The sequence below is a fragment of the Saccopteryx leptura genome, chromosome 2, assembly GCF_036850995.1.
Source record: "Saccopteryx leptura isolate mSacLep1 chromosome 2, mSacLep1_pri_phased_curated, whole genome shotgun sequence".
NCBI classification, from domain to species: Eukaryota; Metazoa; Chordata; class Mammalia; order Chiroptera; family Emballonuridae; genus Saccopteryx; species Saccopteryx leptura.
In genome coordinates, this window is record NC_089504.1 from 279,050,398 (window position 1) to 279,168,456 (window position 118,059).

General features: G+C 49.2%; 1 protein-coding gene and 1 pseudogene across 2 annotated transcripts; one reads left to right on the forward strand and one right to left on the reverse strand.

The window, feature by feature from the left end:
• Window positions 1–5,792: 5,792 nt before the first annotated feature.
• On the forward strand, window positions 5,793–73,253 carry LRRN2 (leucine rich repeat neuronal 2). 2 transcript variants are annotated; one of them, XM_066361984.1, is made up of 2 exons: window positions 5,793–6,156; window positions 69,976–73,253. In XM_066361984.1, exon 2 carries the CDS (start codon window positions 70,201–70,203, stop codon window positions 72,358–72,360), a length of 2,160 nt encoding a protein of 719 aa, XP_066218081.1. In that variant the 5' UTR covers window positions 5,793–6,156; window positions 69,976–70,200; the 3' UTR covers window positions 72,361–73,253. The 2 variants fall into 2 exon arrangements, with proteins under 2 accessions (XP_066218081.1, XP_066218082.1); XM_066361985.1 differs by lacking the exon at window positions 5,793–6,156 and adding an exon at window positions 8,785–8,855.
• A 12,524-nt stretch (window positions 73,254–85,777) lies between these two features.
• Window positions 85,778–87,384, reverse strand: LOC136392026 (large ribosomal subunit protein uL11-like; annotated as a pseudogene).
• Between the last annotated feature and the right edge of the window lie 30,675 nt (window positions 87,385–118,059).

Consider the following 118,059-nt stretch of genomic DNA (forward strand, 5'->3'; position numbering starts at 1 on the left):
CAGCTGAAATCACCCAATCAATAAATGTTGTTCGATCCAGGGAACAACTCAGACACTTACCCTTGCCCTTAGCACTCCTGGGTGGGGACTCCCATCTCAGGGATAGAAGCTGGGAGGGACAGGGGGATGGATATAGGGGAGGATTCTGTCCTATACACAGAGAGCTCATAGAGGTCTGCCATGAGCAAGGTCCTCTGCTGGACACTTTGGGGAAATAGTAATGAATCATACAGTTCCTTGGTGGAGTATATAATTTAAGCAGGAAGGCAGGAAACTCAGATAGAGTAACTTTTCGAAGTGTGAATGATGTCAAATAAATATAAAATGGCCTAAACCACGGTTATTCCTGCAGAATGGAAGCAGTGATCAGAATCCAGGAAAGCATCCTAGAAGGGTCTCCATTTCCTCCGTGGTTTATAAATGTTCCTCCAAATGTGGTCTTCAGAATCCCTTGGGGAGCTGGTCCAAAATGCAATCCGGGAGTCCCACTTCAGACCGACTGGGTCAGATCCAGGAAACGGCGTTTAAGTCAGTTCCCTGGCTGGTTCTTTCGCACAGGTTTAGAAAGCAAAACCAGACTCAGGCGGTGGCTGCTGGGAGAGACCTTGGAGTGATCTTTGGAGAGCCCTGTGAGCTGTACGATTTATGTTGGAGTTAATTCAAATATCGGAAGTAAGACCATAAAGACTTCCTTCTTTAAGAGAAAATAAAAAGAAAAATACAGGGGTCAGAAACGGTGCAAAGAGAAAAGCATGGGATTAGGACACGGGGAACCCATTTCTTTGCCCTGTGAACCATTTCTGAAATGAAATGTTCAGAAATGAATAGATTTTGATTGGAAAGGAAGACAATCAATAGAAGTCATGCCAAGTAGAAAGGCTGAATTTGGTTAAATGCTTTATTTTTAACACGTGGGATAGCCCTTGTGTCTCTTATTCGCAGGCTTTGGGAATAAATAGCCAAGATTTGATTAGAGACCCATGGTAAGAAATACAGTACACTGAGCACTGCAACTCAGTACACCATATGTTTATACAAAACTGGAACAGAAGTATAAATGAAGTACATTCTATCAAACTCTATTTCACTTTTTAAAAAAGTCTTATTGTAACCCACTAATAGGTCTCCATTTGCAGTCTGAAAAACATTGGAGTAGATGGACAGTGAGTAATGAGCATGTAGGGACAAAGGCTTCTTGACAGCCTGTGGGTTCTAGTGAGGTACGTCAAAAGTACAGTCCATGAGGGTCCCTGGGGCTGACCTCGCAAGAAGCCTAACGATTCGCCTCTCCTGCCTTCAAGTATCTTCTCAAAAATGTTCCCCTCCTGAAAGCCACCCGAGATCAGCCTCATCCAACTCCAAGTGCTCCAAGCCCTCTCCAATTAGCCCTATTCCCGGGGGGTAGGCAGCTCTTGACTTCAGAGACAAGCACTTCGGAGTCGGCCACTTTGGACCCAGATGTGATGCTTCCTGGCTCATTTGTTTTCAGATGTGCCATGAGGCACAAAACCCTTGTTCCCTAGTTCAGAGCTCTGGGCATCTCCCTCTTGCCTATACAGGTTTCATGTGGAGGGAAGTGGGTGTCTCTCCAGCCCTCTTTATGGTTCCTTCACCCACTCCCCAAAATAGCATTTCTCCCAGGAATCTTTTGAATACATTAAGTTAAACAGATTGGGGTTTGGTTGCCATATTGCCCAGTTTAGCTGTTTTATATACTCAAATTCAATTTAACAAATACAGAGTACAGGTGTATCATTTACAGTTGAATAAATATGGTGTTTATACTTATTCCTATAAAAATCTGGGCACCAGGACCTTGGTGAGGAACATAATTTTTATTATCATATTGTTTCTGGGCAAAAACAGATTCAACCTACATCATTTTTACCTGCAGTGCTTTTTCCAAGAATGTGAGGACTCCCTGCCGTTCTACGCAGCTCTGCCATCTGCAATGTCCTCCTGCCTTTCTGGTTACTCTGTGATCCAAGGGTATCTGTAGATCCTGGGAGCTCCCTGAGGGCAGGGGCCAGGGAAAGAGCCAGGTGTTGTGGGGCCCTCGGAATAAAAAACAAACAAACATAAAATTAGGTCCAATGGTAATGCTTCTTCACGCGAGCCTTGGAAATTCATATCCCTTTCTTGTGATATCTCTTCATCCAGTTTACCAGAAATGCTCACTTAAAAATGCTTCTTGTTTGTAACTGACCTGTGGTGGCACAGTGGATAAAAAATCAACTTGAAATGCTAAGGCCATTGGTTCAAATCCCTGGGCTTGCTGGGGCAAGGCACATATGAGAAGCAACTACTACAAGTTGATGCTTCCTGCTCCTACCCCCCTTTCTCTCTTTCACTTTCCTAGCTCTAAAATCGATAAGTAAAATAGCCTCCCCTTCCCAAATAGACCACTCAATCACTCCCAGATCTCATAGACAACCCTCCCCTGGTCCCCACAAGTGATCAACCCTAAAGCTTAAACTTCATTAACTTCACCATGAACCTGCCTCTGGCAGGGACCCTGCGTTCTTTCACTGTTGTTCTCCAATAGTGAGAATACAGGGCTCTGCTGTCACGGAGCCCAGACAGGGAGAGGTCAGAGAGTAATGGGCACCCCAGGCCAGTATCTGTCAAAGCAGAGTTCATCTAGGCACCCGAATCTGAATCACCTGAAGAGTTTGCCAAAATGCAGATTTTAAGAATCACAGACTCTAATTCTGGGTAGGACTGGTGAATCTGCATTTGTACCCTGACTCCAGGTATGCATAAGCGTGGGGACCCCTGCTCTAGGGCTCTTCATTTAGTTGGGTCACTGGGGAGACAACAGTCTTCAGTGACTCCAAAGGCTCCATCCACAGCCTCCTGGGGTGGGGGCCGGATGGAGGCTGCATCCTGCAGCAGAGGGTCCACTGAAGGAGGTGGCATCACCTCCCCAGCCTCCCTTCTCTGACATGGCCCATCTGCCAGACACGCCCTCCTCCCCTCACTGCCTCCACCACACAAACAGCATGCCTACTAGCTCAGTGTCTGACCCTACATTAAAGGACCAAGTGGATTTGAGGAGAGGATCATCTGTAGGGTATGTAATCCAAGTATCCTTCTCCAGAGACACATGGTATTACAGAGTCCCTCTGAGGCTTCCTGGCAGGAAGTTATGCATGGCTAACCCTAGAGATTAAACTTGGAGAAAGAAAGGCCAGTAACAGGGGCCATTAAATCCTCTGGGTAATTACTTAAGAGCTTCCAAAGGACTGAACTGAGTCCTCATCTTTTCTCAGGAAAGTATCTGACTCAGAATAATAATTTGAAAGAGATTTGAAAGAGACTATCATTTTCTGAGACATGCAATGTACTAGACACTGTGCTCACTGTCAGACACTTGTAACCCTCACAACCATCCTATGACTATGAATTAATACCCTGATTACTACCCTCATCACAGGAACTGTTTCAGGGTTGTGTAGTGCTTAGACACCACTGTCAGGTAGCTGTGGGTTCAGATTTTGGCTGTTATGTACTGGTTATGTAAATGTTAATCCTTCCCCTCCCCCCCCCCCCATCTCCAGAGTCCTAGGGTTGGTGCCATTTTTCATGAGCAAATGTGATTAGTATCATGCCTTACATGTAGTAGATGTTCAACAAGTATTAACCTCTATTACTTGGATTAATATTTTTACTTAGAAAAGAACTGGAGCTCAGAGAAGTTAAGCATTTTTCCTGAAACAACACAGAGGAAGTGATAAGCAGAGTTTCGAACCTCCAGCTCTCAAATCTATGCTCTTTCCTTAGTACCATTGGATTGTAAGAGATTTAGAGTCAGCTCAAGAGAAGGTTTCCCCATTTTCTCCCCTTGGCCAATGCAATCCCCTGATGACTTACCCAGCCTGTGTTTTACAGGGTCTGCAAGTTAGGAACTAGCCACTTGGCAAATATTACTTGCTTTTACCTGATTTATTCTTCAATAGTCATACTGAACACCTACTGTAAGGTATTAGTCTTCATTTGGTGCTGTGTAGGGCAGTCTTAGCCTCCAGAAACTTACTGTCTGGGAGCTAAGAGACATTAAGATACACTAGGCCCTGCATAGGTTCTGACATCATGTGTGCAGAAGCAGCTAAACTGCTCAGCCTGGCAATTCAGAATCTTCATCAGCTGCTCCACTCTGCATATCCAATGTGGAGTTATAGCAAGGACAGTGTAGGTTCAGAGAGAGTTCAAGTTCTGACTGTAGGTTTTAAACTCTTTGAACCTTCATCCTCCTGTCTGTTCAATGGGGTAAGAGTCAACTCAGAGGACAAAATGAGAGATGTGGAAAGGCCTGGCATCCAATAGTAGCCTCCCTTGCCCCCACCCTCCAGACAATCCATTCTCTGCTTGTCTCTGCTTTCCTGCCTTTGCTGGTCTGAGTTTTCTCTGCCCATCCATTCAAATCTTATCCCTCCATCTGGACTCAGCTTAAATCTCAACTTCCCTATAAAACCTTCCATGAATAACCTAGCCCATGATGGCTTTTCTCTCTGTATTTCTATGGCACTTTCATTGCCTTGAAATGTTAAAAATTTGTTTCATATAGTTCCAACTTGTCCTTTAAGCTCCCTAAGTTCATTATACCCCACAGCAGGGGAGGAGGGTGGCGGCATGGGGGTGGTTTCAGAGGTACGATGAGAACATAATGTGTGCTTATTAAATATACGAAGGTGAGAACCCCCTCTGTGGATAAAGAACACATAGACCTACAAGGCAACTTTATAAAAGCCTCCAGTCGTGGAGTTACCCCTGGCTGTGCCCTTGGAAAAGACAGAGCCAGAAAGCTCAATCCTTGTTCTGTCCAGAGTTCACCTCACAGGAGGCACTGAGCTCAAGCTCTGGATGAAGAAGACATCTCGGATGCCCTTCTCAAAAGACTCCTCATTCCTTGGATTCCATCCCACTCACTTCTGTGTTCTTGGTCCTGCAAGCTCTGGTCAAGACCCATTATTAGCGTGTGTGGCCTATTTTGGAACTGAGCTTGAGGTGTCCATTCTGAGTGGTCCAGGCGGAAGGCCCACTAAGGCATGGGCCTTCAGCCTTTACTCCAGTAGGAGACCCACTCTCCTAAACCCAGCTAGTGGCAGGGACCCAGCCTTTTTAAGCCACCAGGAAGCAGCCCCGCACCCACCTTCAGCATGGATCAGCTCTCACTGTCCTTCCTCAGTGTTCATAACGCCCAGTCTGCAGGGTAGGCACCCTCCCCGCCCCCCCCCCAAAGTCAAGCCCCTGAGTGGGCTTGCCAGTTCCTGCCTAACACCTAGGTAGATGACCAGGTATTAGGACCAGGGTGAGATGTTCCAAGCTGTCAGAACTGCCCTGCTCAGGGGGCGATGCTGGAAGGACATGAGAACTGACTGCATTCTTTAGAATGAGGTGCCTGTGTCCATTGAACAAATTCTAACAATCCCACTGAATTCCTTAGTCCCCTGTTAACTTCGGAAGGGTAGAACCTATTGGCCTTTGCAAGGGATAAGAGGCAACATCAGAAGAGCCAACACCTTCTCCTCTCAGACCCAGGTCTTGTGCCCAGTTCTTTCACCAAGCCTTGCATCTAAAGGCACAAGAACGCCACTGGCCCCAGACACTCAAGCTTTAGCATCTGGCCCCACCCAACTCCTCCCTCCGGGGAATGGATGTGTGTTAGGGAGAAGGTGCCCCTGGCCACTCAGGAGTTAAAATGGCAGTGGGACTGGAAGCGGGTGGCGTGGCACGCAGACGGGGAGGCGGCGACCGGAGTGGTTTGGGGAGGTTGGGAGAGAGGCAGAGAAGCGAGTGAGGAGGGCGAGCGAGGAGCCGGGAGGAGGCGCGGAGGGGCGCGGGGCAACGCGGGGGCCCGCTGGGTGTACTTGGCCTCGCGGCGCGTGGAGGCGCCACCGGCTCAAGCCCGCAGCCTCCCGCCGCGAGCGCAAAGGGCGGCGCGGGCGGGCCGGCGGAGCGGGTCGCTGTTCCGTCGCCCTCCTCGACTGCCCCAGCACCACTCCCAGGACAACTCCACGGCGGCAAGGCGCCCACGAGCCTCCCCGACCTGGGCGGGCGGCGCACGGAAGGGCGCGGACCAGGTTCCCCAGCCCAGCCCAGCCCGGGCTGCAGCCGAGCGGCGCGGCGGCCCCGCACCCGGACGGCGGCCGCGGGGTGAGTGTGCGGGTCCGCCTGGCCCCGCGGCGCTGGGGCCGCCGGCGTGGCGGCGAGGACGTGGCGGGAGCTGGAGGAGGGACGGCCGCGGGCGCCACGGAGCTGCCTGCAGGGAGCTGGTGACTCGGGAAGGGAAGCGGCCGCGAGCGCCGAGGGGAGGCGGGCTGGGGAATGGAAAGCAGGTGGCCGACCGCGCGGGCTGGACCCGAGGCGGCGGGCGAGGGACGTCTGGGTCGGAATCCACCCCAAGAGGCCCGAACCGCCCCCAAACTGTTGCTGGGAAGAGTGGGCCTGGGATGTAGGGGAGACGAGAGGTGGCGGAGAGGTTAGGGAGGGCGTGACAGAGGCGGACAGCGGGCTGGCACCGATCCAGAGCCGCGGGGACCTTTCCTTCCTTGGAGCTCGGGTGTCCGTGCGGAGGGACAAGGTGGCCTTGGTGTCTGCCCGAAGTATCTGGAACCTTGAACCAGGCTCCTCCCAGGCGGTCAGGGGTCTGTCCTCAACCTGGGATGGGACATTTGGGGTGAGGGATGGGCTGGTCTCGGGCTCAGCCTGGGGGCTCTGGGAGTGGGAAGCCGTATCAGAGGGGCAGCTCTGGGCCCACCGCAGCACCCAGGAGACAGGAGGGGGTGGCCAGCCACAGGTGGTCCGTCTGTCCTGCAGCCAAGGGCGGCACAGGCTCTGGCTGTCCAGCCAGCAAGGAGCTGCCGGTGAGGGGGACTGAGCTGAGAAGCTAAAGGTGCAGGAGACCCGGACCCTGGGGGAGGGCCAAGGGGCGTTGCTGTGCTCCCCCTCCTTCCTTCTCTATCAAACGAACAGGAAGGAAAATGTCAGCTGAGCTTTGTGCTCTGTTCCTCAGACTGCCGCAGCTCCCATCTGTTGGAGCCAACGCAGCTTCTAATGGCAGGGTCCGGTCAGGAGGGGGTGGGCTGGGCACAGCGCTCAGTGGCAGAGATGGACCGGACAGGCCTTCTGCTTGAAAACTCCAGAAGGTGGGTGGGAAGATTGCCTCCCCAAGTCAGGGGAGTAGAGGTGGCTCCCTGCCTCCTTGGTCACCATCACTGGGAGCTCTGGGTATTTCATGCGCCCAGGTACAAGGCAGGCTCCCCCTTCCCCACCAGCCTGGGACAGGCTCTGGCTCTGTGTCCTCTCCCTATGTGAGACAGCCAGGAGAGGCTGTCTCTGCTCCCACTGTCTCTGTCTTCCACTGCCCACTGCTCCTTCAGGGTCCCTCCAGCAAGGAGCACTGGGCATGGGGTGGGCAGGTCTGTGTACAAGGCACTGAGGCTCCCGTGCCTGCGGGCCCTGTTGGTATTAGAATAAAGTCACATGTGGGTGGCCTGACCCACTTTCCTGGCTGACCAGGTGCCCTTGTGGGGAGAAGATGGAAAAACAAGGGCACAGCTAGGGGTCTGAGCCTTCTAGGCCCTTTGCCCTCCCCTGGGCCAGCTCACATTGAGCCTAGGGGGTCCCTCTGGAGAGAATGGAACTAAAGGTCTCAGTGCTCCAGCGATCGAGACCTGCCCAGGCACCTGGTGTCTAGGAACACCCCCAGATCCACACCCTCCCCTGGTACAGCCTAACCGGCAGGAGACACCAAATAGCAGTGGGCACTCAGAGGTCTGCCAAGACTAACCCAACCCAGACTGAGACAGGTTTCCTCTGTAGTTCACAGTTCCTCCCCACTCCCCGTTCTCTACCCTGTGCCTCCCTCCGCTCTCACCCTCGTTCCCCTTTACTCCTTCTTCTCTTTCCTCAAGTGTCTCTGTGTCCCCCTCCCTCCTCAGAGTGCCCTCCCTCTTCTTTCATCCTACCCCTTCTCCCGAAGACTCCTCGCTCCTCTCCAGGTCTCCGTCGCCATCCTTGCCCTCTTCTCTTCTGTACACTGCAGCTTTAACCACAGGCCAGGCATGTACTCTGCGCTCCAGACACCCTGCTGGTGGGAACACGTGCCCTGGTGGCTTTGCTGAATCCCCTTTGTGGAGGAGGAGCCAGGGCTGGTGGGCCTGGCAGCTGCGTTCCCCTGGCAGGTCTCCTGTACCTGCCATTTGCCCTCCCTACTCCCCTCCCCCCTTTTTTTTTACTTGAAATGAAAAAGAAAATCCATTACTTTTTAAAGGAAATTTCTTCATTCAACAATTTATTGAGCACTTACTATGTGCCTCGCACTGTTTTAGGAGCTGAGGATATAGCAATTAAACAAACTTTCGTGTCTCAGGGCAGAAGTGAACTTGTATTTATTTGTACTTCCTAGGTGATTAGTTCTGTGTCACCAGACTCTTTCAAAGACCCACTGCTTGGGGGTCTTGACAGTCTTAGTGAATTGTCATCAACTTGCTGAGTGACATCTAATATGACAGGCCCATCTCTTTACAATATACCAGGTACCACAAAGCGTACAGACCCAGGGCACATAAGACATTTCTGACCTAAAAGGATGGACTAGTTCATATTTCACCATTTGGCTGGGAGGACAGTGTTTTAGACAGAGGAGGGAGAAAGATACAGTTTTATTATTGAGTACCTAATAAGTACCAGTCAGAAGCTTTGAAAGAATTATATCATTATCCCTTGCTTTATAGCTGAAGAAACTGAGGACCAGAGAGGATCAACCACTAGCCTCATGTCACATAGGTTTACGTTTAGAAATCATTGATTGTCTGCAGTTCATTTGGCCTCTATGATGTCTGTGACATCTGGTAAGTTGTACAGTTGTCTGAAGATTATATTTTAATCAAATTTTTTGGAAGTATGCCTTGTCTCCTCAGTTAGTATATGAGAATATGTAAGGATTTGCTGAATACTTACATAAATAAGCTTTCTCCAGTAATCAGGGAAGGCTTCCTAGAGGAGATGAGACCCTGAGAGAGGAGGCAGGGAAGGCATTGCTCTTTCTGACGCTACACAGATGTGTGACAAGCTGTAGGCAGGCCACACCCCATCCACACCACCGCCCTGTATCCAGGTAGAGGTGATGGGAAATTGCTGTTTTCATCGAGGGTCACGGTGCAAAAATTAGGTCCATAGCCAGTCTAATTAGTCAGTGCCACTGGTGTTTTTAGCTTCCTTGAGCAGGCCTGGACTCTGTAAATGCTCCAAGGCCAGAAATGGAGGTGGGAGGCTTTCAAGCCTGCAAGGACTACATGGAAGGGCGAGGACAATGAGAGGAGCAGGAAAGGGGGGAGTGACCAGGAACAGGAGGGGAGCGGGACGAAGGCAGAAGGCAAACAGAAACGGAAAACAGAAGGCAAGAGACATGCAAGAAAACACATAACCAGACAGGACAGACAGCGTGTGTGGTGGGACTGCTGAGAGAGTAAGAACGCCTATACCTTACACTTCTTTGAGGACCCTGGTCTCAGTCCTAAAACACAGAGGCTAGGAAGTCACCAGACTAGCTTTATGCAGACATTTGCTTACACAATCAGCCCATCTTTTCTAAGCACCTAATGTGTGTTCAGAACTGTGGTAGATGCTAGAGACAAAGAGACAAATTAGATCTTGCCCCTGCCTTCCAGGAGTTCATAGTAAGAATATAGAGTCTGGAGCTGCACACCTGGGGTTCAAATCCAGGCTTCACCACTTATACCTGAGTGACATTGGGCAAGTCATTTGACCTCTCTGTGCCTCGGTTTCCTGTCTCATGGACTTGTTACAATGATTAGATGAGTTAATACATGTAACAAGCTTGGATCAGTGCCTGGCATAGTAAGTACTATGTAAGTATATTATTGTTATTATTATTCAGTGGGAGTGAGTGCCAGTCTTCCAATAATGAAACAAGTGCTGTAATACAGGGATAAGCAGATAAAGAGATGACTATCTCTGTCTGCAGATTAGGGAATGGTTCTCAAAGTACATGATATTTGGGGCAAGGCTTGAAAAGGAGTCAACCAGGCAGAGGTGGTGGGCCTGAGGACACTGGCGCCAGGGGCATCTGGGGCACCGGGATCGTATATGAAAGGTACCACGTTGTGTGTGCAATGCCTTCTGTAGGTATCAGGGTCACCTGGGGCAGGTTCCGGCTCAGCCTCTGTTTCCAGGGCTCGGAGCTGAGCCTCTAGTGCTGCAGGTCTCCCAGGACAGTCCCACACTCTCTGGCCTAGAACAGTTGGCCTTTGGACAGGGGGCCTGATACATCTCTCTGGGATTGGTCTCGTGACCATGCTTCCTAAATAGTCTAAGTCATCCTCAAGCAGTCTGTGCTCCAAACCCAGATACTTTATACCAGAGCTACCACAGCCCTTGTCGTCTGGCTTCTTGCACTTTCTGGGGACCCAGTAGGACACCTTGGAGATGCCTGTTAGGAGGGGAGTTGAATCAGGTTTGGTTTAGAATCCAGTTTCTCTCTGTACACTTCTTCCACCCACACCTTCCCTGCTGCTCAGCATTTGTTGGACTTGAAATGAGTTCCAAGATGAAGAGCAGGCAGAGGCTTCCTGGGGCAATAACCATTTCTCAACTTCTACCTCTCACATTGTAATGATGCTAATTATAGCAGCTAGCTTTTATTGAACATTTACTATGTGCCGGACACTGTGCCAATTGCTTTACCTACATTATCCGATTAAATCCTCAAAAATACCCCTATTAGGCAGGCACTCTTATTATCTCTAATTTAAACTCGAGGAAACTGAGACTCAAAGAGGTTCAGTAACTTGCTCAAAGGCATATAGCTAGAAAAAACCAACGGAGGATTTAACCTTCTTTCTGACCCAAGGACTCCTGCTTCTTAACCACCCCGGGATCCAGTAGTCCCCGGACCTGGAGGGTGCTCTGGGGCCAGCCAGCCCATTCTTCTCGCTTCCTACAATAAGAAGCTCCCAGAGCCCTGTCCAAGCAAGGGGCTGCCTGTCCCCTTTCTGAGACCTTCAAAGAGGGTGTCCCCTCTTCCTCCTGCTCCCACAGCTCCTCAAGAACCGACATTGTTTCCTTCTGTCTCAGCTAAGTGCCTCAGGGACCACATGGAGCCAGGGCTCTCCAGGAAAGTTGGACTCTAAGAATCAGTCCTCCTTCCCCCCCAAAAAAGAGAGTCAATCCCCGTGGCTACAAAAGCAGAAGCACTGCAGGGGTGACTTCTGGGAGATGCGAGCATGGGCACAGACCCTGATTCAGCAGATTAGGTGTGGATGGTTTGGGAATGGTGTTGTCCATGGGGTATCCATAGCAAGCAGCCTCGTGTCCATAGGAAGAACAAGTACAACCATTCATATTTACAAACTCATAATGCAGATCCTTCCGGAAAAACCATATGGAAGAAGGAGCTTTGATTGTCAGGCAATCAGCTTGGCTCCCCCTATAAAAGTGGGTCTGTCTTACCAGGTCCTTTCGGGAGCGGGCTGGGGCAGGAAAGAAGAGATAAGAAAGGCAGGAGAGGTTACGTGCCTCTATAAAGTGTTCTCAAAAGGAGCATTCAAAGGCAGGTGGTGAAAGGTCTGTCTTTGGCCCAGGAGGGCAGAGGTGGTAATGACAGGAGATGGAGTCACCACCGCAGAGGGGTGGGCAAGCTGTGCGTGAGGAAGGGGAAGGACTTGACACTGAAACCCCCTATCTTCTGCTTCTGGACAGACCTCCCAATGGGATGAAGCGAGCTGGGCTCACCGGCTCTAGGCCCCTGACCTTCTGAAGGTATCTGCCCAGCATTCGCCCAGGAATGGAAGGGTGTAACCCCACATCCACATCTGGGGTTTTCCTCTTTATTGCCCATCTCGGCAGAACCATGTGTCAGCTCTGTCAGACAGAGTGAGACTGGCCTCTTCATTTAGTAAGTATTTTTAAAGTATCTGTGCTTGGCCTGCTGGTCTAGACAACTGTGATCAACCAGCAACCAGAGTTTTCTGCTCTCGTGGAGTTTATCCCTGATTGTCAGGGGAGACAGTAAAATAAATAGTATATTAGGAAGTGGCAAGTGCTAAAGAGAAAAAAGTAAGCAAGGAAGAGGGATAGGAGAGGATATGCTAGGGAGGGGAGAGTTTGGGTCCGGAAGACCGCCCTGTGAAGGGGACGTCTGGGTGAAGATGAAGTGGCTACAAGGTGGTAAAGGCACACCAGGCAGAGGGAACAGCAGGTGCAAGGGCTCAGAGGCAGGGCCGTGCCTGGTTGGTTTGAGGAGGCCAGATCTTGGGAAGCCTTGGGGCTGAGGTGAGGAGTTTGGTTTTGCTTCCGAGTGAAACGGCGACTTTGCAGGGTTTGGGACAGGAGGTCACATGACCTGACCTTTTAAAACCCCAAGATTTTGGCCATCCAATTCAGTATTTCACTAGGTGGCTAGTCAGGAGGTTCTCCAGCCATTTAAGCTAATTTCGTCAATTAGTACTCACCACCCCTCAAGTGCTTTTGGAGCACCGTCCTAGTGAGGGCTGTGGGCTCGGGGAAAGAAACGTAAGTCAGTGGTCTTGACTGGTAAGGAAATCTACAGATCTGTTGAGGAGGCAAACCTTATACTCCCAAGAAATAACAAGGGAATAATACCAGACAGTATTTAAAACCAAGTGCTAAACTGTGTGATTTAGACTATAAATGTTATCAGAACTGTGAGCTGTGTGGGAGTATATAGGAACGCTGCCTCGAAGGGGTGCGGCTGCTGCGGCCTGGAACTGGCTGGGGTTTGGGTCTGCAGAGGGTGGAGTTCTGGAGAAGGGAACTAGTAGCTCCTGGGGGTGGGATGGGAAAAGGGAGGCCCTGGGGGGGTGCGGGGGGCACGGGGGGGGGCACGGGTGGGGGGGAACAGGTTTTGTCTCCGGTGTAGTCCCTTCCCCACCATCAGGTTTCCGGTGCCCCTTTGTTCTCTCCGGACAGGAGAGCAGCCCTTTTTTTAGACCAGGGGTCCCCAAACTACGGCCTATGGGCCGCATGCGGCCCCCTGAGGCCATTTATCTGGCCCCCACCGCACTTCCGGAAGGGGCACCTCTTTCATTGGTGGTCAGTGAGAGGAGCACATTGACCATCTCACTAGCCAAAAGCAAGTCCATAGTTCCCATTGAAATACTGGTTAGTTTGTTGATTTAAATTTACTTGTTCTTTATTTTAAATATTATATTTCTTCCCGTTTTGTTTTTTTACTTTAAAATAAGATATGTGCAATGTGCATAGGGATTTGTTCATAGTTTTTTTTTATAGTCTGGCCCTCCAACAGTCTGAGGGACAGTGAACTGGCCCCCTGTGTAAAAAGTTTGGGGACCCCTGCTTTAGAGGATGAATGCCCACTGTCCCATTCCTGCCTTCTTCTCTGCAAGGCCAGCTGATCTCTACCCTTTGACATGTCTTGCTTTGAGAAGGTCCCTTCCCAGCTCTCATGTAGTTTCTGAGATGGGTGCTTTCCTAATCGGTTGCTATCCCCAGCCCCTTGGCCTGCTGACGTTAGGCCCAATTCTCTGCCATCCGTTAAGCTCTGTTTTCTACCCAGCCTGCAGCTAGCTGCTCTTCTCCCTTCCTCTCACTAGCCTGGCTCCTGTTTGGTAGGTTACTGCTAGAACATTCCAATTTGATATGTACTGTATATAGTGAACTAGAAATAACATTGTACTGAAATGAGCAAACATTCCCTCATGAGGGGTGAGTCTGTCCTTTCCCTGGAGAGAGGCCACCTGGGGTCTTGGGGTTTGGCTCACTTCAGACCTGACCATAAAGAGAGAGCCCTAGAGTGGGGTGGAGTGGAGTGGGGTCCCTCAGTAGCACCTTACTCTCTCTGCCCCGACCCTATCCCCAGACAAAGAGCAAGAGCCAAGAGTCACATGGGCAACCCTTTCTGCTAAAGAGACTTCTCCCTCCTCTGGGCTCTGGCATCCTGAGAAAGGAGGGCCCACCCACTCTACCTGGAGGCACTGGGCACAATCCCTAAGATGCAGTCTAAGCTCACAATGGGGAGGAACTGGAATTAGAAGTGGGTTAAAGACCCTGTCCCTTAACCACACATCCTTGGGCATTTTACTTAACCTCTCTGAGCCTTAGTTTTCCCATCTACAAATCTGGGTTAATAATACCCACTTAATCAGGTTGTTAGAAATAAAAAGTAACACTGCTGAGTTCTTACCTACGCATTTAATCCACACAACTAGGGTATATGATTTCCCCCCATTTTGCAGTTGAGGAAAATGAAGCTGGGAATCATTAAGTAACTTGCTCAAGGCCACACGCAGCTGGCAAGTGGCAGAGCCAGAATCTAGCCTCAAATCTTCCTGACTCCAGGGCCCTGGTTCTCAACCACCGCATAAAATGAGATAATCTGTGTCAAGTGCCCGCTACAAAGTAGAAGCTCAATAAATGTTAGTTTCTTTCCCCCTCATTTTCCCCAGGGCTGATCCTCCAAAGAATACCTTTCTCCTACCTCATCACATTTCTCTTCTGGGGTCCCCTGGGACGTATGATAGAGGTAGGAATCAGAGTAAGCTGCCGGTTTATACCAAGAAAAAAATAAGGCTGAGAGAGGGTAATTTGCAAAAAAGCATAAAACACAGAGGGTGCAGTGATTAATATCCAGGAATTCTTTCTCACAAGAGTGCTGCTATCCAGCCGCACTGGGTCCTAGGCCGTTGGCAGAGGGTTATGTTGTATGGGAAGCAAATGGGAGGCCCCATCTCCCTCAGGGCTTGTCAGAGCCTGTCTCACCTGTAAATGCTAGAGTTGGTCACTAATGGTCCTGGAAAGGTGCTAGCAGGAAGATTCTAAGACCTATGCTTTCTAGACTTGGTACTATTTCTGGAGTTTGTTAAAAATAATCTGGGGAGGGGGGTCCCTGGCCAGTTGGCTCAGTGGTAGAGCATCGGCCTGGCGTGCAGGAGTCCCGGGTTTGATTCCCGGCCAGGGCACACAGGAGAAGCACCCATCTGCTTCTCCACCCCTCCCCCTCTCCTTCCTCTCTGTCTCTCTCTTCCCCTCCCGCAGCCAAGGCTCCATTGAAGCAAAGATGGCCCGGGCGCTGAGGATGGCTCCTTGGCCTCTGCCCCAGGCACTAGGATGGCTCTGGATGGAACAGATCGACGCCCCAGATGGGCAGAGCATCGCCCCCTGGTGGGCATGCCGGGTGGATCCCGATCGGGCACATGTGGGAGTCTGTCTGACTGCCTCCCCATTTCTGACTTCAGAAAAATAAAAATAAAAAAAAATCTGGGGATTCCTCTGCATGGATCTAGGAAGAGGACGGTGTTGAAGTTAAAGGTATGAAAGGAAAGGATGACATCTCAAGTTTATGACTATTAGGTCAGCGTGCCTTCTGCGCTAGGTGCAGTGCCAGTGGAGGGGATGGGTAGTAGGGGGAGCACAGGAAAACAGACTCGTGGCCTCAGCCGCTATCTTGTCTGATGGGAGAGATCCTTCACTTGCATGCATGGACACACACACACACACACACACACACACACAGCTCCATCTGACTTTACTTAAAAGGAAAAGCAAAAGCAGATCACTGCAGGACAATCTGAGTGTATGTGTGTATATGGAATGGGGAGGAAAGGGCTGAGACACGTGGTCCCCAAAACAGCCCTCATTATTTTTCCCTGGAGACCTCCTTTCTGGTAGACATAGCAATCCCCTCTCTGTATACCCCTGCAGGACAGCCTAAGACTACCACCATTCACACTTGATGGTCAGGCCCAAAGTTCCTCTGAATTCCTTATAATGATCTCCCAGGGAGAAACAGAGGGGTCCGAATCATAGCACTTTAAAACTGATGGCACCTGAGAATCCTCTGGTCATGTGGCTTTCAGACATTTATAGAATCCTTTTTTGAAACACATGTGGCAGGCAGAATAATGGCCCCTAAAGATGTGTGTGTACTAGTCTGTGAAACCTCTGACTAAGTCAGGTTACATGACAAGGGGAATTACGGTGACAGATGGAATTAAGTAGGAATCTTAAAATAAAGAGATAGTCCCGCCCGGAATATCTGGTACACCAAGTGTAATAACAAGGGTTCTTTAAATGTAGTAGAGAGAGGCAGAAGTCAGTGTCAGAGTAATGCGATGTGACAAAGACTCAATGGGCCATTGGTGGCTTTGAGGACTGAAGGGGCCATGAGCCAAGGAATGTGGGTGGCCTCTAGAAGGGGAAAAAAGCCAGGAAACAGATTTTTCCCTGCATCCTCCACAAAGGGATGCAGACCTGTCGACACCTTGATTGTAGCCCAGTGAGACTCATTTTTGCATGTTAGAGCATAAATCTGTGTGGTTTTAAACATCAAAATTTGCAGTAATATGTTTTAGCAGCAACAGGAAATGAATAGAAGGCTGCTGTATGTAGCTGGAGCAAAGCGGCTGGACCTGAACACCCCACTGCCTCGGCCTCCTCCTGACCCATGACTCCGAGCAACCACTTCATAACTCTGAAGATCCCGATGTGGAATATGTGTCTGAGGCAATCCCAGTTATTTTCCAGATGATACAACTGAGGCCCAGAGAGGAGTGGCTTTGTGGGACGTCACACCAAGTTAGTGGAAGAGCTGGGATACCCATCCAGAGCCTACTGCCGCCTTGTCGGAACTTCTGGATGCTGCACACCTTCTATCAGCCATTTCCAACCAGTGTATGTGTGCACTGTGACCCACAGGGGCCCGGGCACTATGCTCAGCGCTAGGCAGGAGCAAAGTGAGTTCCAGGCTCAGAAGATGAGAATGTTAAGGCTTGAGGGCTGTTCTGCTTTCAGCCTGTCCCTGGGCCTCAGTTTCCTCCCAACACAGGCAACCAGCTCAGACTGCTAAAGGCTGTCAGTGGTCCTTGGCCCCAGGGCTGGTCCCCAAGGCTAGTTCCCATATAGGCTTTATCCCAGCCACCTCCTCTGGGGAGGACATGTCTATGATGGGAGGGGGCTGGGCCCACTGGCCGGGGCTGCACCTGCCTTTCTGCGGCCTGTGTGTCATTTATCACACCTAACAAGCTGCAGGTGGGGAGGACCAGAGGCTTGGGGAGGGGGCGAGAGGAGGCGGCAGTGCCCAGTGCCCTGCCCGGAATCGTCACCCTGATAGCGCATAGCGTGTCATCTCCCCTCTGCCAGGTGTTTTGGCCTTCCGAGCTCTTCCCACAGCACACCTGAGCCACAGGCTGGCCCCCAGGGCCGCCAGCTCCTGGTGTTGGTCTCCATAGCAACCCCACATTTACCATTCTGGTTTCTAATGACTTATTGGCATGTGTGGTAATTTGCAGCACTTGGCAGGCAAAGCTAGGGGCGTAGTGGGGAGGGGCGGCGGCAGTAGGAGGGGTTCAGGTTGTGGAGGGAGAGAGAGGCGAGCTTCTTCCTGCCCCACTCCTCCTCTGCCCTGTGGACTATTATCTGGAGTAAGGTTTGCTGCTTGAAGTCCAGGTCCTCCCCTCTGAGGAGCGTCAGGAAAAGACAGATGGACAGACAGCTGTAGAGCACAGCTGCTCACCTGTCAGTCAGAGGCAAACAGGTGTGGAGGGGCTGGCAGCCATGCTCACCTGGGGCAGGTCAGACCACTCATGTTTTCTGCCGTTCCTGCCTGCTCCCTCGACCCTGAGAACAACAGGTATCTCCTGGGCCCAATGGCTGCTCTGCCTTATGAGGGGGTAAGGAACGGGGGTAATGTGTCCAGAGGGGAGCCCTTGCACCTTTGTGGCCCCTCGCAGGCTCAGAGAATCAAGCCGGGTGGCACTGAATGAAATGCCAGATTGTGCCTGACCAGTGTTGGCGCAGGGGGTGAAGGGTCGACCTGGATGCTGAGGTCATCCATTTGAAAACCCCGGCTTGCCCAGTCAAGGCACATACAGGCAGCTACTGCCCAATTGAGTCTTCCTGTCCACCCCCCTTTCTCTGTCTCTTTTTCTCTCTCCTTTCTCTAAAATCAATAAATACAATTTTTAAAAGGAAGGAAGGAAGGCGAGAGGTAAGGAAAGGAGAGAGGGAAGGAAAGGAGGGAGGGAGGGAGGGAGGGAGGGAGGGAGGAAGGAAGGAAGGAAGGAAGGAAGGAAGGAAGGAAGGAAGGAAGGAAGGAAGGAAGGCCCAGACTGTGAAGGTAGTGGGTGAGCCAACCTAGCAATCAAAGGGGAAGTGAGGGCCTGACTTTCCTCTTTTCTTCAGCAAAGCTTCCCAACCTCAAAACTGCCCTCCCAGAGCAAGGCAGAGGGGAGCCTCAGCAGCCTGTGTTGCTGCTGTCTTCCTTCTCTGCCTCCCCATTTGCTTCTGCCTCTCGGTTGATTCCGAGGCAGCCTTGTGCTAAACAGAGCACCAACTTTAAAGTTGGAGACATCTGGGTTAGAATCCTGTGGCCACTGTTTCCCGGCTCTATGACCTTGGACATGCCTCTTAACCTCTCTTTGAGTTTCAGTTTGCCCATCTGTAGGATAGGATTAATGTACCCATCTCGCAGGCTTGTAAAAATGAAACCAATTCACACTTGTAAAATGCTTGGCACATAGTGGGCATCAATACATGTGACAGAAAATTTTTTTTCTTTTTCTTTTTTTTTTGTATTTTTCTGAAGCTGGAAATGGGGAGAGACAGTCAGACAGACTCCCGCATGCGCCCGACCGAGATCCACCCGGCACGCCCACCAGGGGCGATGCTCTGCCCACCAGGGGGCGATGCTCTGCCCCTCCCGGGCGTCGCTCTGTCGCGACCAGAGCCACTCTAGCGCCTGGGGCAGAGGCCAAGGAGCCATCCCCAGCGCCTGGGCCATCTTTGCTCCAATGGAGCCTCGGCTGCAGGAGGGGAAGAGAGAGACAGAGAGGAAGGAGAGGGGGGGGGTGGAGAAGCAGATGGGCGCCTCTCCTGTGTGCCCTGGCAAGGAATCAAACCCGGGACTTCTGCACACCAGGCTGACGCTCTACCACTGAGCCAACCAGCCAGGGCCTACATGTGACAGAATTTTAAAAGTAATCTTTTAATTATCTACTCCAATAAAGACGAGCAATGTGATCAATAATTTTAAAAATTCGGGTGGGCTTGGTAGCGTTTTTTTTTTTTTTTTAAATATTCAAGAATAGTCTTTATTCAGTAAATATTTATTGCCTTTCTACTATGTACAAAGTACTGGGCCAGGGGCTAGGTCTTTCCTGATTTCATGATTAGGGTAAATTAGGTTGTCTATGCATTCTCTAAGTGTATATATAGCGTCCGACATGAGATGGAGGGAAAGGGGGCCAAGGAGGCCTAGCAGAGAGAGGGTGGCCCAAGGTCAACCACGTAAGTGGATCTTCTGTGGATTTCTGAGAAGTATCTGGCCTCCAGAGAAAGATCTGCATTGTGAAGGCTCGGTCTGGGTCATGCGCAGTGAGACGCTGCCTGACGACTCAGAGATGATGAGTCTGTTTGCAGAACTGGATAGTGGAAGAGGGGCCAGTGGGTGGCTGCTCCTCCATGTTCATAATCTGCTGCTGAGGCTGAGGCCACCAGTAACCACCCAGCCACCAGGCATAGGAAGAGCAGAGGCGCCTGCCCTCACCTGGGCATCTGAGCAGATCGCAGCTCCCTCAGCCGGCGCGGGTGTGGGGAGGCGAAGGGAGCTAGTGGGAACTGGGAAACTCGGCTTCATCTCTGCCAGCAGCTGGAATCTGTCTGTTCTTCTATCGGCCTCCTCCTAGCCTTCTCTAAGATGGAGCACCAGAGATGCGCAGACAGAACGTCAGAGGTGGCTAGGTCCCTGGAGTGTCTGGACCTCTGCTTTCCCGTTTCTCACACATCATAGCAGGCATATGCTGTGACAATGGCTCGGGGACTCTACTGACCCAGAGCGAAGGGGATCATTCACATCATAGTAGGCATATGCTGTGACAATGGCTCAGGGACTCTACTGCCCCAGGGCGAAGGGGATCATTCACATCATAGCAGGCATATGCTGTGACAATGGCTTGGGGACTCTACTGACCCAGGGCGAAGGGGATCATGATCTTAGCACGCCAGGAACCTGTCTGTGGCTCCCTGATGTCAGCTGGAAAGCTCTGACTTAACCAGTTCCTCCAACCTGTTTCTATTAATGAGAAACCTGGGGCCCAGGGAGGGGAAAGGACTTGCCCAAGGCCACGCAGCATTTTAGTGTCATCGGTACTAGAGATGAATCTCCTAACTTCTGGCCCTGTGCAGTATCTATTACCTCTTCTCAAAACTCCTCCCACTTTCTTTTTTGACCTTTCAATCTGGAGAATGTACTTCAGGTGGAAGGGAATATGATTTCTCTAAGAGATCGTTATTCTCCAAATCTTGTAAAATCGGGCTACTCTCCCCCTCCCTTTTATCATCGCCAGCCACCCTCCTGGATGGATCGGTAAAGCATCTGCTCATAGACATCTTCCCCTTTCAAGTCCATCCATTGTCCTGGGTGAGCTCAGTGACTACATGGACAACTCTTCCTACCCCCAGACCATCAGCCCATTCACTGGCCTCCCCACCTCAGCCACTCACTCCCAATGTCACACCCTAGATCTTGCCATCACCTGAAAAGTCACCTCGTAGAGATCCCTGATTTCTGGTTATCACCTCCTGGTCTGCCAGCTTGCTGTCCATTGACCCACACACAGCCGTTCTTTGACCCCACTGGGGTCTTTGGTCCATGACACCTCTGCTTCCTTGCCATTCATTGTCTTCCTCTGAGTCCAGATAGATCCCATGCTCTGTCATTTGAAGAGCTCTCCTGCCACTATCCTAAACTCTCCTGACCCTCTTTTTTATTGCCCCTGGCTGGCAAAGTCCCAGTCTGGATTAATCACTCATCTGCTTCTTTCTGCCTTTATCCGGACAACTCAACCTGCCAGAAAAAGACAAAATGAGGCAGATTGGTACCTCTAAAAATTTATCGTTACCAACTCAACTTATTCTTCCAAAGTGCCTGGTGTTCCTACCACATTCCTCTGGGTCTCTGTCTCCTGACTCTACAATGACTACTTCACACCCTCCCCCCCACTCCCACCTGCACCCTCACTCTCAGCTGAGGACCTCACCTCCTACTTCACAGAGAGATAGGAAGTCATCAGGCAGAATTCCCTCAACTCATCCCCACCAGCCCCTCACACGTACCTGTCTCCACACCCTTCTGTTTCTGCAGAGGAGGCATTTCCATTGCAGGCCAGTCTTCCACCACCTCTGCTCTAGACCCTGCCCTCTGGTCTTCTCAGAATACCCTTCCCACCAAGCTCAAGTTCTTCCCACCTCCAACAGCAACAACAAAAATCTTCCCCAAGCCCAACTCCACTTTCTGCCACCACCTTGTCTTTTCTCCTTTGCCAAACTTCTTGAAAGAACTGGCAATACTAGCTCTCTCCATTTCTGCACCTCCCACTTCTTCCCCTGCCCCACTCCAGCCTGCTGCCTCCCTCCTCGTTCTGCTGAGACAGCTCTCCATATCGCTAAATGCAGGGAACATTTTTTTTTTTTTTTAGTTCTCAGAAGAATTTTTCCCTTCCTTTCCGACACTTTCTTCTCCTTTGGCTTCTCTTACCCCACAATCCTGGCTTTTCTGGTTGCTCCCAAGTCTTCTTTGCTGAGCCACCTTTCCCTTCTTCATCTTTAAACCTTGGTGTTCCCGATGGTCTGGTTCACGGTATTCTCTTCTGACTGGATACTTGTCATTAGGCCATCTCATGAGTGCCTTCTGTTATCAACCAGCCACATTCAGGTGACGACCAAGTCCTTATATCCATCTGTCTAGCTGACTAAGTTGGATACCCCAAAAACCCTCAGACTGGGCATATCTAAAGGCAGAGTCATGATTCTCCTCCTAATCTCCCACTGTCTTCTCCACCCTCTGCCCATTCCCCTTCCAGCATTGCCTGTTCTTGTGAATGACACCACCTCACACCAGTTCTGTACGCCATAAACTGGGAGGCATTGTCAGCTCTTCCATTTACACCCTTACCATTACACCACCACCAGGTCCTGCCTGATTTGGGTGCTAATCTACTCCAAAACAGCACCCAAATCCATCCACTTCCCCATGTTCACAACCTCTACGTTACTTTCAGCTGCCCTCACCTCTTGCCTGGACCACTGGAATCACTTAATTGGCATTCCTGCATCTACCTTACACCTTCAATAGCTGCTCCAAATAGCTCCAATAGCTGCTAGAATGACCTTTTAAGGATAGCCTGACCTGGTCATATTCTCTCACAGCCCCAGAACTCCTCAGGGATTCCCGGTGAGTGCTCTTAGGATGAGCAGTGGCGGCAGCCCCTTGGAGGACTCAGCCTGCGCCTCCCTCTCCAGTTCTACCCGCCTCCCCCGCCCCATGCCCTGCGCTCTCTCATTGGCTTCTTTCCGTTCCTTCACTGCCAGGCTCCTCTTCGCCTCATGGCCTTCACCCCTTTTCCATACTCCTCCCGAGATTTTAGTTATTTTTCAGATCTCAGCTCAAATAGCCCTTTCTTAGAAGAGCTTCCCCAGGGCACCTGCAGAACACTCAGAATGTCCTGTATGCTTCGTCCAGCACACATTGTGATATCCAGTTATGTAATGTGGTGTTGACTAGATCAATGTCTGTCTCTGCCTCTAGACCTTGACCCCAGGTAGGAGGCCCTATCTGTTTAGTTCACCATTGTAGCACAGATTAGGTGTTCAAAAATATTGGGGGGGGGGGAGTGAATTCATTAATAAAAGGTTTTTAAAAAGGACGTCATGGAAAAAGCTGGAGGGAAAAGCTACCCTCTGAGTGTGACCAGATGGCACCGCCTCGCCAGTGTTCTGCTATGTAAAGAAACGGGGCTCCTGTCCCCTTTCCTTCCCCTTCGCTCTCCTTCCCCAGCTGAAGACCCTGCCCAGATTCAGAGCAGGTTCATTTTGATCTTTCCAGTCAGGATGGACTGCTCTTCACCAGTAGTTCTTTCAAGAACAATAGCAGTAATCTTTCACATCTGAACAGCTCTTTACAGCCCCCCAAGCTCTCACATCCCTTACAGTGCTGGCTCTTCGACGTCCTTTGAGCCACCCCTGTGAGGAAGTGGGGAGCGTGTTAGGAGCACTTGCTTCACACTGGGGGGAAGGACAGCTCCGAAAGCTTCAGTGGCTCACTGCGGTCCTGGGCTGGCCGGCAGCGATGGCTAGACCGAGCCAGTGCCTGCGGCCCACCCCGAGCTGTCTGCACTGCTGCATAGGTGGCTCACAAGAAAGAGGCTGCTGCTTGAGTTCTGGATTCTCTGCAGGATGGAAGGGTTCACGCCCCCCAAGAGCCCCACAGGGTGGGGAAAGGCGTGCCTGGAACGCAGCATTTAGCTTGGTCTGCAGTCGAGTTCCCTTCTCTGTAGTTAAGGCCCATCCAAGGTGGCTTTGTGGAGCCCCGGGCGGGCCTCTCACTGGCCTAGTATACTTAATAGCCCCTCATTCCATGCTGGGGACAGAGTGATGTCATGACAGGGTTGGCCCTGGGGTCCCAGGAGCAGGAGTCCAGAGCACCCGCAGAGCACGGAGCGGAGCGGGGTGGATGAGGCTGCGGGGGACTCCCGAGGCTCCTGGCCACCTTCTGAAGGGCGGCATCTGGGCTCCTGGGGCGAGCACGGCCTCTTGGCCTGGCTTGTGCCTGCTTTGCCAGCCTCTTTCCCTCTACTCTCTGCCTCTGAAATGCTCGAGTAAACCTGCTGCCTCTGCTTCCCCACTGTCCCAGCTGCCCCGCACCACTGAGCTTTGCTGTCCATCCCTCTGCCCGGCTCCTTCATGCCCCCCACACCAGACCTGACCCTTCCCTGCTTCAGAACTCAGCTCTTGTGACATCTTTTCCAGGAAGCCCTCCCCAGCACCCAGAGACCTCCTCTGCTATACCAAGCAGAGTCAGCATGTTCTGTTAAAAATCTCTTTGCTGTGTCTTCCCCTTCTGCTGAGTTGGAAACTTCTGGAGGACAGAGACCGTGACTTACTCATGTTGGAACTCCCAGTGTCTGGCATGTAGTATAACAATAATGACACAATGAGGGCTTACTATGAGCTAGACGTGATGTTAAGTGCTTTACATTAACTCACCAAACCCTAAAAATGATATTATGCTATAGGTACTATATATTTTTTGAAACTTTTTATTTTAAAGTAAGTACATCCTGACCAGGTGGTGGTGCAGTGGATGGAGCATTGAACTAGGATGCAGAGGACCCAGGTTTGAAACCCCAAGGTCGCCAGCTTGAGTGCGGGGTCATCTGGTTTGAGCAGGGCTCACAGCTTGAGCCCAAGGTCGCTGGCTTGGGCAAGGGGTTACTCGGTCTGCTGTAGCACTCCAGTCAAGGCACATATGAGAAAGCAATCAATGAACAACTAGGGTACGGCAGTGAGGAACTGATGCTTCTCATCTCTCTCCCTTCCTGACTGTCTGTCCCTATCTGTCCCTCTCTCTATCTCTTTGTCTGTGTCATAAAAAATAAAATAAGTATAGATTCATTGAAAGGGCAAAGAAATGTACAGGGAAGCCCTGAGTCCCCTTTATCCCACCTCCCTCAATATTAACATCATACATAACTATAGTGCAGTATCAAAACCAGGAAGCTGATACTGACATAATTTATAGAGCTTTTCCAGTTCACCAGTGACACATGCATTGATGTGTGTGTGTGTGTGTATGTGTGTGTAGTTTTGTGTAACCACCACAACAACCAAGACACTTAACTGTATCATCACAAGTCTCTCTTGTGCTAATTTTTATAGCCACACACCCCCATCCCTAACCCCTGGCAGCCACTAATCTGTTCTCTATCTCTATAATTGTTATATCCCAAATGTTATATAAATGAAATCATACAGTCTATAATTTTTTTTCTATTGCCTTTTTTAACAGCGTAATTTCCTTGAGGTTCATCCAAATTGTTGCCCTTCTCTATCGTCTGCCCCTCCTGGTTGCTGCAGGGTGTTCTGTGACAGAGATGTGCCACAGTCTAACCACTCACCCACTGAAGAACGTGTGCACTACCCCATTTTACAAGTGAGAAGACTAACTTGCCGAGGGTCACATGACTAGTAAATGGCACTTAATGTTTAGTAACAGGCACCTAATAGATGTTTAATATACTGAGCTCAACAAAATGAAGGCACTTCATGTTCTCTTAGCGCCCAGCATGGTATTTTACATAGAGCAGGGGCTCGATAAATGTTTGCTAGTAAGGATGCAGATATAATGCCAGCTCTGTTTACATAGGTAGCAGTATTGTCCATGTTACCCCTGTGCCTAGACATTCACAAGAGAGGAATACATCCCTTTTCAATATCTTATGTAACTGCACCTTCAATTTTGCTTGGAATATCAGAAAAGGACAGTTGGGGTAATAAAAATGATCACATACAAAGATGGAATTGTATTGCCTAAAATGCCCAAAGCTAATTGTTCCAAATTAATATGTGCTATATTTGCATAGTATCTTGCATCTAATTTGCAGGTTGCTCATTTTAGCACAGTGCAGAGAAACCCAGCTTCTGCTTCCTGCCTCCACCACCCTCCCAGCTGTTCCAAGGTCAGGTGGTGATGGTGCCATCTGCAGAAACAATGGGTTGGGTCCTGAGAGTGCTCACCCTATGCTGAAAAGTCCACCAGGACATTTTTACCTGTAAAAGAGGAGCCGAGTTACTGCCACTTTGCAGGGGCCTCGAGAGGTTTAATTAAGGCGGATTTGTGGAGCAGTTGGAAGTCCTCAGCCTCAGGTGTGGAGAGCCAAGTGCAATTAAGTGATTGGAAAGGAACCACAAGTTGGGCTAGTCTCGATCCTGGGCACGGCGCCCAGGAGATGAGCTTGCTTAAGTACCTCTGTCATTTCTCTGTCTAGGGAGGTAAGGTGACAAGAAAGCCAACCCCAGCCTTCAGGGACATGTTGGAGATAACTGAAGTCTCCAGGGTGGAACTTTCACAGAGCGTGTCTGGAAACATTTCCCATGATGTCAAAAGGTAACCTGTAGTTTTAGTCCCATCAAGACCTTACCAAGGCCAACAGGTTGGAGGGATAGATTAAAAGGGTGAGACTGAGCCCTGCCCTCAAGGAACTGCTAACAATGTTGACCCACCCTTAAGGAATTAATAATAATTAAATGCCAGAGTACATTGTCCAGGCTTTAAAGCCAATGGTAGTTAATGGTAGTTGGTAGAAAAGAGATCAGAGGTGTCTTGAGGAAGTGAGGCTCATGCAGAGACTGAGGAGTGAGACCTAGGGACATGGTTCTCAGCAGTGGTACTATATTGACTCAGAGACTCGGAGCTCATGCCAAGGAAAGTAAATATGGATCTAGTGTGAAGCTTGCAAGGAGGTTTAAAACAACACTTCAAAGTCTTATTGACCTTTCCACAGGCCATGTGGGACTGTGTCCTGAGACCCCCCAGGGAATACATGACCACTCTCTGTCATCAGGGGCACTTCAAAGGAAGAGTTGAAGAATCATCTCTCTAAAGAGAGTGGAAAAATAGTTGAGGAGATTGGATGGACTGTTGTGAGAATGGACCAGTTAGGAAGCAGGGGCAACATTGGGGGCAAGGGTGTGATGTGTCTGATTAGGGCCAGTGTTCCAAGGACTCACGTGGAAGTGTGGTACTCTAGGGAACTGAATGCAGAGAAAAGATGACAACGTGAGGTGGTCAGGAAGGGAGAGCTGCCCATGTGACAAGAGACTGCATGAGGGCATCAGGAGAGGCTGACCCTCGCGGGCAGGTGAGCTCAGAGAAGCACAAAGGCAGGGAGAAAGTTGCAGGGGAAGGACCTTTAGCCATGCTGGATGGTTCCGTCAGGAGCCTTCGAACGCTGAAAGTTGGCTAGATCCAGGAGAGCTGTGGGATTGAAGGCAATTCACAGGGATATAGGCAATCAGGGTCTGTGTTTAGAGGGGGATAACAGACAAGGGTGGCACTTTTATTGCTGTTTTTAAAGGTGGAGAGAGGATAACTAAAGAACTGGATTTCCTGAGGCGGTTGGAAGGGATGAAGTTAGTTTTTTAAAGGTGGAAACCTCAGTGGTAGAGTGTCGGCCTGGTGTGTGGAAGTCCCAGGTTTGATTCCCCATCAGGGCACACAGGAGAAGCACCCATCTGCTTCTCCACCCTTTCCCTCTCCTTTCTCTCTATCTCTCTCTCTTCCTCTCCTGCATCCAGGGCTCCATTAGAGCAAAGTTGTCCCAGGCACTGAGGATGGCTCCATGGCCTTCTCCTCAGGCACTAGAATGGCTCCAGTTGCAGTGGAGCAACTCCCCAGAGGGGCAGATCATCACCCCCTCATGGGCATGCCGGGTGGATCCCGATCAGGTGCATGCGGGAGTCTGTCTCTCTGCCTCCCCATTTCTCACTTCAGAAAAATACCACACACACACACACACACACACACACACACACACACACAAATAAATAAATAAATAAATAAATAAATAAATAAATAAATAAAATTTAAAAAAGGAGGAAACCTCTTTCCTTAAGTCAGAGGGAAGGAGGAGAGAATGGGCAGCAAGGCAGGGGTATGGGGATGGAGACACATGGTGGAGGGCAAAGAAGGTTATGCCAGTCCATCGCACTAGCCCACGAGGTTAGCAAGATTGTCTTTGCAGAGGTCAAGTGCCGATGGGAGCACAGGGAGAAGCAGAGTGTGCCAGGGAGGCAGTGAGAGAGGAACAGAAGGATTGCAGCAGAGAGGGCCAGGGGAAACTGGAATCGTGAATCTATAATAGGGCTGGACTGTCGGCTTCTGCCTTTTCTTCTTGCAGTGCTTTGAGAGGAGAGGAACAGGGCCAGGAGAGGGAGAATTGCTAATTATTTTCATTGAGACGGGGAGCAATGACCTTAGTAGCCTTTGCTTGAGCTCCTAGGCAGCTCGGCCTTCTGCAGAGACTCTCCCCACCCGGCCCCTCCTGTGAACACTCAGTGAGGAGGTCTGTTCACCTGGCCTTGCTGCCTGGGGAGCTCTCTACTTTTCAAAGCTTGAGGCCATTTCTTGTTGGCCTGACATCAATGGATTCGTTCTAAGAGAATCCCATTTGCCCTCCGCTGCTCTGTGCACTGTTTTTATTTTTCTCCCCTCCTCGATCTTGCAACAGCAGCTTAATAGCCTGCAAGAGGGTCAGGCCGAGAAGATGAATGCCAGCCTGTGGGGAACTGCATTCTGCCTCTCCATTAGGAAGACGTTGGAAGGCAGGGAGCAGAGAATGGATACTCCAAGGAAACACAAACAGACACAACAAGCAGCTTGCAGGATAATCCAAACAGCATTTGCACTTGTGCTTGGAGTGTGCTGTGATGACTTGAGTGCTACCGGTTTGCTGCTCTAATTAGGCCTGATTTGCAGAATACCGGTTGCATTTCCCAGAGTAGAGTAGGCAGCAAGGAGAAACCAGGATGGGCAAGGAATGTTTGCTGGGGAGAAGCCACCGAGCGAGTAATCCGCAAGTACACACAGAGCAGGAGGGAGGGTCCAGAATGGCTGCCCCTGTCGAGTACTTGGCACCTCAGAGCAGTTCAGACGCTGGCAGGTCACCCAGAACCCAGCTTCCTCATCAACATACCCCTCAAATGTTGTGTGGGGACTCCCTAATGGCCAGCTTAACCAGGAGAAGGCTTGGAAAAACCCCTCTAGGTAGTGTCAGGGCAGTGACCCAGTATGACATACCCTGTCCCTTGATAATGTGCCCCAGGTCCATGAGCTGATGCCGCTGGGTGCTCTTTGGCATGAAAACCACCAGGGGCTGCTGCCTGCCCTTGTCGCATTCCCCAGCATTGGTTGATGCTTCCTTCTCACCTTTGGCATCAGGTCATGATCCAAAAGGAGGCTGGAGGGGAGGGCCCCTGAGGCAGAGACCATGAGAAGAAAGAAATTTCCCAGAAGGCCCCTGGAAATAAGCCATTTGAGGAAATATGGCTTCTGATCTCCCCTCCAGCCCCGTTGTCCTATACAACCAAAGCTTCCTAGACTTCTGTGCCCCCTGATGAGGTCCCCCCCCATCTCAGTCCCTAAAGGAGTTATATAAAATCAATTTCCAGTCATCATGAAATCAAGGTCCACTCCAAGCATTGGTGGCCCCCAACTGTCCAAAACACAGGGCTAGACTGTGTTTCTCGGTGTCCAAACAAGAAATTTTGGCAAATTTAGAGCCATATGACTTATATGTTCAGTACCCAGCTACTTATCATCTGTTTGACCTTGAGCAGGTTATTCTTTACCTGAAGGTCAATTTTTCATCCATAAAGTGGAACCTATACCTGCCTAATGCAAGGTGCTCATGAAAATCGAGTAAACTGATGTGTGAGAAAGCTTATTGCAAATTATTCAATGTCCAATCACTGTTTGAGGTTAAGAGGGAGCAGTAGCAGGGAATATGGAAAGATCATGGGGCTTGAGTCATAAGGACCTGAGTTCAAATTCTAACTATTTGTGAGTTTGTGGCCTTGGACAGGTTGGTGAATGTCTGTAGTCTTGGTTTCATCATCTGTAAAGTGCATATAAGTAAGCTCTGTCAGAGAATTATTGTGAGGCTCAGATGGCGTGTTTTTTATAAGGGTCTAGCACAGGGGTCCCCAAACTTTTTACACAGGGGCCAGTTCACTGTCCCTCAGACCATTGGAGGGCTGAACTATAAAAAAACATATGAACAAATCCCTATGCACACTGCATATATCTTATTTTAAAGTAAAAAAACAAAACGGGAACAAATACAATATTTTTAAAAAATTTAAAACAAGTAAATTTAAATCAACAAACTGACCAGTATTTCAATGGGAGCTATGGGCCTGCTTATGGCTAATGAGATGGTCAATGTGTTCCTCTCACTGACCACCAATGAAAGAGGTGCCCCTTCCAGAAGTGCGGCGGGGGCCGGATAAATGGCCTCAGGGGGCCGCATGCGGCCCGTGGGCCGTAGTTTGGGGACCCCTGGTCTAGCGTATGGTAAGGGTTGCTCCCTTCTCTTTCCTTGTGCCCTGTATCTAGCTCCCCGGCCCTGTATCTCAGCCCTCGCAGACCTCCAGGTCAAGGATGGCTTAGAAGACATAATTTGCACACATTTTCAAACTCATTCTCTGAGAGGAGTTCAGCCTTGCGTTTCTGGAACCGCCATCTTGTCTATACCTTCCCCAGAGTCTCCTGTTTAGGCATGTGTCTTCAGTTTTGGGTCCCTCTCTCTGTCCAACAGCAGGTGCTTGCTGAGGAATACACGACTGCCAGACCCAGTCCCTGTAAGGTCATTAGGCCATTGCATGGCACTCCACCTCTGCTAGGGACCAGCTTTCCCCAGCCACTACATGTGCTGAGCAGCAGGCCACTCCGTGGTGTATGCCCAGCCATCCTGGGCAGGGTACCCAGGACAGGAGGGCTCCTTGCTTGGAGTAAGTCTCTCCCTGAGGAGGGGTGCCCACTCCCTGTCCTGATCCCAGGTAGCCCCTTCTTGTCCACTACCACATCTGCTCTCTGATAGTGCTTCCTCTGTGCCACGAGGTGGCCAACCTCTAACACTCCCTCCAAGGGCAGCTGGGGGCACTTATCTACCCAGCTGCCCCTCATGGCTTCCAGCAAGATGGTACTTAAGCCATCTATCTGACCGGGCAGATGTCTAAGCCCCTGTGTGGTCTTGTCTGGTCTATGACCATCCTTGGCGAGGAGGGGTCTGTTAGCAATGCAGGTTTCTAGACAGCTCTCCAGACCAACTAAATAGATTCCAGGGTGGACATCCAGAAAACTCCATTTAAAATAAGTGCCCACATGATTCTCGTGAACTGTGAAGTTTAGAAACCCTTGGTGTGACTTTTTTCTCATTTTTATTGAAGTAGAACTCCTATAGTGAAGCACACAGATTCTCAGTGTGCAACTTAGTGAATTTGTTTACAGATGTGCCATGTTCTGCCTTGTTACTGTAGCCCAGATCAAAGTGTGGGACCTTCCAGCCGCTGAGGGCCTCCTCATGCACCCTCACCCTTAATAACACCTGAAGAGGTGACTGCTAATCAGAGTTCTAGCAGCACGGGTTAATTCTGCCTGTTTTTGAATTTCATATGATCAGAGCACTTGGCTTCTTTCACTCAACAGTATATCAATGCTGCCTACTCTTAAAAGCCCAAACAACTATCTTCCATTCCCTGCACTTGACACTCTTCCTCAAGATAGGTAGGTAGGGTCTGACTTGTGGTGGCACAGTGGATAGAGTGTCGACTTGCAGTCCCCAGTTCAAGAAACTCTGAGGTTGACAGCTTGAGCACAAGCTCATTCAGCTTGAGCGCGGGCTTATCCAGCTTGAGCGTGGGGTCACCAGATTGAGTATGGGATCACAGACATGATCCCATGGTTGCTGGCTTGAGCCAAAAGGTCACTGGCTTGAAGTCCAAGGTCACAGCTTTGAGCAAGGGGTCATTCGCTCTGCTGGAGCCCCCGTCAAGGTATGTATGAGAAGCAATCAGTGAACAACTAAAGTGCTGCAACTACAAGTTGATACTCCTCATCTGTCTCTCTTCCTGTCTGTCTCTCTGAAAAATAAAAACAAACAGAAAAGATTGGTAGGTAGGGAAGTGGATAAGAAAAGAAAGAAAACAGGTGTTCCCAGGGCCTCTCCCTGCAGGCTGTTCCCAGCCCTCCCTCCTCACCATCCTTCAGGCACTGTGCTTCTAGAGGGTCAGGACCATCACCGTGCTGCTGGAGGTTGTGGAGAGGTCTGGCCCATTCTCCTGCCAGTCTCTCTGTCGTAGCTACTGGGGACACTCATTTGTTATGTGTGGATTGCCAGAGTCCAAGCACATTCCAGATGAAATTGGCCAATTTAAGCTACAAATGAAAAGACAAACGAGTTGGAAATTGCACAGAACAAGCCTGCTCCTCATCAGCAGGTATCAGTCCTGACGTGCTGAGCTGGGCAGCCCATTAGGCCTTTCCTGTCGCTGAAATCAGAAAGGCTTTCCCGGAGATGGGAGACACCACCTCCTCTGCACCCAGCCAGGCAGAGGGCAGCCCCAGAGGCTTGGGGGAAGCTAGCAAGGGTGTGTGTATGTGTGTGTGTGTGTGTATGCGGGTGAGTGCGTGCGCGCGTGTGTGTGTGTGTATGTGTGCGTGCGTGTGTGTGTGTGTGTGTGTGTGTGTGTGTAGGAGGGAACGAGCGGAGGACACAAAGCAGATACAATAACCGGGCAATACGAAAATAGGATTTTGTCATCCCAAAAAGAAAAAGGAGATTATTTCAACCATCTGCTATATGCCAGGCCCTGTGCTAGGTGTTCAGGTTGAAGACAGACAAGACCTGCCCTTAAGGGGGTCACAGCCCAGGGGAGGAAAAGAGAAAAAGTGAGATGATGGTGACAGAAAAGGCAGGGAGAGATTAAGATGCATCTGTGAAGGGCAGACGGAGCCGCTGGAAGGGAGGAGTGAGGCTGTGGGGCAGACCTGGAGGTGACCCTCCATAGCTGGAAAGGAGGAGCGAGAGGTTCAAGACCGGGTATGCAGTGGAACGCAGGTAGGAAGCAGGGAGGAGAGAACTGGAGGAGGAGGAGCCGGGCCAACCTCTCACCTCTGGGCCAGGGGGGCAGCCATAAGCACCGCCCAGAATAATGGCTTTATGGACATCAGTGAATTGGTTCTTGGTCAAGTGTCAGTGAGTGGTGCTGACTGGGAGTGAGTTTACCAGTCTAGGGAATGGGCCGAACCAATAAGCAGAATATTTGGATGATGGTTTATGCCCTGGTGTGTAAAGAGGAGTCAAAGACCCAGAAGTTAATCCTGGGTCTCTAGCTCATCCATTTTCAGAATTGAGGGAGTTACAAAGAGGCAGGGAATGCAAATTTGTTTTCATATGGACCCAAACTAAATGCACTTTTATAATAATAATAGCAGACACTTATAATGCACTTAACCAAGAGCCAGGCTGTTCTAAGCACTTAACATGTGTTAATTCATATGTGTAGTAAATATGCCAGGGACAAAGCCAAACACAAGTGACTTTTGAACTATCCTTCTCCTCCTACACAAACTCTGAGAGTTGACTGTGTATGGACTGTTCACCACTGCAGGAGCTCTGAGCCGATGCTCCCTTGCTGGGGTGGCTATGGAGTAGAAGCCTCGAGGTCCTGGGGGGCTGGATTTGGAAGCAGTTCCAGGAGCACTTGAAGGATTCACCAGAAAGGCTCATTCTCCCCTCCCTCATCCTCTGAGCTGAAGTGCTCCAGGCCAGGCCCTGCTCTAGGTGCTCAGGGGGAGAGGAGGCCCAGGAGACATCCTGAAGAACATGGCTGCTCATTAGGATGAGCGTGGCCCTCTCTCCAGGGACTGCTCTCTGCCCATTACCAGAGCTGGAATCCACGTTCATTGTGCCATTGTGAATGCCACTAAGCCTGATTGTCACCAAGGAACTAGTTTCCATAGCGACAGAGGTACACTAGACCCTTGACATTCTCAAGGGATACATCATATCCCTTCATGAATCCATGGATTAGAGACTCCCATGTAATTTTCCCCATAAAATGCAGCAAAGTATGACTGAGAAATGTAATTATGGGCAGCGAGGGCAGCCACCTAACTCCGAGCTGCCAGGGGCTCTCCCTGAATCACTCTCACGGCACTTGTTAGTCAGCACTGGACACTATTTCATGTCATATCAGGGTTGGTTGTTACAAGAAGCCACTTCTGATAAACCGGAGACTGCCAAGTATCTGCTGCTTTTCAAACGACAGAGAGCAAAGAGGGATTTTGACTAAGCATGGTGGACTGAGCACATCCATGTCTTTCTCTGCTGCCGCATTAAATACGAGAGAAAAGGAATAAGAAAGGTCCCAGCCCACAAGGGGAAGGCAGAGGGGCCGCAGAGAGTCAGTGATGTCTATACACTGTGGGAAGTTGACAAGCTAGCTGACTTGGCTGGATAAAGAAAAACCTACAGACCCTCAAAGAAGGAGCCAGTGAGAGCTGGGCAGATTCTGGCCACAGCGTCACAGAAAGCTCAGAAACGGGCGCCGTCGGAAGACAAGGTGTGAAGCAGGGCCCAGTCAGGAGAGAGTACCCCGGAGCGATTACTCACCCCGTGTCAGCACAGAACTAGCCCTGTTCTACACTACAGCATCCTGGAGAGAACTTGAGTCACCAGAGACTGAACCCACAAAGTGCCGGCTTGGGGACGTGGGTACAAGTATGGGTGGAAATGAGGCAATATATCGAAAAGTAGGGATTTGCTGAAAGTTTGTAAGCCGGACGGGGAAGCTCCTTGCCCTTTTCCTGCTGTTGGTTCTAGGAATGCTAGTATCTGGGCAAATGGTGACCTGTGGGTGACTTGTGACATGTCCCATGGTGAGACCCAGCAGGTAGCAGGCTCTGTCCATGCCCAGAGCTTCCAGCCAGCTTTTAATGCCTCCCTTGTAAACATGAGCCATCAGCCAAGGATTATTGGATTTTTAAGGAAAGCATCCAATATAAAAAAGCATAAACCAAAATAAACAGAAAACAACTTAAAGAAAGCAAACACCATGCAGGGAGTAAAAAAAAACATAAAAACCACCCCACAATTGATATCCTCAGAGAGATAAGAGGGTTTTATTCCCACAAAACAAGAACAAGGGGACTTTCTAAATTTTTGAAATATAATTCACATACCATAAAATTCACCCTTTTAAAGTTTACAGTTTAGTGCTTTAGAATATTTACAAGATTGTGCAACAACCATTACCACAGTCTAATTCTGAAACATTTCTTCTTCCCAAAACAAAGCCTCAGACCCATAAGCAGTCACTTCCCATTCCCTCCTCCCCCAGGCCTTGGCCATCTCTATAGATCTGTCTGTTCTGGACATTGCATAAGTAGAGTCATACAACATGTAACCTTTGTGTCTGGCTTATTTCACTTCACATGACGTTTTCAAGGATCATTCGTGTTGTAGCATGTGTCAGTACTTGCTATGGCTGAATAATATTGCATTGTATTGCTATTTCACATTTTATTTATCCATATATTAGTTGATGGACATTTGGGTGATTTTTGTTTCTTTAGGAACATGCAGAGAACAAGAATGAGCTGTTAGAAATTGAAACAATATTCTGTTTCAAATTTAAATATATTCCGAACAAAAACGATCACTTTCCAGATCGCCAGGATCCACTAGGTGCCCAGCACTTTTAATGAAAACAGATCCTCACAAAGACACAACATTTTAATATTTTTATTGATTGTTATCAGAGAGAAGGAGAGAGAAAAAGCAGCATTCATTTATTGTCCCACTTAGTTGTGCATTCACTGATTGCTCCCCATATGTGCCCCCTGTCTGGGGATCAAACCCACAACCTTGGTGTCTCAAGATGATCTCCTAACTGACTGAGCTAACTGGCCAGTGCCACAACATTTTTAAATTTCAAAATGTCAAGGATAAAGTGAAGAGTCTAGAAGTATCTAGAAAGAAAAAGACAGGTTTAGGAAAACAGCAGACTTCTCAGCAGAACCCTGCAAGCATGTAGGTAATGGGGAAATACCCCCAAATACATGAGGGAAAGTTCTTTTTATTTTAATTGTTAAAACTTAAAAAAAAAATTTTTAATGACAGCTGACATTCAATATTATATTGGTTTCAGGTGTACAGTTTAGTGGTTAGACATTTCTATAACTTAAAAAGTGATTTCCCCCATAAGTCTAGTACTCACCTAACACCATAGTTATTACAATATTATTGATGATATTCCCTATGCTGTGTATGTCCCCATGACTATTTTATAACTACCAATTTGTACCTCTTAATCCCTTCACCTGTTTCACCCAGCCCCCAACTCCCCTTCGACTTGTCAGGCATCTGTTTGTTCTCTTTTTCTATGAGTTTGCTTCTGTTTTGATTGTTTTGTTTTGTTTTTTTTTTGTGTGAGAGAGAGGGAGGGAGGGAGAGAGATGAGAAACATCAACTCATACTTGGGACATCTTAGTTGTTTGTTCATTGATTGCTTTCTCATGTGTGCCTTAACCAGGGGCTCCAGCTGAGCCAGTGACCCCTTGCTCAAGCCAGCAGCCTTGGGCTCAAGCCAATGACCATGGGGTCCTGTCTGTGATCCCACACTCAAGCTGGTGAGTCTGAGCTCAAGCTGGTGACCTCAGGATTTCAAACCTGGATCATCAGCGTCCCAGGCCGAAGCTCTATCCACTGTGCCACTGCCTGGTCAGGCTGTTTTGATTGTTTTTTAGATTCCACATGTAAGTAAAATCATACAACATTTGTCAAGGGAAAGTTATTTTCAATCTGAAATTACATTTTAGTCAGTCTATCAGTTAATTATGAAGAGCAATTAAAGACATTTTCAAACATGCTAATTTTCAAGAAACTTACTTTTTCAAAAGTAACTTAAGGATGAGTTCCACCAAAACAAGAAAGCTGACACGAAACCCAGGGGTGGAGGCAAACAGTGAGACTACTCACTACCCTAGAAAAACACTTGAAAGAATATGCACCAAAGTAACAGTGGTTAGCAGTAGCTGGTACAAAAGGAAATTGTTTACATTTTCTCCATATGTTTTTTCATATTTTCTAACTTTTCTGTTTTTCCTTTTTCCTCCTTTTCCAAGTGAGAGGAGGGGAGTTAAGAGAGACAGACTCCCGCATGCATCCTGACCAGGATCCACCCGGCAAATCCCCATCTGGGGCGGATGCTCGCCCATCTGGGGTCATACTCGCAACAGAGCTATTTATAACGCCTGAGGATCCATGGAGCCATCCTCAGCACCCAGGGCCTATGTGCTCAAACCAATTGAGCCATGGCTGTGGGAGGGGAAGAGAGGGAGAGAGAGAGAAGGGGGAGGGGTGAAGCAGATGGTCGCTTCTCCTGTGTACCCTGACCGAGAATTGAACCTGGGACATCCACACTCTGGGCTGACACTCTACCACTGAGTCAATCAGCCAGGGCCTCTAACTTTTCAATAATAGTACTGTATCATACCTAAAGGACCATGTTTGGGGGCAGATAGCCAGAGACAGGAGAGGGGTACAGAGGAAAGCTGGGGCACTCTGAGGTCCACTGGGCTGCTCTAAATTATCTTATCCAGCATTGCTAGTGCCCATGACACATCTCACAGCCTTTGGGCCGCACCGGACCTGTGAGCATCTGCCTGCCCTGCCAGGCTGACAGCTTCCCTAGGACAGCCAGGTTTTGTTCATCTTGTGTATCCCCTGTGCCTCAGTGAGAGCAGGCAGGGAGAGAAAGAGGAAGAAGGGAGGCGGAAAAAAGGAAAAACTATAAATCCTTCCAAATGTAGACAAGAAGCAGAGAAAAACTTGGAGTAGAGAGGCAGTAGAGGTTTTGCAGACCTCCTGACTATGAAATCGGGTTAAACAGTGATCAAGGAGGTCCATCAGCCTTGGGCACCCCTCAGGGTTCCCCAACCTGGGGTCAGTGGAGCCAACTCCTGGAGTAAATAATTCCCCCAACACAAAACTTAAGAACTGAGAGAGACTAGCATGGAGCCAAATACTGTCAGCTCGCAGGTCGGAGTCAGAAGCTGAGTTGCAGTGTGCGTCCCTGCTCTGGGCCTCTGTTTCTCCCACTGAAAAACAAGGAAGCAAAATGAGCTGGGTGCACAGGTGCCTTCCAGCCCTGACCTTCTGAGGATCCACAGCGTCCCAGGAGGCTGAGGACCAAGTCCCATTCCTTAGGTGTGGAGACTGCCCAAGGCACAGACCCTCAGGTGAGGGCAGAGGGTGGGGTTAGGGGCACCTCCCAGCCAGCTCTTTCCTTACTTCTGTAATGGGTACAGGTACAGCACAGCCTTGGGCCAGCTCTTTTTACCCCAGCAGGCAGATACTGGCCTGGGACAGCACGTGTGGCCCCAGCTGCCTGCATCAGAGTCACCTACCTGCTTGGGAGCTAGTCCACCCGCAAACCTGCAGAATGGGGACCAGAGGAGCAGGATGGGCGTGGGCATGCTAATGAGCACAGCAGGTGATTCTAGGGCACACTCTGACTTGAGAAACATTGTGTTTAGGGGGCAGGGATTCAGGATGGGAGGTTCAGTGCTCATAACTTAAATAGCTCATAACTTAAAATGCTCCATCTGATATCTTTAATCTTTACAATATCCACCCTGCAAAATAGGTATTATGACTCTAATTGTAAAGAAGAGAAAACTGAGACCCAGAGCAATTAACTCACCAGACAATATACAACTAATGTGACAGAGAGACAGGCATCTAACTCAGGCCCTTCTTTGCTCTGTCCAGTACACAACTCCTTGCTTTGGGCCTAAACAGCTGCTTCCTGCCTGCCTCTCGTTTGGAAGTGATCAACTGAACTGGCAGAGGGCTGGGCTCACGTGAGGGTGAGGAAGGAGCAGAGAGTGTGAGGGGCCCACTGCCCGTCTCTGCTTTCCCTTACCCTCTGCCTCTCGGGCATTCTTCAGACTCAGAGGTGCTGTTCTGACAGGGCATGAAGCCCGCCACAACCTCTGTCTTCCCTCCTTCCCAGCTTCCTATTGCCTCATAATGTAAGACGCCTTAAACAATTCCCCTGCTCCGTGCTGCTGGCTCTGTGCCAACATCCTGCTGGGAAGCAGCAGCAGCACCTGGTGCCCTGGCAGCATGGGGACACCTGGGCCCTGGCAGAGGCCAGCTGGGTGAGGGAGGCAGAGCAGGGGAGAAAGAAAATAATAGCCCTAGGTGGCAGGGAAGGCAGTGGTCATTCTAAGCCCCACAGCTGGGAGGAGGGTCTAGAACAGGGGTCTCAAACTCGCGGCCCACCGGCCCGCCGAACAATTTTGTGCGGCCCACAGACTAATCTACGAAGTTCAAAATATTTTGGATAAAATTAAGTAAGCCTAGGGGCCTACTTGTATTTTTCATTTCTCTAGCATCCTAGCTAGATATTAGCTTAGTTAACAGCAGTTGTGATGCGAACTACAGTTTCTGGTCGTTTTGTGACACTGAGTAAACTGCATGTACGATTGTGCTTGTTGTACTGATTTTTTTTTGTTTTCAACTGCAGTGAGAAAAGTGTTGCATAACAGTTGCCTTTTGTAGACCTAGTGCGGCCCGCCGAACGGCTGTGATCTTGCTCTGCGGCCCACATGCTGAGTTGAGTTTGAGACCCCTGGTCTAGAAGGTTTTAGACAGAGTTCTCACCTGTCCCTCGAGAGAGAGGTAGAGAGAAGGATAGATAGGGACAGACAGACAGGAAGGGAGAGAGATGAGAAGCATCAATTCTTTGTTGTGGCTGCTTAGTTGTTCATTGATTGCTTTCTCATATGTGCCTTGACTGGGGGGCTACAGCAGAGTGAGTGAACCCTTGCTCAAGCCAGCGACCTTGGGCTCATGCCAGCAACCATGGGGTCATGTGTATGATTCCACACTCAAGCAGGCGACCCTGTGCTCAGGCTGGTGAGCCCCCACCCAAGCCGGATGAGCCCACGCTCAAGCTAGGGACCTCAAGGTTTCGAACCTGGGTCCTCCAGGTCCCAGTTTGACACTCTATCCACTGCACCACAGCCTGGTCAGGCTGAGGAGTTTTCTGAGGAAGACTCCCCAGCAGCCCTGTCACCTGCTCCTGCGTCTGACACTTCCCTCCGGAGGCTTTCTGTGGTAACTCACCTGAAGGGTCCCTCAGAGGCTTTGCCTGTTCCCTCTGCCTTACAGTGACCAACTGCTTGGTTCACCCAAGACAGAGGGGTTTGGGGGGACTCAGAATTGAAGTCTTAAATTTTTTCTTTTTATTTATTTTTTTTTAGAGAGGAGAGAGAGAGTGAGAGAGAGAGAAGGGGGAGGGAGGAGCAGGAAGCATCAACTCCCATATGTGCTTTGACCAGGCAAGCCCAGGGTTTTGAACCAGTGACCTCAGTGTTCCAGGTCAACGCTTTTTCCACTGCGCCACCACAGGCCAGGCACAGAATTGAAATCTTAAGCTGAGATATGAGGATGAGTTGATCACCTTGCTCTGCCTCCTTCTCATTCAGGTCTCAGTCCTCAGAGGCTTTCCAGACCACCCAGAGTGATCCGGAAGAACGGCACCAAGTCACTGTCACTCTATCCTGTCCCCCTGTTTAGTTCTTGCATTAGTTTGCTATATTGCTGCTGTAACAAATAACCACAAATTGAGATGCTTGAAACAACACATATTTTTCTGTCTCATGATTCTCTGGGTCAGTGGTCCACCTGGGTTGGCTTAGTTCTCTGCTCTGGGTTTGAAAAGGCCAACATCAGGGTGCCAGCCTTGGAGACTGGAGAGAATTGTGCTTCCGGGCTCCTTCCTGCTGCTGGTGGAGCCCCTGCCCTTGTGCTTGTAGGACTGAGGTCTGTTTCCTTGCTGGCTGTCACCTCCAGAGGCTTCTCATCAGTCCTTGTGTGTAATCCCCGCATCTCAGAACGAGCGGCAGGACACCAAGTCCTCACGTGCTCGGAATCCCTCTTCTGCTTCCAGCTGGAGAAACTCCTCGGTTTTTAAAGACTCATGTGATTGAGTCTTTTAAAGACTCTGTCCCATGGCAGAGGCACCTGGCCCGAGAGTGTCATAGTCCAGGACACTCTCCCGAATCCTAAGGTCCATGACCTTAATGGCATCTTCTCTCTCCCTTTTGCCATGTAAAGTAATAGATCAGCAAGTTCCAGGGATTCGAGGGTGGACATCTATAAGGGCCGTTCTCCCTTAAATGTTTCTAGCGCTTGTCACCATCTGATGTCTTATCTTCTTACATGTTTATTCTCCATCCTTCCTCCCCCTATGTAAGCTCAAGAGAAGAAATGGTGTCTGTATTGTTCCCTACAGTGTCTCTAGTCCTTCTTAAACAATAGTTGGTACAATAGGCCATTGGTGTTTATTGAATGAATGAATGTTACAATGACTGTAAGATGCTGCATGGAAATGGAAACTTTTGGCAAGTCCAAGGAGCTTCCCAGAGCCCATCCCTCAGCTGGGCAGACGGGAAGCTGTCAGGCAGGGACACCTGCAGGCCTGGGCACCCCCTCCTGGCAGCTTCACTGGTGGCTTCTGACCAGCTGCACCTTCTGACTAGCTGCTTCCCAGCCCTGCCTCTCTGCCAGTGCTCCCTCTTCCTTCCACCCAAGACCCCCGACCTCAGGCTCTCCCTGCCTGATGATCCCAAAGGACAGGCTGAGTGGCTTGCCTGAGGGGTGCTGCCGAGGTGGAGGACCAGTCCGGGAGGCAGAAACTGCCTTGCCTCAGCTGGGTTCAAAGCTAATCCACCTGGGACTTGAAACAATTAATTTCCCCAATCTGCAAAACGATCAGCTTCTGAGGGAAAACAATTAGCCCACTGCAAATTGTAATTGTCATCTCACTCCTGATTTTAATTTGTACTAATGAGGGCTAAGTGATTCCGATGCCCTCCTCCCCCTTTGCCCACTGGCCTAGGCCCTCACCTGCCAGAGCATGTAACCCTTGGCTGCCTACCTTCCACCAGAGGCCGAGGGACGTTTTCAGGCTGGCAAGGGGCTGGGTTGGACAGGGCAAGCAGGTGCCAGCAGGAGGGAGGGACGCCAAGTGTGCCTGAGGCCCACAGGGAAGCCTGCTGTTTACAGGGCTCCTAGGCAATCAAAGTTTATTGAATGGAATTGACTGCTGGCTCGCTCCTCTGTCACAGCCAGTTACCTCTGGCTGTGCAGTCTCCGGGGACCCAGCTTCCAGGAGTGTCTGTCTGCCTCCCTCGGGCCAGGGTGCCTCTGCCAGGCCTTGCTCTTCCCCACCCACCCCACAATTCTCTGCAGCAGGAGGGGCTACATTCTCACCACTTGCCGGTCATGGGGGGCAGTTTGGGAAGTGAGCTCAGATCACTCCATCTAACCCCAACTCCTGCTAAACAAACTAGGCCTAGAGGGGCAGGGACTTGCTCTGAGTCACACAAGGGTCTGGGCTCAGCAGGAACAGGCAGCCCATCATGCTTCCTTTTTACTGTTTAAATGTCCCTCCCCCCCTGGGGCCCTTCCTTCCTCTCTTGCCCCTGGTTTGCACCCAGCTTGATGCCTGGTGTACGCACTCATGAAGGAGAGAAGGAGAGGGCAGAGTCCTGAGCTCTAGTCTCTGTTCTTCTACCACACCCCTCCCCTCACTTAGCCTCATTTCCCGTTAGTTTGGTGTGATTCATTCATTCATACATCATTCCCTCATTCTTCACTACAGCTGTGTGCTGGGAACCATGCAGGGTGCTAAGACACAGAAACAAGTGAGACCAGCCCTGTTCTCAAGGACCCCATAACCTAGTGGTTTCCAAGTGCAAAGCTGTTCAGCTCTGGATCCCCAACCCCCAGTAGGTCACTCTTCAGTAAGAACCACCCTAAATACTGAGTGGTAGTAGGTAAGGGAACAGACCCTTGCTCCTGGCTTCTACCCCTAGCTGCAGGGTAACCCTAAACTCACCCAACAACTTAAGAGTCACCTCTGCTGTAGGAATTGAGTTGGGAATCAGGAATCTAGAATTCTTGAATTCTTGTCCCAGCTTTGCCATTGACTTGTTCTGTGGCCTTCCACAAATCCCTTAGCCTGGACCCTCTGTCCTGAAGACAGGGCCTTGGGGCTGGTGCCTCCATCTCCGCCTTTTGTGACTCTGGCAGGACCTCGTCCCAGCTGTAAGCACTGCCTCCTCACATGCTTGTGGTGGCAGCATGACTGGTGAAAAGGCCCCCACCTGGTCAGGAGCAGCCTGGGTCCAGGTCTGTCACTACCACCCAGTAACATGAAGGCCCTGAGCCTCCTGTTCTTCAGCTGTAAAGTGAAGAAGGTGGTGACCAGTTGCATAGCAATGAGGCAGTGCAGGTGAAGGTGTTTGCAAATTAACAGACAAGTTGGAATGCCCCACGTGAACCCTGGATAAAACCTGCGTTTGCACATAGGAGGCTGCTGTTGACATGTCCTTGTTGTCTCTATTGCATCCTCCGGGGCCATACTTCGCCTGGTGGAGGCACTAGCCCAGGGGTCCCCAAACTATGGCCCGTGGGCCACATGCGGCCCCTTGAGGCCATTTATCCGGCCCCCGCCGCACTTCTGGAAGGGGCACCTCTTTCATTGGTGGTCAGTGAGAGGAGCATAGTTCCCATTGAAATACTGGTCAGTTTGTTGATTTAAATTTACTTGTTCTTTATTTTAAATATTGTATTTATTTCAGTTTTGTTTTTTTACTTTAAAATAAGATATGTGCAGTGTGCATAGGGATTTGTTCATAGTTTTTTTTATAGTCCGGCCCTCCAACGGTCTGAGGCACAGTGAACTGGCCCCCTGTGAAAAAAGTTTGGGGACCCCTGCACTAGCCAGAGAGGCACATGGGGAGGTGGAACACGCACAGAACTAGGAATCGGGGAAGAAGGGATTTCCCTTCTTAGAGCCTCAGCTTCCTGGGTCGCTGGACTCAGGCTTCAAACTCTGACCTGTGGGATCCAGCAGCTGGGACGTTCCCACCAGCGAGGGCAGCCAGGTGAGAGGCCGCATCTGTGACCTGTCCAGACTCCTCTTCCTCTATCTCCTGAGAGAAGGCAGAACTGGCTGCTCCTCTCCAACCTTCTCTTTTCATTTCCTCCATTGTCTGCCCCCCCCCAGCCCACCCCCAACCCCAACCCAACCAGCTACAGCCCTGTGTGGTCTCCCTATTGCTGTCCTACCTTCGGTGGCTTTAGCTGAGTGAGCCACCCCCTCTCCCTACAGGGCCCCACATCTGTGTCTGCCTCTGCCTCCTGCCGCATCTCCCCTCCTCGACCTGACCTAAGGGAAGGGGGTTGGGAGGTTGGGCCCGCAGCCTCAGTTGTACCTGTTCCCCTGGAAGGGGGCTTAAAGGTCATCATCATGTACTTGCCTCTAGTCACCAAAGGAGAGACCTGCCAGTCCACTGTGGCTGGCTCCTCATCACAGGACATTCTTATCACAGCCACTGCTATTCCCCCAGGGGCCTGGGAACCTCCTACATTCAGGGTCTCACAAGCCAACAGAAGTAAAGGCTGCTCAGTGGAGAAGGGCATGTTGGGCTGGAGCCTGAGAGCTGAGGCTTCTCTCCCACCTTGAAGTCACTGGGCCAGTTCTCACTAAGATCCTCATCAGTGGTTATCAGCTCTCTCCTCTCTAGGGTATGTTTAGCATAAAGTTCCTGGATCTTACCTCCAAAGAGTTTGATTCCAAAAGTCTGGGGTGGAGTCCAGGAATCTTTGTGATCAGCAAGCACCCTGGCTAGGTGATTCTGGTTCAAGGGAGCCATTGACTACCCTCTGAAAAGTTGCTTGCTCTGGGTCTACAAAGAAGAGTTCTTGTGTCCTGGTAGTTAAGGCCTTGGCATTTAGGGTCAGAGAGTAAAACCAACAACTCTCTCCGGACCTTGGTCAGAGGCCTTGAGGACTGGCTGAGCCTAGGCCTTGAGGTTGCAATCGGCATCCCCTTCCTACCTTGGCCCCCCTGGTAGACCTGACCTCCACCTCTACTGTACTTCCAGAGAGGAGAAGGGCCCACTGGGGGCAACAGCTGGGGACAGGGACAAGCTCTGCAGGAAAGGGGTTCACTTCCCCAGAGATTGGGCAGTGCTGTGATGCTCTTAGCCAAAGGTTTTAAGGCCTCATCCACCTTCTCTAGACCCGCTTCATGATCAAGCACTTTGCGTTCCTCAACTGGGCTCACTCCACTGCTTATGGCCCCAGGCTTCAGGCATGAATGGTATGGGGGCTTCAGCACAGCCCTCAGTGGTTCCAGACCCCTGCCCAGAGGGCAGTGGCCTCTTTGCCATGAGGCACAAGCCCGTCAGGTCACCTACAAGGGCAGGAGCACCAATCATGCACCTTCTCCCTTTAGGTCAGTATTGCTCTTTGGCTCTTCACCATGTTTCAGGGGAGGAAACTGAGGCCCACCAAAGTTGGATTATTCAGATTAAGGTCCATATAGCTTTTGGGGGGACTCAGAAGTCATTTGACCCAATCTCTTTGTTTTACAGTTGAGAAAACTGAGGTTTACAAAGTGGCCATAGTTTCCTAAATTCTCACAGAGGGCCAGTAGAAAAGCTAAGCATGAAACTAAGTGATGAGGCCAGTGACAGCTCCCAGGAATTAGGGGCAGGGGACTGTCACTGATCGTCCCTGTAGCTGGCATCTGGCTTGCCCCATGTCACCTTGTTCAGTTCTCACAGCAACCTCACAAGAACACACCTTATTTTCACATTTGGCAAGAGAGGGAAATTGAGGCTTGGAAAGGTTAAGTGACTTACTGAAGAGTCCTGGAGTAAGTGGTGGAGGTGGGATTTGAACCTACGTCTTTCTGACCCACAGTTTAAACTAGCACTGTTCAATAGAAATGTAACAATGCAAACCACATATGTGATTTTAATATTTGAGTAGTCACATTTTAAAGGTAAAAAGAAACAGGTGAAATTAATAACATTTAATCTAATATTATCCAAAATATTATCATTTCAAATGTAATCAGCATAACAAACTTATTAATGAGATATTTTGCATTCTTTTTCCATTTTAAATCTTCACTAGCTGGTGTGTGTTTACATTGCAGCACATCTCAGTTTGGACTGCTGCATTGCAAAGGTTCCGTGGCTGCATGCAGGGCTGCTGTTACCGTAAGGGGCAGCACAGGCCCTTCTGGCTGCCACTCCATCTGCTGAGTCACCCCCCACCCCAGGAGAGCCATCTCACCACATTGCTTCTGCTGCCCCGAATTCTGACTCTGCGAGGGAGCCCTCCCTCCCCTCCCCTCCCCTCCCCTCCCCTCCCCTCCCCCTCCCCTCCCCCTCCCTCTTCTCCCTCCCTTCTGTTCTCCTCTCCTCTCCCCTCCCCTCTCACCTGCCCATCTTCCAGTACACCTTCTCTCTCTCACTCCCCCTCTCCCTCAGCACTCTCCTGAAGAAGGCATTATTGTCAGACAAGAGGCCTTTAAATAGGTGAGACAAAGGGGACAAGTTTTCCTCATTTACATTCAGGATCCCTCTGGCTTTTTTGAAATGTGCCCCATTGAATGGCACCTCTATCAAAACATTGTATTTGGAAATGTCAGAGTGGCTTTTGATAAGCCATTAGTCACCCTGATGGTGGCTGGCAGAGGGGCAACGGGTGTGGCGGCACCCAATACACTGGAATGCATCTTTTGCAATTGCATACTGTTTTATTTAGCCAATGCGGTATGACATGTCTCTTAAAAAACAAGGAACTATTAACCCTGCCACCCGGACTCCTCAAGGCCTTTTCCCCTTCACTTTCCAATCTCTTTTTTGCCTCCTTGCCCCTTTCCCACGTGGAGCCAGAATCCGCCTCAGTGCAGGCCAAGCTTGGCACCTCCTCTCCCTTTCCTGCGGGATCAAGCCAGCTACCCTGGTGGCCCTCCCACAGGGACCCGTCAGAGCTGCTGCAGCGCACTGACTCCACATATAGGTGCTTGGGGTTGCCCAGGGATCTCACCTGGGGCCTGAAACAACTTCCACGCTGGGAGGAAATTCAGCCTTCTTCACAGCCATTGATTCTTTCTGGATGCCATTGCTGGTCTGTCCGTCCTGTGTCCCTCCCCTCCCCCCCTTCCCCGCCTTCTGTTCCCTCCGCCCTCCCCCAGATCCCGGGCCCTGCAGACTCTGCTGCTAGCTGCTATCCCTGAGGGGCTGTGCTGCAGGCGCCTAACCAACCCTATTTCCTCTCAATTGCAATGGAAGAATAGTTTTTTTGGAAAGGAACATTCACTAAAAACTAAAGAAAAACAATAACACACATATTTTTAAAAACCCTAAAGCATAGAAATAAGTCCCAAGCTTTTTTTCCGGTCACATATTTCTGATAGAGACAATAAAGGTACTCAAGTCCTTGCCGAGATGAGCTGGTTCAGCCCAAGCAACCTGGCCCCGGCCCCTCCCCCACTGCCCCTTTCCTTCTGGAGTCCTCCCGCTCTGCCCACTTTGGAAGGCTTCCTCCTCCTCTCCCCTCACTTTTCTGCCTTCCTCCTCACCCTTCTGTGCTTGAGGCTTTGGCCAAGTAGTGCAAGTAACCAAACATGGGAGGGATAAAGCCCCAGGTCGTTACCCAGTTAGGGGAAGAAATTGCTGTGCTAAAATAGCTACCCCTTGGGGGAACCTGCTCAGAGGGCTGTCTTGTAAACCTAAAACCGACCCCCAGCGTGAAGTCTTAGGGGAACATCCAGGCAAGTCATTCTTCCGTGTGAGCCTTCCCTTGTTCCTCTTTCCGTTGGGTGCTGTGTTGTGATTTCTACAGAAGGCAAAATCCTGTAAAGAAAAACTCTCATTCTGAAGCTGGACCAAGCTGGCTCTAGTTTTTTTTAGCTTTGTGCGACTTCTGAGCATGTGAGCCACCTTGGAGCCTCAGTGTCCTGATCTGTGAAATGGGTTAAGGATGCCAGTCTCTCCGAACCAGACCTAACAGTGCCAGTGCTCACAATAGTTAATTCCCTTCCTCGTCCCTCCTCATCCTCGCCCTCTTCCTCCCTGTGGAGGTGCAAGGTAAGGCAGGTTCTGGGGTGACTGGCAGAGGCGCTCTGCCCTGGCCTCGTGGGTGGGAGTGGACAGGTGTGGAATCCAGATGGGATGAGTGCATTAGCCCTCACCCACCTGCTCTTCCAGTCTGGACAGAGTTAGGCCTAACTCCAGCAGGACCTAAATTAGCCACCACGATGGGGCACCGCCACCTTTACAAGGAGCCTTCTATTAAAGGGGGCCCCACTGCCAGCCATGGGCAACCACACCATTTGTTCTTTTAGCCCAACCCACATGTACTGAGCACCGACCATGTGTCAGGCCCTGGCAAGGAAGAAGGGCAGCCAGGCTGGAGCAGGCCAGCCTCTGCTCTGGAGAAGCTCACTGTAGGGAGGCAGACGGTCACCCCATGGCTCCTGCGAACTAGGGCAGGTGCTGTGGGAGCAGGAGGGAGGCGAGGTGTCACGGAGGAGATTGGGCTGACACTTGGAGGATAAGGAAAAGCTCCCAAAGCAGAAAATGGAAGGACATTCCAGAGCAACAAGTTCCGAGACCTGAAAGTGCACAAGAGACTAGTCAGTTCCTGTGCAGGTCAGGGAAAGGGAAGGGAGGCGAGGACTGCAAAGGTGGGCGAGGATGGGGGTGGGGTCTGCTCATCGGTCAAGGTGAGCCAGTGACCTTGATCATCACAAAGAGAGCGATGGAGTGGAGACTGCAAGTGACAGGTGAGAAGCCCTGGTGAGAATTGTGGAATGTCAGTAAAGAACAGTTTGCAGGGAGATTTATGAAGGAGAAGGGGCCCTGGTGAGTCACGAAGGATTGGGAGATTTGGGTCATTAGTGTAGGGTAAATGGCTTCCAACTGCATTCATGCTTACCAGGCATCCTTTCCTGCGGTCTTGCAGTGGTGCAGCCGATAGCTAGAGGGGCACATGCCCCACCACGTCTGCCAATAGCTAGAGGGGCACAGGCCCTACCATGTCTGCCAGGAAAGAGAACCCATTTCTTGAGCTCCTCAGGTGTGCCGGCCCTATGTCAGTCCCTGTCTGCATGAGCTCGTGTAAGCCTCAACAAACCCTGCGAGGTATTCCCATTTCACAGATACAGTAACTGACACTCAGGGAAATTGTTTGTTTAAGGTCACACAGTTAGTAAAAGACAGAAGTAGGATTTGAACCTGGGTCTCTCATATTTTGAAGGCTTGCTCTCTCTGCTCTGCTGTGCAGAGCACTTAGCTCCCAACTTCCTGAACCTAATCTCTTTCTAGCCCCCAGGCTTCTGGAAGGATTTATACGACATTGATGCCACCTTCATCATTAGAAGGCTGTCACTGGGGTGACAGGAAACAGCAGATATGGAGCTGTCACAATGGGGTAAATGGGGTGTTGAGGAAGGCCCTTTATCCTCACCTCTGGGCTAGAGGTGGCCATAGTTCTTCCTGGCAAATCTTTCTGTCACAGTTCTGCTTCAGTGTGTCCCCAAACATCCTAACCTTCCTCTCCAAGCAGGTGGAATCCAGTCCTCAAAATCCACTGCTGAGTTCTGAAAGGTGAAGGCACCTTTGTGGAAGGTGACAACCCATCATCTTCAGAACTGACTAAGGGAGAGAGTCATAGACCCACTGAAAGTTAGATACAAGCTTTGGGTCTTCTCTCCAGAAGAGCACACTCATGCACACACTCAGACACACACAGACGTGTTTGCGACCAGCTGCAGCTATTTCCAGATCCTCCAGTCCATCCGTGGGCCAGAGAGTAAGTAGGCTTTCTCTCCGGGTGTACTGGGCAATGCATTTGGAATAAACACAGTTCCTGACCGTGCCTGCCCTCTGACCCCTTCCTTGCCCTGCACATCCAGTCATTGCTCTTCAAAAGTGTGTACAGGGAGGTGGAAGCCCAGCCATGTGAGGGCCTTGGTTTTTGTGTCCATTTAATTTACTTAAGGTGCTTCATGTCAGGATGTGGTGGGCTACCCAGACAGTTGGGAGTGGGCTCTGTGCCTGAAAGTCCACCTGGCTTCAAGCCACTTGGGATGCTGGCTCTTGGGTCCTGGACGCTCCACCTTGCACTGAATTCTCTGGGAAGTGCTTCGGAGGAGAAGATACCATCGCTGCAAGGCCCTGAGGTCCTCCTGCCTCTTGCCTCAGCCACCTCAGGAACTTCCTGTCCCTCCCTGGTGGGAAACACGTGTGTGCTTAATAGAGCTGCCTAATCACTTGTTTAAACTAGACATTTGGTGCATAATGACTCCTGGCTGGGACCAGAGAAAGCCATCAGCTGTTCTCTACAGGGACCAGACCTTCGGGACAGACATGGTTCACTGGCTGCAGGAACAGGAGCAGTCCTCCCTGCTTCAGCCTCTGGGTGGTGGAGACCAGAGGTTGATGAGCAAAGACAGCTGACACCTCGCTCCCTCCCTCACCTACTCTGCTACTCCTGGGCACAATAATTTCAGAACGTGAGGGGTGCTGGAGTGAGTGGGGAAGCAGCAGGGAAAGACCTGGGGGAGCCTCCCAGCTCTGCCAGTGGCACCCAACAGGCAGCTCCTGGCCCAGGTCAGTCTCCAGGATGCATCTGCACTTGGCTCTCGGAGGGAGAGACAGGAAATCTGGCAATTCCTCAGGCTTCCCAGGTACCAGGGTGTGGCGATAAAGCCTGGAGATTTGCTGTTTCCCCAGAGTTTTGAGATCTAGGGAGAGAAGCACTAGAGAAATATTAGCTACTGCCCTGTTAATTATTATTGTTTTTTATTATTATTACGGAGGAGATAATAATAAAACTCCCTGGGAAAATGGCTGTGAGAACAAGCTCACGTCACTGATTGTTGTGCCCAGGGGAGCAAGCACTGGCAAAATGCAGTCTCCAAGTTTGCCCCCCTCCCAGCTGGTTCACCTGGCCAAGCACAGCAATGCCTGTCACATCCCCTCACACACACATGTGCGCATGGCGTGCATGCGCACACACACATATACACACGCATGCGCATGCACGCACTGACCAAACTACTCCAGCAGAGAGGAGGGTACAAAACCCCTGGAGCACTGACTTGTCCTTATCTTACTGGAAGAAAACTCGCCAAACTCTAGCAGAGGACTGAAGATCTGGGACAGGTCAGTTTCCCCTGCTGGAGCCCTTTTGCACGCACCCATTCCTAGGTTCCCTGACAGCCTGGCGTTTGGGGCATGGCTAAGAGTGAGGGCTCCAGCATCTCTATGCAGACTTCAGTTGTGGCTTCTACACCTTCTTGCCATGGACCTTGGGCAAGTGACTTAACTTCTTTGAGTGTCCATTAAATATAACACTACTGCTCTCATAGGGTTGCAAAAACACTGCAAAAGGCTCAGCACACGGCAAGCAGTTGGTGGATGGCACTTATTAAATCTGAAGACAGATATTTTTATCTTCATCTTACAATGAGAAGAAATTGGGGCTCAGTGAGATTGTCCCATAGTTGGTCAGTGGTAGAGCTGGGTTTAGAACCTCTGGATTTCCACCTAGACCAGATCTCTTAGGACCAGACCCTTCCAAGGCTGCTGTTTCCCTGGGAGACGTCCCTGGTGGCAGTGTAGAACTCAGCATCCCCCGAGTTGTCCCTTGGGCCCTCCCCTGCAGCCAGCTCTGTCCTCCCTGCCCTCCATGCACACATGGCCCCGCTCTGGGGACTTCTCAGAGGGGTCACCTGGAGGATACCTGGTGTGGCTTAGTCTCTGCTAAGTGGGGTGAAGGAGTAGGGACCAATAGAAGAGACCCCAGAGCAAATGGACGCCTCAGGTCTGGTGGAGACCAGGAGAGGACAGTGATGGATGAAGAACAATGTGGGGGAGGGGCAGAGAGGGCACAGGCCTCGCACAGGCCTCCTGGCTGGGCTCCACTGGCTCCATTGCTGCAGCTCTAAACGCCCTTCAAGGAGGAGGGGCCCTGCACTCACAGAACATTTTCTCCCTTTCAGATAATAATGACGCATCCTTAAGCTTGGTGGCAAATCCAACTATTAAATTTACTTTTGAAACATAATGTGTGAATTTATGGTATGTGAATTATACCTCAAAGCAGTTATTAATTATATAATTAGATGTATATGTGTATACATATGTACATACTTATGGATATTTTAGATAGCTAGATAGACAAATGAGAAGAAAACAGGGGCTCAATGAGATTGTCCCATTTTTGTCTCATGCATGTATATATATATATATATATATATATATATATATATATGAATGAAAGAGAGAGAGAGAGAGGGAATGGGATTATTAATAACACTAGTTCTTGCCCCTCACTAGCTTCTTGACCTTGGGCAAGAAGCCTAACTTCCTTTAGGCTCAGTTTCCTCATCTGCACAGAGGAGATAATATAGTCGAGTTGCTCTGAGGATGAAAGGAGAGAATGAATGGTAAGTCCCTGGCAGAGAATAAGCCCTCCATGAAATTAGCTATCTTTTGCATCTATTTTAGTTATACAAGACATATGTCTTTGCCCTCATTTGATTTATTTTTATTTATTTATTCAGTTGATAGCTCCATTTTAGAATGGAGGGAACTGAGCCCAAGACGAGCATCCCAGCATAGGTCTGGAGGCAGGCGCCCTGTCTTACGCATCTGTGAGGCCCTGCTCTGTGTGAGGCTCGGGGAGTGATTGCAAAGTGCGAGGCGTTTCGCCCCTTGCTGGCACCGCTCCTAAGCCTGGCTCTTCGGTCAAGCCAGCTGACCAGCTAGGGGCTAAGGAGTCCCTGGTGGCCCGGGAGCAGACGGCTGCCCAGAGGACGGTGGGCCTCTCCGCAGCTGCCTGGAGGCTGTGTTGGACTCCCCTACACTTGCTCACAAAGGATAGACTCCCAAAGGTGGGACCTGAGCCTCAGGGTCATGGAGCCCTAGGGACTCTTCCCCAGCCAGAGGGTAAGAGCCTGGGGGTGGCCTCCCCCAGACCAGCCCAAACCTGCTCCACGGAGGGCAGGGCCGCTGTCCAGTGGCTGTTGGCAAGTCACACCTTTTTGTTTTCACCCTCTCTCTTACCCAGGGAATTCTTCCCCACCCACGTCCTGCCATAGTGTCCCATGGTATTTCACTGGTTTCCTGACCTCTGGTGCTCAGAGGAGATGGACTTGGCTTCAGGTCCCAGCCAGACACTGTCCTGTGGTGGCCAGGAGGAGAGGATGGGCCCTCTGAGTATGTAGGCAAGTCCTTGGGGCCTGAGTGTGAGATACACTCACACCTTTCACAAGATACATTCTATTCTCGGCCTGGTGGGTTAGGAGGGTGGGGTCCTGGAGAGCCCCACCCCTTCTCGGCTTCACCCTGGAATGTTTTCCTGGCTGGGTGACTGGAATGGAACCTGTTCTGCCCGGTGAAATAAGAGAAAGTCACCATCCTTAAGAGATGGCAGGGCGTTGTGATTGGAACTGTGGCTCTGCAGTCAGCCTCTCTGCTACATACACTTAAAGATCTTGAACAGGTTACTTCACGTCTGTAATCCTCAGTTTCCTTATCTATAAAATGGGAATGCCAGCATTCTTACTCCGAGGGTGTGGAGGATTCGATGAGATCATGCACGGGAAATGCTGTGCTTGGTGCCAAGAACATGAAACATGCTGCTGTGAACACTGAAGTGAGGGTCGGAGGCCTGGCCCGGGAAAACAACACTCTGTGAACTGGATGGAATACGTGGGATCAGTGCAGGTGATTACATCCCCTGACTGCTGTCTGCAGACCTTGTGCCAAGCCCTAACGCTTCATCTAGGGGAGCAGGCATTCACATGGGGTCCCCTACACTCAGGGAATGCTTTCATGAAGCAGAAGGGAAGCCAGGAAAAGCAGAGAAGAGAAGAGAAAACCCCAGCAATTTCTCTTCCGTCCTCCCCAGCTCCTTAGCTCATAGGGGGAACTGAGCTGCATAATACAACGGGATTTAATAAAATGCCTTTAACTCACAAAGTTTGTCTGCTGCCAGCTCCTTAATTAAATTGCCTAATGCTGCTTTGTGATGGCAGCACAAACTCCTGTGTTTAAAGAGCACGGTGTTGCCATGGCACTCCCTGGCCAGGGCCAGCGGGAGTGAGAAGCATACCGATGAGGCATGGGGGTGGCCCCTGCTCACAGTGTCCACCCCGCACCCCACTCTTACATACTGCAACAGTCGGGCTCTGGTCTGCTTTTCCTGAGAAATGATTTAATCCTTGCTAAGAAGGCTGAACCTGGGCTCTAGAAAGGGGAGACTCGAGTGGCAATGGGGAGGCATTTGAGCAGAGCAGAGCTGGCAACTGGTACAGCTGTGGTGGGTCCTGGGCCCAGCCCTGGGCACTCAGGGCAGCCCTGTGGGGCCTGGGGCAGCTGCGTGTCTCCCATCTCCCCAGCCCAGGCTCCTGTTGCAAGCAGCCCCCTCCATTTCCCCAGGTGCACTGTGCAAACGCACTGCAATGTGTGCCACCACTTGGGAAGGGCTGGGAAGCCCAGGGCGAGAGTCTGGTTGGTTTAACAGAAAGGGGTGTGTTCTTTCACACAATGAGGATGGAGGAAAGAGAAGTTCGCTTGCTTATGGAGTTTCCCTTCAGTGGTTCTCAGTCCAGGCTTCACATTAAAACCAGCTGGGGATTTTTTTTTTTTGGCCAATATTTAATGAAAATTTTCATATATACAGCAAAGTTGAAGGAATTTTATAGTGAGCAACGATATACCCACCATATACTAGATTCTACCATTAACCTTTTCCTAGACTTACTTTATCACATCTCTCTCCAGCTGTCCCTCAATCCTTCTTATTCTGGGTGCACTTCAAAGTAAATTGAAGACATCAGTATACTCTTCCCTAAATTCTTCAATATGAACAACCATGGTTTTTAATTTTGTTTTACAGGTATTTTTCTTTTGATATAAAATTAACATACAAGGAAATCCTGGAGAGTTTTTTTTTTTTCATACAAAGTCCCCAGAGACTGACTTAATTGGCTAGAGTGGAACAGGAGACGATAGATTCTTGTTTTTCTAGCCCACCCCCCCAAGCAGAGTGCAGTTCTCCTAGCCACACCATGGTGGACCCTTTCAACCCCACTCCCCTTCCTCCAGGTGCTCTCCATGTGTGCATTCGACCTGCCTTTGTTCCATACTCTGTTTAGCGTGGACCTCTGTGTACACACAAATTTGCTTGTTCTCGCCTGACTGGCCTGTTGGGTGGTGGTGCAGTGGATAAAGCATCAACCCGAATGTTAAGGTGGCCAGTTAAAGCCTAGAGGTCACTGGCTCTGAGCACAGGCTCATCAGCACGGGGTTGCAGCTTTAGCAGGGAATCATCCACACAATCCCAAAGCTCACCAACTTGAGCCCAAAGGTCTCTGGCATGAAGTCACTCACTTTGAGCAAGGGGACAATGGCTCAGTTCCAGTCAAGGCAAGTGTGAGAAGCAATCAATGCACAACTGCATTGCAAGCAACTACCATTTGGTGCCTCTTGATCTCTCTCTCTCCCTTCCCTTCCTCTCTCTCTCTCTCTCTTTCTTTCTCTCTCTCTCTCTCTCTCTCTGATGATACTGACAGAGATGGCAGGCTGCAGGTGGGATAACCAGGTGTTGGCATTGCATAGGTGGTTATCACGGTGACACTGCTGATGCCACCCTAGAAGGACAATGTGTAGATATGTTCATTTGTTCTCTGAGACCCACCTGGAAGATATGTTGGTTGTCGCAGCAGGAAGGCTGGCCCTCCCGCTGGAGTACCCCACTGCCTCACGGTGCAGCTCCTTCTGAAACTGAGACCACCCGAGAACCTTCTCCCCCTGGAGCCCTGCAGAGGCTGGGTCTGAGCGGCGGCAGCTCCATGCTCAGCCGCCCTATTCCATTGCACTTTAACGAGACATGGCTCTGGTTGGTATTAAGCCCAAGTGCATCATTACAAATGTTTATCTAAGATGAACAGGTCTGGGAGCCAGCTGGACTTGGGATGCCAGCCATCTCGTGATCGATATTTTATTTGCTGCCTGTGTGGTTTCCTGTTCCTTCCATGCCTGGTATACTCTTGAGGAGGGGCATAAGGAAAGCTCTCCAGTTCCCCTCTTCCCTAACCCAGGCAATAGGGGACAGAGGGAAGCCCAACCAGTGCTTAGCTGGCTCTGAATTGTTCTGGGCTCCTGGACTGAGGAGAGAGGTGTAAGGATGAGGATGAAGTTGGGCTGCCTACACATACTGTTTTTTTCTGTTAATATATAAATAAATCCCAAGAATGATGCTGAAAAATACCTTTAAAATAAGGTTGTCCAACCCTTTCATTTTACAGATGAGAAAACTTGGGCCAAGTGGGCTGCAAGTAAAATCCCTGTTGAGAACGACAGTAAAACGCCCTTCGTGTATATAAAACCTCTAACGATGCAAAGACACCTCACGCCTGTGATCTGATTGGGTTTTTAGAGCAGCCCTGTGAGCTGGCAGGGAACTGCCTGCCCATCTGACAGATGGTTCCCTAGTCCCTTCCCAGGTTCTTTCTACCAGCAACGAGCCCAGGTGATGTTTTTGTAGCATGTGCAGCTCACAGCGCATACTTCACACTCATGTTTTCATTTGATCTGTGCCACATCTCTGCACGAGGACAGAAGGCCTGGTCCCCGTTTTCCAGAGGAGAACTGCTAGAGGTTAAGCATCTTACCCAGCTTGCACAGTTTTACTGTGCAGAGTGGGAACTAGAACCCAGGGTCCCTGGGTTAGTTTCCTGGGGTTACCATATCAAAGTACAGTACTACAAAGCATGTGGCTTAAACAACAGAAATCTGTTGTCTCACGGTTCTGGAGATCAGAAGTCTGAAATCAAGGCGTGTGCGGGACCGTGCTCCCTTTGAAACCTGTAGTAGAAAGCCCCTCCTTGCCACTCCTAGCTTATGGCCGTGGCAGCCATCGCTGTCCCTTCCTGGCATGCAGCTGCCGCACTCCAGCCTCTGTCTCCATCGTCACGGAATCCCCCCCCCCCCCGAATTAAGGTCATCTTCAGATGTATGGGGAGTTAGAACTTCAATATATCTTGGGGTAGGGGGGCATCACAGTTCAACCGTTAGCAGTCCCTGACCCAAACCAGCGGCCTTCCACACATGCAGCTTGCATCCCGTGCTCCATCCATTCATTTTCTCTGCCTCATCTTTTACTACTGAGGACAAGGTGCTCTCCTCTCCCGCAAGGCAGAACGCTGGGAGAATTTTTCATCTTCTGCTCTTCCCAAATTACAAGCTACTAAGGTAGAATCATGAAATGTAGATGGGCCTTTTGTCTTTTTTATTCCCAGACAGTAAAAATCATTAAGGCTTGCTCTTAATTAGTTTAATTTTAAAGCTTCTAAATATTGATTTAACCTCCACTCCTTTGTACTTGCTGCAGTCCCTGAATTATGCCTGTTATTGATCATGGATGGAAGCGTTTCCAGCCCCTGGGCTCCAGGGGCCCTTGGAATTGCTGGGCCCCCAAGGGGTGCACTGGGCTCAGAAGACATGGACTGGCTGGGGGGTGAGGTAGCCTTCGCCAGACTGGGAAGAGTCTTCGCTTGAGGAAGGGCTGCTCAGTTTAGGCCAGGGACCAGTTTCATCCTATTGGGTTGGCCCAGGCTCAAGGGAGTTTGAATGAGAAGTCAGCTGGAAATTTCCCAATTATATCCTGGGCTTGAGGAGAGCTGGGCAGTGGGGGCTGGAGGAGGGTGAAGTGGGGTCAAGATCTAGAACACAGGCTTCAGCACCAGCCACAGCCAAGTTGTAGTTGGCTCGACCAGCTGAGTGTTCTTGAGCATCTCATGTTTTTGAAATGGAATAGTCATCCCATGTCATAGCGTTATTCTGAGCATTCCGTGCAGCCACTCATGTCAGGCCCCTAGCCCAAGGTCAGCTCAGAAGCAAACCTCAGTCAATGGCTACCATGATCATCATTGCCATCCCCCTGGGAAAGCAAGGCCTAGACTTGGCAGCACACTGTATGTTCCAGCCCTGGCTCCATTACTTGTTAGCTGTATGATCTTGGGCAAGTCTCTTAATATCCTTTTCATTAAAGTGGGGGTCATGGCATCTGTGACTTGCAGGGCTATTTTGAGAATCATATAGGATGGTGGATATGAAGAATTTTAATTGCAAGGTGCATCCACTCCTAATGGATTGTGATTATGGATAGCTACAGTGGTCACTCCCTTACACGCCCCCTTTGGTCGCCCTCAGCCTGCACTGTCATGTGCAGACCGTCCTGGCTCTGGTGTGCTGCTCCCGCCTCTTCCCCACATCACCCACACTCTTGAGACGTCAGGGGAGCCACTCCTCAGAATTGACTTGTCCCAGGACCTTTGCTCCTGCTGTCCCCAGTATGCATACAATGCCTTCCGCCATCTGTGTACCTGCTGACCTACCGATTCAGGCAGCACAGTACTTTTTGAAGTTGTGACTTTGCTCCAACAAATTCACCTAAATTTAGTGTACCATTCAATGATTTTAGTAAAGTTCTTCTGATTTTTTTTTTTGCCCAACTTCCCCACAAAGCAGAATCACGTGAATTTCCCTGTTGACGTTGGAAAAAGCTTCTGTGCCACCTTTTATCATACTGTAGTAGAGTGGCATTCTTATCTGTAACTTCCTGCCCGCCCTCACCATAACCGTGTACCCCTAGCACCTTACAGCGCAGCACACAGTCAGGGCTCTGTGAGTGCTGATTGGATAGAGAGCTTTCTTGTGGCCAGGACAGTAAAGGTGAGGGGGTTCTGGTAACTCTAGCCTTATCTGTCAGGATAACAATAAGAATATCATCAGATACATATAAATATACATGTACATGTACATATGCATATACACACACACACACACACACACACACACACACACACACACACAGAGTCTAATCTCAGCTGGAGGGACCTTAGCCATTATCTAGCCCAGTAATTCTCAAATAGAAGCGCTCATCAGAAGCAACTGGAGGGCTTGTGCAAACCTGGGCAGCTCAGTCCCACCCTCAGAGATTGTGAGTCAGGAGGGCTGGGGTGGGCCCGAGAACCTGTATTTCTAACAAGTTTCCAGAATGCTGATACTGCTGGTCCAGGTACCAGTTTTAGAACTGCTCTCTGCTCTGGCCCAGGTACCCTCATTTCACAGATGAGGAACCCAGGGTACAGAAATGAGAGGAAATGTTACAAGATCTGTCCCTGAGGTGGGACTAAAACCCAGTTCTGTGTCCTCCACCACCAGTTCCTGGGCCCTGACCTCTGCCTCCCCCCAGGCAGGATGAGGGGTGCCGATGGTCATAAAGCTTCACCACAGGCCTGGCCCCCAGCGGGGAGGAGAGATCAAGGAGGGGCTGCTCAGAGGTCAAGGGATATCAGAGGGGACCAAAGGAAGGGACCAGGTGAAGGAATGGCCAGGGCGGGCCTGCAGGAGGCGGTGAGGACTGACAAGCCATTCTCTCTGCAGTTAGGGGTGAGAAAAACACTGCTGCAGGCCTCAGCTGCAGCCATTTATCTCGGGCCTGCCTGAGACAGCTGACAGAGGGAGCAGCCAGTGAGCCCCGCGCAGAGACCACGGCTCCTTCCGGAGTGATTTATCTCAGCTTCATCTGGCAAACCTGCTGATGAAACGAATCTCCTTTTCTCTCCGCCTCATCAATTCTCATTCTCATTTCATTTTCCTTTCCCGTTAGAAGAGGTTTGGCCTTTCTCCTTGTTTAACTGGTCTCCCCATTTGAATCACTACCCTTTCTCCTCAGCCATACAGGCCCCAAACTCTGTCCCTAGCATCTCCCCCCATCCCCACCCCCATACCCTGGGGGTCCCTCCTGCTGTGCACAAGTACTGTAAAGAAAGAAATCCACCCACCCCAACCCCTCGCATCTAACTCCCTATTTACCTCAAATAACACTGGAAGGCCATTGGTGCTTCCCTTTAATTATGGAGCCACAAAGTCACAGAGCTGTTCTAGAGCAACTCACGGTCTGAGAGAAGAGATGAGCATCATATTATGTGTGAGGATGCGGGAAGGGGCAGGGTTGATTAAATGGTGGGGTGCAGAAAGGAGGGGAGGCTGAGGTCAGAGACAGCTTCAGAGAGGTGCAATGTGAACTGAGACTTCAGAGATGGGAAGACATTCCTGAGATACACAAATAAGGAAAGGGACTTCTGGGCAAGGACCCTGCATGTGAAAAGGCACTGGGGCAGCAAAGAGTATTGCATTTCTTTGAAGGCTCCCCACTCCTTCCCCTGCCCTGTGCCTAGCTCCCAGGGGACCACTCTGTCCAAAGGGATGTCCTGGGGCCCTGGTTTCTGGAGGGAATCATTTGAGAATGCTTCAGGGTCTGCCCAGGGCCCCCACCTGATTCTAGAAAGAACAGGTGGAATGGTAGGGAAGGAGCATGGAGAGGCTCATGGATCAGCAGCTGGGCTTGGCTGCCTCTCTGGCTTGTGACTGCAGCTGATGTGGAATGACTGGGCTGCCACAGGGGGGACATGTAGGCTCTGCTGGAGGGGGCCTCTGACCCTTCCAGGGAGCAAGCACCTGGGGAAGTGAGGAGCTGCCTAGCTATGCAGGAGGGGTGGCTGTTTACTGGTGAGAGTTGTGTCAGACATCCATGCTCTGTAAACGAACTGAGCTGCCCTGGAGACTAGAAATAGGACCCCAGTTGAGGTCCCATAAGTGTTTACGTTTGATCCAGAGAGGGCAGCTCCCCCAGGAAGGAGTGTCAGGCTGCAGTGGTGGAAGGGCTTTGAGGAGAGGATGCCTGGAAAGCACCAGGTGCTTGGCAGACCTCCCCCCATAAGTCGGAGGAGCCGCTTGAGGATGTTCAAGGTCACACAACCCACACCAGGACTCAGGTGCACAGCCGCCTCTAAAGCCCTCATTTGAACCACTAGCCTAAGCCCTCAGATGTCGGTGGACATCTGACGCCACAGGGTTTCGGACGGGAGCCCTAGCGGATGAGGATCATCATAGCATCAAGTCCAATCCGGAGTCCTAGAGAAGCGCCTCCCCTGCCTGAGGGGAGGGGGGAAATGGCTGCGCAGCGGCGGGCCGTCCTGAGGAGGATGGCTCCGGAGCCCGGTGTCTCCTCTGGTCGGCGACTAGAGATGCGAAGGGCCGGAGCCTAGGCTCTGACCCACTGGTTTTCTGGAGTTCAGAAACAAGCCCCCTTACCCACTCCCCGCCCTGCCCTGCTCTTCCTTGCCTCTCTTTCCTTCCTCCCTCAATGTCTCTGAGCTCCTACTATGTGCCAGACAGTTAGGGGAACTGGCGACTTGAAGCGTATTTCCTACTCCTGAGGGGCTCACAGTCTGGTGGGGGCGACAAGTAAACAGGCAGCATAGAAGGAGGGATGCCGAGGCGCCCGAGGAGCCCGGAGAGGGACGATGGCGGGGTCGGAGAAGCGGCCGTCTGGCACACGTGGCGGCGGTGCTCGGCCTGGCACTGCTCTCGTGCCTGGCAGGCAGGCTGGCTGCACTTCACTGCAGTCCTTTGGTGCAGTGCGACCAGGCAGAAATGACCTCCTGTGAGCCTGCTGGCCCCCTCCACTCCTAATTAAGAAATAACGAGGCAGGCTTCCTCCAGGCATCGGAGCTCTAACGCCCTCTGCATGGCCCAGCTGGGAGGCCTGGGAATAGTTATGCCTGGGGACATGTCCCTTCCTCCCAGGCCCAGGAAGAGCTTTTGCTGGAACACTGACTCCTCTCACTCCAGAGAGAAGGGGAAGGAAAAGGTAGACACAAGAAACCTCCTCTTTCCCCAGGGCATGCCCTCTAATTGTCTTCCTTGCTCTCCCCACTGTCATTCACTCCTGGAACTCAGCTCCTGGCACCCAAGTCATGCAAACAGAAAGGGCTGATAAGTGCAACACACCTGGGCTCACATCCTAGAACTTTCACATTTTGCTGTGCAACCTTGGTCTGATCACTTAGCTCCACTGTGCTTGGGGTTTCCCATCTAAAAAGTACCTCCTTCCTGGGTTATCGGAAGGGCAGGATGAGGTATCCAGTGCAGCCAGCAAATAGAGGTCCTGGCACAGAGAAGCTGCTCAGAATGTCACATCATTCCTCTGGGATTTTGCTTTATGTCATCCTTTCAATGGTATCAACTGCAGTTGAAGGGACTCATCTTACCAAGAGAGAGATGCTCCTGTACACCAGTGGTCCTGAATCTTTTTTGGGCCACGAACCAGTTTAATGTCAGAAAATATTTTCATGACCAGCCTTTAGGGTGGGACGGATAAATGTATCACATGACTGAGACAAGCATCAAGAGTGAGTCTTAGACAATGTAACAGAGGGAATCTGGTCATTTTTAAAAAATAAAACATTGGCCTGACCAGGCAGTGGCGCAGTGAATAGAGCATTGGACTGGGATGCAGAGGACCCAGGTTCGAGACCCCAAGGTCACCAGCTTGAGCGCGGGCTCATCTGGTTTGAGCAAAAGCCCACCAGCTTGAACACAAGGTCACTAGCTCCAGCAAGGGGTTACTCGGTCTGCTGAAGACCCACGGTCAAGGCACATGAGAAAGCAATCAATGAACACCTAAGGTGTTGCAACACGCAATAAAAAACTAATGATTGATGCTTCTCATCTCTCTCCGTTCCTGTCTGTCCCTGTCTACCCCTCTCTCTGACTCACTCTCTGTCTCTGTAAAAAATGAAAAAAATTAAAAATAAATAAATAAATAAAACATCGTTCAGACTTAAATATAAATAAAATGGAAATAACGTAAGTTATTTATTCTTTCTCCGCGAACAGGTACCGGTCCGCGGCCTGGGAGTTGGGGACCACTGTTGTACACCATGTGTGTGTGTGTGTGGGGGGTGCCTGACCCGTGGTGGCGCAGTGGATAAAGCATCAACCTGTAATGCTGAGGTCACTGAAACCTGGGCTTGCCCTGTCAAAGTACATATGGAAGTTTATGCTTCCTGCTCCTCCCCCCTTCCCCCTTTCTCTCTCTCTCTCCTCAAAAAAAAAAAAAAAAAAAGAATAAAATTTAAAATATATATTTCTTTAAAATAATAGGGGAAAACACTTCTCAATACAATGTTTAGTCTAGCTCCATACAATGCACTCTGATGTTTTATTTTTTTTTATTTTAATGCAGATTGTGACCCACTTTAAATTGTTTTTATGACCCACTAATGGGTTGCCCTTCACAGTTCACAACACCCCTGCAGGAAAAGTCTGCACTAGGCTCTGGGAATACAAAAATCAATAACGAATCATCCTTTGCTCCTGGAGCTCACAGCCCGGCTGGGAAACAGCCCTGCAGCCAGATGCAAGGTCTGCTCAGAGTCTCTGGGACTGCTGGGGGCAGGTAGCATTCAGGATGGGTTGTTATGACTGAAAAGGAGTTCGGTAGTGAAAGCTGCTTTGCAGACAGCTTGAGATGCCCGAAGTGTGGAAGCAAGTGGTGCATCTGGCTTAGTGGGAGCACTGTGTGAGGGAGAGACCAAAGAGCATGGGGTAGGGCTGAGGTAGGAGGGACTGGTCAAGTCGGCAGTGGCTTGCAGCCTTGGATATGGGCGGCTGGCGGGGCTGCCTAACCGAGATGGTCCTGAAGCAGCAAGAGGTTTAGTAGGAGAAGCTGGAGAAGGGGTTGAGTTTGGGGCAAGTTGAGTGTGAGGAAGGAGCCTTTGAGACAGGCAGGTAGAGAGGCAGTGAGAAGTGAGTCTGGGCCCCTCCTTCCTGACCATCTGTCAATTAGTCCTCTTGCCTAGTGCTCCAGAACTCTGTAATGAGAGGCCCTGGGGGTCTGCGGCAGAAAGCGGGGTGAGCAGCACTGCCCCAGGACCTAGCAGGGCTTTGGGGAGGGTGGGTTGGCTGAGGGTCACAGGGCCGCCAGGGGTGCATGGGGCCAGGAGGTCATCCTGCCATCTCCCTGCCTCGAGGCAGTGCAAGCACTCACAGGCCCAGGCAAAAGAATTCCAGCCAGAGCAGTTTCTAGAGATGGGAACTATGGAACAAGAAAGAGGACTCAGCCTCCTTTTTGGAGATGGCATGATTAAGCTATAGCCTTCAGGATATAGAAACATTAAGTGAATTTCAAATCTGAAGTTCTGGCTTTCCCTGGTTTCCAAAGACCATGTCCCCAAGTTGTGATGGAAAAGGATGGGGAAGTCTGGGTTAAAAAGAGGAAATTGATTGATGGTGATATACCATATTTCCCCATGTATAAGATGCACCCTTTTTTGAAAAATTTGGGGTCTAAACACTGGGTGTGTCTTATAGTGGCTGTAGATTTTTTTACTAGCATTTCCCGCTTTTTTCGTGCAAATGAAGAGTTGAATAAATTTTATGATGAATAAAACCTGAGCTTGACCAGGCAGTGGCGCAGTGGATAGTGCATTGGACTGGGATGTGGAGGACCCAGGTTCGAGACCCCGAGGTCGTCAGCTTGAGTGTGGGCTCATCTGGTTTGAGCAAAAGCTCACCAGCTTGGACCCAAGGTCCCTGGCTCGAGCAAGGGGTCACTCGGTCTTCTGAAGGCCTGCGGTCAAGGCATATATGAGAAAGCAATCAATGAACAACCAGGTGTCACAACGTGCAACGAAAACCTAATGATTGATGCTTCTCATCTCTCCATTCCTGTCTGTCTGTCCCTGTCTATCCCTCTCTCTGACTCTCTGTCTCTGTAAAAATAATAATAAAAAATAAATAAATAAATAAATACCTTGAGTTTAATAACTTTATGTAATACATTTTCAAATTTTGGGCCCCCAAATTAGGTGCATCTTATCCATGGGGAAATACAGTAAGTCAGGACAGTAGCTAACTGCAGATGGGGGCTGGATATCACTGGGAATGAGTCTTCCCAGAAAACATCTAGAATGCTGGAAATATTTATATCTTTTTTTAGATTTTATTTGTTTTGGGAGAGAGGGGAGAGAGAGAGGGAGAGGGGGAGTGAGAAAGAGCGGGGAGAAGCAGAAAGCATCTACTACTGGTAGTTGCTTCCCGTATGTGCCTTGACAGAGCAAGCCCAGGGATTCGAACTAGCAACCTTTGCTTTCTAGGTCCATGCTTTATCCACTGCGCCATTGCAGGTCAGGCGAAATATATATATCTTGAACTGAGCGGTTGTTATACTGGTGTCCACAAATGGAAAAATTTATCCAGCTGTACACTTAGAATTAGTGTTAGTTACGCTCCTGTACAAATATTATACCTCAATAATATTTTTTAAAAATGTTTAACAGAAAAGGGGAGAGATGGGAAGTAGGTGGTAGTTAGATGGAGTGAGAGGCAACATGAAGGGCGAATGATGGGCCGACAAGCACAGCGGATTTCTACACCCACAGCCATTCTGTGAACAGTGTTTTATCCCCACTTCCCAGCGTGGGCATTTGAGGTTCAGAGGGTTACCCACTTTGCCCAAGGTCACGCAGCAAGAGGCAGCGCCAGCTCAAACTGAATGCAAAACCCAGGATCCTTCCCTCGCCACTCCTCCTTTGCATAAGTTATGCATGGAATTCAGGCTCTGGAAGACCAGATAAACACCTCTGCCCGCCCAGGTCTCCTTGAGCTCCGAGGTCCTAGTAGTCTATGATTAAGTGAGAGGTGAGAGTGAGGGGCTATGCTCCCCTCCCAGGAGGAGCAGAGGCCAGGTGTACAGTGGAGGGCTGGCCTCCCTCCCTCTGCATCCCTTCCACCCAGCATTTATCTGCTTGTGAGAAGGCCGGAGTTTATCAATGCTACTCTCAATTATGCTGCCCATCTGTCTCTGCAGCTCAGGGGGACCTGGCACTAAAGCTGCAGAAGGCCAGGCAATCGATCACCGCCTGCCCGCTGCTCCCGCCAGACCCCTGGCTCCCAGGGGCCGGGTGGAGGAGCCAGGGAAGGGGGGGGGGGGGGCGAGAGGCTGGAGGAGCTGTGATTGAGATGTGGCCAGAGCATAGGAACTGTGTTGGGGCAGGACTCAAGAAGGAGGGAAGGCCATCTCTATCTCCTGACAACAGCTTTTCCAAATCTCTTCATTTAGAGCTTTGTCAAGGGTCTTACTTTATAATAATTCATTCCACACCTGCTGAATCCAGAGCAGCTGCCTGGAGGAGGTGAGTCCAATTGGGGCTTGCAGAGCCAGCCCTTTCAAGAGAAAACTTTTGCCTGGTGTGGTCAACCTTGCTTCCCTGACTGTGGCCCCTGGGCTTTCTGTCCCGTGTTGCTGAAGGCCCTGTGGCCAGCAGTGCTGGCCAAAAATGCCACTGTCAGTCAGAAGGCAGGCTGGGGTCTGTATGAGGCCTGCTGGCTCTGTTTGCCTTTGTGGTTCCAGGCCCAGCCGCACTCACAGAGGAACAGTGTCTTCTCTATGCTGTCCTGCCAGTAGGTCACTAGCCAGAGTCTAGGAATACTATCTGAGGGACCTGGCAGGTGGCCAGGGAGAAGGAGCTCAGGAACTGGCCATCTCTGAAGGGATTTGCACCCGAGGCTGGCACACTGACCCAGCGCTGCACTCTGCTCCCATAAAGAGGCATTGATCTGCCAGCCGGTCAGCACTGGCTAGCCTAGCAGCTCAGGTTATAGAGTCAAAACCCTGGGTTTGAATCCTGACCCTGCCATGTAGAAGCTGTGCAACCCCTGAGAAGTCCCTTAGCCTCTCAGAGCCTCGGTTACTTCCCCTGCAAAAGGAGATAAATCCCTTCTCTGTCTACACGAAGGGTTGTGGGAAGATTACACCTTTCACAATTTGTATCCACTCACAAGTACTCTCTTATGCTAAGTCATACACTCTGCGCTGTGGGGACACAGATAGCAGGTAAGATATGGCCCCTGCTGCGAGGAGCTTGAAATCCAGTTGGGGAAAATGTACACGTGATAGTCTGAACTCTTGCTCACCCGGGAGATTATGGATAAAAGACAATTAGCTTTCTCTGAGCTCCCAGCAGAAATTGCTAATCAGCCTGCATGAGTGGGCTGTGTGCAAGACAACCTTAAATGGCGATAGCAGGTGAGTGGGCAGCTCTGAGTCCCACCCTGGAAGGGGCTGCATGCTCAGCAGCGACAGGGAGGACTTGTCTGGGCCTTTGCCAAGCCAGGGATCAGAGGTGTGTGAAATGAGGCATCAAGCCACTGCCTTCCTCTGGGTGCTGAGCCCCAGGCCTGGCCTCCTGGGGAGGAGCAGGAGCACTGCCTCAATCCTCCGTTCCAGCCAGAGGGGGCAGGGAAAGGCCAGTCTCTGCAGGGTGGTAATTATTTTAAACTGTTTCTCCATCTCAAAAGTGTGAAAACAACTGTGTTGGAGGAGGAGCTACGCCTGGGCCTCAGGAGGGTCTGAGGTGCTAGGGGCCCAGCTGAAGGCCCTTCTCCACCCACTCCAGCTTTCTCTCTGCTTATGAATAGTCTTGGGCTCTCCTAAGCACTTTGCATTTTTGGTCCTGCCAGAGAAGCACTCTTTAAAAGGTGTGACATGTGTATTGTCTATTTCTGCTCACAGCTCCCCACCCCACCACCTGGGGGCAACATTGAACTTCATAGAGGCTTGTCAAGCTCTAGGATTCAACTCCTGTTCCCCCAAAGAAGTCCTGGTGGGAGGGCCTCCCAACCCCAGGGGATAAATGAAGCTGGAAGGAAACTAACATTTATTGAGCTCTTTCTGTGTGTAACACCCTCAGATCCTTTAATCCTAGTGACAACTTCATTTATACATAAGGAACAGACACTCAGAGAAGTCAGTACTGTTCCTAGGGTGCTATGATAGAAAATGGTAAGTGTTAAGCCTAATCCAGAGGGACTCGAAACATTGAAGACACAAACAAAATCCGTCGATTCCACACCAAAGCTTTATTGTCTAGCTTGGCCAAGCGGCGGCAACTCCAATAGAAATCTGAGGGAGAGCGCTGGCCCTTTGTTCTACCTAGTTTTTATAGTTTTGCAAGTGGAAGTACAGAAGCAAAAATTACAATTAGGTGCCTTTTACCACTATTGGTTATAGTCATATAACCCTTTAACATGATAGGATCATGTTCAATTTGCAAGCCATACATCATTTTGGAGAAAACAAAATTTACAAGTCAACACAATGATAGAAAGATATCTCTTTACATATTAAAAGACATTCCTATATTTTCTAATATTTATCTGCCATCTCTTTGTCCAGAGTCACACACATTAACTATCATATATGCATTCATATGGGAGAGGAAGTTTCCCTGGAGACAAATGCCTGCAAGTGGCTCATTACTATAAGAAAAGGTTTATTTTGGCTTTTCTCTTCCTGCACCTGGCTAGCCATTCACCCCTTTCCCCACAGGTGTGGTGGAATGTCTGGGAATCCATGTCTTCCTTCCCTTGGCATTTACAATACAATGCTAAGGGCCATCCTGGTTTTATGCCAATCACACAGGACAGAGATCATTCACAAAATTTCTCTGCACACCTTAACTCAAATTAATAAAATGTTCTTCAATCTTAAAATATTAATATTGATTCTGTAGCTTTTGGTACCTTACAACACCTGCGGGTGAGGTGGCGCAGTGGCTCCTCAGGGCTCCTCAGTAAGTACATAATAGTAAGACCTCCTTACTGTAGAGCTGGTGGTTTCTGCTCTCTCGTGCCAGGTTCAGGCAGGAAGCAGGACCACTGGCCTTAGATCCAGTTCCATCACAAGGCCCTTCGGGAACTCAGCTTGTCCCTGCTGCCTCTTCACCCACACAGCACACCACAGAGGTCCCCTGTTCCTGACCACCAGTGATGGGCGTGGGTGACAGAGCTCCCTGGGCTCCCCTTGCACATGTATGTGTGCACGTGTGTTTGTTTGCCAGAGTCTTGTGTGTCAGTGCCCACATACTCCTATACAAAACCTCTGTGCATCTTCAGTCACATTTTTCCCACTTTCAGAAATACTACAAAAGGAGGTGGGAGGTAGTCAGATGTAAACAGGCATGTTGCTCTCCTGTGCAGGGAGGGTAAAATGCCTCCAACCGCTGCCCCACCCGCCCCAGGCTCCTGGACACAGGATGAAGTGGGCAAAGAGCTGAGAGGCACCTGTCTGAAAGGTGGTAGGAGACACAGTCCCCAGCTTCCCAAAGCTCCCTAATGAGGAGCCATCACCCAAGGAGACAAGAGTCGGCAGCCACCGGTGCACCCCAGGGTGTCCAAGGTAGGCTCTAGCAGACCTGGAACCAAGCACGGTGTAACTGGCACGAGCTCCGGACTTGGGTAGATTCCTGTCTCCTATCACTTACCAGCTATGAGGCAAATACTTTAATCTCTTCCAAAACTCAATTTCTTTGTCTGCAAACTTAATGCTTATCTTGTAGACTAGTTATGGAGGCTAAAATCAGAAAAGGGCATTCAAAGTCCTTGAAGAGTCCTGGCACATTGCAGGTATTCAGTAAACACATGTGCACTTCCCTGATGCCTGCAGGTCGAAGAATACCACCCAAATCAGAACTCCATGGGGCGGTCAGACCAGGCCTAGGAAGCCCGCGTTTTCCCCATCTTGGTCCTAGGAAATGGTTGGATTTGCCTCCAGGGTGATGCAACCTGGCTGTGGAATCTGAGAGAACCTGATTGGTCCCCTGGGTTGGGAGGGAGGGAACAGCAAGGGGTGATGGGGGTGGGCAGGACCTCCTGTGGGGAGGGGCCCTGAGCCACAGAGATGGATTCATACAATAAACACTGGGCACCTGCCCTGTGCTACAAACACCATGGTGAGCAATGATGACATGGACACCCTTACATGGGAAGACGTTTCCACATGATGTGGTCAGGGCTGTGACAGGAGGAAGCATGGGGCCCTGTAAAAACGTAAAGCAGGCCCCTTAGCCAGCCAGGGCTGGGAGGTTTGGGAGGAGTTTTCCATAGGAAGTGTGACCTTAAAAGTTGAGTCTTGAAGAACAAGTAGAGGTTACCTGGGAGACAATGAAAAGGAGACATGGCAAGGGGGACACATCAGAGTAACTTCAGCCTGAAAGGGTTGTGCACAGTGGGTAAATGGATGGCAGCAAGAGAAGCCAGGAGGACTGGCTGGGGCCAGGTCACATAAGGTCTTACCTACAGGGCTAAGGAGCTCAGATCCAGACTTCTTAATCCCAACACCTGGCAGCTCAGCCAGCAGTTGGGAAAGGGAAAGCCCCGCCTCCAGGTAGGGAAGTTGGCAAAACCCCAAGCTGTGCCCCACCCTAGGAGAAATTAAACAGAGCCCAGGCAGGACCGCTCCTTCCCCAGACTGTCTGGGTTAGGGTCAGGGACCACTGCCTTTCAACTTCCAGAGTCCTGGGAGTCCACCCTGGAATTTAGAAGCTGTGCTTATTTTCGCTGCCCCCTACCTACACCACTCAGAGGGACGTCCAGAAACTATCCCTTTATTTTCCATTTACCGAGTGGGGCAAGGAGGCGGGGAGGAGAGATGTAAGAAAGCTTGGAGAGTCTACTCCACATCTCTCTGGGTTCAGGACTCCTAAGGTGACCATAATCGTAGCTCCCCCCCCCACACACACACACACCTTTCCTGAGTATTCTGGACGTTTCTAAGGCCTAATCTCTTCCTCCTTTGCTGAAGACTCACAACCGCTCACTTCCTGCCTCAAGTCCTAGAAAGGACACTAAAGCCTAAGGATTGTAGGAGGGAACTCGGGAGACCACCCTGCTCAGCTCGTTTGGCCTCGAGTCAGAGTGGGGGGATGGGAAGAGGGGCTGGATTCTGCTTCTCTGCCACCTGCTTAACTCTACCTCCTCTTCTCCAGGGCTGCCATGCTGGGGCATGTCGATGAGTGAGCAGGCCCAGAGGACAAGGATGGAGAGCCGCACCCAGGAGGGCAAGAAGTGATGCCCACCCATCCCCCATGACCGCCCTGGGGTGGGGGGGTCCCCAGGCCCTGGCAGGCTGCTGACCCTCAGCCTGCAAACTGCTAAGAGCAGAAGGACTTCAGACTTTTCCTGTGGATGGTCCTCTCCCCTGCGGCTCCACCATGAGGCTCCTTGTGGCCCCCCTCTTGCTAGCATGGGTGGCCTGTGCCACTGCTGCTGTGCCTGTGGTCCCCTGGCGTGTGCCCTGCCCCCCTCAGTGTGCCTGCCAGATCCGGCCCTGGTATACACCCCGCTCGTCCTACCGTGAGGCCACCACCGTGGACTGCAATGACCTGTTCCTGACGGCCGTGCCCCCAGCGCTGCCCGCGGGCACTCAGACCCTGCTGCTGCAGAGCAACGGCATCGTCCGTGTGGACCGGAGTGAGCTCGGCTATCTGGCCAACCTCACAGAGCTGGACCTGTCCCAGAACAGCTTCTCAGACGCCCGAGACTGTGATTTCCGTGCCCTGCCCCAGCTGCTGAGCCTGCACCTGGAGGAGAACCAGCTGACCTGGCTGGAAGACCACAGCTTTGCGGGTCTGGCCAGCCTCCAGGAGCTCTATCTCAACCACAACCAGCTGCGCCGCATCGCCCCCCGGGCCTTCGCCGGCCTCGGCAACCTGCTCCGGCTGCACCTCAACTCCAACTTGCTGAGGGCCGTGGACAGCCGATGGTTCGAGATGCTGCCCAACCTGGAGATCCTCATGATCGGGGGCAACAAGGTGGACACTATCCTGGACATGAACTTCCGGCCCCTGGCCAACCTGCGCAGCCTGGTGCTGGCAGGCATGAACCTTCGGGAGATCTCCGACTACGCCCTGGAGGGGCTGCAAAACCTGGAGAGCCTCTCCTTCTATGACAATCAGCTGGTCCAGGTGCCCAGGCGGGCACTGGAGCAGGTGCCTGGGCTCAAGTTCCTGGACTTGAACAAGAATCCACTCCAGCGGGTGGGGCCGGGGGACTTCGCCAACATGCTGCACCTCAAGGAGCTGGGGCTGAACAACATGGAGGAGCTGGTTTCCATTGACAAGTTGGCCCTGGTCAACCTCCCCGAGCTGACCAAGCTGGACATCACCAACAACCCCCGGCTGTCCTTCATCCACCCCCGCGCCTTCCACCACCTGCCGCAGATGGAGACCCTCATGCTCAACAACAACGCACTCAGTGCCTTGCACCGGCAGACCGTGGAGTCCCTGCCCAACCTGCAGGAGGTGGGTCTTCACGGCAATCCCATCCGCTGTGACTGTGTCATCCGCTGGGCAAATGCCACCGGCACCCGCGTCCGCTTCATTGAGCCACAGTCCACCCTGTGTGCCGAGCCGCCGGACCTCCAGCGCCGCCCGGTCCGAGAGGTGCCCTTCCGAGAGATGACGGACCACTGTCTGCCCCTCATCTCCCCCCGCAGCTTCCCCCCCAGCGTCCACATGGCCAGGGGAGCGAGCCTGGTTCTGCATTGCCGGGCGCTGGCGGAACCAGAACCTGAGATCTACTGGGTCACTCCAGCCGGGATTAGACTGACAGCTGCCCGTGCGGGCAGGAGATACCGGGTATTCCCTGAGGGGACCCTGGAGCTGCGGAGGGTGACGGTGGAAGAGGCAGGGCTGTACACCTGTGTGGCCCAGAACCTGGTGGGGGCCGATACTAAGACAGTTAGTGTGGTGGTTGGCCGGGCTCCCATCCAGCTGGGCAGGGTCAAGGAGTGGGGGCTAGAGCTCCGTGTGCAGGAGACCCACCCCTATCACATCCTGCTATCTTGGGTCTCCCCACCCAACACCGTCTCAACCAATCTCACCTGGTCCAGCGCCTCCTCCCTCCGAGGTCAGGGGCCCACTGCTCTGGCCCGCCTGCCGCGGGGCACCCACAGCTACAACATCACCCGCCTCCTTCCGGCCGCAGAGTACTGGGCCTGTCTGCAAGTGGCCTTTGCTGATGCCCACACCCAGTTGGCTTGTGTGTGGGCCAGGACTAAAGAGGCCATTCCTTGCCACAGAGCCTTAGGGGACCGACCTGGGCTCATAGCCATTCTGGCTCTGGCCATCCTCCTGCTGGCAGCTGGGCTCGCAGCCCACCTTGGCACTGGCCAGCCCAGGCAGGGGGCGGGTGGGCGGCCTCTCCTTCCAGCCTGGGCTTTCTGGGGCTGGGGTGCTCCCTCAGTCCGGGTGGTATCTGCGCCCCTTGTCCTGCCCTGGAATCTGGGGTGGAAGCTGCCCATGTCCTTAGAAGGGGAGACACTGTCACCACCATTGTCTCAAAATTCTTGGAGCTCAGCAGTAGAGAAATAACTAGGACTACTTTTTAACAAAAGGGAAGCAACCTGGGCCAGATGTCCCACCAAGAAAATGACACGGACCCAGGTGCTTGAAGCCTGACAGCTGGACCAAGACAGACAGGGCTTTGTAGCCCCAGGGGCTGCTCCAACGGCCTCCAAAACATGGCCCTTACCTTCTGGGGGTTCTGCTGCCTTTGCAAGGAGCATCTGCAAAGGACAGAAGGATCTGGCTAGAGCCTCCCTCTGCCCCAGTTGTCTACATGCCCAGAGGCTCCTGGGCTGCCACCTGGATGTCCCCTGCCTGTGTCCCCAGGCCCTTGGCCCACAGGATGTGCCCCTCCTCCTCTGTTTCACTGTACAGTCTCAGTTGCTTGCTCTTTCCCCTCCTGGGCAAGGGGGGAAGAGGCCTCTCCTCCCATCTAAAGGACCACCCCCTGAGAGGTCCCCAGCCTGCTCTGAAGGACATTTGGGAAGAGGCTACCCAGCAGGCACTCTGAGGTTGACTTTCTATAGGCAATTTTGTACCTTTGTGGAGAAATGTGTCACCTACCCCCAACCCAATTCACTATTTTCTCCTGTTTTATAAAAATAAAACTAAATAAGAAAAACATAATAAGGGGGAAAGGGAATTAGTACTGAGTATAAACTCAGAGCTCTCTGCTCTGGAATCTTTTTAAAGCCGAGAGGGTGACCGAGGGAGGGGCTGGAACAGACCAGGAGAAAGGAAAGGAGGGGAAACGGCAAGTGAGGACACAGGTTTTCCCTTTGGTTTGAATGATGGTCTCTCCAGACAGTCCCGTAATTGTGAGCCGGAGTGGCTGACAGAGGGAGAAGGCACAGGAGGCCAGGAGAGGGTGGAGAAGACAAATGGAGTATAAGCCAGAGATGGAGGAAGTGGAAATTTCCATCACCAAACATTGCCACCCTTCTTATTCTCTGATAAGCAATTAACATGCCAGTGCGTAAGAAGCACTTCCCAGACCTATTTCTAATTAAACAAAGCCAGGAGTCAGAGTCATGCAGAGAATGGCAAATCATCAAGACAGCAAGGATTTGGGCTCACTGGGGCAGGGGGGGGGGTGTGGGGTGATAGAGGATTTGGGGAGGGGAGGGCTGTGGGACAAGGATATCACTGCATTTATCTTTCCAGTCTATTTCAGTATAATTTGCCATGAGCCATGTTTGCTTTTACAGTATTCTTTAAAAAACAGATTGGCCCTGGCCGGTTGGCTCAGCGGTAGAGCGCCAGCCTGGCGTGCAGGAGTCCCGGGTTCGATTCCCAGCCAGGGCACACAGGAGAAGCGCCCATCTGCTTCTCTACCCCTCCCCCTCTCCTTCCTCTCTGTCTCTCTCTTCCCCTCCTGCAGCGAGGCTCCATTGGAGCAAAGATGGCCTGGGCGCTGGGGATGGCTCTGTGGCCTCTGCCTCAGGCGCTAGAATGGCTCTGGATGCCCCAGAGGGGCAAAGCATTGCCCCCTGGTGGGCATGCCGGGGTGGATCCCGGTTGGGTGCATGCGGGAGTCTGTCTGACTGCCTCCCCGTTTCCAGCTTTGGAAAAATGAAAAAACAAAACAAAAACAGATTGACTTCTGAGGCCCAAGTGTAAGAGGACACCTGTTGGAAAGGCAACAGAGGCAAGGGGAGGGGTTGCTGTGGCCAGTCGATGGGGCGGCTCCAGAGCACAAGGCCCCTGGCCAAAGCACGTGTATCTGAGATTGTCTGGGGAAAGTCACGGGGATCCTGACACTGCAAAGAAGCAACACGTGCTACAGACTTCTTAGAGGTTGCTCTAAGCTGCCATCGAGACTCAAATGTGTACACTGGTGGAAACCAGACTGGGAGAGAGAGCATCAGGCCCACGGGACCTAGAGAGAGCACACTCACCCCATGCCAGAGGGTAGAGCTCCTCACTCGGTGAGCATAGGCGGGCAGGGTTGTCTGAAGACCTTCACAAACGCCAGTTAAGAAGCCTTCTTCCTCTTAGGCAGTCAGCCTGCCTCAGAATCACCCCAAGACTTGTGAAACACGGATAGCTGGGCCCACGGAGTTTGTGATATCTGGGATAGGACCTGAGAATTTGCATTTCTAAGTAGTTTTCAGGTGATACCCATGCTGCTGGCCTGGGGACCACACTTTGAGAACCTGTGGTGGCCAGGCTGTTCGCTCCTGCTCCAGGCTACCTGGAGAGAACTGGGGAAGGGACCTGAGGACGGCCCCTCCTGGTGGGCTGCTAAGGTCAGCCGGCCCCATTCGCACGCGCTCTTTCCCGTGGGCCAGTGATGTGTTCTTTAGGGGAGGAGGGGGCTGGGCAAGCAGTACATGACCAACACGCTCCCTTCCCCTCTGGCACTCTGACCAACACTCCTGACTCCTCCAGCGTTCTTTCTGATGAACTCTGGGATCACCACAGCTGTGTTCCAGGCAGCTCTGCCAACTGACTGGAGCAGGCCTTGGGCTCTAGCCCATTCCCCATCTGTGAGGGTTGGACTCATCCTCTGTAATTCAGAAGGTCCGTGGGGAAGAGGCCAGGCAGGGTCTTTGCAGATCACAGAAAACTGGAGCTGGAAATCAATGCCTCTCCTTTCCTCTAGGACAATCGGCAGTTGCTCCCCGTCTGGAAGGGCCCATGTGGCACTGAGATGCGAGGTGTTGTTCCCTACATAAGCACCCAGAGCCCTGGGAAGCCCTGCCGCCCTCTCCCATCAGCACCTCCGCTGCAGAGTAACCCGGAAAGGAAGCAGCGGCCCAGCAGGAGGCCCAGGGTCCTGCTAGCTCAGAATCCTCCAATGCGCCCGGGCTCGGAAGGCGGAAGACCTCTCTGCTACCTTCCTTTCCCTCAGGCTCCTCAGCTACAGACAGGAAGCCCTGAGGGGTGATGGGAGAGGGGACACGGTGCTGGTTCCCAGTCTCCACAGGTCCTGTCTGGCTGCACTGCTGCTTCCCAGATGCCGTGGAGCTTACAGCTGCTTGAGTCCTCGAAAATGAATTGCTTCTTCTGGGGAAGATAAGGCAGTTAAGGTGATTTAACCTGTCTCTCAACTGAAGCCCCCATGTCCTAAACACATTGGCTCCCCTGGAGAGGTTAGGTGCACTGGGGAGGAAGGGAACCAGGGAGCAGCCTTCTCTCTCCTGGAAAGAGGTGATGCTGCAGGGACATAGCCAGTTAGGGAGAAGGAGAAAAGGGGACTTTGTGGGTTGCAGTGTCCAGAATAGTGAGAAACTGAGAAAATGAGAGTGAGCAGCCTCTCCCTGATATGGGGCTGGGCGTGGCACTCAGGGGTGTTCCGACCAGGCAGGCGGACAGTGGGGCCATGCCCTGTATGTCTATCAACACAACCTACGTGGCATTTGAAGTCCTAGCTTTCACACTAGACTGAAACATGATGCACTTAAAACAAGCAACTAAACAAACAAAATAGTTATTTACCTGGTCTCTTCTGTACATTTAAGATTGCCTTTTTAAAATTCTAAATAGAAAGCAAGATTTATTTCTGTTTAAATTTTGTTATGTAAGGCCTATCATTTCCATCCATCGAGATGATTTTGAAACTCAGCCTAACTGTGAACTGTATTAGCTTTCCCTCCCTAGTGCATGCCACTGCTTGATTCTGTCCCGCCTTCCATGTCCTCATCCGTGGCTCAGAGAGGGTACGGAGCAGACCTGGGCTGACACGTTCTGTGGCTCGCCACAACAGCCTTCCCACCAGCCTGACACAGGTCCCCGCCAATCAACGTGTCTGGCGTGGAGGCTCAGACAACTGCAAACCACTTATATATACTATCTTGCAGCGACATTTCTGCATTCTCCCATGAGGCTGACTTTGTGGGAGTCGCTGTCAAAATGCGGAGATAGTAAGTTTGTGGCATTCCTGGAGCTATCAGTCTAGTCTTTGTATCACAGAAATAAATGAGGTTGGCTGATCTAGTGTAAGATGACCAATTGGGACCTCCCTGGTCTTAGCACTGGAAGTCCCTTGTTTTAGGAACTCTCAGTCTTGGGCAAACTAGGATGCTGGGTCACCCACATCTAGTGAACTCTTTCTAAAAAGTGTAGCAAGACATCTTTCTCCCTCCCTTCCTCCTCTCTCCCTCCCAAGCAAAATATTTCATAAACATGACTAGACGGTAGGCACAGTTCCAGGGACTGGGGATGCAGATAAAGCTGAGCTCAACCTTGCATTTTGGTGAAGGAAGAAAGCTGATGAACAGGACCAGTGAGTGAGAATACACTGTGTGCTGGATGGTAATGAGCGCTATGGAGAAAACAATGAGTCAGAGAGGGAAGAGGATGAGAGGAGGTGTGAGGGCTGACACAGGGTGCTCAGCACAGGCCTGTTGAGAAGGTGACATTTGGGAGAGAGAACCAAGCAGTTACCTGGTGGAAGTATGATCCAGGCAAGAAGAATAGCATGGGCAAAGGCCAAGAGCAAGGTGGCTAGTGTGGCCAGAGCAAGAGAGGGAGGGCAGAGAGTAACCGTGAGACCCAAGGTCAGAGAAGTAGCTGGGCCATTGCTTTGAGCTCTGTAGGCCACTGGGAGGACTTGGGCTTTTCTTTCCAGTGAGGGAGAGGGCCACTGGAGGGTCCTGAGCAGACACGGCATGATTTGACATAAGGGGATCCCTCTGGTTGCTAGACTGAGAACAGCATGGTGGTGTAGAGTGGTTGAGGGCAGAAGCAGAGAGGCCAGTTAGGAGTCCACTGCAATCATCATGTCAGTTTAATCACTGCTTCCAGAACTTTGCTAGGGATGGACATCGAGTACACTACTGTAGTTTCTAATTCGACCCTTTCCCCTAGTTTTGAAAATTAAAGCCATATTTACTCTTCCACAGGATCCTGACTCCTCTGCCTTGCCCCATGAATCTTCAAAAGTAGCTCACATAGATCAAGGTTCCAACATTACGTTTGCAAATCTGTTGGCACCCTGCCTCATAACAGAGAGACTGGATCCCATTCAGGGGAGTCAGGAATGAACTTCAGTGACCTTCAGTTCCATCTTAGCTCTGTTTGTCATCCAAGCACGTCATTTCTAGGAAGAGAGAGCAGTGACAGGACGAGTCCCTTATCCTGCCCTTCCTCTGTCACCACTGACAACACTAGGGCTGTTCCAGGCCTGATATTTATCTTTCTTCTTGATGATTTTATCGTAACAACTCTTGCGTGTTCCTCATAGGTTTCACAAGTGTCCAGTCAACTGGCTTTAACCTTCCCAGTATGGTTCTTACTCATTTGTGCTTTCCTTTTGCAATTGTCCTTTGACCCACACCATCTCCTTGTGTTTTTCGTAGACTCGTAATAATGACCAGCTAACAATGAGTACTTACTGTATGCTAGGCATTCGAGTACAGATTTCACACACATTATTTCATTTCATTCACAGCCATTTTACTAAGTAGATATTATTATCCCCATTTTACAAATTCAGATATCAGGGCTCAGAAAGGCTCAATGATTTATCCAAGGTCACACAGCTAGTACGTGGCAGAGACAGGATTCAAAAGCTGTCTGATTCCCAAAGCTCTGCCCTAACCTTGCTGCTCCACTAGATTCAAATTCATATACTTTAAAAGTATGTCAATAGTTTTTTGAGAACTTCTAAAATCTGTGTGCAGATTGTAGAGAGCTCCCTGTGCGGCCACTTTTATTTTTAGATGTTGCCCTCCTTTTTTTTTTATTCAGGATAATTTATGACTTTATTGTCAGGACTGCAATTTTAAAACCTCTTGAGCTATATTGTCTTGAGAATCACAGCTTCTGATTCTTTTCTCTGAATTTTTTAAACATGCATTTTAGAAGTCGGGGTATGTCTCATTTTGCCCCCTCACCATTTCCTTTCTTAGATTACCAAGAACTCTAAAATTCCACATGGCTTCCTCTGGAGATTTTGATCTCTCCCCTCACCGTCAGTTCTTCTTTGTTAGTCAGAGTTACATCCAGAACAGCCTTTGCCCGTGGGCTTCCTTTGCCTCTGAGCTCAGACATCAGCAGGCAAGTCAGGAGCTCACCGGAAGCTCCGTGCTGAGTTGGGCAACGCACAAAGCACATGTCTTGGTGGCAGGAGTCCCACCACTGCTTCATCCAGCCTCTGTGCCCATTTCTTAGCATTGATTAGAAAACACAGTCCCTATGGCCTCCTTCTGGCCAAGCGGTCCATGTCATTCCCATGCCTCAATGCTCTCCTGAGCCATTCTCCTTCTGTCTTCATCCGAAAGCTGGTTCCACTTCTTATGACTTCCCATTCCCCAGCTGTCAGGATCCAGTGCCCCGCCCTCCTCCATATCCCCCAATTCTTTGTACCCCTCTAGGTTCCCTTGTCTACAGTCCCCAGCAATGTACCCAGAGTTTTCCTCTGCCTTGTTTGTAGAAATTTCCAATTACCACAGTCACTCAACCCCATCTGCAGCACCACAGAATTTACCCAAGGTCAGACTACTAATAAGGGTAGAGCTGGAGTCTGAACCCAGGTCTTTAATTCCGAATTCCCATGCGCTATTCACCTACCCACATTAAAACACCTTCTACCTGCCTGGCCTGTGGTGAGCGCAGTGGATAATGTGTCAACTGGGAATGCTGAGGTCGCCAGTTTGAAACCCTGGGCTTGCCTGGTCAAGGCACATACGAGTAGCAACTACTACATACAAGTTGATGTTTCCCACTCCTCCCCACCTTTCTCTCTTCCTCTCTCTGAAATCAATAAATAAGGTCTTAAAAAAGAAAAGACAAAAACAAACAAAAAAAACACCTTCTAAAAAATACAAGCACACGAGGGCAGCGAACTCCTCTCAAGGGTGTGTGATGCTACCCAGAAACAATCAGGTACTATCACTTGCACCAACAAGGATTGTAGGAGCTGGGTATGTGGGAGCAGAGCCGATCAGGCCAAAGAGCCCTGGGAAGATAAGTGCATGTATTTCCAACTCAGAAGCCACTGATTGGTAAAATCCCTCACAGCCAAAGCCTGCCTTGCAGAACCATCTGTTCAGGCCCCTGCCGTCTAATGGCCTCAATATCATTATCTCCATTCATTTTCCAGTGAGGGTGGAGGGGAACTAGACTCTGGTCTCTTGGCTCAAGCCAGGGCTGGACTGAGAGTCACTAGCCATACCCCTCAGTGATTCCAAATGGACTTGGAGAGTCCATGAACCACTGAATTGCTGACAAATTTTTCTGTTTATATGCATATGTGAAATTTTCTGGAGAAATGCCACCTTGCATTTGATAAGATTCTGAAATGGGTCCAAAACCCAGAAAACTCAAGAATTGTTGCATTAGAGGGTTTGAGAGTCACAACCACAGCTACAGGACTCTGGACTATAGTTGAGAGTCACCAAGGGAAACAGCCACCCACAACTGGGGGGTCTTTCAGGGAGGATTAGACGGATGAACATCCACCATCTCTGCACCTAAATGGGATTCTGGTTTATGTACATAGACTTTTCTTTTAAAATAAGGAAAATGAATTCCCAGTAATTTCATTGGCAAAGCAATGGCTCCTATGTCTGCCCCTAACCTTCAATCGAAGTTTCAAGCTTCTAGAACAGCAGTTCTCAACCTGTGGGTCGCGACCCCGGTGGGGGTCAAATGACCAAAACACAGGGGTCGCCTAAAGCCATCGGAAAATACATATTTATTATACAATACAAACATCAAAACTTACAAGCTTCCAGGAACTCCACTGCACCCCCTTCTTTGTCAGCTCTGTGGGTCCCCCAACTCTGAGAGCCACAATAGAGCTCACTCAGCCAATCAACAACATCTGTTTGACTGCCCTGTGCCTCGGGAAACCCTGTCTCAAGCCCGTCTCTTTTTTAATCTTGGGTAGATTAGAATCACCCATCCTGTTCTAGTTCTCCTTTACACCCCTTCCCCATTCTTCAACTTCTCTGACACCCCCCCACACACACACACGTGCTTGTACATGTGCTTGCACAAACACATACCACTTTGTAAATGTCATTTGCAGCTCTGCTCGAGTCCCCATTCTACATGCCATCTGCCAGGAGCTATTTTAAGCACCTAATTATTAAACTGTTTTAGAATGAATCCTGGGGTGTTCTGCCCTTTGTTCTCCCAGGGCAAGAGCATTTGGGCTCCAGATGGAGCTCCACGTTGGCACGAGGTGAAGGAATGAGAAAGAATGAACCCAGGGCTAGGAAGAGACCCCAGTCACCTCCCACAATCAATGTGGTATGTCTCAGCATTGACAGGGAAACCATAAGTAAAAAGAAAGGACGTTCTGGTCTGGACAAAGGCATAGACCTGGATTCAAATCCCTGCTGTGATCCTTCCTATCCCTACGATGCTGGGCTAGTAACCAAATCTGTCCACCTCACATGTGAATGAGGGCTGCTAGAACTTAACCCCATGGTTCTCAAAATGGAGCATGTGGCCTGACCAGGTGGTGGTGCACAGAACAGAGCGTTGGACTGGGACGCGGAGCACCCAGGTTCATAAACCCCAAGGTCACCAGTTTGAGCATGGGCTCCTGGTTTGAGCAAAGCTCATCAGCTTGAGCCCAAGGTCACTGACTTGAGCAAGGGGTCACTCAGTCGGCTGTAGCCCCCCCAGTCAATGCACATATGAGAAAGCAATCAATGAACAATGAAGGTGCCGCAACAAAGAATTGATGCTTCTCATCTCTCTCCCTTCCTGTCTGTCTGTCCCTATCTGTCCATCTCTCTGTCTCTCTCTCTGTCTCTGTCACACACACACACACACACACACACACACACAAAAGTGGAGCATGTGGCCCTGGCCGGTTGGCTCAGTGGATAGAGCATTGGCCTGGCGTACGGATATCCCAGGTTTGATCCCTGGTCAGGACACACAAGAGAAGCGTCCATCTGCTTCTCTTCCCCTCACTCTCCCCCTTCTCTCTCTCTTCCCCTCCCACAGCCAGTGGCTTGGTTGGTCTGAGCTTTGGCCACAGGCACTAAAAATAGCTTGATTTGAGAGCATTAGCCCTAGATGGGGTTTGCCGGGTGGATCCCAATTGGGGTGCATGTGGGAGTCTGTCTATCTCCCCTCCTCTCACTTAAAAAAAAATGGAGCATGCACCAAAATCACCTGACAGGGGAGGGGAGAGGTGACGGCACACAGATTCCTGGCTCAACCCCAGAGGTTCCAATTCTGAGAGTCTGGAGGGGGCCTTGAAAATTTGCATTTCTCACACAAGTTCCCGAAGCGGTGCCCCTGGTTCAGGACCGCACTCTAAGAAGCCGTGACCTAACTCATGAGTTGTTCTGAGCATTAAATGAGAAAATATATGTAAAGTACCAGCACTTAGTAAGATGGTGGTTCTTAACCTTGGCTGTGCATTGGAACCACCTGGGGAGCTTTAAAAACTCGTGATGCCCAGTACCACAGGCCAATTAAATTGAGTCTCTAGGGGTGAAATACAGACATTCCAAGTTTTTTAAAAAGCTCCCCAGGTGACTTAAATGTACAGTCAAGGTTGAAAGCCACTGTAGAAGAAGCTCAATACATTTAAAACAGACTTTATGAGCTACCCAGCTGCCCCTCTTTTCAGACTTCTGTCTCCTTTCTTTCCCTTGGGTCCCATCTCCCATTCTGGTTCCCATAGGAAGGACTGTAGGGAAGCTTAACCTTGGCTTTGGCGTCTAGGTTGGCCAGGTGCTGAGGACCATGTGGAAGATGAGAGCTGGTTCATTCATTCAATGGCTTATCCGCCCAGCCAGACACCCGTTCACTCATTAACCCTCAACCAAGCCGCTATCACTGGATATATGAGGTGCTTAGGGAGGAGTAAAATCCATCCCTGTCCTCAGAAGTTTGTACAATAGCACAAAAGATGTAGAATAATCGACGTTCGGATTTGGTAGAGTCATCCAGCCCCCGTTCCCACCCGCTACAGACTTCTCTCTACCACCGCCCCATTGACTCCTCCCAGCTTTAATACTTTCAGTGGCAGAGCGCTTTACCTCACAGAGCGGTCTCATCCCGTTTAACAATTCTCGTTCAAAGTTCTTCTGAAAGAAAGTTGTTGTTTTTTTTCTGGAACTCATTCAGCCTTGTTGTTGGCCTCGATAAACTCTTGATAAGGTCAATAGATGCACCCTCTACTGGGGCTTAGTTGCTAACAAGTGCATACCGAATGCAGCTGCAATAACCAAACAGAACTGGGATGCAGTTGTTTTCACACCTATTTCTAAATACTCTCTCTAGAGCAGTTTGGAATTCTGGCACAGCTAACACTTCTAAATTTATAGTTTCATTTGTAAACCCCTGGCAGTTACAGCCTGTCATCATCTGTCACAGTCTCTATGAAGGGACACATTGTTCCAAGATACTATAAAATGTAGAAATGTAAGTACTTGTGCCAGTGTTCTGAAATCTTGGTGTCTAGACTGCATATTTCAGCTTTTCCACAATTGGAATGGTACATAGGAGGATTATTTTAAAAAATTAAAAGTCTTTAAAAATAAGTTCTTCCTTAGACTGAACTGACACCATGGCCCTATGACTCTCACTTACTTGCTCTAAACTCTGGAAACAACCCACCGAGGCTCCCCTCCACCTGCACTCAGCCCCACGTGACAGAGCCACAGCTCTGTGGAGACTCCTTCCACCTTAGGAGAAAATGACAACTTGCAAATCAAGAGTACGTTCTTAATTACCATCAAAGTATCAGAAGGGCAATACAGAAATTTTTGTTTTCTGAGTATTGATTTTAGAGTGCTCACAGGTTGTGCCGGGATGCAAAGGTCAACATAACACAAAAATACTCCCTAATGAACAGACCACACTCTAATCTTAACCCCTCACTCAGTTCTTTCTCACTTAACCACAGCCTCAACCTGGTCCAGCCCATGTGTCAAAGGTCTTTGTAAGGCTTTGACACATGGGCAAGGCTTCCGATGACTAAGGCGGTAGTGGTGAAGGGGAGGGTCTTGAATAGGCCTCCCATTTTTCGGATATCTTGTTCATCACCTATGCTATGGATGATTGATCCGGAGCATATAAATAGAATAGCTTTGAAAAATGCGTGCGTGCAGATGTGGAGGAATGCTAAGTGGGGTTGGTTAATTCCAATAGTTACTATTATTAAGCCTAGCTGGCTAGAGGTGGAAAAGGCAACGATTTTTTTGATTATGTGGTTACCAGGACATAATCCAATATGATGTGAACCCATCGCAATGTGAAATTGATATCTCGCCCCCCAAAATGCAGATTTTAGTGAAGTTGATGAAATCAATGTTAGAAAAGTATTTAAATCATCCACAAAGCCACTGAAAAAAGTAGGCTCTAGGGGAGACCAATTAACAGCTGAAGAAGAGAAAAATCAACAAGATAATCAATAGCCTCCTAAAGTAAATAAGTTGTATATCAAAGACAACAAGAAAATAAGTAACAAGAAAAGTGACTTGGGCCAGACCAGTGATGGCGCAGTACATGAAGCATCAACCCAGAACACTGAGGTTGCCGGTTCTAAACCCTAAGATCACTGGCTCTGAGTGCTAGTTTGTCAGCACAAGGCTCACTGGCTTGAGTTGGAAGGGATTGTCCACATGATCCAAAGCTCACCAGCTTAGCTTGAGCCCAAAGGTCACTGGCATGAAAAGCCCAAAATTACTGGCTTGAGTAAGGGGACACAGGCTCAGCCCTGGTCAAGGCAAGTATGAGAAGCAATCAATGCACAACTAAAGTGAAAGCAACTACGAGTTGATGCTCCTCACCTCTTTCTCCCTTCCTCTCTTTCTCTCACCTCTCTCAATAAAAAGAAGAAGGAAGGAAAAAAGGAAGGAAGGAGTAAAAGAGAGAGAGAGAGGAAAGGAAAGAAAAGGAAAATGACTTGGATATCAAAACCAATAAGGAAAAAGTTATAACCAGAAAAAGTAAATAATTTGGATATCAAAATCAACAAAGAAATACCGTAAGTAACAAGAAGAAAAAGTAAATAATTTGGACATCAAAAATTTAAGAGAGAGCCATGGGAAATGAATGAAGCTCTACAATAATTTTTTGTGTGTGTGACAGAGGCAGAGAGAGAGACAGACAGTCAGGAAGGGAGAGAAATGAGAAGCATCAATTCTTCATTGTTGCTCCTTAGTTGTTCATTGATTACTTTCTCATATGTGCCTTGAATGGGGGGCTACAGCAGATGGAGTGACCCCTTGCTCAAGCCAGCAACCTTGGGCTTCAAGCTAACGACCTTTAGACTCAAGCCAGTGACCATGGAGTCATGTCTATGATCCCATGCTCAAGCCAGCGACCCCATGCTCAAGCCAGATGAGTCCGTACTCAAGCCAGCGACCTTGGGGTTTCAAACCTGGGTTTTCTGCGCCCCACTCCAATGCTCTATCCACTGTGCCACTGCCTGGTCAGGCATACTACAATATTTTTGCCAAACAGAGACCCTCTTTAAGATCCTGACACAAAGGCAAACAATACATGAAGAGCTTTCCCCAGGAGTCTACCATTTGGCTAAGGCAGTGGTTGGCAAACTCATTAGTCAACAGAGCCAAATATCAACAGTACAACAATTGAAATTTCTTTTGAGAGCCAAATTTTTTAAACTTAAACTATATAGGTAGGCACATTTCTTATCGACATAGCGCCTGCACGTGGTATTTTGTGGAAGAACCACACTCAAGGGGCCAAAGAGCCACATGTGGCTTGTGAGCCACAGTTTGCCGACCACTGGGCTAAGGGATAAAGTCTTATCCAATAAAATAATTTCTATATTATGCCAATAATACAAGACAGCAATAATTAAGAGTTAGATTAAGGGAACACAGATTAAGAATTCTGAAGAAGAGAACCAACAAAGATAAGAAAGGCCAAGGAAGATTCTGCTAAGAGGATCTTGTCTTTTTAAGAAAGATGTTCACACACCATTACTACCACTTGTCTTCCTTCTTGTCTCATCTGTGGAACCAACCACAACCTAGTACAGGAAGCCTAAAGGCTTATTTCACTTAGCATGATGTCCTTAAGATTTATCCATGCTGTAGATGTGTTGGAATTTATTTCCTTTTAAAGGCTAAATAATATTCCATTGTGTGGGTAGACCACATTTTGTTAATCCATTCATCCACTGATGGACACTTGGGTTGCTTCCACCTCTTGACTATTGTGAATAGTGCTGCCATAAACATGGGTGTGCAGATATCTCTTTGAGATCTTTCCTTCAATTATTTTGGATATATACTCACAGGAGGAATTAATGGATCACATGGTAATACTATGTTTGATTTGGTGGGGGGAACCATCATGCTGTTCTCCATAGTGGCTGCTCCATTTTACATCCCACCAAGAGTGCACGAGGGTCCCAATTTCTCCACCCTGCTTTGCTCTTAAGGAGTCATTGAGAACGAGGGGCTCCCCAGCACCTCTGGACTTGAAATGAGAACCCAGGGCCTCTTGCCAGTTTGGAATGACTGAAGTCTTGCCCTTTCCTGCCTTTACTTTAGAGCCCCCCACCCCCATGTCCATTTCTGGTGGAAGGTGGAATCTCGTGGCCATCACTAAGCCCCTGAGGAATCTTGCCCTCTAGCTAGCCTGGGAGGAACAAAAAACACAGGAACTTCTAAGGCAAAGCATAAAACAAACACCCAAGAGCCATGGTGCAGAAGTAAGAGCTGTCCCGCTGCAGGAGCACTCAGCAGTGAGAGAGTTAGAGCAAGTGGTCATAGCACAGGGCAAGTGGGTGGGGTGAGGGAAGCTGGGGAGAACAGGCATGAAAGTTCAGGCCACCGTCAACTCTCCACCATGACAGCCTCCAGCCTGGCCTCCCTGCCTCCCTCCTTTTGTCCTGGGGATCAGCTGCCAGAAGACTCATTCTAAAATTCACATTTGTTCCTGTCACTTCCCTGCAGAAAATGTTCCCTGGCTCCCTGCTGCCCCAGACTTTGCCCTCTAACTCAGAAATCCAACCAAATGAGTGAGTTTCCATTGTTGAAACATATACACTTGCTGTCTCTGTTGGGCCTTTATACACAATGTTCTCTTAGCTTGGAACATTGTCCCCAACACCCACCTCCCTCCCTTCAACTAACTAGTTCTAGTCAACCTTTGGGTCTCATCCTAGATATCACTTCCTCCAAGAAGCCTTCCATGGCCTCTCCAGTTCTGAGTAAGGGCCTCTTCTCAATATTACCATGAGATCATCACAGGACTCACACCCTGGGTGTGTTCCCTGGTGATTCACCTGTTTCTGCGACACCAGCTTCTGTGAGCAGAGCAGAGCCTTCTTCACTTTTTATCCTAGCACCTAGAGTAGGGCATGCCTCAGTGGAGGTGTTCATGACAAGTTCTGTGATGAGTAAATGAATGTGTGAGTAAATGTGTGAAGGTCTGAATCACAAGGCTGATGGCACACAGGAGTGGAGGGAGTAGCTAACTTCTATCTTCTTTCCTCCACATAACCATAAAGTACTCTAATGTGCAACCACAAATGTCAAGGTAAAAAATTAGCCAGACCTTTTGGCTTCTCTCTCTCTCTTGCTCTCTCTCGGTTCTCAAATGGTCTTTAATGGAAATATTTTCCTTTGTGGTTTTTAACTAGCCAGGCATTCCACTGCTGATGTTATCTATGACATCATTAGAGTACCATCACCAACACTGCAGCCCACAGACTGGGTGGTCCCCAGGATCTCTAGTATGCTTCCAGAGAGTTTTCTAGCTCAAGATCCGTGCGGCATCCGTCAGGCAATGTTGACAATCTCAACAAAGTGATGTTTCTGATGTGCTTAATGAGTTGTTTTGGGTTTTTTTGTTTGTTTGTTTGTTTGTGTTGCTTCTTTCTGTCTCCTGGCAGTTTTTTGAGAGCTTTGGTGATCAGGGCAGAGACAGAAGGTACTGCCTCAATCTGGCCCTGTTTGTCTGAAGTTAGTTTTACCATAATCCTCAAACCCTTCCAATCACGGGTTGCTTTGGTGATGTCATCACCAATCTTTCTGGAGACAGATCCAAGGGGCCTAACTTGGGGACCAGAGCAGACACGGCACAGACTTCCCTACTGGTACACCTCAGGTATACAAATCTGATTTCGTTGGGGTCAACCTTTGGTGGCATGGTGGAGGTAGCTGGTGTTGGATGAACCCTGGTTCAGAAGGAAGTTGCACCAAAGCCTCCTCCAAGCAGAAAGCCCAAAGAAATCAGCTTCTCTCTTTGTCTTCTGATCTTCATTGTCTCCCCAAAGTTAAGGGAAAGTACGGGTAGGCGGGGAAAGGGGCAAGGCCATGCAAATGAGGCACAATCTCTGGCATTCTTTCGGAAGTTTCTCAAGCTCTGGACTACTGGCATATTTGAATTTATCTGGCTATCTCCTGCCCTGTGACACTGAGGGGTGAAGAGTTTTTGGTTTCTTCCAGCCCTCCCTGGCTTCCCAGCTTCAGTCCAATGATCTGCCTACAGAACCCCAAAGAACTGCCATATATCAATTAGTCCCATCTCTGTCCGTCATCCAGAGAGGGTGGGAGGGGCAGGCAGGGTCTCCTTGCAGTGATCACTACTGTTCTTTGTTAAGTGTTCCCTATGAGACAGGTGTTCTGTACACATGATCTTCAACCCTCTCAGCAATCCCAGGAAGTAGAGAGTTTTAACCTCATTCAAAAGATAAAGAAACTAAGGTCTGGAAACTTTATGTGACTTACCCAACGCCAGGACCAGAATTCAAACCAGAGTCCGTTGGATTCCAGAGCCCATACTTTCTCTGCTCTCCAGAGCCATCCTCATCCAGTGTCTGTCTCACCCAGTGTGGCAGGGGGGTGACACGTGGCCCTTGGTCTCACAGCCAACCACGGGCAATGTCAGGGTGGAAGCCACGCTCTGGCAGGGGAAGGAGAGCAGAGCCCCGCTCGTCCTTCCTCGCCCCTCGCACGTTTGGCTCCTCCACCCTTCACCTATTTGGGGATTCGGTAAGATCAGACAGAGTATCCAAGACCTCTCGCCTTTATTCTCTTCTGTGTATCAGGAGCCATGATACATTTTTAATTTTTTTTTTTTTAGAAATTATATTTAATGAAATGACATTGGTCAATAAGAGTACATAGGTCTCAGCTCAACATCTCTGTGGCATTTGAACTGTTGATTGCATTGTGTGCCCATCACCCAAAGTCAAGTCATTTTCCATCACCATATATTTGTCCCTCTTTACTGCCTTCCCCCTACTCTAGTAACCACTTCACTTTTGTCTATGTCCATGAGTCTCATTTTTATATCTCACCTATGTGTGAAATCAGATAGTTTTTAGTTTTTTCTGATTTACTTTTTTCACTTAGTATAATGTTCTCAAGGTCCATCCATGTTGTCATAAATGGCAATATGTCATCATTTCTTATGGCTGAGTAGTATTCCATTGTATATACGTACCACATCTTCTTTATCCGATCCTTTATCAAGGGACACTGGTTGTTCACAGCACATCTTTAAGAAGAAGTCCAAGGCAATTAGCATCGGGTTACACGCAAGGAAGAATAACAGCCACCCTCACATGCAGAGGCCTGAGAGGACTCGGCCCAGGCCCAGATGAAGTCAGCACACGGATTCCTCGCAGCCTTGGCACAGGTGACCAGAACTGGGCTTTTGGACCTCCTGAGTTTCCACACAAGGGCAGCCTCCTTAGTTTTCTCTTTGGACCAGAGCTGGAGAGATGAGGGCCTCACGTGCAGGTCTCAGCTCAGTCTGGAAAATGATTTCTCCAGTGAAACAAGATTCAATTACACCCAAAGTGAGAATGGAATGGCTCAGATAGATGAGGCTGAGATAGATGCTCAACAACTGTTCTAGAAGATTCCCTGCTACATACAGATGTGCACATATATGGACACACACCTCACAGCTCCACTCCAGTGGAGATGGATGTCAAGCATCACCCCCACAAACGAGGAATGCCTTCCAGTTCCTATGCAGCTTCCCCCTCCCTCTCTGCTCAGTACGTAGACTCAGAAACCAGAATCACAGATGACTCAGGCTGGACCCAAGGGAACTTGCTGTTCTTGCCCTGTTATATTATTTTCTGCGTTGAACTAAGTCCCACACTAATTCAACCAAGCAGACCAGAGCACTGGAGAATTTCTCCTGCCAAAAAAAGCTAATGTGAGGTGAGAGGGCATTAATAACATATAGTGCAATGGTCCCAAAACTCTCTGCACTGGTCAGACTGCACCTTGCTCAACCTGAGAACCAATGCTAAGAGTCTTGGGGAGCTTGGGCCCAGTCAGCGAGGGCACCAGCAAGGGGCTCAATGAGACCCTTCCACATTTGCTGCCAATGAGGGTCATCTCCAACAGCTGTGGGATAGTCATGTGGAAGTAGAACAAGAGTGGCTCTCAGAAATTTCACAGAGGCCCTGGCCAGGTGGCTCAGTTGGTTAGAGCATTATCCCGATACACCAAGGCTGCAGGTTTGATCTCCAGTCAGAGCACATACAACAATCAATCATAAATGCATGAAGTGGAACAACAAATCGATGTTTCTCCTTCTTTCTCTGCCCCCCCTTTTAAAAATCAATGAAAATTTAAAAATTTCAGAGAAGACAGTGCATGGGAGTCATTGGAAGGTAGGTTTCAACTCAATGTAAACCACTTTCCAACAACCAAGGCTGGCTAAGGAGTGCACAGGTTATCTTGTGAGGTGGGGAGGGCTCTGTTGCAGTATATACTCCGACAGTAACTCACAGCGTTTACGAGCTTAGGCCACAGAGTCACACACATCTGCTTTGATTCTTTACTCTGTCATCTACTAATTGTATGACCTTGAAGAAGTTATTTGAAACTATTTCTTCATTGGTACATAAGCATAATCATTATAAAAGATGAATGCATATAAAATGGAATGGTAAGCACTTGATATATTTTAGCTAGAACAATTATTCTATATAATAACAAGCAGTGGGGGGATGCCAACAAAGTTTCAGAGTGGAGTGGTTGAGGGTGGGACTAGATCATCTCTCAGATCTCATTCAACTCTAAAGATATACACACTCATTCATTCATTTTTCTCTTCCCCCCTCCCCATTCAACAAATGAAACTACTCTGTGACAGGAACTATGCTAGACCCTGAATAAACAAAGCATCAGAGACTGCCTCACACTCTTCTTGCCTTCCATCTAAGACCTCTTTAATTATCCCTTGCCTTATAACCTTCTCAGCTGATCAGAAAGATAAGATGTTGGCAGGCAACACACACACACACACACACACACACACACACACACACGAACACACACACGAACACATGCACACACTGCCACGCTGCCATGCTCTCATCAACATGATAATAATGGGCCTTGAGTTAAGCATGATGTTTCAAGACTTGGCTATTTATTCATCCTTGCAGCCATGTTTGGCTCATGTGACATCTCATAGGCTGTCTCAGGACCCTCCAAATGATCCATTGATGGTAGCAAGATCTGTCTGCCACCACCAGGTTCTTTCCAGTATCTATTCCTTGAGCAACAAACAAACAGACCTCCATCTTCACAGAACTGACCCTGTTGGCAAGGACCCTCATTCTACTAGAATAGGTGTCTGTTCCAGGAGAATGAATCATGCCCCCATGGGTGGGATCTGAAATAACCAACCTGGCCTAAAGCAGCTGACTGGTCCCCCTCAGTTATGGTACCAAGGCAGGAGCTCAGGGTTGATTTTTGCTTTGGGGATGTTAGATATTTGACAATGGCAGTAATCAGGTTATCTTGCTGGAACTACAGAACTGAGCCTATGCCAAGCCTTCAACTTGGCTACCATGGCCACTCTTTTCATCAGCCCACTGATCAAACCCTGGCATTCCTGAAGGAAAATTCTAATATCTACAAGGTAAACCATCTTGCCTACCTGGTTACTAATAAGAGTTTGGAAGATATCCACATGGAAGACAAATATTCTCATGTTCTGTACCCATCATATATCTTTTTTCAAAACTTCCTTGTCACCAGTTCTTGAATCTTACCCATTCTAAATTCTTGACCATCTGGCCAAACCATTAGCAAAGCACATGAATTAGTGAGGCCCTCAGGCCCCCTCTTCTTTCAAGCAAAGTAAGCAATGTCGTGATGCTCCAAGCACTCCCATTGGGAGTATTTCTGTTCTCTACTTTGGTGTACACCCTAATGGGAATATAATGCTAAAGTAGTTTACTTTGAGTGGATGCTATCATATCATGAAGTGTTTTGCAAAGTAGTCTTGGTTTTTCTCCTCCTCAGATAACTCTGCATGAGGCCATAGGTACAGATTGAGAAAGAGGCTGAGAGCAGCAGGAATGGCAGGCATCAGGACACTGAGAGCTTGAGTGACTTGCCCCTTCAACCTACATGAGCCATTGGCATCAGCTTGGTCCAGTCCCACTGCTATTACTTGCTCTTGATTATGGAGTGCTGCTTGGGCATGGCTAAATTCATGGGTTAGTCAATCATGATGGGTAGCTTTGGTTGCATGTTCATGTGGTGATACCCAGTGGTGAGGAGTGTAGTCTATTGGGCCCGCAACAAGCCAAACTACTTCTCAAAAGAATAGTGACTGGCCTGACCTGTGGTGGCGCAGTGGATAAAGCGTTGACCTGGAAATGCTGAGGTCGCCGGTTCGAAACCCTGGGCTTGCCTGGTCAAGGCACATATGGAAATCGATGCTTCCAGCTCCTCCCCCCTTCTCTCTCTCTGTCTCTCTCTCCTTGCTCTCTCTCTCTGTCTCTCTCTCTCCTCTCTAAAAAAATGAATAAATAAATTAAAAAAAAAGAATAGTGACCTGGCAAAGAGAGCATCTGTTTGCTCCCAAAGTCCCAGGACCTCCTGGGGTTCTCCTATAGAGTTGGCCACAGGTTCCACGTAGCAGCTCAAGACTGGCCTCCAAATCCAAAGAGACTGGTTTTCAACCAAAATGGAGTAAGAGAGACAGGATTTACCCTCCCACCTAAAACAACCAAAAACCAGACAAAATATATGAAACAACCATTTAAAAGACAATGACCATTTATAAGACATTTACAAGACCAAGCAGTGAAGGGCAGTGGTCTTTTTGAAACTGGAAATAAATAGTCATGCCTTTGATTGCCCCCACTCGCTAAGAGTTTCCTGGTCACAGGTTGGAAGGGGATTCCAGGTCGAGTCTGGTGGACATCCTGAGTTAAGGAAACAATGCTGAGAGTAGAAGGCAGGTAGAATTCACAAGAAAGAAAACTGGAGAGAAGAGAGTCACACAGAGGGAGAACTCTGGAGATCTAAAGTGAATTCCCTTTGCCCTGGCTGGATAGCTTAGTTGGTTGCCGCAATGTCCCAAAACACAAAGGTTGCAGGTTCAATCCCCAGTCAGGGCACATATAGGAGTAGATTAATGTTTCTGTCTTCTCTCCCTTCCTCTCTCTAAAAAATTTATTACATAAACTTAAAAAATAAAATAGAAATAAAATTAATCCCCCTCAAATATTTAGCTGAGAATTAATCAGCATATACACCTGAGGAATCTGGGAGGCTGAGGGAAGAATAGTCTGAACAGATTAAAGAATAAAGGAAACAGTGTTCAACACTCACACAAGCTGGGAATAGCACTGCTCCTATAGGCCAGACTGGAAACCCCATAATTTGTGGAACAGTGAATACATGAAGCAAAAGCTAATAGAATTGCAAGAAGATATGGACAAGTCCACAATTATAGTCAGAGATTTTAATACCATCTCTCAACAGTTGATAGAATTGCCTGACCTGTGGTGGCACAATAGATAAAGAGTCAACCTGGAAAGCTGAGGTTGCCAGTTTGAAACTCTGGGCTTGACTGGTCAAGGTACATATGGCAGTTGATGCTTCTTTCTCCTCCCTCCTTCTTTCACTCTCTCTTTCTCTCTCTCTTCTCTCTCTCTAAAAGTGAATAAATAAAATCTAAAACATTTAAAAAAACTAATTTATAGAACAAAATGTCAGAATATTTTGATACAGAATATTTGAACAACTCGGTCAACCAATTTGATCTAGTCAACATTTATAGAACACTCTACCCGATGACAGCAGAGGACACATTTTCTTCAAGTAAACATAAAACTTTTATTAAGAGAGATCATCTTCTGAGCCATAAATAAAACTCAATAAATTTAAAATGAATTAAGTCATACCAAGTATCTCTTTGACCACAATGGAAAATAATTAGAAATCAATGAAAAAAGATAACTGAAAATCCCTTACTATTTGGAAACTAACACTTCTAAATAATCCATGAACCAAAGAAAAGAGAAATTAGGAAGTATTTTGAATTGAATGAAAATAAAAACACGACAAATCAAGATCATTGGGGTGCTACTAAAACAGTACTTGGGAGGGGGATTTATAGCACTCATCACGTAGTTAGAAAAAAGGCTTCAGATGGATAATTGAAGCTTAGTTCTATCCCTGCAGTGCTGTCATGCTCTGCCTGCATCCTTCCAACAAGTGTCAGAATTCTAAGCCGCACCTGCACGTCCTATCCATCCTTAGTCTACCAAACATAACACAGTGCTGGGCCTCCAGAAATACTACTCGGCTTAACCAGAATTCCACCCTTGCTGGTTTCTATGTCGCAGGATATAGGAGAATGCCCTCTGGACTTGGGCCTTTTATTTTAGTCCATTTGAAATAAACAAAAATCTGGGCTCATAACATGGCCCAGGGAAGCACTGGGAATTGGAGATGGACCCAAGTCCAATCATTAATACAAGACCGAACCAATCACGAGCTTTTGCACTTGCTGTTCCCTCCTCACATGGCTCTTCATGTGTCTGGCTCCTTTTTAGTGTTTGGTTTCAACTCAGAAACCTCAGAAAGGCCTTCTGCGTAATATTTGCCTGATGTTTCAGCACACCCATAACTTTGGATAACTTCCCTTCCTCCAATGGATCTTATTCTCATAAAACTGGCAGTCAAGGTGCCTTGGTCTTCCCTGGTCAAAGAGTGAGAAACTTTTGTCCCTGGATTGTGACTCTTGTGCTGACTGTCACAAAAACAGAACACTGTCGGGAGGCATTTGTCCCAAAGGCCCCACCCCCTGAAGAGACTGTTGGTGCTTGCCACAAAATAACCCTCTTTCTGTGCCTTCTCTTATTCTTTTTCTCTTTTATTCCTTCCTTTGCTCCATGAACTTCCCTTATCCTTCCAGAAATCTTTTTTTTTTCAGTGAGAAAGAGAGAGAGACAGAGGGACAGGAAGTTGAGAGAGATAAAAAGCATCAACTTATAGTTGTGTCACTTGAGTTGTTTATTGATTGCTTCTCACATATGCCTTGATCGGGAGTAGGATGTGGGGAGGGGGGCTCCAGCCAAACCAGTGACCCCTTGCTCAAGTCAGCAACCCTGCGCTCAAGCTGGCAGCTTGTGCTCAAGCTGGCGACCTCATAGTTTCAAACCTGGGACCTCAGCATCCCAGGAGGATGCTCTATCTACTGTGCCACCACAGGTCAGGCCAGAAATTTCTTTTTAGTTAAGTTTTCCCCAGTCAGTTTTTATTGTTTGCAATAAAGAACTCTGATATTAATATCCCATCTTCAATCATCTGTTTACTCCCTTTATAGCATTTTTCAAAATCCAAGATGATTTTAAAAAATTTGTTGACATGTCTTTCTTCTCCACTACAACAATAAACTTCATGTCAGCAGAGACCATTTCTGTCTTGCTCCCTCCCATCCTCCAGCACCCAGCCCAAGACTGGCAGGCAGCAGGGGCTCTAGCAGAAGGCAGGCCCACACTGTGGCTGGTATCCCACTGCCTGGGGACTGTGCGAAAGAGGGGAGGGGGAGAGCCACGGGAACCAGTGGGGAGCTTCCACCTTTCTCACTGGAGGGCAAATGTTAGCTCTGAATTCCCAGCAACGGTTTCCAAGACCAGATCTCTCCTCTCCTCCCCTTTTGAGCTCTACCAACCCTTCCTAAATCTTGAGTAGTGTCTTGTAAATCTTTAATTACAAAAAATTGCAACCCAACCAGCAAATACATGAACAGTGTTGATAAATATTTAAAATTGGTACAGCAGCAGATCTGAAGGGATTAAGAAAAGATATATTGGAGTGACAGTTATTAAACACTAAATCCCAGTAAATGTTACAGAGCAGATAAATAATGCAAACTTCTGACAGCCGCTCTGTTGCTGACAAGACAGGAGAGACATCTGTTCAGGGACGTGGCATCGGGGGAGGGAGCAGCCCTCACCGCCTGTAGCAGGGATGTCAGGGGATGGGACAGCCATGGACTCAGCTTTCTGCCTCCTCGAGGTATGCCCTGTTTCACACTCCCTCAGCACCACTATGGAGGGGTGGTAAATAGTGGCCGGAAAGAAGGAGAAAGAAGTCTCTAGAAGGGTTGCATTTGGATGGCTCTGACAACACTCTATGACAGTGGTCCCAACCCCCGGGCCATGGACCGGTACCGGTCCGTAGGCCATTTGGTACCGGTCCACAGAGAAAGAATAAATAACTTACATTATTTCCATTTTATTTATATTTAAGTCTGAATGATGTTTTATTTTTTAAAAATGACCAGATTCCCTCTGTCTAAGACTCACTCTTGATGCTTGTCTCGTAAGTTCGACAATTATATTTAAAAATACCACAGTTTTTATGCCAGTCGCATAATTTTATTTTGTGCATTTATCCATCCCACTCTAAAGGCCGGTCCATAAAAATATTTTCTGACATTAAACCGATCTGTGGCCCAAAAAAGGTTGGGGACCACTGCTCTATGAGATTTCATCTTCTTTTTTTTTTTTTTTTTTTTTGTATTTTTCTGAAGTTGGAAACAGGGAGGCAGTCAGACAGATTCCCGCATGTGCCCGACCGGGATCCACCTGGCACGCCCACCAGGGGGCGATGCTCTGCCCATCTGGGGCGTTGCTCTGTTGCAACCAGAGCCATCCTCAGCGCCCGGGCCAACTTTGCTCCAATGGAGCCTTGGCTGCGGGAGGGGAAGAGAGAGAGACAGAGAGGAAGGGGAGGGGGAAGGGTGGAGAAGCAGATGGGTGCTTCTCCTGTGTTCCCTGGCCAGGAATCAAACCTGGGACTCCTGCACGCCTGACGCTCTACCACTGAGCCAACCGGCCAGGGCCGAGATTTAATCTTTAAAGCTGTCCAGCCCCGCCCCTTCCCAGGGCTCTGTGACTGGGCCACACAACCCTTTGGAAAGAAGGAAACCAGCACTCCTTCATTCACTCAATTCAGTACATTTATTCACTAGTTTATGTGTTTATTCAATTACTTATGCATGCCCTTATTAGTTTCTAACTGATGAAACAATTAGCAAGCACTCGCCATAATTGGGAAGATACAAAGGTGAGTGAGAACCAGCCCTTGCCTTCATGATCTAAGAGCCTGGTAGAGGAAGCGGACAAGAAAGATAAAAATATTACAATATAGTAGACTCTTGGCATTTAAAGATTCCATATTTGCAGTTTGAGTATTCAATAAACAACTGCAAGAGTCAGTGACTGCCAAAGATGTGAACGGGTGTTTAGACAGATTTGAAGTATGCATGCACTAGTGCAGGCATCGGGAAACTTTCTGGCTGAGAGAACCATGAACGCCACATATTTTAAAATGTAATTCCATGAGAGCCATACAACGACCAGTGTACATTATGCATTATCCAATAAAAATTTGGTGTTGTCCGGAGGACAGCTGTGATTGGCTCCAGCCACCCGCAACCATGAACATGAGCAGTAGGAAATGAATGGATTGTAATACATGAGAATGTTTTATATTTTTAATGTTATTATTTTTTTATTAAAGATTTGTCTGTGAGCCAGATGCAGCCATCAAAAGAGCCACATCTGGCTTGCAAGCCATAGGTTCCCAGCCTCTGCACTAGTGTGTGGGAATGAAGAGGGCAACTGGTACAGTCTGGAGAAGGCAGGAAGGGCTTCTTGCAGGAGGTGATTTCTGAACACCATCTAATTTGCCAGGCAATTTGCTATATAGCTCATTTACTGGGCCCATTTTAAAAATTAGGTAATCAGAGATCAACTTGTCCAAGATCATAATGATAGTGGCAGAAGAAATTAGAACCAAAGACTGACTCCAAAGCCGCTCAATGCTTCCCGGGGGCCCAGCCAGCTGCCTCTCCACAGTGAAGAACAGTATGAAAATCTCTTAAGAACATCAAGGAAGGTTATTTTGTTTATTTATATGAGATTTAATTTACATTCAGTAAAATGCACAGATCTTAAGTGTACAGTTCAATAAGCTTAGACAAATGTATACACTAGTATAACCAACATCTAAGTCAACATATAAACTATTCTCATCACCCTGACAGGTCCCACCAGAGGCCATCACTGTTCTAATTTCTATCACCATAGATTGGTTTTACCAGTCTCGAACTTCACTAAATGGACTTACATGTATGGCTTTTCCCCTTAACATATGAGAAGGTTTTAAGAAGGGACTTTTGCAAGATAAGGGCAATACTTAAGAAATATCTAATACAATGAAGTGACACATCACCAAGTTCTAACTGAACTAGAGACAATAGTAGATTGGTTGGCACTGCCCAGGCCACCCAAGTCCCTAAGGTATATTGTTTGCCCCAATCCTCTGCAGGCGTCCCCAAACTACGGCCCGCGGGCCGCATGTGGCCCCCTGAGGCCATTTATCCAGCCCCCTGCCGCACTCCCAGAAGGGGCACCTCTTTCATTGGTGGTCAGTGAGAGGAGCACTGTATGTGGCGGCCCTCCAACGGTCTGAGGGACAGTGAACTGGCCCCCTGTGTAAAAAGTTTGGGGACCTCTGCAGGGGGTGGGTGTCAACCACAGAAGCTCAGGGGTCGGGCCCCCAACATTCTGGGGTTCAACTTTCCTGAGTCAGTTTCTATTGTTTGTAATAAAGAACTCGGATACTAATACCTCATCTTCAGTGATCATCTGTTTAATCCCTCTATAAAATTTTCCAAAATCCAAAATGATTTCTAAAAATCTGTTGAGGTGATGAATGAAGACTTAATTAGGGTGAGAAGGGTGAACACGCAATATGGAGGACAGAGATGTGTTGTAGAGTTGGACACCTGAAACTTGTATAATTTGTTAACCAGTGTCACCCCAATACATTCAATTAAAAATTTAAAAATAAAAATAAAATTTTGTTGACACATTTGTCTGCCTTCAACACTGAAAGGTAAGCGCCATGTCAGCCTTTGACTCCATTGAACCTGTCCCTCTTTACCTCTTAAGCCTGTCCCCTTACCTGCTCTCGTGGTGTAAGCACCCGGGGTGCACTTAGACTGCTCTAGCGTCTGTTCTTCTTTAGCGCCAGGCCTCACACGTCATCCCAGGCTCCTGAGTAAGGAAAACTCATTCCTATCTGGCCTCCAGAACTACCCTTGCGAGTCTTGCTCTGCTGGATTTTCCTGGCACACTGTTTTCATGTCTCCAAGAAGCAGGAAGGCTGGTTCAAGGAGACCTTCAAGGTCCTTGGCTGTCACCTCGGTTCTGGTTTTCTAGGAGGCCACCGCCTCTACTGTGGATGCAATCTTTTCAGGGGTCTTCTGGCTTTGCATCAGCTTCTCTGTGAGTCAGCACCTGCTTCATGCCTATTGTTTCTGTCAAAGCCATGTTTCCTCTCTGGAGGCCTACCAAGTCCCTGTTTGCCACATGAAAAGTGCCTCTCTTCTCTTATAAAAGAGTAGGAACCACAGAAATGGCTCAACTCACAGAATGAACAAGTTAGCTCAGAGCACCAACCCTGTTGATTGAGGATATAACATCCAGGTATTCCCTAGGGATGAGCAGAACATTCCCCAATGCTGCTCAGTTCTATTTTCATCTGGGAAAATTATATTTATACATAAAAATTGGGCAGAAAAATTTCCTGAAGAAGCAACACTGGAGAACCCCAATGTGGCCAGGGACAGGGTGAGATGCAGGAATGGAGCCATGACCTTGGGACTTTCTGGATGCTCTATGTCTTCCCCTGAAAAGGGCTGTGGCTGAGCCAGAACCATGGGGAATGACTGACTGAGTCTTCTAAATTGATGTCCTGGACGTCTCAGCGGTAATTACACACGGTGCAGGCTGTCTCTCCCCAAGGTGGCTCAGTGCTAATGTGCCCTGGGCATCTTTCCAACATGTCCCTCAAAATTTGGGCTCTGTCCCACCAATTATCTACCTGTGCTGCTCATCTCAGAAAAAAGAAGAGGCTGAGATAGGATAGTGTCCCTGTTCCAGAGTCCGTCTATCGGTCAGTCAACAACCATTAAGAAACCCTTAGGAGGCAAATGGCTATTTGATTCACTCTAATATTTAACCACTCTGATATTATTTCCTAATTGTCACCATATCTGTCTTTCTAATGCAGTAACTTATTCAACAAAGATTTAATGAGCTTGAGAGGCAATTCAGTGTGGTAACACTGACTCAGTCAGATTTTCTGGGTTTAAACTCCAGCTTACTAGCTCTGTGATCTCAGAAAAACTGTACCTTAGACACTTCATCTGTGAAATGAAAATACAGAGTTATTGCAGAGAGCATATGAGTTAAATATGTCACCTGCTTTGGAGGGTTTCTGGCACATAGCACTGTAGATGCATGTATTTGCTATTAAAATAATTGTTATTATGTGCAAAGCACAGTGCTAGGCTCTAAAGATAAACAGTGAGCAACATAGGACTTTACATCTTGCCTTCATGGACCTTACATCTTATCAGAAAGCACATCCTATAATTATGATGATTGGCAGGAGGCCCTGGCACCTTGGCTCAGTGGGTAGAGAGTCAATCTGGCATATTAATGTCCCAGGTTCAATTTCCGGTCAATCAGTGCACACAGGAAAAGCAACCATCTGCTTCTCTCCTCCTTCCTCTCCCCCTTCTCTCCCTCTTCCTCTCCCGTAGCCAGTGGCTCGATTGGTTTGAGCATCAGACTCTGAGGATAGCTTGTTGGTCTAAGTGTCAGCCTCAGGTGCTAAAAATAGCTTGGTTGATTTTAGCATCGGCCCAAGACAGGGGTTGCTGGGTGGATCCCAGTTCGGGCACATGCGGGAGTCTGTCTCACTAACTTCCCTCCTCTCACTTTAAATACATACATAAATAAATAGTTTTAAAAAATGATGAGTGTCAGGAAGTGGGGGTACAGGGGCTAAAAGAGATATAATGATAATGGAGCAGGGGCCTTGAGCTGGGCTGAGATATCAGGGAAGGGTCCCTTAAAGAAGCACCTTTGAGTTGAGTTCCTAAGGATGGGTGGAAGTTGGCTAGGCAACCATCTGGGGGAGAAGGGAAAGCAACTGAGGCCTTTCTGAGGAACCCCTGAGGAGGTGAAAGGCACTGTTAATGGAGTTCACAGAGGTTCTCAAAGTGAGGGCAAGGAGGGAGGAGATGATGCAGGGGAGTCCAGAGACCATTGATATGGTCCACGTAAAAGTAGAGACAACACCAAAGGTGTTGAAGTCCATGAAAGAAATAATTAATAAACTGGCTTTCATAACAAACTTCTGCTCTGTGAAAGACAATGTCTAGAAAATGACAGGATAAGCCACAGACTGGGAGAAAATATTTACAAAAGGCATATCTGAGAAGGCACTATTATTGAAAATATACAAAGAACTCTTAAAATTAAAAATAAGAAAATGACCTGATTTAAAAAATGGGGCAAATGATCTGAACAGATATCTCACCAAAGAAGATATACAGATGGCAAATAAGCAGATGAAAAGAGGCTCCACATTATCTGGTGTCAGGGACATGCAAATTAAAACAATAAGAGGTACGACTATTCACTTATTAGACTGGCCAAAATTCAGAACACTGACAACACAAAATGCTGGCAAGGATGTGGAGCAGTAGGAATTCTCATTCACGGCTAGTGGGAATATAAAGTGATACAGCCACTTTGAAAGACAGTTTGGTGGTTCCACAGAAAAATAAACACACTCTACCATACAAACAATCACATTGCCTGATATTTACTCAAAGGAGATAAAAACCTATGTTTACACAACAACCTGCATGTGAATTTTATAGCAGCTTTATTCATAATTGCCAAAACTTGGAAGCAAATAAGATGTCCTTCAGTAGGTGAATGGATAAATAAACTGCACATTGGATGATGAAATATTCAGCGCTATATATCAAATCATGAAAAGACATGGAGAAATATTAAATCATATTACTAAGTGAAAGAAGCCAATGTGAAAAAACTATATGACATTCTGGAAAGGGTAAAACTGTGAACACAGTAAAAGTATTAGTGTTTGCCAGGGGTATGAGGTAGGTAGAGAATGGAAGGTTTTTAGGGCAGCGAAACTACTCTGTATAATACTATAGAGGTGGATACGTGATATACGTTTGTCAAAACCCATAGAATGAGGTGAACTGGTGGTAACTGAGAGAAACTTTCTTCTTAAGATGGTGTCAGTCGCCTCAAGCACCAGAAACCAGTTTGCCAAACTCTGGGGGACAAAGGAAATATGGAAGCACTTGGAGGGAGAGAGGAAGAGAACAAACAGGAAGAAAAAGAGGTGGATGAGGGAGAGGAGAGGTGAGGAATAAGAAGAGAAAAAAGCTAGCATGTACCTACCGTGGGAAAGGGGGCTTCTTTATAAATATATGAGCGTAGGTATAGGTGTAGGTGCAGGCACGAACACAGACAGCGAGAGGGACAGAGCCAGGTGCCGAAGCAGATGTAAGGGGAGGAGAGGTATGTGGACGCTGCACAGGCTTTGATAAAGAAATAGGGAAAAGGTCTGAAAATGAGCAAACCACCCTTCTACCACTCTAGTGAGTCTGTTTTCACTTCCTTGTATGCCTTCCTTGTCCATGTACACTTGTGCATACGATTTTACCTCATTGTCACTTTTTAAAGAGAGGGACAGACAGACAGGAAGGGAGAGAGATGAGAAGCATCAGTTTATAGTTGTGGCACCTTAGGTGTTCACTGATTGCTTTCTCATATGTGCCTTGATGGGGGGAAGGGGCTCCAGCTGAACCAGTGACCCCTTGCTCAAGCCAGTAACCTTGGACTCAAGTCAAGGACCTTGGGCTTCAAGCCAGGAACCTTTGGGCTCAAGCCAGTCACCATAGGCTCATATCTATGATCCCACACTCAAGCCAGTGGCCCCACACTCAAGCTGGTGAGCCTGCACTTAAGCCAGCGACCTCGAGGTTTCGAACCTGGGTCCTCAGCATCCCAGGTTGATGCTCTATCTACTGTGCCACCACCTGGTCGGGTGCTCACTATGATCTTAATGAAGATGGATAATTCTATGTATATTTTGCTCCCCACTACGCACGTGCACACGCACACACTTGAAAGGCAAGCCCCTCTGTAGCCTCCGCCTTGGCAGCAAAGTCCTACGCCACAGACAGCAAATACCGTACTAGTCATTTCTCCTCCTGGCAATAAGAGAGAATCAACTCATTTTCCAGCTCCTGAGTTTCTTTCTAGATGAAACATCCTCAAAATATTCATATAGCAGCAGAAATCTGGAACCAGCTCCAGGTGTGGGAGGGATGACAGAGGAAACATTGCCCCCGGCCCTGCTCTGTTGAGCAATAGATGGCCTCAGAGGGTTTAGAACTTTTCCCCTGAGGAGGTGAAATAATGATCATAAATACCTTTATTCCCGTAAGACATGCACTGCTTTTACACAAACTTTTGAAAGCACTTTTCTACCAAATACCTTTTTAGGGCAAGTATTATTCCTATTTCTGATAAAGAAACTAAAGAAGCCTAAGCAGGAGGTGGCACAGTGGATAGAGCGTCAGACTGGGACGCTGAGGATCCAGGTTCGAAACCCCGAGGTCGCCAGCTTGAGCATAGGTTCATCTGGCTTGAGTGTAGGCTCACCAGCTTGAGCGTGGGGTTGCCGGCTTGAGCGTGGGATCATAGACATGACCCCATGGTCACTGGCTCAGCTGGAGCCCCCTGGTCCAGGCACATATGAGAAAGCAATCAATAAACAACTAAGATGCCACAATGAAGAATTGATGCGTCTCATCTCTCCCTTCCTGCCTGTCTGTCCCTATCTGTCCTCTCTCTGTGTCTCTCTTGCAAAAAAAAAAAGAAAAGAAAGAAACTGACAACTCAAGAGAAGTGACTCATCCAAAGTCATCACATGGTAAAGGCAGGAATGGTATCTGTAAGTTGGAAAGACTTTCAGAACAGGATGAGCTTGTCTTTATGTGTGTTTGGGCGACAGCCTCCCTCTGCGGTCTCCCAGTAGCTCAAGGCCATGATGAACAGGTCTCTCTGCTCAGGGCCTGACTCTCGGCAGCAGTGCTGACTCACCAACCGCTCCCTTCTTGGAGACAGAGGCTGGATTTCTAGCACTGGGTGGCACAGGGGTGGCACAGGACCCCTGTGCCTTGGTGGCTGCACTCTCCAAAGCTGACTTTATGGAGGAGGACCAGCAGTTATTCTCCACAAAAAGCAACTTTCTGGACTTGCAAATGTCAGTCTCTAAGGGGAATCACTCAGTGGGAGCTCCCTGAGTAAGCCACGTCAGTCAGTCAGAGAAAAGCCAGCCCTCCACCTAGGAAGTCCCACCAAAGCCTGGGTGGCTCAGCAGTTTCACTGCCACACCAGTAAGTCCAGGCAGGGCTGGGAGGGGGCACCCATTGAGACAGTCAGACAGTCCCTGCTCCCTAAGACAGACTGTACAGCTGGGATGTCTGTACAGTCGAGAATGTGCACGCTTGATAAACTGCCCCCAGATGTATGGGCATGTAGGGGACTCCTAGAGGACCAGCTGCCCGCAGAACCTTTTCTAGAAATTGCACGACGACACAGTTACAGCAAGACGCCCAGGGGCTTTCTTCTACCCCGACAGGCACACAATTGGACCAGCAGCAACCGAAGCCGGGCCGACTAGATTTCGCCCTTCAGAATGAAGATTTGGAATCAAGAGATTCCATTAAGGTCTGGAATCTCTTAAGTAAACTTTAGAAATGCTAGTGGTGGCCATTTCCTCCCATGTAGGCAAGGACATCGAGGAAGCCAGTCTGCAGCAAGAGAATGGGACAGACCTGAAAAGGAAGGCCCGGTGGCATCTATGCCCACGGGTTCCATGACACCTAAGATTCTTTTAATCAAGTTTTCATGATTGCTTAGAGTTTGTTTTTGTTACTTGCAACCAACAAAGAGTTAATACAGTGTAACTCAGCCGTTCTCAACCAGGGGTGATTTTATTCCCCAGGGAACATTTGGCAATGTCTGGAGACATTTTTTGGTTATCATAACCATGGGGCGAGGAATGCTACTAGCATTTAGCAGATAGAGCCGGGGGTGCAGCTAACCATGTTACCCTGTACAAGACAGCCCCACAGCACAGAATTATCCAGTCCAAATGCCAACAGTGCCAAAGAGAGAGACTCCGGCATAGCTGAGTATACCATGTATGTCTAAGACAGCAACATCATTATGTAAAAGTAGGTTCTACGTTTTCCATTTAGCAAAGATTATTTTATATTAGGTGATAATAATCTGGTGGGGAGAATTCTTATATATACTTTGATAGTGGCAGAGTGTCAATTAGTGCAACCTCTCTGAAGAGTCATTTAATGGTAATGGGGCCTTAAGACGGTCACCTTTCATTCAGTAGTTGACTGCAGATAGAATTTATTCCTGGTAGAAAAATCTTAATTCAGAGATATATACATTGCTCTTTGCAGCTTTACTTATAATGGTGAAAAATGGAAACAACTTAAATATCCAACCATTCATTGTCTGTTGGTTACATAAATTATGATACATTGATATCATAGAATAATATACGTAGCACTTAAAATTATGTTTGTGGAGATTAATAATACAAGGAAATGCTCATTTTGTTAACTGAAAGACTAGAGCATAAAAATTTTGAAATATATGTAAGCACAGAAAGAAAGCTACAGGGAAATACATCAAACTTTAGCTGTGGCTCTCTTTAGGGAGTAGAATCACAGCTAGTTTTGTTTTCCTAGTTTTTAAAAATATTTTCCAATTTTTCTACAATAAAATATATTACTTTTATAATTAGGAAACAATCATACTAAAAAGTAATCCTAAAATCAGAATGGAGGACAGTGTAGGTTTATTCATTCATCCAAATATATGTGTGTGTGTTTGTGTGTGTGTGTGTATCAAGAGCCTTTCATGGACCAGACATCATGAGCAAAAGACAAGTCCCCTGCTCTCAAAGCATGTCCGGTCATGAAAGGAGAAACACTTCAAAATTGCCAACCACTTTCAAATTCATTATCATAGAAATCCTTTGAAAAAGCTACATTATAGTTAAATAGCTATCATTTGCTGAGAGCTTCTTGTACAAGTACTAGATATCTTACAAATTTGGATGTCATAATCTCTGCACAATACTCCAAAGAAATTTGGTCAAGATCACATGGCTGCTGGCAGTGGCCAGGACTCAGACCAGATCTACTAACTCTGAGAACCAGTCACCTGTCTACTCTGTTCCCTGCCTCAGTGACTGAGGATTTGTGCGCATGGGAAACAGGTAGACAGGGTCATTCCAGAACCATGTGCGGTGGCAAACACAGGTCACCAAGGAATGTTTTAGGGTTAAGAGAGCCAGGTAGTAAAAGGGAACATGCAGGGGGCAAAGAAGACCACATGCTGGGCATCCGGCTGGAGGGCCGAGGTGAAGTTGTTAGCAGTGCCAGGGAAGGTGGTGGGGCTAGGGGTCAGGGGCACTGTCACAGCAGTGCTCTGAGCTCCCCATGGGAAGGAAGGACGAGAAAGGTGAGGCAGAGAGGAAAAAGTAAAACCATTTCAAAAATTTGGGAGTAGACAGAAGGATGCTTTGATGCAGGCTGGAATGACTGCAGCTTTGGCCTGAAAGGAGCACGTGCCTCTCCAGAGCAAGTCCATCAGAGTAGGTTCAAAAAGCCAAAGCCACCTGACCTGTGATGGCTCAGTGGTTCAACTGTCGGCCTGGAATGCTGAGGTCACCTGCTCGAAACCACAGGCTTGGCCAGTTAAGGCATATGCTTGAAGCAACTAGGAGTTGCTTCCCGTTCCTCTCCCCTGCCTTTCTCTTTCTATAAAAATCAATAAATAAAATCTTTAAAAAAAAAAAAAAAGCCAGAGGCTAGTACAGAGGAGACTGTTTATGCTGTAGACCACAGCCCAAGGAGGACAGGGGAAGTCAGGTAACCTCAGAGGTTGTACAGGGCCTGGCCAGAGGAAACCAAGAGAAAGACCCTGCTTCCTTGGTGATTGATGGACAGGTGGATGGGGAGGAATGGGCATCCCCAGAGGTGAAATTGGAACCTGTTAGGAACTCGGGATAGCTGGTTAATTTTGCAAACTGATAGGTAACAAGACCGCATGCCGGGAGGGGAGCGCACGACGGGCAGTCTGTGCCCCGGAGACAGGGAGTGGGTTCTGCACTTGTAGCAGCTGGCTGGCCAGGTCAAATGCTCCTCTCAAAGTCCAGGTCACTGCTCTTGATGGTGACATTCAGGCCCCTTCACCAGCAGAGACAGAAGCTCATCGGTGAAGAAACATCAGGCAGCCTAAACTGATTCCACTCACAATCTGGTTGTCTGCTTTGATTCAGATACGCTGTCCTAAGGGGCAGAGAGACTTCCAGGGGAAAGCACCAGGCTAGAGGCTCAGAGGCCTGGAGTTCGAGTCCCGGGTCTACACCCCTAACCTTCCATGTCCTCAACTACTGAGTGAGGATGACAAAGCCCACCATTCCCCTCCCTGAGACATCAGCTCTCTCAGTGCCCCAGGGTCCCTTGCCATACAGGGGAGGTGGTGCCAGAACCCACTTCTCAGGGTTGTGGTGAGAGTTCCACAAGCCACGCGTAAATCCCTGAGTAAAAGCCCAGCTCAGCCTAAGTACTGAATGCTGTTTCTGCTGCTGAATTTAGGCTCATTTGAGATGAGAGATTTGGAGATGCTTTGAGATACAAAGCACTTCACGTACAAATCAAAAGTTGTTTCCATTCTTCCTTCTTCCCACCTTGCCATTCTTTAAACCGCTCTCCACACCGCAGCAGCAGTTCTGACCTACTGCCGATGTACCATCACCCCAAAACCTGCTTCCCACAGGCTCCCCACAGGCTCTGCCTGGTCTGAATTCCGCTCACCTGCTCACTGGCTCCTGCCTGCCCCACAAAGCCCCGCCCACGCCGGAAGCCGTCCTTGACCCTGAGACTGGGCTGGGGTTCCTCCTGGGGCTTCGCCAGCACCTGTGCTGACACCTAGCTACACATACCACAATTTTCTGTGTTGTTCTTTAGTCTCTTGTTCTCGAAGCCCCTGTCTCCCTGCCAATGAGCTCCTTGTGCACAGACGAGGTGTGTAACGTGTCTCTGCATCCCTGGAATCCGGTGAAACCTGGGCACGTTATTGCCAGCCCAGTAATGTCAATGGATTTGAATGGACAGGTAAATAAAATAATGTATAGGAAATCACTTTTGACGGTCTTAAGCAATGATCATATTAATAGTCCATTCCACAAATATTCCCGGCTCACCAGCTGGACCTTGACCAGGTGCCTTAGGCAGTGTGTCATGGAGTCCTTGCCCTTCGGGAGTATGCAGGGGAATAAAGAAGCCCTAGTAAAACTGTATTTCCTATTAACTACAACAATATAAACATAGTAAGGTAAGCATGTTCTATAAAAGAGGACTAAGCACCACATCTTGGAAGTGTAGGCAGGCCCAGCTCCCCCAGGGGCTTCTGGGAGGTTCCCTGAGGAAGGGGTAGTTTGAGCATTGCCCTGTCGAGGAGCTCTGGCAAAGCCTGTGGCAGTACCCACCCTGGCCCATTCAGTCCATTCTCTGCCTTTGGGAAGGAGCCCTAGCCACTCTGCCCTGCATCCCTGAGGGGCAGCAGCCTGTTCAGCAACCTGAGGACGCCACCCTGGGACCACCACAGCCCTCTGGCCAGGGCCTCAAGCCCAGCAGAGGCCGAGGGTGGTGGAGCAAGGCTTTGGAACCCACCAAACCTTGATTTGAGTCCTTACTCTGCTACTTACCTGCTGTGAGACTTGACATATTTAACTTATCCAAACCTCAGCTTCCTCATGCATAAAATGAGGACAGCAATAGTAATGGTGAGATGGGGAGGCTTACATGAAATAACACATGGAGAACCTAGAGCGAAACTCTCTTTACCTCTGAGACCCAGAAAGCAGCAGTGCTTCTCAGCCACGCGTGGGTACTTTAGGCCTAACGAGTGTGTCACTCAAACACCACGCAGGCCCTGCTCCGCCCTCTGTGTCACTCAAACACCACGCAGGCCCTGCTCCGCCCTCTGGTCTTCAGGTCCTTTCTGGAATCCCAGAAAAATGATGTGGCTTAGTGAAGCCCAGGCCCTCAAACTTTACAGGTATGTTTAAGAATCTCTCCCATCAGGTTAGGCCAAGAATTATTCTGTTATTAAATTGTAGATGTCTAAAAAGAGAGAATGGTCCCATTTTAGCCTCTTACCCTGTGAAACTCAAGAAAGCATGTATAATGAATGACCCCAAATGAGGAAACCAGGCCCAGAGAAGAAAAAAGATTTGGCCGAGGTCAAACAGGGAGCTGTGGTGGAGCCTAGACCGTCTGCCCTGGCCTGCACCGTGTCGAGCTGGTGCAGGGTCGAAGGACCCCGTGATCAGAAAAGTCACATCTAGCCACCCTAGTTAACTCAGGGATTGGTGAGGTTTAGGGGAGATGCTTTTGGGAGATGATGAGAATGTCAAAAACCCTCAGCAAATAGATCTAATTCTTTGGGCCCTGGCCAGTTGGCTCAGTGGATAGAGCATCAGTCCAGCGTGCCAATGTCCTGGGTTCAATCCCTGGTCAGGGCACACATGAGAAGTGATCATCTGCTTCTCTTCCCCTCCGTCTCCCCTTCTCTCTCTTCCCCTCTCACAGCTAGTAGCTCAGTTGGTTGGTCTGAGCGTTGGCCCCAGGCGCTGAAGATAGCTCAGTTGATTCAAGCATCAGCTCCAGATGAGAGTTGCCAGGTGGATCCCAGTTGGGACACATGCAGAAGTCTATCTATCTCCCCTCCTCTCTCTTAAAAACAAACAAATAAGTAAATAAATAAATAGATCTAGCTCTTAGTTCTGCAACTTACAAGTTCTGACACTTTGAGCACATCCCTTCCCTTCTTTTGGTCCCCCTTCCTCACTTGTGGAGTGAAGCAGCTGTCCTTGAGGTCTCTAAGATCCCATCTCCCCTGACTGTCATTCAGCAGAGAGGCTGTAAGGACAAATCTCAAGCTAGGACCTCAGTGTCTTTCGCAGGACAAAGGTCCCAGGGATAGCTATCTGGATGGTCACGCTGCTTCCTCCCATCCCCTCTTCTTCCTAGTTCCCAAAATGGATCTGTTCCCTCTCCATCCACCCTGGTGCCCGCACCACAGCTTGCTGGAGGGGAGGGAAGGAAGAGGCTGGATTCCTGGCAGCTCAGCCCCTCTCCACCAAGTGTGCCAACCCAGAGCCCTCACCCCCACAGACTTCACTCACACTGTCACTCTAGCCTCTCCTCCCTGCGTCCCATGCCCCCACTGCAGGAGCCCACAGATTCCAAGGTAAACATCTGGAAGTTCCTTGCAGCTTGACCCTTTGCTGGGGGGTGGCGGAGAGGGATGGGAGCCCCCTGACCTCGGCACCTCAGGAGGAAGACAACTGGGTCCTCTGCCTACTGGGTCTCCGCTGTTCCTTTTGTCCTTTAGCTGCTCCCTGCACACACAGCTGGGAGGAGCAGTCACAAGTCACTTGGCGGACACATCAAGGATGATGCCAGAAGCCCAGGAAAATTCACATGGCTTGCTCAAGTTCATACCAGGAGCAGGAGGAGAAAGCTGCTCTCCAGTGTCTGATAGGTGCTTGGCCAGATCACCAGGCCGCCCTCTCCCCTGCCCCCTGCCGCATCCAGTATGGTGGTTGTTTAAATGTGGGGAACAGGGCTCTGTCCTCTAAGTCAGCTCATTGTGTGGATTCAGGGAGAACTCAAACTTCAAAATGGACAGGGGTGGCAATGAGGAGCAGCAAAGGGGTAAAAGGTAAATCAGAGACCACACCCCCGGAAGCCCCTGCCCACCTCCAGTGCCTAGCACAGCACTCCCCTCCAATTGAATCTTTTTTTTTTTTTTTTTTTTTTGTATTTTTCTGAAGCTGGAAACTGGGAGGCAATCAGACTTCTGCATGCACCCGGCCGGGATCCACCTGGTACACCCACCAGGGGGCGATGCTCTGCCTATCCGGGGCGTGGCTCTGCCTCGACCAGAGCCACTCTAGCGCCTGGGGCAAAGGCCAAGGAGCCATCCCCAGTGCCCGGGCCATCTTTGCTCCAATGGAGCCTCGGCTGCAGGAGGGGAAGAGAGAGACAGAGAGGAAGGAGAGGGGGAGGGGTGGAGAAGCAGATGGACGCCTCTCCTGTGTGCCCTGGCCGGGAATCGAACCCAGGACTTCCGCACGCCAGGCTGACGCTCTACCACTGAGCCAACCGGCCAGGGCTGAATCTTTAATTAAGAGAATCGACTTCCATGGGCACAGCTACACAGGAATCTGCACCAGAGACTGCCCCTCCCAGAGCGCTCAGACAGACCAAAGCTCCCTCCATGGAGCACTAACTCTCCAGGGGAGTTGGCAGGAGAAAGAGATTTGGGAAACCACAGGAAAATAGACAAGGAAAGAACAGAGCGCTGGGAGTAAGAGGGCATCTGAGGAGCACAGGCTGGCGAGAGCACCCGAGCGAGCGCGGGCCGTGCTTGGCGCTCTGCCTCTTCTCGCCCCCGGCTCAGGGACAAGACGATTGGTGTCCTTAGCTTGGGGTCACTGCAGTGAGCCCCTGCCTCCATGCACCTGGCCCAGGTGAGGATCCCTCCTGTAACTTCCCTCCATCTCCATCCCTAGTAACTTACAACCCTCACTAACCACACACCTTCCCTTTGGGGCCTCCAAGCCTTTTGCAACTTGCGGCTTCCTCTGGCTATAATATCTTTAGGTTGAGTTTCTGTCACTTGCAATCAAAAGAGTCTAACACATAAGAATTCTCATCTACAAGGCCAGAAAAGATATTAATTATGTGGACTTTGGAGGCAAATTGCCCATGTTCAAATCCCTATACCATCATTTGCTGGCTGTATAACCCATGGGAAGTCGTTTAATTTCTCTGTAGCTGGTTATTCATCTGTCAGACTGGATTGGAACAGTACCTAACTCACAGGTTTGTTGTAAATGAGTTAATAACTGCAAATATCTGATTCAAAGAATGCACTATGTCAGTGCAGGCCATTATCTCTGCTATGACCATGTCCCACTGGACCAGCTGGCAAGGGTTCCTTCCCCAAGCAGAGGTGTATGCTTTCCATTCAGCCAGACAGGCCCCGCCTGGTTTTGCAACCTGGGAGTCTTTCCCTGTGTGTGTCCTCCGACGCTACATCTGAGAGTGGGCTTAGTGGGGTAGGGGTGTGGAGGGAGACAGTGGAGAGAGTTGGAGAATGGGGGAGCATGCACGTAGGACATCCTCAGAAGCCTTTGTCCTTGTGTGGCGCCAGGAAAGGGACACCTGCTGGCTCTGCAGAGGGCTCTGCAGAGGGCAGGGCTGAGCTCCAGTCCCATGCTCTTTGCTGGAGGAGACCTCTAGCTCTGAATGCAGGCTTCTCATCCTCATAGCAGTTGGCAGTTTCCTCTTAGAAAGGCTTAAGTTTAATACACTTTTTGCCACCAGAAGACATGTTTCTATTTGAAGCCCCCATCTGAGGAATTCACATTACTCCAATCATTACCGCATGATCTCTCAGAGCTCAGAATCCTGGCCTTATTTTGCAAATAGACCATTTGTCCCCCCCATCCTTAATTTACAAGGCTTTCTCAAGTTGAGCAAAACCATTTTCATCTGCCCTGCAGAGGAAGGTAGGGAGGCAAGTGGGGGATGGGGCGGGGTGGGGGAGAATGAAATTCTGCTACAGCAGAAAGAATGAACCGCATAAAGCATTATTAATGTGATGCTCTTCCCAGTGAATTAACACAAACAACCCCTCTCCTGTCTGGTACTCAGTAAATATTTACTGAATGAACATTAACAGCATGTAATTCTGTCATTCCTGCTCTGATAAGTTATAAAGTCCAAGCAGCCAAATCAGCTATATATAAATCTAGTTTATATACAGTTCGTGTTTTGGCATCTCAGGCCAAGGTAAGGAAAATATTTGTTGGGAAGAAAGCGAGCGTGTTCATTTGGGACCATTTGTTTTCTGTATTGGGTCGGGTAGGGCTACCTGGGTTGATGTTGGGGACTGGAGAGTGGCCACCCCTCTCTCCAAATGCAGTTCTTTGGTTTGACAAACCAGGGTTAGGCTTCCCATCCCATGTGGAACTTTGACAGGACCTCAAAGCAGCTCCGCCGACTGACCACACTGTGGGAACTCACTGTTCTTCTGCTGAGCCCCAAAGTGTGCAGGAAGGAAGGGTCCTCTTTTAAAATGTGAAAATCCTTGAGAAGTCAAAGTCACTAATATTGTAATGTGAAAAGTTAAAAGATTTTGATTTTTTGTTTGTTTGTTTGGTTGTGTTGTGAAAACACAGAGTGTCTTGGGGGATCAGAAACCAGGTAAAGCAAGGCCCCTGCCAGGCACTGACTTATCCATGACCTCATTCCACTCTCACAACAACCCTTAGAGGTACAAATATAAAATGAACACATGTCAGTGATTTATAATTTAACACATCAATTAATGAGGGAACTAGTAAGATGTTATAATTGCTCAAAGGAGATTGCAAGAGCAGACATATAGAAGCTTTCAGGAGTGCTCCAAGTAATTTACTAATAGATGCAACACTGGTCAATACCCATAGCACAATAATCAATAGATCAATAGAATCTCCGCTGGATACAATTCACATTTCTCAGGGCAGACTCATTTGCATTATTCTCAGCCTTCTACAATTTACAGATTTGTAAAATAGCTCAAAGGCAATAAAAGGCAATACAAGGGGAAACTGGACAGGACACCCAATAATCTCTTTGCCCATTTTGAAGTCTATCACTTTTCCTCACATATAATTATTCACCTTTCATGGACCAGATTCCAAAGCAGAAAAGACCAAGATGGGCACAGAAACTGGGAAGGGAAAAGTTATCTAATCCAAGGGTCCCCAAGTGCCAGTCTCATCTACGGACTGAGGAAGTTCATGATAAAGTATCATATCTGGGATGAAATTAGAAAAATAAGAATGAAGTAATTTTCTCCACAGAGCTTTCTGATTTCAAAGGACAGTCATTTATTAGACATTATTTCCTTTATACATTTGTGACATTAAATGGTGGTGATATATGGTACTAGTACAGTAGTACTTGCTGTCTTTTTAATGTGCTTTTTTAATGAAATAAAGGCTGGCAACATTATGTAAGGTCCTATCATTTTTTTTTTCAACTGAGAGGAGGGGAGAAGTGAGACAGACTCCCACATGGGCCCTGACCATGATCTACCTGGTAAACCCACCTGGGGCCAATGCTCGAATCAACAGAGCCATCCTCAGCACCTGGAGTTGACACCGAGAGAAGGGGAAGTGGGAGAGAGAGAAAAGCAGATGGACGCTCCCTTGTACGCACTGACGGAATCAAACCTGGGACATCCATACGCTGGGCTGACGCTCTATCTACTGAGCCACCCAGCCAGGGCCATAAGTCCCCATCTTAAAATATGCATATATAGTTTTTATTTATTTACTTACTTATTTAGTGAGAGGAGGGGAGGCAGAGAAAGACTACTGCGTGTGCCCTGACTGGGACACACCCACTAGGGGGCAATGCTCTGCTCATGGGACCCTTGCTCAGTTGCAACCAGAGCTATTTTTTTTTTTAGTGCCTGAGGTGGAGGCCATGGAGCTATCCTTAGCATCCAGGGCCAACTCATTCTAATGGAGCCACACTGCAGGAGCTGAGGAGAAGAGAGAGAGAGAAGAGAGAGGGGTAGGGGTAAAGGAGCAGACAGGCCCTTCTTCTGTGTGCCCTGACCGGGAATTGAACCCAGGACATCCACATGCCAGGCTGATGCTCTACCACTGAGTCAACCAGCCAGGGCCCATATATAGTTTTTATTGTTGTTACATTTTGTTATTTTTTATTTTAGTCATGTGTGATATCCAACAGTCTGTAAAACACTAATCCTATTCCAATTAATTCTGAAATTTTGTGTTCTAAGTAAATTGGTTAAAGGCTGATTCCTGAGCAATACTACCTAGGTCCCCTAGCAAGCCATCACACTTCTCCTGCCCTAGTGGAGGAGGATAACAGACAGGGAGGGCATCCAGGTACGAGGCTGAATAGAGAAGGGAGAAGAGAGTGATGACTTACAGATGGACCCCCGACGATGCCAAGGGAAGGCTCAGATGCAGCAGAGACAGACCATGGCCTTCCCTGGCGCTGGCCACAGAACTCGCTCTGTGTGTCACGCTGCGTGCCTGTCAGTCCCCTTCGCCTGCATCGTCCTCCCCATCCGGAGCAGATGCTTTTCTGAGGCATGAAAAGAAACTGGCACCTGCAGGCGTGTGGATCAGGAAGGACGGACAGTAGGACTGGGGACCATTCTGTCTGCAAGCTGCCCCAGTGCCCAGGGTGTGGGGATGTGGGCAAAGCCAGGAAAGAGCTTTTATAGACTTAGGCTAGATCTGAAGAACTGAAGAGAGATTTCCTAGCATGTGGATATTAACTTGGTGGCTTGGTTTTTCAACTCTTCCACCTCAAGAGTTGGGTTGGGGAAGCCCCGTAGTCTCCCTCTCATGTGACTAGGCCACTGCTAGGAGTCGGAAAACAACAAAAGCACTGCTTTTCAAGGCATAGTGCTGCCCACCCAGAGAGCAAGAGGCTCCTGCAGACCCTGCCCCAAAAAGCAGGAGAGCATGCACAATGGCATTTGGGATTTCATTCTCAACAAGCTGAACATCCCATCAGGGCCCCCGAGCAGAAGGTGGCTTGAGCCCCATAGAGGATCTTCGGGCAGCAGCCTGCCCGTGTAAGAACTGCTTTCCCGAGTACCTGCTGTGCCCCCGGCATCAGGAGAGAAAGGAGCCTAGGGAAGGGTGTAGTTCCCAATGGGTTTTAAAGAAAAGTGCACTTAAATTTAATTCATAGTGCAGCTGAACATCTGGGCTGGAAAACTGGTTGTTTAGTTCTGCAGTTGTTGTCAGGGGCTCAATGTCTGGGAGAGAATTAAAGCAGCTGGAGCTTGTAAATGGCCAGTCCTGGGAGCCAAGGCAAGCGCCTCCAGGGAGCAGAGACTCAGCTTCTTTTCCCACCTCTATACTTCAGGGGAAATGGCAGGGCCCAGCAAAGAAGCCACTGCCAGGGGCCTGGGCTGGCAGCACGCTGGGTATTGATTGGCTGGGCCCTAGAGTTTTCCTGTTCCCAGCTCTACCTTCAAGGAATGACAGCCCCAGAACTCCAGAATCTCAGATCCAGAAGGGACCGCAGCTCCCTACAGACAGTCCCTTGGCCCTGTGGAGCCAGTGCCCTAGGGAAGGCTTACCGCACCTCTGCCCCCCTGCCCCCGTTTATCAGCTCAGGTGGGTGGTAAATTTCTCATGTGTGTGCTGGAGCCTGCGTCCCTTCTGTCAGCCAGCATGGTGGGCACACACCGTGGTACCTTAGGTGGGAATAGCCCCTCAGAGACGACATGATCCACAGGTCACAGGCTACCCACATTCACCAGCAGGCTTTTGTTTTCTTAGCCTGCCTAATGTTTAAATCTATTTTGTTAATCCTGTATTTACAATAGAGAGATTTCCGATAAAAATCTGGCCTGGTGGAAACTCTGAAAATGTTAGGAAAGCTGGCCACCATGAGCCCACAGCACCCCCTGAAAGCAGCAGGCTGGAGTTGGGTAGCGGCAGCCCCTCGAGGTGGGCACAGCTCTCCAGCCTACTCCATGCCCAGCACACCCTGCTGTCCCCAGACCCAGCCCTTTTCCTTGTCGACAAGATCTGACAGGTCTCCAGAGGCATGAGTAGGTGAGGCCAGACCTTGCCCGTGCTCCAGGTTTTAGCAGCAATCGGATACAAAGCTCCTCCTCGGTCTAGTGTTCATTTCTTCCTTTATAGGGTAGCCTCATCCCTTCCAGAACTGTGCCCACCCCTTGGCATCTCCTTCCTCTTGTCCTATCCCTACTTCCACCTTATGATCTTCATTAATATAAAACTACCCAAACCATCAAAGCAGTTTAGTTTAATACTCCTTTTCCTGTGCTCATGCACTTAAGTCAGTGGTTCTAACCAGTAGGAGGACCGCCTCTACTCTATTTGGGTGGGGGGGAGATGTTGGAAAGTTTTGGTGTTATCATAATGACTGGGCCAATTAGTGCTTGAAGGACAAAGTTGGTAAGTATTCTGCTATGCAAGAGATAGTTCCATTTTTTAAAAAAAATGGAGAAATTCTAAAATGGAACACTGGCTAATTTTTTCCTGTATTCTTTAACTTCTCTACATCTCTTGAAAATGGGGATAATGTATCTAATTCATGTAACACTACACTACTTTCCTAGGGTTGCTGTGAAGATTACATGACATGAAACACAACAGACACTTGACACATACGGAGCACATGATGAATGCACGTTAGTGATGACAACTAACCTAAAAAGGGGCAAGACGAGCTAGTTTGTCTGCCCATAGATGTGAATAATAGCTCAGCTGGAATATCTAGTCTGCCATTCACCAACCACGTGACTCTGACCCTATCACTTCTCCTCTTGGAACAACGAGGGGGTTGTACGAGATTTCTGGAGTCCTGTCCACCCCAAATATTCTATGGCTCTGTGTCCCTAACAAGGTGCATGACACACCGTTTTGCTTTTTCCCCCCAAGGCTTTTCGAGCCTGGGCCAGCATTCCCAGGTACAATGCTGAAAGCTGACCTGAGGCTATACTTCCTCCCCCATCAGATTAAAAAACAAAGAAGACAGGTAAAGAATAAACAGTGTGTACAAGAAAGATACACACTGCTCCCCTGAAGTCTGTGATGTTTTGAGGGAGGCTGTGGTAGCTGGTGGTCTCAACCATTCCTAGCTGTCCCCCTTCCTCAGATGGAAAAAACCTTTCACTCAGAACATAGCCTCCTGAGATAGGTACCTGTCCACCAGCAGGCTTGTACCACACAGGGATTCCCGGAAACAGCTCCTGGCTCAGCAGTAAGGCAGAGGCTCAGAAACAGATCCTTCCCCAACCCCACACCCTGCCCCTGCTGTGTGGGGGCACATGGGGGCAGGCTGTATGTCAAATGAAAGACCAGCAGTTCAGGTCATTTGATTAAGCTAGGAAGAAAGGAACTGCAATGGCTTATTATAGAGAGAATAATTTGTAACTGGGTTATCGATAGTCTGAAGAGATGGAGAATGGATGGTAGAAATGGACAATATCCAAAATGGAAATATAATTCTCTTGGTGGCTAGTGTGGAGTTAGAGTCAACTTTACACTAACCTTCCTACTTCAGAATTCCCTCCTGGGTTTTAAAGGAATCTTACAAGTGATTCCTCCAAGCACCAGCTGTATGAATATTTAAATGAAGACTTGAACCTAGGGCAATGATTTTCAGCCAGTGTGCCGCAGCTCATGCGCCACAAGAATTTTTAAAACATGCAATACCCTGACTATTTAGTCAGGGGCACTCACCTTTTTCCCCTTAGATTATCAGATTTTAAAAAAATGACAACAGCCAACACATCAATAGCTATCTGAGGTGAATGGATCAAAATTATACCTATTATTTTGGTCAGATCAGCAAAAAATATTTTTAGTGTGTTATAGAATTTTTTTTATTTTTTTATTTTTCTGAAGCCGGAAATGGGGACAGTCAGACAGACTTCCGCAT

Coding starts and splice junctions, on each gene's coding strand:
- LRRN2 (XM_066361984.1), top strand. CDS start 70,201: ATGAGGCTCCTTGTGGCCCCCCTCTTGCTAGCATGGGTGGCCTGTGCC.